At 33.2% G+C, this 109,975-nt stretch overlaps 9 protein-coding genes across 14 annotated transcripts; 1 reads left to right on the forward strand and 8 right to left on the reverse strand.

The window, feature by feature from the left end:
• Positions 1–10,418: 10,418 nt before the first annotated feature.
• On the reverse strand, positions 10,419–17,057 carry LOC128184588 (toll-like receptor 2). 2 transcript variants are annotated; one of them, XM_052854135.1, is made up of 3 exons: positions 16,952–17,057; positions 16,730–16,796; positions 10,419–12,975 (listed from the first exon to the last, which is right to left on the reverse strand). In XM_052854135.1, exons 2-3 carry the CDS (start codon positions 16,791–16,793, stop codon positions 10,517–10,519), a joined length of 2,523 nt encoding a protein of 840 aa, XP_052710095.1. In that variant the 5' UTR covers positions 16,794–16,796; positions 16,952–17,057; the 3' UTR covers positions 10,419–10,516. The 2 variants fall into 2 exon arrangements, with proteins under 2 accessions (XP_052710095.1, XP_052710096.1); XM_052854136.1 differs by having other exon boundaries at positions 16,948–17,057.
• An 18,862-nt stretch (positions 17,058–35,919) lies between these two features.
• On the reverse strand, positions 35,920–39,440 carry LOC128185092 (paramyosin-like). 3 transcript variants are annotated; one of them, XM_052854768.1, is made up of 4 exons: positions 39,129–39,440; positions 38,618–39,020; positions 38,014–38,142; positions 35,920–36,403 (listed from the first exon to the last, which is right to left on the reverse strand). In XM_052854768.1, exons 1-4 carry the CDS (start codon positions 39,330–39,332, stop codon positions 35,994–35,996), a joined length of 1,146 nt encoding a protein of 381 aa, XP_052710728.1. In that variant the 5' UTR covers positions 39,333–39,440; the 3' UTR covers positions 35,920–35,993. The 3 variants fall into 3 exon arrangements, with proteins under 3 accessions (XP_052710728.1, XP_052710727.1, XP_052710730.1); XM_052854767.1 differs by having other exon boundaries at positions 38,618–39,440; XM_052854770.1 differs by lacking the exon at positions 38,014–38,142 and having other exon boundaries at positions 38,618–39,440.
• A 9,104-nt stretch (positions 39,441–48,544) lies between these two features.
• LOC128186295 (tRNA N(3)-methylcytidine methyltransferase METTL6-like) lies at positions 48,545–52,860 on the reverse strand. Its single transcript, XM_052856094.1, has 5 exons — positions 52,474–52,860; positions 51,392–51,520; positions 50,742–50,912; positions 49,854–49,995; positions 48,545–48,710 (listed from the first exon to the last, which is right to left on the reverse strand). The coding sequence occupies exons 1-5, from the start codon at positions 52,858–52,860 to the stop codon at positions 48,559–48,561; spliced, it is 981 nt and encodes a 326-aa protein (XP_052712054.1). The 3' UTR covers positions 48,545–48,558.
• A 38-nt stretch (positions 52,861–52,898) lies between these two features.
• LOC128186296 (endoribonuclease YbeY-like) lies at positions 52,899–53,941 on the reverse strand. Its single transcript, XM_052856095.1, has 2 exons — positions 53,856–53,941; positions 52,899–53,497 (listed from the first exon to the last, which is right to left on the reverse strand). The coding sequence occupies exon 2, from the start codon at positions 53,478–53,480 to the stop codon at positions 52,971–52,973; it is 510 nt and encodes a 169-aa protein (XP_052712055.1). The 5' UTR covers positions 53,481–53,497; positions 53,856–53,941; the 3' UTR covers positions 52,899–52,970.
• A 602-nt stretch (positions 53,942–54,543) lies between these two features.
• Positions 54,544–55,391, reverse strand: LOC128183192 (sperm-specific protein PHI-2B/PHI-3-like). Its single transcript, XM_052852105.1, has one exon. It carries the CDS (start codon positions 55,357–55,359, stop codon positions 54,544–54,546), a length of 816 nt encoding a protein of 271 aa, XP_052708065.1. The 5' UTR covers positions 55,360–55,391.
• A 2,439-nt stretch (positions 55,392–57,830) lies between these two features.
• Positions 57,831–62,360, forward strand: LOC128185706 (xaa-Arg dipeptidase-like). Its single transcript, XM_052855338.1, has 6 exons — positions 57,831–58,244; positions 58,714–58,862; positions 59,415–59,557; positions 59,930–60,084; positions 60,704–60,947; positions 62,086–62,360. Exons 1-6 carry the CDS (start codon positions 57,870–57,872, stop codon positions 62,220–62,222), a joined length of 1,203 nt encoding a protein of 400 aa, XP_052711298.1. The 5' UTR covers positions 57,831–57,869; the 3' UTR covers positions 62,223–62,360.
• A 305-nt stretch (positions 62,361–62,665) lies between these two features.
• Positions 62,666–72,292, reverse strand: LOC128185705 (uncharacterized). Its single transcript, XM_052855337.1, has 5 exons — positions 71,656–72,292; positions 68,017–68,155; positions 67,328–67,440; positions 66,017–66,148; positions 62,666–65,157 (listed from the first exon to the last, which is right to left on the reverse strand). The coding sequence occupies exons 1-5, from the start codon at positions 71,788–71,790 to the stop codon at positions 63,868–63,870; spliced, it is 1,809 nt and encodes a 602-aa protein (XP_052711297.1). The 5' UTR covers positions 71,791–72,292; the 3' UTR covers positions 62,666–63,867.
• A 2,865-nt stretch (positions 72,293–75,157) lies between these two features.
• LOC128183308 (SH3 domain-containing kinase-binding protein 1-like) lies at positions 75,158–90,760 on the reverse strand. 3 transcript variants are annotated; one of them, XM_052852265.1, is made up of 11 exons: positions 90,486–90,760; positions 89,364–89,554; positions 88,945–88,998; positions 88,173–88,199; positions 85,233–85,377; positions 84,845–85,033; positions 84,265–84,374; positions 81,797–81,820; positions 79,901–79,981; positions 78,653–78,716; positions 75,158–78,097 (listed from the first exon to the last, which is right to left on the reverse strand). In XM_052852265.1, exons 1-11 carry the CDS (start codon positions 90,511–90,513, stop codon positions 77,832–77,834), a joined length of 1,179 nt encoding a protein of 392 aa, XP_052708225.1. In that variant the 5' UTR covers positions 90,514–90,760; the 3' UTR covers positions 75,158–77,831. The 3 variants fall into 3 exon arrangements, with proteins under 3 accessions (XP_052708225.1, XP_052708226.1, XP_052708228.1); XM_052852266.1 differs by lacking the exon at positions 90,486–90,760 and adding an exon at positions 89,656–90,302; XM_052852268.1 differs by lacking the exon at positions 81,797–81,820 and having other exon boundaries at positions 90,486–90,756.
• A 436-nt stretch (positions 90,761–91,196) lies between these two features.
• LOC128183309 (uncharacterized) lies at positions 91,197–108,019 on the reverse strand. Its single transcript, XM_052852269.1, has 8 exons — positions 107,930–108,019; positions 106,354–106,511; positions 104,896–105,022; positions 102,468–102,595; positions 102,112–102,235; positions 100,730–100,851; positions 97,643–97,700; positions 91,197–95,600 (listed from the first exon to the last, which is right to left on the reverse strand). Exons 1-8 carry the CDS (start codon positions 107,931–107,933, stop codon positions 91,612–91,614), a joined length of 4,710 nt encoding a protein of 1,569 aa, XP_052708229.1. The 5' UTR covers positions 107,934–108,019; the 3' UTR covers positions 91,197–91,611.
• Between the last annotated feature and the right edge of the window lie 1,956 nt (positions 108,020–109,975).

Raw genomic sequence — 109,975 nt, forward strand, 5'->3', positions numbered from 1 at the left:
TATCGAAGGTCTTCTTGGTTTTCTTTCCAGGATATCAGAATGGTTCCTTTCTTGTCCCAAACCTTATCAAAATTGAAAATGAGAGAAAATACATACGTATAAATTTATTTACTAACGTCACTTTTTCAACCTTTTTTCCACAAGATACCTTATCCGGGAATACCGGAAGTAATTAGCAATTATTAATTGCCAATAACTATATAGATACATATTGTATCAGGTGGTGTTACTTCTTTTGAATTAAACATGCATTTAATTTTTTCACAATGCAATTATTTTCAAACTAGGACACAATTAATTCAGGAAATTAAAAATGCAAGCACTATTTGTTGAAATTACTATGCTTTTCAATATTATTTATCTTTATTTTTTCCCAATTTCCTTGATTCCATATCTCTTTATATGCTATAAAGATAAGATGGCCAGTGGAGGTGATAAAGCGGTTAATTGAAACAAAAAAGGAATTGACATGTAACAAACAAGAGATTAATGTTAGATGATAATGCTGAAAATAATGGAATCGGAATTTCTAGGTGACAAACATAATTATGTACATCGGCACATTTTGTCCTTTATACCTACATTGCAGTCCATGCAGCGGTTTATGAGAGGTTGCGCTAAAAACTAATCATCTCGATTTTCAATAAATGGCTAGTATTCAAAAAGTTCAAAAGAACCCGGGAAAATAACGGATACGTAATTCCCTGGCAATACAATGTATAACGTTACATATGATGATTCTTTTTATCTAGTAGACATTTCTGTTTTTACACTCTACATGTACATATATAGAAACCGTCAAATCAAACACCATTTGGTGTTGTGAAATCAATTTAAACTTTTCACGCGTGTTTCAATAAAACCAAATATCTATAATTGTTTCATGTAGCGGTTCTACTTAATTTTCATATACAGTGTATGTTCATATGAAGAATTATGTTCTTCATATGCTCTGGCATTGTGCAAGTGTGCATAAACAAGCTTATCTTTTACATATCTATCTTTTTAGCTGTAGCCATCGTAAACCAAAGAAGCAGATTTTAAAATATTGGTTTAAATTTCTGAATCGATTAATTATATAATAGTGTTGTGTTGAGCATGTGCTATGCCTAAATAGTAGTCAGGGTTTGATACATGGTGCACAAGCCGGAGGCATAGAACATATATATAATAGTAAATATTTCAAAGGAAATATTAAATTGTTTTATAATGTGAATAGGAAATATATGTAAGGAACATGTATTTAGATATGTATTTAATATTCAGATCTATTAACATCAGTAATTGAAGATAAAGGATTAAATTGAGGAACCGGACTCAATTCCATAAATTGGTATGATTTATAATTGTGTATTTTAATATTTTATTGTAAAAGAAAGATAACTTTTGTATGTTGAAATTGATGACAGTTATTTCCCTTAATTGTGTCTTTCTAATATTGGACTGAATGGAATTATATGTATATGGGAATGATGATTTGTGTATATTTCAATGGAAAGATAATTCTATTGTAATAATGTATAAATGTATTTTATGACTTGATATTATACAATGATGTTATATTTATTTTTATCATAATATATTACAGAGTATAAAAAAAAATATAACATCATTAAAGAAATTAAGAGAAAGGATTGTCGTCATTATTGCTGGGAAATCCCGTTTCATAAAGGAATGTGTTTGGGAGAAACTTTCAACAAAATGTGTTTAGTTTGCTGCAAAATTCATGATGAATCTATTTTAAATGAAACATTTCTTAATTTCAAAACATCATGCGCAACTCATATTAAATTTGCATACATTCGTAATTTGTTAGAATGTACCACTAAAATTTTCATTGATTTTGGACATATTTTCTTAATTTTATGTATTTCACTTCAATGGACTTGTAAACAATTTCCGAATGATTTTGTAGTAACATATCATAACTGAGAGACAAATGCTTAATCCTAGGAAAGGATAATACCGGTATAGACTCTTTGTCTGTTCGTCCCTTTGTCAGTGTTTACATGTCAGTGCAACACTTTTTTGGAGTCTGACTCCAATAAATAACCCATAGCCTTTATGATAAGAAATGTAGGAGCCTCATACATAACTTGTCACAATTTGAGGTTACTTATGAGGCTTGGTGTGTCATGACCCTTATTTAAGGCCAGTTTTCAAGGTCATGTCATCAATATCACACTTTCTCAAAAGTAAATGGGGGTACAATTCCATTTTATAGGCTTAGTGCTTAAAGATAAGCTGCAGCACAATATTTTGTTGTGATCTTGATGTTACTGTTCATTTACAAGAATATAAAACTCTGATAAAAGAAAAATGCATCTTAATCAATTTGGCACCATCTTCGTTTCAGTAGCAGAGCAGATCGTCACCCTTGGCTAGCGAAGATGATTGTCACCAACTTGATATACAATAGATTTATCATCATTGATATCCTAATTATTGCATTTTACCATCTTATTAATAAGTCTTTTGGTATTTAACAAGTCCAAGACTAGCTATATAGCCTTCTCACATACTGAATGTAAGCTGTTAAAGATTCGACCGAAATGATATATGATTTACTAATTAGGAAATCTATTCATTCACTTATTCATTCACCCATATCTTTATTATTCACTCATTATTTACTCATATAGAATCAATAGTGACCAGGGACGTGTTCTGTCATTGGATGGGGAATTTTGGTGTAGTTAAATCTTTCCATTTACCGGCACATGTAAACTACATGTATATAGAATAAATAAACATATTGTATCTACTGTAAAACGAGAAAATTTGGCGCATACGTATTTTAGCGCAAACGCAAGTGTCAGTACATTAGCGCAATTATATTTTAGCGCATGCATCTTTTCTTTAAAAAAGAATACAAAAAATGTTGTTGTTTGATAAACGATAAAAGTTTGATAAACGATCACGCCCAAAATTTAGTTCTGTGTTCACTCAAGCACTTTGATTTCTATATCGCATGCATGGTAAACTGTCGTTGAGAACAATACACTTACTTTTGAGTAAATCGTCAGTAGATAGATATGAAAACTTCATTTATTGGCGATGATATGTAATTTTTGTTGGTAAACATATTTGAGTTATCGGACTTTGAATTTAACGTGTCGACTTGGATAACACTAGAAGAGTCCCGAAACTAAAAGTGAAAATCGAATGCTACATTTACCATGAGTTTCGATCACCATGAGAGAATCTTTTTCACAGTAATTTTACATTTAAAAAACACAAAAAATAGGTATCGTCTTGTTATCTTTATATCCACTAATCAGAGATCAAAGAAAATATGATCAATCATGTATTGTCAGCGTTAACGATCGCCACGCTTAATCACATTTTCACCTCGAGGCGCTAAATGGAAGTGGCATGGGGAGAAGCCCAATTTTCAAGGTGCTTATGAGAGATATTAAAAAGCAGTTAAAACTAAATTAATTAATCCATGTTTAGGCACTTATACCCAATAACCCATACCGTTTACCTCTGTAATTGTTTAAACAAACAGAACCGACAGCATCTGATATTTAACTGAACACTTCTATATAGCCTTAAAAATGGACTGACGTTATTGTTTTGCAACTTGAAGAAATTTAATACATATGGAAAATCGTTGGCGCACTATTAATTTTAGCGCTCAGAGGCAGTTGCGCCAAAGGCGCTAAAATTTGTAGTGCGCCATATTTTCTCGTTTTACAGTATTTGGAAGTGGTCAAACAGGGTTTTTTAGGGTAATGAAGGACAGTACAAATCTGAGTTTTAGTACGGTACCTTGTTTCTTATGGTTTGTAACAATGGTTTTAAGAAATCACTTAATATGTGTCTTTAGACTGGGACTATTGTAAAACAGACTATACATTGAATTCTGAAATCATCACTGATTTAAAACATAAAAGTTCATTGAAGGGGGAGTTTGGTCACCTTCTCATCTATAGTCATTGTCAACGTAGTCATTGTCAACATGATCAAGGTTGGAAATCATTTATGTCACAAAAATAAAATCAAATAAAGTTGGAAAATAAAACTTCCTTTTCTTTAATATGTTCAATGTAACGGTACAAGGATACATGACCTTATGATAATACTAATATATTATTCATCTATAAGTAGACTTAGTCTGTATTTAGCTAAATACAATGTACTTTAATATCAATAATTTGATTTCATAAATACTATATATATATAATAATTTGGCTGCAAATATATTAGTTTCTTTAATAGAAAAAATAATTATGATGGAGAAAACAATGCGAATTACAGGCTCAGGAACGTAAAATTGGAACTCTCACTCCTCATGCCCCTCGAGGTACATGTATCAAAAGCATTAAATGAATTCATTTAGCTAATCAATGATAAACTCTGTCTGTAATAGTATTAAAATCATACATTTAAATGAACTAATAATTTCTTTAAAATAATTTTTGTTGTATTTGTAAATATTATTTATATAAAAACTTTTACTTCTTATTCGGGGTGTGTGTGTGTGGGGGGGGGGGGTATTTCAGATAAATTGTCAACATGATATATCTATAAGAGAAAATTCTGTCTTGACTTGTTTAATTAGCTTTCATTAAGAACATAGTGGCTTTGATAACTGCCTCCGATATAGAATATGAAGAATACACGATAGTGATACATATACATGCACATGTGAATATCCACTTTAGGCATCGTTAAGCAAATATTATAGTTTCTGGAGCGGCATATAACTTCCCCCTCTTCCTAATCTCTAGTCTAAACAAATATCTTATCACTTGTAACATGTATTATAAATAAAATGAGTTTATATACCAAGAATAACAAACATTACATGTTTGTAGGTCACGTTTACCATGTTAGAGAATATTCGGGATGTTTACAATTTTGCGCATGCGCAACGTCACTACCAGTTTTGATCTCACCCGTCCCCTAACCAGTTTACATATAGATATGCAGAATTAAAGACAAAAACATTTTTTATTTAATCTTCATTCAATCTTTTTTACATGAATTAAAACATAAATCATACATTTTCTTTTCTCAAAGCAGAAAAAATGAAGGTTTCACATTTGTTGAACATTTGAATGGTGTTTATTTGTTCTTTGTTCCAGTAACTTTTGTTTCTTGCACAAAAGTAATAAATCCTGCAGTTGTACATTGTGCACTTTGAATAATGTGTTATCATTTCTAATAAATGATTTGTAAACAACTTTGTTAATTGGTTTTAATTAAATTTTCTTCGACACCATCATTTTTAATATCACGGCATTAAAATGTACTTTCAGACTCAAAGAAATATAGGAAAATGTCTGAATGTTTGCGTGATCTGGTAAAAATTGTTAAGACTGTAACATTTTTAAATTTAAATTTTATTCTTTAATATCAAACAAATAAAAACATGAAATATTCGGCTTTGAGTTTCTAAAATGTGACATTATTTGAAGACGTTGTTATGCATTTTTACTTAAAACCTTGAAAATTAGCAGGATTTAATAATAAGCCGGTTTTCAAGACAAAATACCTTTTTTTGTACTGAAAATTACACGAAAATAGCCTGTTTTGAAATATGCCAGTCATGACAGTGCTATTTAGGAAAGAAACTCTTACAGATTTTAAGCTGGATATTATAGAACAAACAAGTAGATCACAATCGATTGATTACAATTTATTGGTTTCATATTAAGGCGTGGTTTTGCTCTCCTCATTTTCCGGTATTTTGTTTGGATAATAAACCGTGAATTGAAAATAAGCCCCCTATTTTTTACCAAAACTCAAAATAAGCCTCGGCTTATTTTCAAAGTTTTATGTTCGTTTTTTTAATAACATGCTAATAAAAGGATATTTTGCAAAATATACAAAGTTGACAACGTAAATCTGATGAAAATGTTGATTTTTTAAAAGTATTCTCAGGCACGGAGCATTGCTTCGAAATTAAAGGGGGCATTGTTGCAACCACTATTGAAATAAAACCACTATTGAAATGAATTATTTCAATAGTAATTGGGAATGTATTTTATTAGAAAAATCACCTTGCAACCACTATTGAAATAAAACCACTATTGATTATTTGGATATCAATGGGGACAATTTAACAATTTAACAGAAAACTATTAAAACTGTCGTTCTTCTATCCTGTCTGGATGAGTTTTCTATGAACTTTTTGATCAACCTTCATAATAAGAACTTACCTTAACCTTTTACCCTCTTATACCCAGATGAGCACGTCTAACTATTAAACATGCATGTATATATAGGCGCTTGGGGACTAGGGAAACTGGTCACTACGACAATTGATAAATTAAATTACGTTTTCCTAAAACAAGTCTATCCTTATCTACAATACAATTCAGCGATTGTTTAATTATGGCGATAAACGGCAGGTTTATGGTACTATATCGTTAATGAAATCAAATTAATATTTGTGTACGCTATTTCATACCCGTAATGTTTGGCCTTTTCCATAACCCTTAAATAATTCTGTCAATTACATCCGACGATTAACGGTTTTTATTCTATGTTGGGTAAATCTTTTAAAAAAAATCAATATTTAAAATGTGTTTGTTATATAATGTTTGTTATCTCTTTCTCCAAAAAACAACACTCATACAGATTTCATCGATCAATGACGCAATTCCTGATTTAAAAAAAATAATAAAATGCCAAAACAATTACTACATATATATAGTTAATCGTATACTAGTACATTTTGATGAATCTAATTACTGTAAATCAAAGTATAAATGATTCAATTTTATTTTAAAATGTGACTCACCACACATGGATTAATAAAATTAACACACCTAACCATTATAAACCTTTGTGTATTTTAACAAATAAGATACTGATACTTTTCCCTAATTTTTTTAAATGATATTATTTGTGTTTTCTTTATTTTCGGGGGAAAACTGAAAACAAATTTGGTTGCAAACGAGGTATTCCGATTACGACAGAGAGCATACGGCTGGTGTGACCGGTCAGCAGAGGATGTTCACTCCTCCTAGGCACCTGATCCTACCTCTATCAATTTGGAGGTCCGTGTTGCTCTGCCATGAATTTGTATTTTGTTTTATGGATTTTTGAGATGGTTGAAGGTTTGTTATTTTCATTTTTTATTCAGTGCTTAAAAGAGCTACAGCCCCGAATCAAAAATTGCCCTATATCCTAAAAAAATCACCATGTTTTGGTAAATATAGTGTAAAATCTTAGCTTTTCATTACTGTTGTTCTTTTTCTATATCTATCATAGTTTTTTATAAACGAAGTTTAAAATATGGCAATATTTTAATGAAAGAATGTAAAACAGACGTCATTTTTGTTAAGTAACGTCATGAGATGATAAAACGCATGATTTGAATTTAAAGAAAAAAAACAAAAACAAAATAAAATTATCTTGTAGACATTATAAATGATTTATGAAAATAAATTAATTAATAAAAATACCATGAAAAGCTCATTCCCAATAAAGGTAGTAAAATACAGCGACCAGTGCTGAAGGTCAATATAATGGCGGTACATTTAAATATGTCGGTGTGTTCAAAGTTCTTTTTTCTGCAATTTGAAACTGCATAAAGTAATGCTGATAATGTGCAGTGTATACCTCAACTCAATCATTGACTTCTACCAATATAAAAACAAATTATTAAAAATAATATGTAGATATGACAGAAATATGGTAATTGCATTTAATAGATATATTTAATTTCAAATTTTGATGCATTATACTGTAACAGCCTGTGTGTATTATTCTGCATGATATCAATAAAATAAAAAGAAAATAATTAATAACAAATATCCAGAAAGGTCAGACAAACTTTCGATTTTCTCTAAATAAGAATAAATCTATGAAAATGAAAATTGCAGCTTATCAAAGTATGAATGGAATTTTGATAATAGAAAAAAAACGAGTATTTTAAAACAAAATCCATGTTCTTATATTCTAACAAATCCCTATAACTAATCTCTAACTTCAAAAAAGATTCTTTATCAATCCATTGAATAAAATATTGGTGCGTCAAGCCTTAACATGAACCGATTTTGTAAACTCCCTTGGAAATCAATAGAAGATGTCATTCACAATTCTTAGATTTGTTCATATAATTTTCTACAGCTTATATTCTTTATTTACCTTGCGCTCCCACAGAAAATACGAATATTTATTGAAGAGTAAAAGTTTTTAGCCTTAATCCACTGTTACCCTTGTATTTATGTGTAAAAAAGCAGGTAGGCAATATGTACTCAACATGTATACTGTAAACATGTATTGTTATGGGCTCATAAACAATTCAAATCGTCCAAAGGTGAGCCAGATTTATTTTACAAAGTATAAGATTAATAATGTCCAAAACGTAAGTTTAATGATAAAAAATAGATACAAAGAATTTAAAGCCTTGCTTCCAGATGAGAAGGGCGAAACGCCATCATTCACTACTTCCTCACAAGACAGTTCCACCATCTTAGTTGCCACAAGAAGCGAAGTTTCTTGAGCATTTTAGGATAGGTATCTTTAAACACCATATACTTGTCGATAACTTGCAGAGAGAACTTAGTCCCTATTGTATCAAATGTTTCATTTCTAAAATGTAAGTGTTTTTGTCTTTCATTTGATTGTTCAGTCAGGACCACAGAATATTGTTAGAAAATTTTGTAAAAAATTTCAATCAACAGTTTTCAGGCAAATGTTTAACAGCGAGTGATTTTTTAAAAAAAACATGCATTCTGAGAGCATTGCATAAGCAATACACGTCCCCTACCGGTTAGAACATGTAGAAATTTCTGAAAACAATGCACTATGCAGAATATCATTTCTTACCGTCTTCTGTACCCCGAATCAACTGCCAACCCGATAACGAACCCAATTGGTATAATACAAAAAACCCTGTAGATTAAATTTACAACACAATGCTTGACACTATTTTACAGAGCTTATTTGTTTGTTAGAAACAATAAAAGGAATGGTCCAGGTAATGCACGATCGATATTATTACTGACTACATATTTTCCTCGTTCATTTAATACACACCAAACCCGATAACAAACCCGAACATTAAAAAATTAGAATATAAAAAATTAATTTTCTCGAAAATATGTAAACCAGACGTTACAAAGGTGTAAACTTGATCTGCAGTTTGACATTTTAAAGCTGTTCAGCAAATTTCATATTATTCCTCAAACGCATAAAGAAAAAAGTGTGGAAAACTGAAGTGGGACAGACAGACGGACGGACAGACAAACGGATGGACGGACTGACGGACGCAGAGGAAAGCTATAGTCCCCTCGTTGAAAATAATAAACACGCCATCGACTACAACAAAATTGGTTGCCTAGAAAGTTTATGCCTATGAGACACATGTAAAACAATATTTTGCGATACATCTAAAGCAAAAATGTTTGGGAAAATACGATCTCGTTACGATTAACGAGTAGGTCTTCCGTTTAATTTTTTTGAAACGATATGATGAAATATCGAAATAATTTAGAATAACCTTCCCACACCCTCAGATAATATATAGGATTGCCAAAATCTTTTTTTTTTTATTAACATCCTTAAAGATTAAAGTTCAAAGCTTTAAGTCCCCTGACATCTCTAAATATATCAAAAATGGGCGGGGCATTGATTTTTTTAAACAGATACTGTTTCGATCAACAACTTTGCTTTTGTACTGCATTTTAAAACATCTTTATCGATTTTTAGTGTATTTTATGCTTATTATTAAGTTCGTTTATTTGTAATAGACTTTTGATATAGGAAGACCCACTCATTGCTCGCACAATTGATACATTATAGTTTTATGAATGATTGAATTAATTTTGACTTAGTGTAAAATTACTTCCTGGTCTTGAGGCCTTGCAGATACTGAACTGAAAATATTTCAAATTCATTAGATTACATATATTTTTTGGGGGGAAAAAAATATTCTTGTATGTAATAAATGAAGGGATAATATTTATACATTTCTTTTTTTAGGAATAGCGTAAAAGAAAAATATCGAATACTGTGGATAATATTTATCAATGTTTTCCTTCAGATTGCTGAAAAGCTGACAAAATACTGTCTTTAAAAAGGCCATTATTGTACATTACATTGAGGGAAACGTGCAAGACACATTTATTTTTCAATTTTTCCCTATATTTTATAAGTATATGCTGTCTTTTTAAAGACCTTCAATTCAGATTATATTCGTGAATATACATAATAGTTTTGAGTTGTTTTTTTTTTAATAATGCACATATATAAACTATAAACGACTGGCATTTGCCTATAACTTTATACAGAGCTTCTTCTCGTGAAGATCAACATAGTTTCGAAATGAACACTGCCATCCAGCAGTCTTATTTAACACATATAAAATGGTGTTTGATTTAAAACAAATTCCATCGCAACTGTATGCAGTGTTTCAAATACCGCTTTTTTCAGAAATTGCTATATTTTTACGAAAATTAACAAAACTAAAATTCACATTAAGTACAAAAGTATTTCCTGATTATTTAGTACAAAGATTCATCTGTGTGTTCGAACCATACTACAGTCAAACAGTTCAATCGGATTTAAGTGCTTTGGTCAGTCTCTTGAGTATAACTTCGTTACTTTCCTCTTCGTCAGGCCATCTGAAGTATTCAATGCACCACCATATGTTTTTCAGTTCCTCTGGAAGCTTTTCAAGAGCAACCCCATCTTTAATCAAAACCACAATGAACCCCTGTCGTTGATTATAAAAAGCGTGGGTGATGGCCGTTTTAACAGCATATGAAGACCACTCCATGTCCAAAAAACTCTCACTTACAACAAACATTACTTTCCTGCATTCGTTAATACGATTCACAATCCCTTCTAATACCCAGCCGCCTGGAGTGGAATTTTTATCTGTCATCCATGAAATCACATTTAAATCCTCTAGTTTTGGATAAAGTTTATCTCTTATCCATAAATAGTCTGATTCACTGTATGATACATATACGTCAAACAAAAACTCGTCTTCACTTTTTCGTAAAGGTATACCTTTCCATTGTTTTTTCAGTCTAAGAATTACATATTCTAGATGGACACGGTATCTTTTGATAGCAGCAATACTAGTGAATATTAACATTGTCAAAAACAGCAATACGATAGAAAAGGTGAGCCAATCTTTTGACTGGCAGTCAAGTTCGAATTTCCGCCATATTTCATCGTTGAATAAATGACCAACATGGTGGTTGTTTTCCACACATAGAACTTTGCCAAGATCTGCAAATGAATTTTGGTGATCTTTCATCCATTTCAAAGACTGGATGTTTAAGCATGCGCAAGAAATTGGGTTTCCTTCTAAATGGAATGACAGATTTTTCAATGATTCAAAAAGTCTCTGGTCCTTCTCCGAAATCTTTGATATCAAGTTGTATCGAAGATAGAGATTGTTCAAATTCTCCAACTGCATTAAGGAATCGTAGATGGAAGAAAACATATTATGATCTAGATTAATTTCTGTTAAAGATTGTTTTTGGTCATAAAGTAGAGACTGCGGTAAAAAGGCTAAGCCATTTCGAGATAGATCAAGTTTTGTCAAACATTTGAGATTTTTAAACAAACCTTCGGAAATCAAACTGTTAGTCAGGTCTAAGTTAACATTTGCTGCGGATAACTGGCGAAGATTTCTCACTCTTTGAAATATATTAGGGTGAATATTTGTAAAGTTATTTTCAGATAAATCAAGAACTCTTAAGGACGGAAAATTAAAGATATGTTCATACTGTAGAGGAAAATTAGTTTTTTGAAGATTCAGTTTGCGCAAATTTTCCCCTATAAGCGTTACAAGTAAATACCATCTTATATGATACTGATTGTGAATGTAATTGTAAGAATAGTCAAGAACTATAAGACTTTTTGGCAGATTAATGTTAATAGAAATATTCTGATATCTTTCTTGACTGTAGATGTTAAATAATTCTGTGTAAATTGGCCGGGAATTGCAACAAAGGTTTATTTCAAGCAGACGTGGCAAAGTCAATAAAGCAAATACTGTCTCCATAGCAACATGCTGGACCCTATTTGACCTAAGACTTAATTTATTTAGACAATTCCATAATGTAGTTCTATAAAGATGTATATGAAGATAGATAATTGCGTCGCTATTTAATATGAGCTCACTCACACAAATATTAAAAAGGTATTTAAAGCTCTTATCGCTTATATTAACTATGTCTGATTCCAAAACTTGAACATTTTCACTTATATTTATTTTTTGTATTTCACGATATTGTAAACATTTGAGTGATCTTAATGCTGCATAAATACTGCACTTGCCGCCAAAATTTATTTCGATATTTGTGTCTAAGTACGGAAACGAGCAAAAAAGATCTTCCGAAACGTCACAGTCCACATGATTTCTAAACTTCATATCGAGGCTGCGGAGTGGGGAGAGCTTAAGACCCTCGAAAGAAGTATTGGTTATTTTAAATTCACCCAGAGGATTGAATTCTAATTTGGTTAAATTTGAAAGATTTTCAAACGGTTTTTGAAACTGAAATCCATTAAAAATGTCAATTTTCAAATATTTTAGTGAACGAAGTTTTGAAAGCTGAATATCAGGATATCTTGGATTTTTCGTCTCATGAAAGTCATTTTGATGAATTTGAAGATACTGGAGTTCGTCAAGATTAGAAAAGGCTTCGGCATCAATGTCATTTGCTTTAAGATGTACATTAGAAATATCCAAACTGCATAAGATTGACATTTTTTGAAAGACCATCTTTGAAATTTTGGTTATGTTATTGTGGTGAAGAATGACAGACGTCACCTTGGAGTACACCGCTATTGCTTCAAATGTATCTTTTGTTAGAGAAGTGAATTGATTGTACGATATATCCAACGCAGTATTGCTATTTTCCAATTCAGGAGGTAACACTGTTGGTAATTTGGAGATGTTTGATCCACTGCAGTTCCACAGCAATCCCTTATTTCCACAGTCGTCAACAAAGTGTGAAATTGAACAGTTTTGTGTCAACACTGCCGATATTCTACCTGTAATAAAACACAATGAAAAATATTAAAAGCTACTCGTATAGCTATAAATTTGGAAGTATTTTTATAAGTCAATCATTCTTATCCAAGGTGTCTGATTCATATAGAGTACAGTCATAGAAGATGTATACGTCACACCAAGTAGTACATGCTAACTCTTCTTTTTCAAAATCTAGAACATTGCGAGAGAGAGAGAGAGAGAGAGAGAGAGAGAGAGAGAGAGAGAGAGAGAGAGAGAGAAAATAATGTGTTGATTATCAAACATATTTTTAAGTAAAAATAAATAAAATATAATCCAAGAAATCCAACCTGCATGCATTTGATAAAGCCTCGTTTTTAGCATGAAGCGTGCTGTAATAATAGTGCATAATTTCAATACTGACGCGGATCAGCAAAATGCATTTAATAAGAACCAATGTGATTCTTTCACTATAGATAATATATTTACTCTGAATTGTTGTATTGAATTATCTCCGATGTTTAAAAAGAAAAGGTACTGTCCATTTATAGATTTTAAATTAAGCTGCTTTTGACAATGTGTGGAGAGTAGGTCTATGGCAAAAGCTAATAAAAACTGCTATAACTGCAAAATGTCAGATGTAATAATTAAGATGTATTCTGAATGTAAGTCAAGAATTGCTGCATATAATAATTTTTTGCATATTTTTTATGCGGAATATGAGTTTGATAATGGGGAAAGTCTATCACCATTTTCACTACTGCGCCAGAAAAGTACTGACATTCCCTTTCGTACTGATAAACTTAGACATTTACTGACAATGTACTTACATTACTGATAAACTTAGAAAATGACTGTCAAAGTTAGACAGTATTGATGATCTTGGAAAAGTACTGACTTGTTTTACTGACGGTACCGAGAAACTTTGAGAAATACTGACAAGTTTTGGAAAGTCCCGAGCCTATTTTTATAAAAATAAAAAATCGTTGTAAAAATAAAAGTAGTCCAGCGCATGAGACTTTTCCATTTAATTGCGATAAAAAATTGAACATAATTGCAAATCAACTTTCATAGAAATAAAAATCATTCCTATGTAGACACCTAATGGTGCTCAAAGCAATATAAAACTGAAAATTGTTTTAATTGTGCGGTATGCACAGACATAGGTGATAGGTCTGGAAAATTCAATTTTAAGTAATTTACACCTTAATGGTACAGAGAATATTTCTCACAAACCCCCCTTTCCCCGGTCGGTCTCCCCCAGCAGAAAATATACCGGTAATAAATAACATTGATAGAATTGAAAATAATAAAAATATTTTACGCCTTTTTTTATCCATAAAAGGTGTAAAATATTTTTATTATATTGTATCTTATGCAAAACACCCGCATAAACAGCTGCATTTCATTTACGACCTCTGCAAATCATGCATCGCTCTTGCAAACTCACAAAACGTTGTAAAACGTTCAAACTAATGTTTGTGCGTTGCATCGCGATGATTTGGATCACCATATGGTAACTACATGGGAATGATTTATCAGTTCTGTGAAAGCTTAATTACCATCATGTTGAATTCTTTTTATCGAATTTAAATGGAAAAGTCTGGACTAATTCAAAATACAAGTATCTGATTTCATGAATTGACGATCAATTAAAAATCCTTTTCTAAATCTAATGAACTTTATTGTGCCCCCCCCCCCCCCCGGCTTTCCAGGCACAGCTAAAGCATGTCCAAGTTTGTCTCCTTTACATTATGTATATTGTAACTTAAACAGCATGGTGTAAAAACAAAGTCTGTATTGTTTATATTATATGTGTATAAGAGATCGGTCAGTTTATTAATACGTAAATATAAGTTATTCAAGTATAATAACTCCTTGTTTCAAGAAAGACTACGACTCCAATAAACAGAGTTAATCATTTATTATCAAATGATTAAAACAAACATGTAATTGTTATCAAAAAGTATTACTTTTCGATTGATTTGTAGATATAGACACCCGATCAATTAGAGTTTTGGAGAAGCAAGTCTCATGTACATTACAAATGTCAATCATATTTTCTTGTGGACAGTTAGACTCCAGCATTGTTCAGCTGTTGTTAGTGAGATGTACATTCCATGCAAGTTGAATGGTCAGGATACAGGGCTCACAATTCTTTGTCATGTAAACAAGGCTCGTGCCATGTTTTTTGTTTACATAGATTTAAAATACCAGTAAAAATCGTTTTAAAGCTGATTTGTTTATCTTCTACTTTCATTTTAAGCACAAATAAACAGTTCAGAAGGCTTTTTTACATAGCAAAGAATTCAGCAAATGACACTCAAAGTTTGGTTGCCTATTAAAAATACCTTACTGAAGCATTGTAAAGATTAAAATCTTAAAAATAATTTTTGACCAAAAGCATGACCATACCCCTTTAAAAGCACCTGCTAACAAATTGAATTTCGTTAAAAAAGTTTAAGTTCCTTTCAAAGTTCAAACAAAGGAAGACTTTTATTAATATTTTTTAATATTTTGTTTTATATCATTAAGTGATCTTTGGAAAATGTAATATATTTATATTCTGTTTATACTAGTTGTTCAAGTGTCACTTAGTTTACAGCAATAGGGATGTCCGTTAAATGCACTTTAGAATAATTTTTTCTCTCAAAATCACAGGAAATTAAAGCTAGTTTTTTAAACTTCAATCACAGGATCAATTGCATGAGTTTTTAAAAATATTTTTATAGTTTAGAGTGTTTGCATGTCATGTGACGGTGTCACAAGAATTTGGATTTAAATCCTGCGAACTTCTACATTGACCTCCATGAATTCATTGTTTTAAAATTACATGTATAGTTTTAGTAACATTTAAGTGGGCTCGATGGTCGTGGCCATTTTAGACTGTTTTGATCTCTTTCAAAAGAAGAGCTCAAAATTCGAAGAACGTCTAATAGTTTATATGTTGAACACCCAGCCTCCTTGAAAGAAAAATGTCGTTGCACAGATTATTAATGTAAATCAGAGGAGGAAGCAACGAACATACACGTACTCTTTTCAACAAAAGATATATATTCTGGTGACAATGCATGGCAAATTGAAACCGATAAATCGTGCAGTAGAAGCGAAACGTTGCAAGCTTATATAAGGCACGTTGAGCAACAGTTTCATGGTCGCAAAAATCACCCATAAACAGCTGCAATTCATTTTCATACTTTACAAATCGCGGATCGCTCTTGAGAAACCCAATATATTGTAAAACTTTAAAACTAATGTTCGTGTGTTGTATTGCGATGATTTGGATCGTATTCGGTCGCGTCTGAATAGTGTGCATGTCCACCATTTTAAGGAGATGCGTGCAACGAATGTGAGAGTTATGGCCTTAGGCCCTCTGGTTGATGTATTGGGCTGATACAGAGTGTTATAAGATTTGAATTATTCTCAATATATTATGATATGCAAGATTTTCCTCTACTCACGCATACAGTGTAATTTGTTGTAGACATTTGTTATATTATCTATGTTAAAAAACAACAATCAAAGAGATAAATAAACTGTATAATTGTTCAACTGTCGTCATCTGATGAAAGAAAGTTCTAGAGAAAATACAGAGAGAGAGGGATATATATATATAATTTAAAAAATGCAATGTTAGTTTTAAAAATATCGTTAAATATTCTTAATTTCTGTGAACTAGCTAGATTAATGATTTTTTTAAAGTTGACAAATTTTGATGAAAAAAATATATGTAGATGATTCATTTTGAAATATGAGAGACTTTTAACCTACAAGTTTTATTTACTTAATACTTACAAATCAAAACTATTGAAACAAATAGCTGTCTGTCCATCATACATTTAGTTTTATTCCATCCCATTATCTAAAATAAAGAAGTTGAATGTGCAATTAATAATTGATGTTTAGTTTGCGTGCATGTAGGTGTTTTAGTATTTAAATCCCACTAAGATATAACTGTAAATTAAGTAGAACTTCATCAAATAAACATAATATAATAGATTATATGTACATACTTACATGCTTCTCTTATGCACCTTCTTCTATATTACTCAAAAACCAACAGTGTATGAAGAAGAGTCACAAAGAGTGTTAAAACATTTTATTCTGTCATTCTCTAATATATATTTTATGCCCTTTGAATGAGGAAATTTCCTATTTTAAGGAAATTGTTCTGCTCATGTGACTGATGGTAGTTATAGTAAAAAAAATATGTTATTTTTTGATACATTATAGTTTTATGAATGATTGAAATTTTGACTTAAGTGTAAAATTCTTTCCTGATATTGAGGCCTTGCAGATACTTAACTGAAAATATATCAAATTAATTAGATTATATATATATATATATATATATATATATATATATATATATATATATATATATATATATATATATATATATATATATATATATATATATACAGACCCTGAAACGTGCTACTACACCTCTAAAACGAACCGTACCGTTCCGTGCAAGAAACGAACCGTACCGTTCACAAAACGAAACGTACCGTTCACAAAGCGTACCGCACCGTTCACAAAACGAACCGTACCGTTCACAAAGCGAACCGTACCGTTCACAAAGCGTGCAAGATAATTAATGCAAGACCCGCCTCCAGAAGGACAAAAAAGCGTACCGTACCGTGCAATAAGCGTGCAAATTCCATATACGGCTTATTGACCTAATGTCTTTCGATGAATACGGACGGAGGTTATCGCTGACCAGATAAGTTCAATATTTTGCTAGATTTTTTTATACTGGAATAGATAACACATACTAAGATTTAAAACTGTTATTCTTATTAAAACAGTCACAAAAATATTTCCTTTCTTAGACCGTAATCATTTCTTTATTTTTCGACAAAACTTGCATCGCCGTTTTCTTAAACATTGTAAACTATTAACGTTCACACAATTCGTGGTTATACTATTTTGATTATTTTTATGAAATGTTTGAAACATTGGGTACATACTGGACTTTACATAGCTTTAAGTGATTCTCAGGAGAGAGAGAGAGAGAGAGAGAGAGAGAGAGAGAGGAGAGAGAGAGAGAGAGATCGTTACCCGTAACGTTAAAAAAGTAGCGTATGTTTAGAAATATATATATAGACTGTGGCTAAACAAGAGTTGAAATATATATAATTTCATATCCTTTTTAAATTAAAAAAAATGTCGACATAAGTTACGCAGACCCGAAAAATGTAAATGACAACCACATATTACCGTTGACTCGAGTGATTTGTTCTTGAGCTATTTATGTACCAATAAATAAACAAAAAAAAATCACTTATACATGAAAGATAAATTGTAAAAAAATACATGAACAAAATCTTAATAAATTAAATGCAAGCATTGAACGGAAAAAAGTACACGCATTCCATAAAAGAACTTTTAACTTTATTTCCCGCATAGCTGGTAATGGCGTCGTGATTTCACATGAAAAAAAATCACTCGTGCGAAACACGTGTACAGAAGCTGATCTTTGGTTCTATACACAACAGGTGTTATTGTCTTTCTTTGGTTTTTAGCATTTATTGTACTTTACAAATAACTCTGTATATCTGGACGCTTAAACAGGTGTACACGAGATGCCGGTATTCACACCTTTCCACGGACACCTGTTAGGTTACTCATCACAATATGTCGTGTGTATTAGTCTGAATATATCTTACTTCTACTTTGTTAGTTTCATGGCGTTTCTTAATCTCCAAAAAACAAAAGAACTGTCTGTAGAAATGGACACAAACAACTACACGTAAGACTATCGGCGCGTGGATCCGTGGAACAATTCAGCGACTCTATACATGCGGGATTTTCACATATTAACTTGCGACAAAAATATCATTTACCGGGTACATTAATGTACCAAAAATGATTAATTACATCATAAATAGTTGAATGAGATAACAAGTACATGTAAGCACAAACACAGCTCTTTTAAAATTTATTTTCAATCTAATATGTGTGATGTGAAATAGCGTCAAAATTTTAACCTATATGTATATCGTCCACTGTACAAACTTTTAATCATTGTGTTGAAATTGTTGTGAAAACCATGAGTCTAAAATAAATGAATTCAATTCATACAAATAAAAATCTAATAATTCCAAATGGTTTGCACACAATCGCATACACCTTCATAGAGAGAGAGAGAGAGAGAGAGAGAGAGAGAGAGAGAGAGAGAGAGAGAGAGAAACTTGTGTGTTGATTATAATACTTAAATTAAGGTTTTATCACTGAACTTTATTATTTCGCTTTAGGTTTCTATAGTTGGTCATTTGAGCGGGATTTTATCTCAGGACTCCACGTGCTTCGCCTGTCAATCAGTTTAAGTATAACAGTACAGATCATGCCATGCGCCGCGTGCTACTTGGCTCCTCCTATATTGCTAGAAGAAAATTATCGAATGAAACGTTTTTGTTTTATGTTTTCTTAAATCCCTATTGAAAAGTGTTCCTATTTTAAATTATTCAACAATATTTTCTCTCCGATTTCATGATTATGATTCATGTACTGGCGATCAGAGTCGTTTTCCCTCGCTGTCGTATTATTTTTGTTACTAGATAAATTCTTATATATTTATCACGCTTAACATTCATTTGTTGATTACCGGGTATTTTTTGTGTCCTGTTTACAACAAGTATGTCTGTAAAAAGGTAAATAAAATATAAACATGTAAGTCAGCATTTTTAAAACGTCAGCTAAATCGCATGCATACAGTGAAGAGCGGACACTTGTTCAACAGAATGATAAATATCGTCATTATATAAATAAAAGTTATTGACTTGTTGTGTATATCCAGTTACGTACATATCGTATGAGATAGGTTACATGAACATGTATAGTTTTTATTATCAATTTTAAATGGATTAGAAGTATTTAATGACTTCAACTCAAGTACATGTATAGAAATAAAAACTTTAAATGCTTTGTAAAATTATCGACAGCTCGCTGAATTAACAAAAATATATCGGATTAAAGTCTAACTGTTCTTTTAATCTAACTTAATGATTACATTAATCTAAATTAAATATTAATAATAACAGACTGATCAAAATCAAAATCACCCCCCGCTTCCCGGTTGTCACTGAGTATACGGTTCACGCAACGTATCAAAAACGGGGGAACGGGTAGACGTTCTGATTTTAAATAGATAGATTAAAATACTTTTGTAATATATCATATAAAAAAAGAAAAATTCTTGTCATAATTACCACCTTGCTGAAGTAGATCGGGCAAAAACTAAACAAAATTATATCGAGAAAAATCAAAGCGTTCAGGACACGCCTACCTCATTAATAAAGCGCGCAAACCGTTCACAAAACGTGCAGCTATTTTTAGCAAAGCGTACCGTGCAAGAAGCGAACCGTTCCGTTCACAAAGCGTACCGTACCGTTCACAAACCGAACCGTACCGTTCACAAAACGAACCGTACCGTTCACAAAGCGAACCGTACTGTTCAAAAAGCGTAACGAACCGAACCGTGCAACTGGTGTAGTAGCACGTTTCAGGGTCTGTATATATATATATATATATATATATATATATATATATATATATATATATATATATATATATATATATATATATATATATATATATATATACACACACACATATATATATATATATATATATATATATATATATATATATATATATATATATATATATATATATATATATATATATATATATATATATATATATATATATATATATATATATATATATTTATATATTGGAAAAAAATATTCGTTTTAGTATGATTTCAGTTTGTATGTAATAAATGAAGGGATAATATTTATACATTACTTTATTCAGGAATAGCGTAAAAGAAAAACATCGAATACTTTGGAGAATATTCATCAATGTTTTCCTTCAGATTGCTGAAAAGCTGACAAAATACTGTCTTTAAAAAAGGCCATTATTGTACATAACATTAAGGGAAACGTGCAAGACACGATTTTTTTCTTTTTCCCCCTATATCTAATAAGTATTTGCTGTCTTTTTAAAGACCTTCAATTATGCAATTGACCTTTCTTTTCGGCGAAAGACTGTTTATAATTATACCACCTTTTTAAATAGAATTCAGAAGATATTCGTTTATATATATTACAGAATAGTTTTGGGTTTTTTTTTTAAATAATGCTCATGCATACCAAAACACATATATATTTTCAACAAAGAAATATATATAAATTCAGATCAATACAATTTATTCTTTAAATGTTTATATATATCTATTAGATGTATTTACTAACGTCAATTTTAAGACCCTTTTTCAATAGATATCTTATCCTGAAATCCCGGAAGTAATTAACATTTTTTATTGATATTTATCATAGATCGTTCCGTACCAGGCGGTGTTACCTCTCTGAGACAAAGATAACATTTTTGCAATGGAATAATTTCCAAACTAGGACATACATGTAATGAATTCGGCATATATATATATAAATATATATATATATATATATATATATATATATATATATATATATATATATATATATATATATATATATATATATATATATATATATATATATATATATATATATATATATTAGGGATGTCAATCGAACGTCCGAGTATCGAATACTAAAATCGGTACTCGGTTACTCGGATCTACTATATTTTTTAATATTTCTAAGTTTATCTAATAATGTATTAAAACATCGGTTTTAAAACTTAAAATGTCCATTGCACTTGTACATACAGTAATTAGGATTTCTTACGCCTCTAAATATGCTAAATGGCCGTTATCGCCTGTGGCAGTGTTTATATAGTAATTATCGTGACCAAGCACCTGTTACCTAGCTTTTCTCACCTTTGGCTGTCTTCTACCTTTATTTTTGGCTTACTTTAATGATTTGTTTTCACTGATCATCGTTGATATAGTCTATTATATAAATTAGATAGCACACAGTGGAGAAATTGAACAGACCTAAAATGCCGCCACCGACTTCAAAGGTCTTGAAATACGAAGTGCTCATAATTCTTACAACAGAAACACACTTAAGGGGAAACCTCCCATTAGATCATGTGGTTTTATTTCTACAAAAGTGACCAAGGTTTTACAGTTATCAATGTACTTGTTCATATTTATTTACACTTTTACCGAGTACCCGGGTACTCGATCGGAAAAACGTCCGAGTAACCGAGTACTAAAAATTGACCGATTTGACATCCCTAATATATATATATATATATATATATATATATATATATATATATATATATATATATATATATATATATATATATATATATATATATATATATATATATATAAACTTTCACACCACGCTAGAATATATTTGTAACAGAAAGTAATGTACTTTTTCTGTGCATATGTCTCAGTATTTGAATTATCAGTATTTTTATTGTCCATGGGCTGATGTAAGGTTCGGGCCTTATTGACCATATACATGTACTGCAAATTAATTCGGTATTTTTAACGTGTCTTTTCTACTCTGGATCACTCACCGACCATCTTTACTTTCACACGTTTTGAAAGAAAATAGCTCAGACCTACTTCATCAAATGTTGTACCATATAGATGCTTGAATACAGAGTATTTACATTTTCCAGCGTAGACACTACAAATTAAATTTCTAATGTATAACCCAATACAGTTCATCAATGACGCAAATGACGTATCGGGGGCGCATGCATGATTTGCATTATTTTTTCAAAATAAAAATACATGTAGTTTTAAAATACCATTAATATAACATTATAATATTGAATTAAACAATTGGCAAATAGATATAATTTATAAGGATTTTTTTTTATTTTATCACTCCGATCGTATATTTGATCACCTCATAATACTCAAAGAATGAATCTTTATTTTTTGAATATTGTCAGACAATTTTTTGCTTCAAAAATTAACCAACAGTTATCAGAAGATCGTTCGAAAGCCATGTTATTTCATTCAAATAAAATTAAACAATTCTTATATCATAAATGAAGAATTTGGTGATTCCAACTAACTTGATTGTATGTTTATTTGGCCAAATTATGTATTTACATATATACATGTATGAGAAGTACTAGTTGACAATACAGGCATATATTTTGAATCCGAGTGAATCTCACCTTCAATTACATGAAAAATAACCATGTAATATTCCATTACGTTGTGTGGTATTTTTTGGTGTGTGTGGGGGGTTTTTTTGTGGGTTTTTTGTTGTTGTTGTTTTTTTTTGGGGGGGGGTTCGTTTTTCTTTTTGTTTTGTTTTGTTTTGTTTTTGTTTTTTTGTATATTTTGCTTTTTTCGAGGTGGAGTTGGGTCCACAACTAAAAGACATTGGTTATGTTAGCAATAAATTTTCTTTATATTTCTTAATTGTGTTCATGCACAAGTTTTATTGTAACAAAGTCCTGACAAACGGCAGAGGTACATTCTGTGGCAACAAATAAATACTATGATAATCATTGTAATTGTAATTAGGTGACTAAAATTGATCAGTAACATATAACATATTTATATATTATTCTGTGTGTGTGTGTGTGTGAGGGGGGGGGGGGGGTGCGCATATAAATGCACATATACAGCATTTAGTATATGGTAACTTGAAAAACACCAGTTCTGTTCCTTTAGAGTGAAGACTATATGTTGGTTGTGTTCGTCATATTTCTATCAGAACTCCCTGACAATACAAGAATATTCTTCAGACACAATTAAAACAAATTTCTTTTTTGTGACAAAATTAAAAAAAACAAAAACATAAGTAATTACTTGCAAATTCAAACATTAATATCCTGATTCGTCTTAAAGAATAGCTGTTATTCTTATAAAGATGAACAAGTTTCAAAATGGACATCCAGTAGTCTTAATTAACACAAATGAAATAGTGTTTGATCTAATACGAATAATATTGCAACTGCACTTTAAGTGTCTCAAATATCGTGTTTTTTTCACAAAATACTATATTCTTACACATATTAACGAAAATAAAATTCCCATAATTTACAATTAAAAGCGTTTCATAAATATCTAGCCCAAAGATTCATCTGTTTATTCGAATCATATTAGCTCAAACAGTTATATCGGATTTATCTAGTTCGAATTTCCGCCATATTTCGTCGTTGAATAAATGACCACCATGGTGGTTGTTTTCCACACATAGAACTTTGCCAAGATCTGGAAATGAAATTTCGAGATAGATCAAGTTTTGTCAAACATTTGAGATTTTTAAACAAACCTTCGGCAATCAAACTGTTAATTAAGTTTAAGTTGACATTTGATGCGAATAACTGGCGAAGATTTCTCACTCTTTGAAATATATTGGGATGAATATTTGTAAAGTTATTTTCAGATAAATTAAGGATTCTTAAGGACGGAAAATTAAAGACATCTTTATACTCTACAGGAAAATTAGTTTTTTGAAGATTCAGTTTGCGCATATTTTCCCCTGAAAACGTTACAAGTAAATAACATCTTATAGGACGCTGATTGTGGATGTAATTGTAAGAGATGTCAAGTTCCATCAGACTTCTTGACAGATTAATGATGATGGAAATATTTTATAATAATAATATAAGTTAAAAAAGCTAATACTGTCTCAAAAGCAACATATTGGATCTGATTAAAGCTAAGACTTAACTTATTTAGACAATTCCATATTATAGTTTTGTAAATATGTATATTAAGATAGTTAATTGCGTCTCGATCCATTACTAGCTCACTCACGCAGATATTGAAAAGGTACTTAACGCTTATATCGTTTATATTAACTATGTCTGATCTTATTTCTGGATCATTTGAAGACATATTAATTTTTTGTATATCACGATATTGTAAACATTTGAGTGATCTTAGTGCTACATAAATACTGCACTTGCCGCCAAAACTTATACTGATATTTATATAAAGATCTTCCGAAACGTCACAATCTACATGATATCTAAACTTCATATCGAGGCTGCGGAGTGGGGAGTGTCAACACTGCTGATATTCTACCTGTAAAAACATATTAAAAGCTACATGTACAGCTATTAATTAAGAAGTATTGTTTAAGTCGATCATCACTCTTATCCAAAATGTCTGAAGTACATAGAACAGAGCCAGAGAACGATGTCCTCTTTACCACAAGTGTTGAATACAAGATTTGAGGATCGATGAGTTTTAACTTAGGGAAAATTGGTGACGCCTGGGTCAGGTGCCTGTGTCCCAGACGTATCTAAGGTCTTCTTGGTTTTCTTTCCAGGATATCAGAATGGTTCCTTTCTTGTCCCAAACCTTATCAAAATTAAAAATGAGAGAAAATACATACGTATACATTTCTTTACTAACGTCACTTTTTTCAATTTTTTTTTTCCACAAGATACCTTATCCGGGAATACCGGAAGTAATTAGCAATTATTAATTGCCAATAACTATATAGATACATATAGTATCAGGCGGTGTTACTTCTTTTGAAATAAACATGCATTTAATTTTTTTTACAATGCAATTATTTTCAAACTAGGACACAATCAATTCAGGAAATTAAAAATGTAAGCACTATTTGTTGAAATTACTATGCTTTTCAATATTATTTATTTTTATTTTTTCCCAATTTCCTTGATTTCATATCTCTTTATATGCTATAAAGATAAGATGGCCAGTGGAGGTGATAAAGCAGATAATTGAAACAAAAAAGGAATTGACATGTAACAAACAAGAGATGAATGTTAGATGATAATGCTAAAAATAATGGAATCGGAATTTCTAGGTGACAAACATAATTATGTACATCGGCACATTTTGTTCTTTATACCTACATTGTTTCATAAAAGTCCATGCAGCGATTTATGAGAAGTTGCGCTAAAAACTAATCATCTCGATTTTCAATAAATGGCTAGTATTCAAAAAGTTCAAAAGAACCCGGGAAAATAACGGATACGCAATTCCCTGGCAATATAACGTTATATGTGATGATTCTTTATATCTAGTAGACATTTCTATTTTTTCACTCTACATGTACATATATAGAAACCGTCAAATCAAACACCATATGGTGTTGTGAAATCAAACTTTTCACGCGTGTCTCAATAAAACCAAATAACTATAATTGTTTGATGTAGCGGTTTTACTTAATTTTCATATACAGTGTATGTTCATATGAAGAATTCTGTTTAAAGCATACAAATTCAATGAGCTAGCTGTTTGTACCAATTTTAAAAACTGAGGGAGTAAGTCTTGACTGAGAATACACATACATGTATCTTATTGGTAAGAGATGTATGTTGCCTGTGGATTCGTGACACACAGTCTCAAGTTCAGTGAAGAGGAAATCCATGAAAAGGATAGTGAACCAAACTGAATTTATGTATTAGTTCTGCAATGAAATCACCTTCATATCCCACAAGAATCATCAAAGAAACATTGTTTTGTTTAAATGAGATGAGTGTACCATACCTTGTGTTTATTAGGTCAGAAAATTTGAGTTCTTCGAAAGAATTATTGCTCGCACTGGTTGAAACTTAAAAACTATGAAGACTTTATTACAACAACAAATATGAATCATATTTTGCATTAAAATCTGTTATTTGGCAAATAAATTACCCAGCTTCAAATACTTTTGTTTTCGCGCACATATTTGAAGTAAGCCACGTCTAACGATGGGATCAATAGAAAAAAAAGGATAACAATTTGAATAATTCCGCTTAATATTGATCACGTTATTCTATTTCAAATAGCGAAGAAAAAAATATTATTAGACCAACAACACCACATCAATAGAGGCAACAAAATCGAGGACGATTGAATACAAGGATATTCATGATATCAGACCAAAAAATATTGTGAGAGCAAGGTAGAGAATTTACGAGAAAAATACAGATTTGAATTTGAAGTATACATGTACGTGTATATTTCCTTTTTTCCGCACTCATGAGCAGTTTCGTTAAAAGTTCGTTCTTGTTCCAATAAACAAGAAAGGCAGATATTATGTCGGTAAATTACTTCAGATGCTTCACATAATGGTATATCTGCACTAGAATTAAGACGGCTGGTTGGTCGAGGCCATTTTTTAGGCTTTATTTACCTCCTTTAGACGGCAAGCTACGTGTAAAACTGTATGGGAATATTCTTTAAAACTAAACTATTTTAGATTTTTTTCTTTCCCTATTAATAGTTATGGCCAAATGTAACATGTTGAAAAGTGTAAGGCATTTGGTGGTCAAATTGTTGACTGTCCGGTCTCTTTAAATGAAACCTTAACCAGGAAAAGCCACGCATACCTTTAAACTTCTTCTATTAATTTAAGACAAATAATTGTGCAATTAAAAAAAAACCTACAACTTCTCTCTACGCATTCTATTATCTCGAGATATTTAGACTTGTTTTTTACATACAAATAAGTTTGTCACTAATAACTTTCATGAAATTTCGTTATATTTCAATGAGCTTTTTACTAAGAGCTTGCATTATTTTATTATCGATGTTTCCTGTATAAAACCATTTTGTTCCTTCTATACCAATACATAAAGCACTGGGTATTCCAAGCTTGCTTCTCAATCTGCTTCTTTATTAGTAAGGTAAGTTTCTAATCTTGATATATACAGTGTATAAATGTATTCAAATATGTAGAGTGTATAAGTGTATTCAAATATGTTTTTTTAAAATCAAAAATAAATCTTATTATTAATTATAATCTTAACTGAATGTTCTGATTATGAACAAGCAGTAAAATAATTATTGCTGTATGTTATCATAAAACAGAAAATAAATTTTAGCGAAAGATGGTGCATTTAAATGAAATTATTGCTTTACCGGAATTTCAAATTTAAATATCAATGGTTTAAACCCAATGTAATAAACCAAAGGTAAGATATCGATGTCACATTTAAGACAAAAAAATTGCAAAAGAATACAATGAACAGGAAACAGAAAAAATGACAAGAATCAGTGGGCATGTTCACGAAAGTATCTTAAGATTCGTCTTAAGACATGTCCTAAGACATATCTTAAGACTAATCTTATGACCAATCTGAGACATATCTTAGGATGTTTCTCGAAGCTATCTCAGATGTGTCCTAATTTAAGACATCTTAATTTCAGTTTGTATGTATCCTTACAAGAAAAACAGTTAAAAACGATGATACAAAATACTGTTCTATACTTTGGAATGTATTTTTTCAATCAGAAAATATAATTTGGGTACATATATCATAAATAGAGTAAATAAAGTATTTATATTATCACATAAGTATTATATAAACTGTGCAGTGTGTTGAGCATTTGGTCGCTATTGATTTATATATATATATATATATATATATATATATATATATATATATATATATATATATATATATATATATATATATATATATATATATATGATTCCTGTGTGTCTATTTCAACTTTACGAAAACTCCCGAACTTCATATTCTTCCCCATCCCGTTCCCACTCGATCTTGTGAGAGAGAGAGAGAGAGAGAGAGAGAGAGAGAGAGAGAGAGCCATGTCTTGTGAAACATTCACTACATTATTGTTCTTTTGGATTTTTTATCTGCCTTTAATCCAATAAATGTAAGTGATTGTCTTCAATATCATGGAATTTTAACATGTAAATAAATACTTTTAGGAAAAGCTAATGTATGTAAATGAATGGTTCACACAGCTTGTAAAAGCACGTGTACCTTGTTCATGTTTTTATATGATCAGCCAATGATATTGATAATTGGTTTTAATTCGCGCCAGTCTTAAATTATACGTGCGTCCAGTTCTGTCCAGTGCCTATTCATTACATTATACATGTTAAGCGAGTGAACCATAGCCATTTAATCAAGAAAAAGAAATCCTAACTTTTCTGAGGCTGAAATTCAAATCATTCTCAAAGAAGTGGAGAAATGGAAAGGAGTCTTGTTTTCGAAACTATCGACGGTAACGACAAACAACACAAAAAAGCGAGTATGGGAGGCAATTTGCCAATTTTACTAGTTAAGACACCTGTTAGGATGTCTTAAAGTTAAGATATTTTTTAAGACATGTCCTAAAATAGGACGGCTTCAAGAAATTGACTTAGGACTAAGACGTGTCCTAAGTGGTGTCTGAGAGATATCTTAGTCTTAAGATAGCTTCGTGAACATGCCCACTGTATACTAGTCCAATTTATATTAGTATATTGAATTGTTAATCATAAATTCGAAAAATTCGAAAGAGACCCGTAAATGTGTATTTGATTATGTGAATATCAGTTCGTAATTTTCGGTACATTTGACAAAGAAAGTTATTTTCGAGAAATACAGTGAGAGCTATAGGGTCGTGGTCGTGGCCAATTACAGATGAGGGACTTGGTATGAAGATATGAAAAAAGATTTCAAGTATTTAGATTTTTTTCTTCACTTATTGATAGCTCAGAACCAAATTTTCAATATTTATAATTTTAAAGTAGATCTGCATAAAAGATTATTTGTTTGACACCCAGCATTCTTAAGGACTGGTTTTAATTTTGTTTTTGACAAATAAAAAAACTCTCTGTTTATGCCAGTGTCTTTTATTAATTAACGATTTTTTATTGCCAATGAGTCAATGACTGACAATAAAAAATTGTTAATTAGTAAAAGACAGTTTTTACCTCTCCAAGCTATTTTTTGGTGTTATGTTGTAAAATTTAACAATTCTAAACATGTAAAAGTATTCTAATTATAATGTAGTTTAATCCACATAAATATCGACAGATGTCCCATACCACCTTCACGTTTGATAATCGAGCGACGATTCACCGACCAATGAATGATTATTTAAACTTTTAAAGATATCGGTGTTCTTAAAAATTAATGTGACTGCTCCGCGTCGTCCGATACCAGTGTCGGGCGATTAAATAACAAAAATGTTATCAAACTGCTCTTTCGTTATTCATAGACATATAATTTAATTATGGTTGTAACGCGCTTTCTGATTGGCTAAAAAAATATTTATATCGAATAAAGAATGTTGCCTACGTCATAGTAAGACTAACGTCAAAAACGTATCAATACGCCTGACGTCATGTTTGAATCTTGTACAATTTTACGTCGTTTTAACCATTTCTGTGCCACAGGGCCTATTTGGGCCTATTTGAATATCTACGTAAAGTGCCGCAGGGCCTATTTGGGCCAATGGCAATTTGAAAAAATATACATTAAAATAAAAAAAAATATTATAGTCTGTCCCAAGATATTTATGCAGCACATTTGGACGATTTTTTATTAAAAATACACAAATCTGTGAAAGAAGTGCAATTAAAATAGTTGAAAGGGATAATTTCCAAGATAATTTCATTGACATATTATCATCTTTCACTCGGAAAAATTCACAGGAACGAAAACAGATTCCTTACGGAGATTTATAATGGGGAATGTTTACATCTTTTCTCCATTCGGAATACACTCGGAATACATCGCGCAATTTTTCAACGTTATCATCCGGGCTTGCTGCAATACAAAATCTCCGTAGACATCACATTTTTTAGCATTGTATTGAATCCTGATAAGCTAACAGGGGCGTTTCGACTGAGAAATCTTGGAAATTTTTCATACTTTTGAATGAACATCGATCGTTTGAATCCTGAGGTATTTATAAATATCAAGCAATTAAGCCAAATGTGAATCCAAAATATCTTGGGACAGAGTATAAATATATTCAGGTTCTGTTTTTCATTATTGATTTTTAAATTTGTATCAATATACATCGTATGATCTATGTGTTTAGTAGTCTCGTTCAACCAGACGCTCGGCTGTCTCCGTAAATCTCCGACGAGCAGAGAGTCTCTCTGCTCGTCGGAGATTTACGGAGACAGCCGAGCGTCTGGTTGAACGAGACTATGTGTTTAGTGAAATACTGCTGATAACGTCACAACGTAAAAAATGACATCATAATCATACCGTCACTACGTCATACAGCGCCAACTCGTTGTCTGCGTTTTACCATGGCTGGCGTATGGTTTTTGTGAATAGATCCCCTGGACTTTTCCGTCAGAACCAGAAAATAATATCTGTCCTAATGCACAACCTGGACCAAAGGAAATGCCCCCTCTCCCACAAGAGCACGACCAATCTTACTTTTTCCTACTCTGCCATATAAACCTGAGGCTCGTTTAGACTTTTGACTAAAATCTATCTTAAGACCAAATAGTTTTCATAAGATCTCACCATAGCTCATAAATTTCTCATATCTTAGGATAATCTTAAATACTGTCAAAATAAGGTCTTAAGTCCAACTTTAACATGGAGAGAGCTAATACTTTAGTCCACCACCGAAGGCCAAGTATAATTCGAGTGTGTGCGACTTTTTTATTTTCATGCTGCCGTTAGTGCTGATTTAAAAAATCAAATAAAACACATTGGTAATATCCATGCGGTTTTTTTTTTAATTTAGAACATAGATCGGGTAAAAAGCTACTACATACAGCATCGTTCTCTGGTATTGTATAATATGCAAGAAATCGAGAGAAAATGAATCGCTTGAAGGAGACCGTGTGTCTTTTTTTTTTTTACTTAGAATTGAAATATTGACAGAGCATATAAGGAAGCATGTACTTTATATGTATTTTTTCACTCAGAGTTAATTAATGAACGGCAATATAAACTGCGATATGCCAAATAAGGAGGAATGGGGCACTGAAAAAATTACTTTGATATGATCCTAGAACAAAATTTTAGCCAGATGATCAACATTAAAAAAAATTCCATCTGGTGACATTTTACTGTAGTTTTCATGCATGTGAAAGAACAAAACTGAATAAGGAGACAGAAAATACGAAAAAGGTATCAATAGGACTTGAAGCGTGCACGCGGGGAGGGGGGGTGCACTGAATTCTTGATCTCGAACACAGTCGAAGAAGCATCACCATTATCTCCAAATAAGTTATTACATGCATTTCTTGTTTTTTTTGTCCAAAGATTCAGAGCATTTCAAACAGAGACATTTTTTCTTGAAACTAAATTTCAACCGTGTCTCTAAATTTGGACACCGCACATCATAGACATTTAATTTTCACATGGATGGTTCTGACCACACGGACTTTCAAGTCATTTCCTGTTTTATGGTCATAAAGAGCATCTACTGTGTGTAAGGGCGCAAATATAGCGGTAAAGGAAGGACAGATTTCTAGGACTGTAATATACTTCATGAAAATAGTTTTTATTCTTTCAGTTTATGTATAATTTTAGTATATAAACTATATCAATGTTTAATCACAAATTTTTATCATTATTATATTTTAGACAACTTAGATGGTCAAGCGGATTTAATCACTAAAACAAACTGTAAGACTACAGGTTGGTAAAAAAAACTCCTTAGCTCCGATCGAGATATAGAATCGTAAATGTTTTGCATTTCATAACTGTTATATTTCATCGTATGATGATGAACTATGTGTAATCGTTAACTTTCTTAGGTCTATATTGATTTTGATTCTTTGAATATTAGAACTATAATATATATCACAATCGTAGTTGTATCGATAAATACGCTAAGATATTAGAGAACATTAAGAACATTAAAATTATAAATCTTTTTCCTGGAGTAATCAAACGTTTACAACTGACGATCGTGATTAACAATATTACACGTATGATGTTTTTAAAGTTTTTACTTTGTATGGAATAAAATGTAAAAATTAAGATAGTGTTCACCTGTCCGAGAAAAGGAAGATTTTAAAACATACAGATAATTTAAAGCTACATAGTCCGATTTTTTTGGCTATGAGAGTATCAAATATTTTTCTTTACAGACCAAATTTATTAGAAAAATGCCTATTTACACAAGCAAAATCCGTCTCCTTTCAAAGTTTGAATTATCTAAAGTAAATAAAAAATGTCTGTATGAGAAACAAAAAACAAAAAAAAACAAACCAACTCCATCTTGGGAATGTTTAGAAACGGGAACCGTTTGGTTTTGTTCCCGAATGATTGGGTTTATTCAACCCGCATGTGATGTATCGATTGTACATGTATACAAAACACTTCCCCAAATATTAGTGAATAAAATGTACCAACGTTTATTTTTGATTTGAATTTTTAAAGTCGTAATACAACCATACCCGCCTTGACCTCAGCAGCGAATTTTATTATGAGACGAAAGAAATCAATACAATTTATGTCATTTGTTTTTGTAAATAAATTGTGTACATCACTTTTTCATTAAAATACGGCTTAATGGACCTTGAAAACTACTGCAATGTCTATTATGATACACATACTTAGCATAGCCATCGTATAAAAGCGAACACAAAATTTTAAATGAAATCGGGCATAGCAGCTTTAAAAATTTCACGATAAGCCTATATATTATTCTATTTACGAAATCATTAATACAGTCATTTGGGGTGTTTTGAATAACACTTTTTGTTCAACTTGATTGTAAAATATGTGTAAAAAGCATGTTTAATACAGTTCGTTGTTTTGGTCCAACAGAAAGATCATACTGGTTCATGTGGGGGGCTAGAAGGGGGTGCATGGACTATTCCTTCCACCTCTTGGAAAATTCAAATTAAGATTATATAGCAAAATTCCCGAAATAGGCCTCAAAACCCCTCTCCAACATTGGAAAACAAAGTTATCACTCGGACACCCCCTGGAAATGTTTTCTGGATCCGCGCATGCGGTAACAAACATACACTATATCAATTTTCTCGCTTAATAAAGCAAAAGCATACAGTGTAATGAGGAATGAATATTGAGCAGCGTTTTTATCACACAAATACCCTTTACTGAGGTTAGCGAGAAGTTTTTAATCACATAATAATTTATTAATGTCATTTCTTCTTTAAACTCTCTCTATATAAATCACTTATCATCAGAAAAATTTGCACACGCAAAGAAAATAAATAAAAACCTAATTCCCAAAATCATGAAAATCCTAATCAGTGGGGGAGGGGGTGTACGTATACTTCCAACAACAACAAAAATTAATTCTTACCTTCTAAAATTTTTTTTGTTAAATCATGATATTCCTAATCCAGGGGGTAGTAGTATACCTATACTTCCAAAAAAAATCTTACCTACCAAAAAATTTTCCCCCCACATCATGAAACTCCTAATCCGGGGGGGAGGGGGACTAGTATGCCTATGACTCCAACTTCTCAATAATTTAATCATTTCAAAGTAAATTTAGGAACAAATATGTTTCCTGGGAGAAAAAGTGGGGGGGGGCTAACCCTCAATGATGCTATGTGCCTAATGGTTAGTTCTAACTTTGCAAAAAGGTGGGGTGGGGGATAAGCCCCCCCCCCCCCCTTAGCCCCCTCCCGATTCCGACGCCTATGTAAATTACATTGCAGGTGGTGACTGTTGGAGAGTTTCATTTGTTCATGTTTTGTACATTGCAGAGCGATACATCAAACTTTCTAAAAACAGGGAACGCGGGGTGATTCGAAATTTCCCCAATTGACTGTACGAGCATAAACTTGGATGGACGTTTATGCTTGCGCAATTTCATAGAAATGATTATTAAAACGAAGAAGGAATTGCTTACCAATCTAGCACTGTCATTCTTTGTCTGTCTGTCTGCCTATCTAATACACATTAAAATTCAATTCCTTTTGCAAATTTCTTTAACTGCATCATGATAAACCTTGACCACTAACATATTTGCGTCATACTTATTAATTAGTTTTTGAAAATTATCCGCTATTAATGACAATGATTGTTACAAAAATTTCGTATTAATGATGCATACATGCTCTAAAACAATGTAAGCTGCTTATATAAAATCGCTTTAAAACATTTGGTGTTTTGCTTAATTACACATATAGTTTACTGTTGATCTAATATGGTTTGTACATGGTCAGTAAATCCCATACGGTGCGAGACCGAATGAAGATGTTTTAAAAAGAAATGTCCAAATTATTCGGGGGAAAAACTTAGTTATTGCTATTTATACCATATACTTTCGTGATAACTATTTGATAATCCCGCCCATTCAGTTCCATTTTTCACAATTTGTGGGAAACTCTGGTGTAAAAAACATGATTAAGGTTGCATTGCATGTCATTAAGTTTGCAAAATAGAAATCCGATAATTTATGAATTTTTTTAAGGCAACCTACTTAAACTCTCTCTCTCTCTCTCTCTCTCTCTCTCTCTCTCTCTCTCTCTCTCTCTCTCTCTCTCTCTCTCTCTCTCTCTCAGGAATAAGAAAGCTTTTTTATCGTGAAATTTATGTCTCATATATATGCAAACAAACAAATAAGAGATATATGCATTAGATCTTATAGATTTTGAACTAATTTCAATGATAAAAAATTCACATGTATGCGTGGATTATAATAAAGATTGACAGGATAAGAAAGTGATTATTTTAAAAACTGCACGCATTTGTTAAAGATTGGGAACATGCATCATTAATGAAAAAATTGATATTTTTTGAAAGACGTGGTTTTCTTTACATTTCTTTTTCATTTGGCGACGCTAAAAAAGAAATAAAAAAAAAAATGGCGTAACGTCTTATATGAAATGACAGAGAAAAAGATAAAAAGCCATTGTTTTCGATAATAACATTAGAAATTATTAATTAAACACAAAACTGCATCCCGCAACGCTAAAAAAAAATGGCACGGCGCGTTGTGTCAGATTGTTACGTCAAAACATGAATTTGATAACGTCATGCTTGGCACTGAAGCGTAATAACGTCTTTTTTGACGTGGCAGCGAAAGGGTTAATTAAAGGTCAAATGACCGTTTTTATCTGTAATGATGAGTAAAAAAATTAAACTATTAAAATGAATTCAATATTTATAAGTTTTACACGATATAAATTGGTTTGAAACAGTTTACGCTTCGCAGTTTATAAAGCGAAACTGCCCCAAACCATTTTATATCGTGTACAAATAAATATTGAATTCATTTCTTAAATACACATAATCTCTTACACAAGGAAAAACTTAATTTCTAAAATTTTTACATATATTCAAAATGCTGTGTGAAAATTCTATAAATACCTGCATTATAATAACAAAACAAAATACTTGAATGTTAAAGTCTTTAAATTGAACAATAACTGTGCTTTTCAAGTTTTTGATTGAAAAAAATTCAAACAAGTTTTTTTTTGCTTTATTAACGGTATAATTATCACATCTAGTTAAGTTTAAATCCAGAGAACGTTGTAATGGGAATATCATGACTAGCGTAACCGGTACCACTGTACCGTTTGACCCATACTCTGTCACCGGTCCGTAGATGTAAGATGACAAGGTTGGTTCCGGTCTGTTCAATCTGAACTCTGCTCCTACTACCGTAAAAAGCCGTGGCCCTGACCTTACTGGATCCATTCATAACTATGACTAAATTGATGTAGTTTTGATATGCAGACAGAACAGAGACATAGAACACATAAGTCCCCGCTGTGGGCGCTGTAAAGATACCAGTACTTGGGTTGTAGCCTGTTCCTTCACTGTAGATTACTACGGGGAACACTAGGGTGTCTCCTGTCCAACCATCGTTACCTGATCTTATACCCGCTGTAAACGCATGGTGGTTACTCTTATCTACAATAAACAAATTGCTTTATATTCTGTTATGTCAACAATATTCGTTTAATACCGATTTTCTTTGATTTCGTTGTTAAGTTGATTCACAAAATTAAATGTTCATTAAAATGCAATATTCTAATAACACATTTTATTGATTTGTAAATCAAAATACGCATTAAGTATGTATCATTGAGGGTGTGATTTTCCATTAATTCAACGTAAATTGCTGCCCATGAATATTAATAAAATCACATCAGCTTTGCTGTCTTTAAGCACGCATGCATGCATCGTAATATCCTATAGTTTGCAACAACGTTAAAGTGAGTTCACGTTCAAATTCATTTTTTATTATACCCACTGCTGAAAAGATTATAGAGAATTTTTTCTAGTGTTTTTAAAATTTTTGATATTTTACGGAGAATTGTTTTCAAGTCTAGTAAAACATCTAAACAAATAAAAAAGTTCGAGAAGTCTGGATAACTTAATTAATACAGAACGGTTGGTAGAAAACTGGCCATTGCTAAAGGAGTTTATAACCATCTATTTTATTAATGTATCTCACCTTTCAGGTAAGATACATTACCTTTAATTTCCTTTATTACCTTTAAGGTGGTATGGGACGCCTCCATGTTGTGACATTATATATATCAAAATAAACAATAAAATCAAGTGTGATTTTATAAATAGTTTTGTTTCCAAAATCATCACCTAAGAGCGTAGCCCGGTGGGTTAGAGGATTTACTACGAATCCGTAAGTCGTGCGTTTGTATCCTGCAAACGATTTTAAAAATGTTGCCTTTCCAAAAAAATCTCAAAACGTAATTTTTGGTTAAATGTTGTGAATTTTGAGAATTCTAAAGTATTTTTTATTAAAATGCACATTAATATCGACATATGTCCCATACAACCTTAAAAAGAGGTATGATTGAAACACACCACCTTAAGAAATAAACTTCAGGAAAACTTTTTGCCCTTAGGAAAAACAAATATCCTATCGGCTATTTGTAATTTCCTACCTGAATGAAAGACCCCCCATTGGAATTTAAATTTAATAGGATTTGAACAAAACTTCGATAGGATTTTGAAATCCGATAGGAAATCTTAATTGCCTATAGGAAAACTATCTGTCTGAATCAAATTTCTGCACGAATTATTTTTCTCCTGTAGGAAATATAATTGCTATGGTGTTTTTATTGGATTTTCAATATCTATATTTATTTCTTCAACGGGAATTTTTAGTTTCCGATGGGAAATAAATTTATAAAGCTAAATATCTTACATTTATAGTAAATCACTCTGAAAACAAAAGTTGTACTTACGCATTGGCATGATTATCCGGCATAGTGTTTATACATTACAAAATCAATTCGTAGTATTATCACAGACAAAAACACAGAAAAATAATGTAAATAAAGAAATAACAAGATTTGTTTAAAAGTAAATACAGTAAAACACGGTTATAGCGAACATGCTAAGAATATTAATTGACGCTAAGAGCAAAGTGGTTTTCATTCCCTGAGACTTTATTACTTCATGTAAATTTGACGGATAGAACGAATTACGTTTATAAGGAAGTCGCCCGTCCCTGGCACTTCGTTATAAGCGTGTTTTACTGTATATCTCACCATCGATTGATTTGGACAACTTTGTTTGAGCTGTTTCCAAAGATGCTAAAGCGGATGAGAAGGTGTGTTGCGTATGTTTTGACAGTGTGAACTGTACATCAAACCTGGCAACTGTTCTGTTGATGTTTTCTGGAAACATAATAATTATACATTGTAATCTAATACATGATTTTGTATTGAAACATTAAAACATTCAAGTATAGATTTATTTACTATAACAAGTTTGTCTTTTATGTGATGTAAAATAAATGACCTATGATAATTTGTGAAACCAGAGGTTCCTACAACACTACATGTACATGCATTGTAAAAAGCACGAAGGAAAATCAGTTGTGTTGTTTTTTATTTTAAGCCCGCTGATTCAATGACGACGCATTGATTTCGCTTCGCAGGAGGAACGAAACGAAAACAACTTTTGATTTTTCTAATCAAGGCATTGACATTGGAATTGAAAATCTTTGGTGTTTCAATTATTATATAAGTATCAACATTAAAATAAATAAAATAAAAACAATTGAAACAAAGAAAGAATTTTCAATTAACTTTGGCGGTCACCTTAAATATCCATGAGATAAATTTTTAAAACATAGATGCATGTAAATACCTGTTATTTCTGTTTGGGAGTCCTGTAGATTCTGTACAAATGATTTAAGATTACCAAACTCCTTTGTTAAAGAATTTTTAACTTTCAAACTTTCAATTGATGTGTTCGAATGGCGTTCAAGTTCAGAGTATTTCTTGTCTCTCGATTCATTTTCAATTTCCGTGCGTTCCTTGAAATCCAACAAGGTGACCGAGAGGTATCGCACTTCCATTTTGATATCATCGAGAACAGCGTTTGTTTTGTTAAACACTTCCTGTCTTTTGTCGTCTGATTCTTTTTGAATGACGTTCAGCTGTCCGTGCAGAGCACTAACGTTGTCACTAACGTTCTGAAATTTCGTTTCCAGCTCCATGCTCTTGGCCTGACTGATTAGGCTACTTTTCTTTAGCTGGCCATTTTCCTGCTGAAGAGAATTAACCTGAATGTTTAATGCATCAACCGTCCGCTGTAGATCTGATATTTTTGTTTCACTTGCCGCAAAACTTTCTTTCAAAATGCTGATGTCATTCACCAGAGCATGGACATTCTTGACCAAAGCGAGGCGGATAACGGTCTCTTGGTTAATCATCTGTCGTAGGAAGCTTATTTCGTAACAATCCGGTGTTTTGTTTTCCTGTAATGTTGTTGCCTTGTTGTTGTTGTCAGTAAGACGCGAAGAATCTGCCTTCGTCCAAATAAAACCAACACATATCGCTAAAATAATGACCAATTTCATTGTTCGGCTTTGTTATTTAGGTGCTGTCCTTTCTGACATATATTATTTTTCAAATAATATCTGCAATATGGAACAAAAAGGGTCCTTCACTACAAGCGAGTTTTACAAATAAAGATTATTCCTCAAAAGTAGACACGACAGTGCTGCAAACAGGCGAGAAGATTCGGACGTTTATAAGACGATGCCTCGTGCCGGCTTTTTGCTTTGGAATGCTTTAAAATTAATAAAAATAGTATAAAAACTCGAATGAACTGCCAAAGTACTTGGCGCTAAAACAATAACGTAAATGCTTTTTGTTAGAACAACTATTGCAAAAATATATTCCATGACTGCTAGTAACATTTTTGTTTTAATATGTGGATGCTTCTTATCAATAGAAGTATAAAAAATACACTTTGCTTGTTTTGAATGACGTTTAAGATAATCTGTTAATTCTCATACGTCTTTCAGGCGATGGTCGTCTGACGCAAACAATGTTTATGGTGCCTTTGTAATGGAATGTATGACGTAAAACGTCTACATTTTTGTTCCAGTTTAGGATACTTATTGTAGACGTGTCCGGTTTTTTTTGTCAGCGTTTGATGTTTTGTGTTTGTCTTAAAGGAAGCATTGCTTATGCACTTTTTTCTATTTTTTTGTAGAACATTTCAACATTATAAACATACTTTTCAAGGAATTATATTAATATCTTCAAAGAAAAGAATCGCCTACTAAAAATACACGCAAATTAAGTTTTCATTCAATTCATCCCAGTTTGAAAATGAAATATTTATTATACTTTCATTAATAACACATTGTTTTATATACCATAAATTGCGCTTGGTTATTATTGCATAGCAACTTACTCTTACTGCACAATATTAGTTTTGATGTGTAAACTAGATTCATTTTAGTTGAGGAACAATTTGCACGACTGGTAAAGGTTACTTGTTAACAAATTTGACTTTTGAGAGAGACAAATTATCACTTATAAATACGTGCTATACATGATTTTTGGGAGTTGATTTTAATCAACTCATCTATGCAGTTACTCTGGCAAACCGGAAGTGAAACAGTGTTTTTACCTCAGCACAAATCATCGCCGCTGTCACGACTTAGTTCTTGAAAATAATTGATAAATTCAATGTAATATATGCTGAAGCATTGTCTTTCAAGGAATTTATTATTAATACCTTGAAAATAGTCAGATTTGAAATAATACGAACAATTTAGATATTGTTTGTAGTTGTATGTATTCCTACGCCAGAGTTCAATAAAGTCTCGTTCAACCCAACGCTCGGCTGTCTCCGTAAATCTACGACAAGCAGAGAGTCTCTCTTGCTTGTCGGAGATTAGCTACGACAGCTGAGCGTCGGATTGAACGAGACTGGAGTTCAATATTGCTTGGATCCATACAATTTTTCAGAAATATTTCGATAACTTACATAGTTTGATGGAATTAATTCTATTTTACCTATCACAACATGATTAATATGGGATTTTCTCAAAATTCTTGTCGGAAAAGTCTGAGAATTCATATAGTTAATTTGTACGTAATTCAAATAAAGATTAGAAACAACTTGCCTTGCAAAAAAAACATATCGTTAATTTTAAACTTCAGTACTTTGATTTAAGAATAAGGTTACCCAGAATCTAAATCTTATTAAAGGTCATTTAGTTTATTTTCTTTAAATGCTCAAATATTGCTTTTCTTCATTGGAAAAAGAGGATTATATGGAATTTGTAATCATTTTGATAATCTCTCTCTCTCTCTCTCTCCCTCTCTCCCTCTCAATATTCCTGATATAAATCGAATTTACAGTTTGAAACATTTCAAATACATTGAATCGATCAATGACAGTAACAAGCATTAAGCAAATTAAGTATGTAATAAAAAAAAAATGCGCACTACCACGTTAGTCTATCAAATGATGCTTATAACTACTTTACTGCCGCCAAAAAATTTTAAACAAGTCTCGTTTTAATATTTTTTCATTCCATTCTAGGTCATTTGGGTCACTCAGGTGACCCATTGCAATTGGTCGTCATTCGTCGTCGTCCGTTGTACATCGTCCGTTGTAAATTTTACACTTTTAATTTCATCTCAAAAACTACAACGCCAATTGTTACCATTTTTAGTTATAACCTCTTAATCTAAATTGTAAAATCTATTACTTTACCACCCCAAGGCCTCAATGGCGGGATCAAATATGCTAAAAATTCTTATAATAAATTTTAAGCCCTCCATCAAAATTGTGAAAATCGGCGGTTATGGGCTCAAGCTTTAGGATGTGTTCATTGATAAAAAGTAATTAATCTTAAAATTATTCTATTTTACTCTCATAAATATTTGAGAAAAACTATATTCATGTCATATTATGATGTCCATGGAGTCATTTATCTAAATCGTGAAATACATTGCCCATAAATCAGAATGCATGATTATAATGTCAATGAACCCCTCGACCTAAATTGTGGAATCAATGGACCGTGGGTTTCAAGCCCTATTGTGCACGTGGTGGCCAATATGGCCATAAAGTGAAATTGGTTAAATCATAGAAAATCTTTTCCTCTACTCCTATATATATACAAAGAAAACAAAATGCATTGTTATTATGTCAATAACCCTTACGTCAGGGGTTCAGGGCTTAGACAATATAGCAATATAGTTCAAATATATATTTCCTTCTTTACCTTCACAGTCGTAGGAAATAATCAAAATGCATTGATATATGCAAAAAGCCGAACTTTAGCATACTACATGTAGATTGAAACAACTAATTCAAACCCATAATTTTTGGAACATAATGGAGGAAAACGTGAACAATTACAAATTCAAAATTTCAGGACCCCGCCTTTCAGTACTCTCAGTACTTTGATTTACCCAGAGAGACTGTGGCCGATCACGGTCTTTTTATTGTACTGTCTTTCATGTGATTTGGAAAAAGAGTTTAACAACACAGTCAGTTAAATAGTTTTATTTTTATAAATGCTAGTACACACTTATCCTAGTTTATCCTTATAAAGTCATAGATGGATCTGCTCCCGTGAAAATATTGCCTGTACTAGCTGTCGTGGTCAATAAAGCTGACTTTAATCTGCGTTGGTAAATTCTTATACCAAAATTAAAACATGTAGAAGGCAGTGCGTTCCTTTACTTATACATGTTTACATAAAATTCCTCTCAAGTTAAGGTTTTTTAATGTTAAGATTTCCTAAACTGGTGTTAAGTTTAGTTTTAAAAGTTCAGAATCAACTCTAAAATACCATGTTTTACAACATACATGAATAGTACAAGGCACAAAGTATTATATTTGCATATCCATTGTTCTTTCCCATTGTAAGCCCATACGGAGGAGCTGCAATTATTACTCTATAATCGCAATTGCTCTGGCTGTATGCGCAATTGCCCCCATTGACTTTCGGGTGGGGAATTCTCAACAATTATACAATGATTTTTAAATATATATAGTGTGAATATTTCTAATTAAAAAAATATGTGGTGTTTAATATTAATTATCTAAAGTTTAAAATAAAATACAAGGTATTATAGTTTTATTCATATTTAATTTTAATCAATTACAAATGTTATTTATTATTGTATGATAAAAATGTGCCTAAATAAAACGAAAGTGTTTGATTTTTTATATTTTCATGTACAAAATTCAATGTATAAGGAAAGATAACTCTTCCGATCTATACCATGATTTATGTACCTAACTGTTGGCGTACTATGACGTCATAAAGGTGTGACGTCATATATTATCAATGACGTTATAGATTTAAACCACTATACGATACATCATGTGTTTTGTTCCAACTGCCTTAAATTGATGTATTTAAAACATATCTTATATTAACATTTTAAAGGAATTACTGTTATAACATATCATTGATTTTGTTAACAAATCTATGTGAAGAAAAAAAATACGATTACAGTCTGAACGTTTATTTTTTATGCAAAAGCTAAATGTCAAGGTATAGGCTAATGCAGGGTATTTGCGAGTGGTAAAATGCAAATATAAGTAATAAACAACGATTATTTAGTGAACATGGCGTTATGAATAGCAACTGCTCTGCTGGCATATTTTCCATGATGCGCTAGCGCGCATCATGGAATATGCCAGCAGAGCAATTGCTATTCATAACGCCATGTTCACTAAATAACGTTGTTTATTTCTTAAATAAACATCATTCTAGATTCTAACAACAAAGTCTTCTATACATTCAACTCAACCATTTTTTCAAAACCCTAAGCTCTGCAATTGATATTTAATGTCAAGTTTCAGAAATAATTAATAAAACTAATAAATTAGAGTGTATCCACAACTCCCTAAAAAGCTCCCATTAAAACATGCGCGCGCATCAGGAAACCAGGTTTTATCTGACGGCCGCCAAATAACTATGTGGCGGCCGCCAGATAATTATGTGGCGGCCGCCATAAAATTATATGGCGGCCGCCAAATAATTATCTGGCAACCGCCCGATAAAATATTTTTCTAAGTGGCACCAACGGGCTTCCGTAGTATATAGCAAGTGTATTACAACACGTGTTTCGATCGAACACGTGTTTACCTGGTGTTTGTTATGAAGACTAACCAATTTGATTGGTTATTATATTTATAGAAAACCTGTTCTACAGGTATTCTCGTAAGGTACGCACGATTTGGTAAAGAATTGAGTTTTAAGTCATTCGAAGGCTCTCTCTCAGTGCAAGCAGACGTTTCCCCACCCACCCGCCCTCAAAGATAGTCATAAATGTTTGGTTTTATGAAATATATATATATATATTACTAATATGCGTTGTTTTGTTTTTGTAGATAAAAAGAACACAAGAAAATTGATTTACGTGATTTGTATACATGTAATAATTAAACTGCACTTCTGAGAGCGCTTCTGCATCTATATATGTGTTGTTATTTATTTTATAAATTATTTCGTTTGAGTGTTAACGAATAAGAACATAAAGTTTATTCATGCAGATGTTATATTGTGGAAACATAAACTAAAGATCCCGTTAGCGTGAATGTATTGCGCATGCGCAAGATTGTAAAATCCAAAAAATCCAGGTGATTTCCGGGATTTTTTCAGGAATTTTCGTTGCTTATTAATTAGCGAAGCTTAACTGAGAAAAAAGAAAAACAAATTGGTAATCTTCAAATGCCAATGACGACGTTAAAAATATATAAAACAAAAGACAGTATTCTTCCGATTTTTTTGTATTAAAGACCAAAAATTCGAGTCTATAATTTTAATATAGTACTATAGATGTTAGATCCGCCCGCTTACTCGCTAGTAAGCAATATGATCAATCGCAACTTCTCGGCCCTTTCCGGCAAGCTCGGAAAAACAGGTGTTTTTCCGAGCTTGCCGGAAAGGCCCGAGAAGTGTTTTTTCGAGCTTGCCAGAAAGGCCCGAGAAGTTGCGATTGCAATATGATTTAACATCTAATAATAATTAGATTGCTAAAGCTACATTTGATTACTTTGATGTTCTTTTTCTTTGTTACAGTTAAGAGGTTCGATATAAACATTAATTTACATTACATCAAAGTCAGGAGGAATTCCACAAGAAACAAGAAGAGTCAATTTACCAACAAGTTAAAGCTATAAAAAATATTCTCAATATGTAAAATATACTTTTTACATGGTGATAAATTCGTTAAAAATGTTGAAAGTGGAATTAGAGATGTCTTTAATAAATTGTTGATTGAATACTTTGAATATTCAGTAACCTGGATATAACTGCATTGCAGCATTGAAGCCTGTGTCCGACTCTGCTAAAACAAACATATATGCCATTGATATACCGGTATGGTGTTAATGTGTGTGTATACCTTAATTAAATCCGACCATGCTTTCATCAATGGTTAAATCCCGAGCTGAGTCATAGGCCTTTGGAAAGGTTTCATTTAAAAGATCAAGAATTGGTCGAAATTTGTGTGATGGATCGTAATTCTCATCTCCACGTGGCATTTGTGTTAAATTATTATTGCAGTGAAGAAATTTGGATAGAATTTGAAATCTGTCCCGCGTCATGACTTCTGCAAATCCAGGAGTGCGAAAAAGATATGATTGCTCAGATTCCTGCCAATATGCCTCAATGCTAGGCTTTCGTACAATTCCCATTGATAGATACAAGCCTAGGTAGGCGAACATCTCTGCAACATTTGTGTCGTGCCATTTTAGAGTTCTTGAAAATGGCTTAGGGTTGTACTGCGGATTTGACAAAAACTGATTTGCATATCAATTTGTTTCCTCAACAAGAATTTCAATAAGATTCCTGCCTTCGTCTGGAACTGTAAGTTTGTTGAAATAATCCACAGGGGGGGGGGGGGGGGGGCATCATTCACTGGAGGGTTCACAGGACCCATATGGCGAGAGAAGGGATTAATTTCATGTGCATGGTTATTCAAAGTTTTCAACATACCGTAAATTTGTCCATAATCGGTCAACAACTGGAACGTCATCATCATCAGTTTCAGATTCTTCAAAAACAACTTCAAAATCGGATTCGTTTTCCGAAGCGGAATCCATGTTTCTCCAAAAACGCCGTTGAAATGACGCACTTTTTTGAAATGACGTAAAATTTGCATTTTTACAGGAAATTCTGAGTAAATCTTAATGCTTCTTTTGTTCGTTAAAATCAATTTAATAACATTCAAAAGAAATGTTTTTATTACGTTAAATTAATGCATGCATTGCAGTTTTGATGTTTTCATTTAATTTAAAAATCATTTTAGTCGTCATATTAAATTATTTTAAATGTGTTTGCTTTATAATTCGATTAAATAATTGATATTTTTGGCTTTGTTTTCCTTTTAATATACAAATATATCACAAAAGAATAACTTTGTTTTTCGTAATTGAAGTCCAGCGGCGATGTACATGTATATATTTTTTATTTTTGGATTTAGTTTATATTACGAATAAACACACATGTACCTTAAAAACTCAACACTTTTACATATAAAATATATTGAGAACATTTTTTAAAAAAATATTTCAGAGCCAGACATTGCTATTATTTCAAAATTGCACAAAATTACGCTATATAACGCCCATATAACGCCATAAACAAATTGACGTTAAAAAGGACATATATGTCCCTCCCGCAGCCAGTGGTAAAAGGACATATTTGTCCCTCCCGCAGCCAGAGGGTTAAGAGGAGTTACGTTTTTTCTAACGACAAACAAAACAAAACAGAACTGACTGACGGACGGGTCAAAAACATTATACCCTTTGCAACTTCGTGTGCGGTAGAAAACAGGAATGTCTGACTGACTAACACATTGCCTGGCTGACATATTTCCTGCCTGCCTGACTGACTGACTACCTACCTGCTTGACACAGTGCCTGACTGACTGGCTGACTTAAACTTACTGATACACTGACTGACACATTGCCTCACTGACTGACACATTGCTTGACTGACTGACTGACACATTGTCTGACTGACCGACTGATACATTGCCTGACTGACTGACACATTGCCTCACTGACAGACACATTGCCTCACTGACTGACACATTGCTTGACTGACTGACTGACACATTGTCTGACTGACCGACTGATACATTGCCTGACTGACTGACACATTGCCTCACTGACTGACACATTGACTGATACATTGCCTCACTGACTGACACATTGCTTGACTCACTGATTGACACGTTTCCTGATCGACTGACTGACTGACACATTGCCTCACTGACTGACACATTGCCTCACTGACAGACACATTGCCTCACTGACTGACACATTGCTTCACTGACTGACTTACACATTGCTTGACTGACAGACACATTGCCTCACTGACTGACTGTCTGTCTAACTGACACATTGCCTCACTGACTGATACATTGCCTCACTGACTGACTGTCTAACTGACACATTGCCTGACTGACTGTTACATTGCCTCACTGACTGTTACATTGCCTTAATGACTGACACATTGCCTCACTGACCGAAAGCTCAAAAACATCATACCCCTATCAACGTGTTGCATGGGGTGTAGAAATATTATCACATATATATAATTCAATGCTGTTTATCTCGCACTATCTGAATAGTTAAAACACCACTTAACAATTAACATATCAACAGCATTGAATTATATATATGTGATAATATGTTTAAAGTCACAGTATGACACGTCAAAACTATATAAACTGTGCACACATTTGTCATGGTGTTTGGATCAGGAGGTCTACGTAAGATGGAGCCTTATTGACCATAATATAATGGGACTGAACTCTGCTTTTCTACTCTGGGTCATCTACTGATCATCTATAGCCCATACCTAGAGAATAGCTTAGATCTAAATTTCACATGTTGTATGTGTATCATTTATATACAAGAACACAGAATATCAATTATTATTAATATCAAACAAATTTTATTCAAAAAATTTGATCAACAGTTAATGCAAATCTTTTTGACAGCAAAGTAATCTTATTAAAACAAGTAATTAAAACAATATTTTTTCCATATACCGGTATGCATTTGGGAAGGTCAGTGATTACAACAAACTTGATTGCATACTGATTTGGCAAAAACATTCTCTTCATACGAGGGAATCACTTGATAATACATGTACTTTGTGAGTTCATCTTTTACCATGTTATATACAATAGCCCTTGGGTTTTTTGTAAATGTGGCAATAGCACATTCTGCAGCAATGATCAATTAATTATTGTATAGAGGGTTATTTTCACCCTGTGTTATTCACTTGCAAATCGTTTCGCCCCATCTTGAATTCGCCCAGACATAGTTGTGTGTAAAGAGAGATGATTTGAGGAATTGGAATTTGCTTTTATTTCAAAGTCATTGCACACATAATAGCTAAACAAATATTGATTGAAACAATTTTCAATTTCATGACAATAATATAGACAGTAATTATAATTTGCATTCAAACATTTATATTCTGTCTACACAATGAATTTGTTGAAATTCTCCCCAATATCCTCAACTTCTATGAATCATGCTTTTTTTTTACGAATTCCTTGATAAGTTTCTTCATGTCTCCTTGGGTTTGATGAATCTCTGCCAGTCCAACTGCCTAAGGTTGAAGGTCATCAGCTTCTCTAGATCTGACCAAGGTTTGATGAAAGTCTTCTAGTCCTGCACAGGTTCTGCCAGTCTACTTAATTAAGATGATGAATTTCTTGCAAACCTGCAGTTTGTTGATCAAGTGTTCTACTACATGTATAATCAAGCCCAAATTTCTTCGTGGAGAATTTCTGCTAGCTTGACTTGGGTTTAAGGAATTTCCCCTGAACGAATATCCTTGGCACACATAGATCCTCCTTTTTGTTGACGGTTTCTCTCTGTATGTATTCACACTGACTCTGTGACCGATCAAATCCACATCTCTCTGCAAGCTCCAACACTTTCTCTGAAAAATTACGGAAAGCCATGTTGTACTTCAAAATTTAAAATTCCATGAAAATCAGTTTATATGAATTGCTGACTTTAAAAGAAATTAGAATATGTGATTACTTTGCTGATAAAATCAAGTTTACATGAATTTCATACAAGCCTGTGATGCATAAATCAAAGCAAAATTTATGTCATCTTAATATTGCATTGGTGGGAATTCTCATTCTTAATTTTTTAAACAACTGCATTTACGGTGCAAGTAATTATCTTAAACACTTTAATAAAATGTGAATGTGGATTTATCTCTGATCATTTGTCATAGACACCTTGTATAAATCAGTGCACACTGACATTTTCAAATTACATTTGATTTCTTAAAAAAAAAAAAAAAAATAGAGTCATCTCCCTTTAAACACCAGATAGAAGTCATATACAAACATTGAAATTTTCATACAAAAAAATCTAAATTGGTTAAATATACAATATTACAAAATCAAGATTTTTTCCTTGAAGCATTGTATTGAATACTATCAGCTTGTGCATGCCAGGGCGCAAACATGCATACACTGATTGAACCTTCTACTTTTGTGCTATGATTTCAATATTTTATTTTAAATTCTCACATTTTCACTAACTATTCAACAGTCTCAAAATATGGCACAATATTAAAATAGTCTCCTATAAAATAGAGTTATCCCCCTTTAACCACTAAAAATGTAGATGAAATGAAATCTTAACTTGTTAAATTGTTAAAATTGTATAATCATAAAATATAACAAAACTTCTGAATCATAATCATTTTGCTTCATACTTTTGTGCTTTATAATAATTAATGTTCCCACAAGTGTATGTCATTTTGAGCCTGATAAGTTCAATTTTTCATTTTTTTTTTTTTTACATGTGTTTTACATGTGTCTTATTTTTCTATCAATCAACAAACATATGATACAATGTTATCTGTTAATTTGGTGCAGTTGAATAAGTTTTGAATTAAACAATTTTTTTGTAAATCGAATACTGCTTCAAAATAATGCTTCTTATATAAATTATTCTGTATGAAATTTTTAAAACAAAAGTTTTAATATAGAAGTTCCAGTGTTCAAAAATTTCAAATTCATTAAAAACTTGCACTCTAAAAAGCATCAAATCCCTTTTTTACCTGTAGTAAAATAATAGGCTCTGGTTCCATCTTGTCTGACGTAGAAATTCTCGGACAGTTTGTGACCCGGAGCGAACCTCAGCATGGCATAGTCATAGAGACCATAGTCGCGGAACAGCAGGCATCCCCCCGGCCTCATCACCTACAACAGTACGAAGACAATCAACCATCACTTAGAGTCATTATAAAGTGACAGATTCATTGATTTCTTGTTGTTTCACATCACATCAAGAATTTTCCTTTTGTCAAAAATATTGACAAAATCTATAACATTGCCTGTTACATGTAATAGGTCTTTCAATTGTTTTTAAAAGAAATTTTGACTTCAAACTTCTATTTGACATGATAAAAGAATTCATTACAATTACATTCACTGCAAAGTTGTTGGAACATTTAATTGATACCTAGTTGTCTATTTATTCTTATGTTAAATTTTACACATTTTTGTTGCAAACATGGTTTGAACTTTAAAGCCCAATTATTAACACACTGTACAAAATATAAATTGTGTTGTTGGCACCTATAGCTACACAGACAATTTCACTTCACATGAAAAATTTCACTTTGAATTCATGTGAATTTCACATTAAGCTTAATATGAAATTTACGTGTTGCTCTTTTCACCTGAATTTCATGTGAGACACAATTGGCAATGCATTGCAAGAAATCATCATCGAGTATTATGTAGAAGTTTAAAGCAACACTAAACAGAAGCAATAAATGGAAGCCAGGTAGCTCTCTAAGAAAATTGTTCTATCCACCATTGTAATTAACAAATGAACATTTACCAAATTAGTACATTGTATCAACTTCCAAAAGTTAAAGGTTAAATTTCATCTTTTATCAGGTTCGATTATAGATGTAATTGGTGCATGATAAAGCCCTTGCCTTGATGATGTTGGATAGAGCGGCCTCCATTTTGTCTGGGTGAATGGCAGAGAGAACGAAAATCATGGACACCACATCTACCGAATCCTGGGGAACGTTGCCACTCAGGTCGTCGTTTGTGATGTCACACTGGAAGGCGGAGCATCGGGACGGGTCATAGTTTGGATTATCCTGAATAAAGCAAATAATTCCAAGAATATCAAGATTTTCAGTTTCTTTTTAAATACTGAATATGTTTTATTAGCATGATATCTACATTACAGACCAGAAATGTAACTCTTCAAGTGCAAAATATTTTTTTCAAAATGCTATAAAATTTATCAGTAGATCCTTTTTAACCCAAATTTTTTATTCAATTTTCCCCCCTTGTATCTCTACAAAATTAATACTTTGTGAACAAACTTAAGATACTTATAATAATGAACAAACAAATTAAACAAACAAACTACAACTATATCTCTTTTTCTGCAATTGTAAATACATTTATCTATACAGGGGGTATAGAAGCACTCATTCTCATTGTATACCATAATATCGGCCCATAAAATGAAACAAGATTCTAAGATAAGCGAGATGTGCTTCTTGCTATTTTACGCGGACAATAATTCCGTGTGATTAATTAGGAATCTACAGTAAGAGATGGATCAAACCTTTACAAACTGCACGGCTCGAGGTGAAAAATCACAGGCGTAGAAGAACATGGACTGATCCTCCTGAAGGAGGGGCCAGATAAAGTTGCCCACCCCACAGCCTACCTCCAACACTGTCCGTCTGCCTGTCTGTATCAAATGATATCACAAAAATTAGCAACTGAGTTTTTGAAGAGGAATACCTTGCCAACATACATCAAGAATAATGTTATTTGCAGTATTTTTTAAGGAGGCCGATTTGGGTTTTTTTGCGGAAAAACTACAATAGCATAACTCTTTATTTTTTAACCATATGAATTTAAACCAACTCTAGTTTATTTGCGAAGGTTTATGAAATCGGCCGTCTGGTTCTTTTTAGGGACCATCTCAAAATAGAGGTACATTTACTATAGGAATATATAGGAAACTGTCATTTTCCGCACATCAAAGCAGTTTTAAAAAAGTACTACAATAGCTTTTTTTCTCAAATTGTTATATATGATTAGTAATATAATTTCCAACCTTATATGTAAAAAACACAAAATTCTACCATCTGGTTTTTAGTGGGGGCCATCTCAAAATATTAAAATGCACCAAATTTTGCTATATATTTGGATCATCACGAATGATGATTGGTATGATGGATTCATTCCAAAAATAAGGAAAATGTCCTCGAGGATAGCATGATTCTGTTTTTAAAATTTCAACAGCGTACAATTTTTACTTTTTCTTTTATGTTATTTTTTATAACGTACTCCTACAAAGCTTCATTTTATCATAACGTCATAAAAGCGCAATGGCAATGCTCCCCTACCACACAACGTAAAAATCATGTTAAAAATAAAAATTTTCTTTAAAAATCTAAATATCTTTATCTGTATTCTGTTTATTGTGTTCAATTTTATAAATGATATCGAAAAAAATTCATAAGAAGTATAAATCAATCCCTGGGGTAGTGCTGTTTAGCAGGGCAATTCGATATATGTGAACATAGTTTGGTGGAATTTGAAATGACAGCAGTTATTTTGTTGTCATGAAAGGTTGGATTGGACCCACTACTGTTTTCAAAACAAAACAAATGCCGTTGTTATATTCACATCTACCTCAGCCTCAACTGGACAGAGTTCATCGAACTCTCGCTTGGTCCAGTGCCGGTCCTTGAAGAACTTGGTAGTGTTCCTCTTGTAGAACAGGTCCCAGTTCTTCTGTGCTTCTTTCTCTAGCTTGTTCTGCTTGAAGTCCGACACACAAGTCACATCTTTCTGAAGCTTAGCGATCTCGGCCTCAGTGAGAATCCGCACGGGGTGCACAAATATTTCGTCACCATCTTCACCGCTACCTGACTCACTGTTTTCAGTTCTTGTTTCTGTGACGGTCATTTTCTTCATTTCTGTACCCAAAGCTTTCTCACTTTCATCTATCTTTGCATTTGATGCAGAGTCTTTAATTTTATCCCAGATTTCTTCTTCCTTGTTTGGTTTCTTCTCCATGGTTTGTTTGTTTTTTATGCGCAATCAGAATTCTACCCTTGTCAAAAAATTGACAATGTTCATAATATATGTACACTTATTTATAAGAAGACTAAATTATTCCAAATAATTCACTCTTTTAAATAATGACCAACTTGAAGTAAAGGAGCACAATTGAATCCTGTGGTCTTGTTGAATTCGGTCAAGATCAAAGACTCTTTGGAATACATTTCTTTATACTGCTTTTCTGTCTCATGATCATAGCCAATCAGATGACAGATCCCATGAGTTACCATGACAGGCAGAACTTCCTGTAGGTTTTGGTTGTTACTTTTACACTGATGATAAATGTACGGAATTCCCAAATAAATATCGCCCAAATCTAACACACCGTGCTCTTGTGAAGTCGGAAGTCTCCCCGGGACAAGGTTCTCGTAAAACGGAAACGCTAAAACATCAGTTGGTTCTTTCTTTCCTCGATACTGGGCATTTATTTTGGCGATTTCCTGGCTAGTTAAACAAGTAACAGACAAATCGTACGACTCGACCCCAAACAACTTGCGTAAAATGTTGATCTGTGATTTTAGACGTATTCTGTTGAGAGGAACTACTTTCTGTAGATTTTCAAACAATAAGGTCATTCTTCATAATGTGACACCTGTGTAACATCATACATGAAAATATCAGTACACCAATAGTCTTTCGTATACTGCCTGAGAGAAAGCAACTTCATTGTCAATAATCATGATTTACACAGTAAAAAGATCGACTTTCGAACTGCATTAGTTTTTTTTGTACAATATTACAGTTTATTTGCGATGAGATATTTGTTATTCAGCATTTAGTTTTGTTCTTTGCTACAACTATAAACAATGCATACATGCTATTCTCTTTTGAAATGTGGACAGGCATAGCCGACATCCACTTCAGAAGTGGATGTAGGCTATGCCTGTCCACTTACATACATGCATATTCAAATTAAACTTAACTTTCAACTAAAAAATTTAAAAATATACCTTTATCTCAGAGTTTCACTACAGAAAGATGACATTGGATACATCGATTATTCTATTTCAACAAAACAACAGTAGTCGTCGATTTGTGTTCACTGTTTTGAAATCGAAAGTAGAATACATGTAAACTTGGAAACCAGATAGGCATTCCGGATTTTTTAAAACATTTTTCTTTTTAAAAAATGTAAATACCAGGGACTGGGTTGATCCAAAAGTAATGTAATATATAGAATCAAATCAAATATCAAATAAATGAACAAACAACTACATGTAAATCAATCATAATAAATAAAAACATAAAAATTCTAACATATTTTAATTTAAAAAAAATAATAATAAAGTTTGGGGGGGGGGGGGGGTATTAAAAACCTAGCCCTTTTTTTCAGATCTGTCGTTAAACTTTAAAAAAAAATATCTTTGAATAAAAAAGAATATGATAAGACTTTTTAAGAATATTATCGCATAGGGAATTTTGTTTAAAATATTTCAATTTCTTTACACAAAAAATATCAAGATATTTAATATACTGATTTTTTTTTTAATTCATGGGAGAAATAAAAAATAAAAATAAAAGTAGGGTGTGCTGGTGTTTGTATTTTTTTGTACACGTTTCATTGTAATAGAGACATCTTTTCTAAAGATTTGGTGGCCCTTAAAAGGGCCGGGGGGTTTAGTTCATTGAACTAGCTGCTCACTTTGCCTTTGCTGCCTTCTTTGCCTTTCTTGGGGAGCTAGGCCTTTTCTTTGCCTTGGACTTGCTCTTCTTGGGCGACTTCTTTGCTGCCTTTGGCTTCTTCGCTGCCTTAGCTTTCTTTGGCGACTTTGCTTTTTTGGCCTTCTTCACCTTTTTGGCTGCCGCTTTCTTTGCTGCCTTGGGTTTCCTCGCTGCCTTGGGCTTCTTTGCTTTCTTGGCCTTCTTGGCTGCTGGTTTCTTGGCTTTCTTTGCGGGCTTCTTCTTCTTGGGCGTGGCTACTTTTCCAACACGGAATCGTCCGCTGGCTCCGGTGGCGCTGGATCCCTTGGGTCGAACGAGGGCTCCGGTCTTCAGTCCCTTGGCAAAAGCGGCTTTCAGTGCTGGGGACAGATGGGTTGCGCTTACCCCCTTGTTGTTGGCCAGGATGTACTTTCTGATGGCCTGGGCTGAGGATCCTTTGCGGTCCTTCATGGCGGCAATGGCGGCGCACACCATGCTCAGAGTTGTTGGATGAGCGGCCTTCTTTCCTGCTGCCTTGGGCTTGGATGCCTTCTTCTTTGGCGACTTCTTGGCCTTCTTGGATTTCTTTGGTGACCTGCTTCGGCTGCGGCTTCTGCTTCGGCTGCGGCTCTTGCTTCGGCTGCGGCTTCTAGACTTCGTCATCTTAGGTGTTGCTGGAGCAGACGGTGCCTTTGCTACTGCTGGCGATTTCTTTGCCACGGCTTTCTTAGGTGCTGCCTTCTTCGGAGACCTGCTTCGGCTGCGGCTCCTAGACCTGGATCTAGAGCGGGAGCGAGATCGGGATTTTGCCATCTTCTTACGAACTGACTGGTACTCTCGTCGGAACAAGAATGACGCTCAGCGAGACTGCCGCGCTATTTATCAGCATAGCGCGGACGTAAAAGAGAGCACCCTGTACCCGGATGATGAACTAACATGGCGGACCGAGAAAAATGTCTATTTGTGCTTTTGACGTACAAGTTTTTGACTTATTCTCGCACTATAGTTGTGGTGTGGATATGATATTGGCACTACATCAACAGGTATTGTAATGATGACTATTTTAAAACATATAGTTTTTCTCTACAATTATTCAGTAGTGAATAATCAATGTTTAAATGTGTGAAAATTGGGTCATGTTAACTAGCACGTTTACTTTGAATTTTTATTTCTTGTTTGCAATTCATCATAACATGGGTTTTATTGTCTTATGCACTTGTATGAATGCTATTCTATCTTTCTTTTATAAAAATATTAGATCTGATTCCTTATTTAATTTAATATTTCAATTTTTTATGAGCCGAGTCAACAGTTTTCAAACAAAAACCACCGTTACTATAGAATCATAACAATTACAACTCGCTATAAAATTATAAAATTTGTTATCATTTCAAAAACCAATCTTTAGAAAACTAGTTTATTTGTCATTTGCTATTTTATTTTCTTTAAAAAAAAATACTGTTGATGATTTTTTTTGTTCATTTATCTAAATTCTTGCTATGGCTTATTTTGTAAACCTACAGACCCCACATCACGGATAGTTATTTTCTTTATCAAATATTTTATGAAATACACGGAATTTTTAACATTCAAATTAAAAAAATAATTAAATATATGATATCATTCAACTGTTTATATAACACCCATTAAATAAATTTGTTAGTGAGTGCACATATCCGACCAATATTTGTACAACAGTTCGTGAAGTTCGTTGATAAATGGCAGACTATGGCATTTACAAAATAAATAGTAAGATTGTAATACACTAAAACATATTTGATATGAGTGAAATTTATACTAAAACTGTCGTAAATCATGAAATAAAAGGTTTTTTCGCTTGTTTCAAAGAAATATTTTGCTATGTTTGAATTAAAATTATTCAAAATACAAATGTCTACTGTACAGTACTGCAGCCAACACAAGCATTGACTTAGTTTGGAAAGCATGGTATTGATTTTATAAATTACAAAGAGTTTCATATTACTGGAAATAAAAATATCACTGTATTTTTATTTCATTTCATGTATTTTAACAGAAAAACAAGTGGATTTCAGTTGTTTTACATTAAAACCGCCCGCGGGAAAGTTCGCCATTGAAAACGAAACGGACGACCCACTAACGAATAAATAAAAAGTTTTGAAAGAAAAAGTTTTCATATGATTTAATAAACTCATTATTTATAATCACATGTGGTTTAATCACTTGTAGAAAAGTTTTTCCTTCGGATTTATAATTTTTTTCAACAGATTTAAAAACTTTGGACTAATCGAACGACCATGTAGTTCTACAAATATTTGAATTTTTGTCAGTTTTCTTTTTTTTTCAAATCGTATATTGATCAAATGACAATAGGCTATATATTTCTTTAATTTTTCTATTCATTTCTAATTTTTGCATAGGTGATTTACATTCGTTAATTTCATTCGTTCTTTTTTATGTATTCTAGCGTGCATGAAACTTTTTCAATCTTCTTTTATTCGTCTTTCAATTTTATTATCAACATTTTTTTTTCATCTTTTATTTATTGATTCGTTATTTACTTGACCAGCTGAAGGGTTTTTTTTTAACTCAATAACATCAAATATTTCTTTGATTTTTATGCAATATTCCATGCAGCTGTACAGCAGTCTGAAAATTTAGAAAATCATTTTTTTTTTCCATTAAAAATTCATTGATCAAACATTGTTTGTTCCAGCGTTTCACCAATACTTTAGAGTAAATTTTTTTCAGGAAAAAAAAATTTCCTGAAAGGAAATTTTACCACCCAGCCAGATTACATCAATGGTTGCTCAACATCAAAGTACAAACAATATCTTATAAATATGTAGATTTGGGACAATTTCCAAGCCACTATGATTGAAAATTAGAAATGGGACAGAGTTTATCAATACAGTATCATGATCATTAACTTTGGCTCACAGGCAGCCTTGCTTGTGTCTTGTGTAAAGTTTGTTTTGAGGGGTTTTATGTTTACATTTTTACTCAATTATTCATGTATACATACATTAGTATAATAGTACCAAAAGGACAAAAATATACCCTTTTTTAATGAATCTCAACAAAACTGAAATAATGTTCTCTCTCTCTCTCTCTCTCTCTCTCTCTCTCTCTCTCTCTCTGTTTGATAAAAATATCATATTTAAATTTTTCTTTGAATTTTCAGGAGAATTCATCATCATTTTAAATCTTTTTATTTTTAAGAGAATTCGTCATCATTTTACGTATCTTAAATAAAAGTATGCATGCTTCATCAAGCTGCATTGGGAAATCAATGGTGTGTGAAATGAAAATACATCGGGATCGGGAAACATCAGTTGTCCAGCATGGAGAAGGCAAAGCAAATTGCTTGCGATTTCATCGACAAATGTGCAGACGATCTTCACCAGCTGAGCAGAAGCATTTGGGAAAACCCAGAATTGGCATACAAGGAGCACCATGCACATGATGTCATCACAAAATTCCTGGAAAAACACGATTTTCCTGTCGAGAAACACTACAAACTGGACACTGCATTTCGTGCTGAATTTTCAACCTCTGACCCCAAGAACAAACCTCGAGTTGCTGTAATATGTGAATATGATGCTCTTCCAGGCATTGGACATGCATGTGGTCATAATCTTATCGCGGAAATAGGCGTGGCGGCTGGAATTGCCATAAAACATGCAATGACGTCATGTGGAGAAACACTAACAGGACAGGTAACAAGAAATTTATTTTTATAATTTTTTGAGACCGTTTTCTGTGACAAGGATTTTTAATTATTATATTAAAGGAGCAGTGCCTGGGAAGGACAAACAACTGGTTGGGCCATTGACCCCATGCTTCAAAAAATGATGGTGCCATTTTGATATTTATTAAGCCGAAGAAAACATTGGGCATCCCATTTTTTAAATTGACTGTCATACATAATTTGGATTCTATTATAAATCCAAAACAAAACTCCTCGATAAAATTGTGTTGCGCCACTTGGTGCAGTGCACCATATCTGCATTGTGCCATTATTCTGTAGTGAATATGGCTCCTAGTGCAGCTCCTTCTCAGGCCCTGAAGGAGGACTTTCTTACATTAAAATTGATTTTATGTTACAATAATTATAAATTGGAATTTCAACACTGTACGAGGTATAATTTTAAGAAAAAAATTAATGCTACACATTTGTTGTTTTAGCTGTCGGTGATTGGCACTCCAGCAGAGGAGGGGCGTTGTGGGAAGCATGATCTGATCGCAGCAGGAGCATTCACCTCGGTGGACGTCGCAATGATGGCCCACCCATCCCAGTACACCTTGGCTCGCCCAAAATATACATCAATGATTCCGTTAGTATTTAATGCATAAAATTTCCTTTACCAAGTGATGATATTGATGGGAACTAGATCTCATTCATATCCACAGCATGCAGACTTTTTTTTGTTATTAAGTTTATCTCATAGTATGATAATAACACAAAGTATCTAAAAGAAGTTAGATGCCTTGTGTAATCATTATACTACGGGGTAAATATATTGCAGAAACAAAAGCCATTGTTTTGAAACCACAGCCAGTTCATGTAAATTATTAAGTTCACTATATCAAAAGACTTATCATATATCTTTGACAGGTAAAAAGATAAAATGGTTTTCAATAAAATTGAATGTTATATTAAAGCTTTAAAATTTTCAATGATTTTTACACTTCGTTATTTGCCAAATGCCTTGATAGACATGATATGAATTTTTGGCAGATAACCTTATTTCATGCAGGCCTTAAATTTGCCAAAATGTATTTCTCCACTTGCAAAATTTGAATGGTACCTTTGAGGCAATAGGTACACCCTTGGCTTCAAAAATTTTATTTCTTCATAAAAAAAATTGTAAAGTTTTTTCTTACAGAGTGACAATCAAATTCTCTGGCCAGGCAGCCCATTCTGCCTCCCACCCGTGGGAGGGCCTCAATGCACTGGATGCAGCGGTCATGTGTTATAACAGCGTATCCTGTCTGCGCCAGCAGATGAAACCAACATGGAGAGTTCATGGTTAATATTAAAGGTTCCTGACCTTTTTGGTATAAAATAATCTTTGAAAATTTTTGCTTCAGCAGTATTTAGCTTGGAAAATATAAGGAAAACATTGTTATTAGGTGTGAGATAGGTAATTACATGTATAGGAGCAAGGGTACTAAATTAAACTAATGGTTACATGTAAAAAAAAAAAATGTGTAGCTATATGAAAATGTTGATAAACAAAAGTATGTTGAAGTCCATGAAGTAAGTAAAAATAATGTTAAGATAATATTGCTTTGATTTTAAATGGATATACATGTATTTTAAATTAGTGAATGCAATATTGTTCCATTCAGAGTTAAATATATGTTTCTGTTCCAACTAATTTTAATTCTATTTTATCAGGAGTGATTCGTAATGGAGGAGTTGAACCAAACATTATTCCAGATGAAACAGAACTGGAATTTTTCCTGAGGGCGCCATCGGAGGCGGAGTTAGAGGTCCTGAAAAAGAAAGTGATTGACTGCATTAACGGGGCCGCCCTCTGTACAGGTTGTCAGGTAGACAGCTGTCAATCATTTATTTGAAATAGAATTGTTCTGACCACAAATCAATTATTAAGACATTCTACCAAAAGGATAAAGAGATGAAGCAAAAGCTTGGTGGGTTTTTTTATTTAAAGCCAATTTTTTAAGGATTTGGTCAAGTTTTTGAGAGGTTGCAAAATGATATTAAAATATCATTGTTGTTGTCAGTTCCCTTTTAAATGATGGACTTATTCAGATAGATATTGGTTTTAAAACTGAATTATTTTCTAGGAAAATAGCCGAGAGTAGCTACTCCTGTAGAAGAGTAACAAAAATAATACAATATATATCTGGAGGGGGGGGGGGCTTGATGATATATTTTGCTGTTCTCATGATCTGTTCTTACATTGCAAAAACTGAGAAATGCAGATATTATATTGGTTATTGTGCATCAGAAATCAAACTTTTAATATAATCAAAATAATGAATAAAAAAATTAATAAATGCATCTAGGCTAGCTTCACTTTTAACCTGTATCCTTTGCACACTAGCGTCATATTTGACCTCTAACCTTTGCAGACTAGCATCTTATTTGACCTCTTTAACCTTTGCGGGCTAGCATCATAATTAGACCTCTAACCTTTCTTTTTAGGCTAGTTTCACTTTTGGAGCCAAGCATTACCAGGCCTTGTTGTCTAACAACACAATGGCGGAGCTGTTTGAGGAGAACGGGGGACAGCTGGGTATAGAGTTTGATCAGCGAGAAGAGATCCGCACCAAGTTCGGAGGCTCCACAGACATGGGCAATGTGTCGCATGTGGTGCCCAGCATTCACCCAAAGTTCTATATTGGAACCACCGTGAGCAACCACTCTAAGGGATTCACAACCGCAGCAGGTTTGTTTAATGTCACTGTTTAATACTGTAGGTTCTTTTTTTTATGCTAGTACTTATTCAACAATTCTGCCGTTTTGTTTCGAATCATGAGAATTATATGTAATGCTTTTCCATGTAGTTAAGCAAAAACTTTTTCCATCGATATCTTTGATTCAAAGAGCAAATGAACAAAACTTATCAAAATATCTAAGATTTTACTAGGGGCCGGTCCTGAAGGACATCTAGGCCAAAAAACATGTTGAAATATACCATTTTACAGAGAAAAATGCTGTTTTAGCCAACTTAGAAGATTAATAATAAAAGAGCAATATGATAGGTTCAGAATGCAAATTCAAAAAAATTTAGAAGTACGTACAATAGAAATTTTTTTTTAAAATTGATTTTCAAAAGTTCAAAAAAATTTAGAAGTATGTACAATAGAAAATTTTTAAAAAAATTGATTTTCAAAAGTGATTATTCTCGGGAAATCCATCTGCCCTCTAAGTTAATTGTTTTGTTATTCGCAACAGTACCTGTATGTACCGTTATTACCTGTAGTTCACAACTGTCAGAAATATATTAGCAAGATTTTAAAATCCACAAGGAATACTTTCACGATTTTACACAGATATTTATTGCTTGATTTTATTAGGAGTTTACTGTACATCTTGTCATATTTAAACAAAGTAGATTTGAAGGCAATTATGTGAAGGTTTGTAGGTTGAAGTTATGTAGGTTTGATGAAATATTGATGTTTTGTCAGGGTTAAGATGGGGCAGAGTGAACTGAGGCAAAGCCCCATAATTATCCTGAAGATGCATCTAACAGCTTAGACTGCATTTCATTGGACAACAACAATTACCAGAAGCCCTTTCCATGTTTCTCTCAGAATCTGTAGTCTTAGGAACATTTGGCATTTTTAAAATTAAGATAACTTTTGAATTAATTTTGAATATAACCAGTAAATAGACTTTTCATTTATTTTTTGTGTATGTATTTGTAAATCATACTTTTAATTTCAAAACATGTTTGTCAAGAATAAGTTAAAATATTCAAATTCTAAAATTTGACCTGAGTCTATTCTAAGTTTTTGGTTCTTGGGACCGGATACATTTATCCTGATTTATTTGTTAACATTTCTTTCAACATATATTTTCAGCCACAGACATTGCCCAGACTTACAGTTTGAATGTGGCTAAAGCCCTCGCGATGACCGCCATCGACATTTTGTCCAAACCTGAGCTGCTCCCCAGAATACAAGAGGACTTTCATAAAGATATAAAGGGAACGTCATAGGGCTTATGTTAAAATGGTGCAGATAAAGATATATGTATATATATATGATATGTAGATTGAAATGATTTAAATATTTTTTTCATAGTTTTCCATTCATGAATTAATTAGAATTTCGAGGAAGAGAAAAGAGATTTGGGGACAAAATTTTTGGGTTTCTTGCAATGAGAGTTTATTGAAATATAGGTAGTTTTGTTTTAACTGAGCTAGTCCTTTTGTTTTTAATTTATGGATCATGTGTTAATATGTTAAATAATGTGGCTACGATATTCCTTAGAAATGTATGATTACTTTTTGTTTACTTAGCTTATCAGTAGTTTTGTTATATTCATAAGAAACTAATTATTTTGAAACCATGAAGTTTTAAGAATAAATTTAATACTTCAGGGAGTGTATAGTTTTGAAATGAATGAACTTGCTCATAAGACTTATTCATGTTTTTGACCTTAAGCTTCTTTCAAATATTGAATATATCTTGCTATCTCTGGGTTTTGTTTTTTAGAGTTTATTTAATATCAATATTTGATATTTTATTTGGATATTATAACTTATATGTGTGTAGGAAATCTATATAAAGTTGATTTTTTTGGGTGGCTACATTTTGTTTTATTTATTTCTGATACAGTTAAATTATGTATTATAATTAATATGAGTAAAGGTCTTTTTATCCAACATTTAGAATATAGAATCCAATTATGTTTGTATGCTGAAATGTTGAAATGGGATAGAACATAATATAGTTTATTTTGAAGATAAATATTCAACATTATTAATCAAAATACAAACCGTTTGTTAATATAATAGTTAAATTTACGTATTAAAGTATGCTCAAAGCCCTCACCAAAGTGTGGTACTGGGAAAGAACATTGAAATTGTTTTACAGAGTTCTAATGTTAACCAGGATTGTATTGAACGAGGTACATAGCATATTTAGAGCTTTATGAATTTTGTATGGATGAATAACCAGACCCTGATATTAACAATTTTATTTTGCTGGAACAAAAATTGTGCAAGCTTGTTGAAATTGTTTCTGATACAGATGTTCTAATGTTAACCAGGGTTGTGTTATACCAGGTGTATGGCATACTCAGAAAAATACTATACTTACCATTTTTGTATTGGTACTTTTTGAATTTTGTATGGAATGAATTATTATAAGACTCTTCGATTTTAACAATTTTATTTTGCAGGAACAAAAATTGTGCAAACTTGTTCCAAACTTCTAAGTGCAACAAAAATTATAAATTTATATTCATAAAGCAACTTTATTCGTTTTTTTTAATATATTTATCATCCTTTGTACATGTAATTCAGAAAATCATTCAAGCATTTTGTCAAGTTAAAAGTGGAGGTAACTGAGTGCAGTGAGCAATGCTTGAAGATATAAGTGTTGGTTAATGATTAAGGCACGACTAATGACCGGTGTGTACGTGTGTGGGTTGGAGGATTTTTTTCCATTACACTTTGCAATTTTTCTTTATCGATTTTTTGTTTCATGCGTCGAGCATTATTTTCAAATTAAAGTAAGTGCCCAGAGTGTGGGTCTGTCACTTGGTGAAGATGGACGTGTTTTTAATATCATAATAGTTTAGTTCTTTCTGTGTAGAGATATTTAACGGTGTACATTTCCCAGGGGTGTATTTTAAAGTCACTCTGCGAGGTAATTAACAGTTTGAAAAATGGACGGCAATTTTCCAAATTGAGTTCGTTTGGCAAGAAGTGATGTTATTTTCTCTAATTGGTCGTTGTCTTCGCTTTGCTCCAAGATTTTGGTGAAATCTGTCGAGGATTTCAGCAAGGGGTGTTTGGGCAGGTCCGACTCCATAATATCTGGCAAGATCAGCGAGTTGTTGGAATGTTTGTCGTCTGCCACATCCAGACGAATTGCCACACTGCGGGGTGTCCCTCGGCCGTTCTTTAATTCTTCTAAATCCATTTCTTTTGCGTGTTTAGTATTAATAAAACTTGGTCCACCGTGAAAATTATCATTTGTAGCAGGTTTCGGGTAACTGTCACCTTCAGCATCAGGGATAATGACGTCACTTCCATTGCTCAATGTTTCTTTCTGGTCCTTGGTATTGCCATTTGTTGCATCCCTAGAAATGGCAAGGCACAACTTATACTCCTTAACCCCGGGCTCGAGATAGTCATCGAAGTTTTCATAGGCTTGTTGCATTTCATAGGTGGACTCCGGGGTTGATGAGGGCGACTCGGATTGAGAAAACGTCGTCTGCATAACAGGTGTCTCGGGGGAGCTCGGCGAGTTTTGCTTCAAGGAAGTATTTTCGTCCATCAGATTGGATATTTGGTTTTCTTTCCAGTGCAGTTTCTTTTGTAGATGTTCGATTTCCACGCGAACGGTGGCCACCATATTGGATAAAAGTTTCAAGTCCGTCACGGATTCTGGGGACCCGTATTTAGATGGTCCCCCAAGAGTTGCCTTTAATCTGTCTAATTCCTTGATCAGACTCTTCTTGCCCCTGTCTTCTTTCGCTAAGTATTTGCGGACAGTGTCCGACAACGACTCCTCTCTCTTTGGAAATGTATTCAACAGACGATAAATGTTTTGCTTTTCGTCCAAAATGTCTTGCGTCGTATCTCTGTTTTCGCGCGCTTTTTCTATCACCATTTTCACGTTGTGTTCCAGAACAGACAGTTTCACATTATCCGCCTCTTCGGACGAGACATGACTACCCTCTCCTAAGAAACTCTTCAACAAAATGTTGATAGCCCTGATCTTCCCATTGAAACTTGTGAATCGGTCCTTCAGTTTGAGCAGAGAATTGCTGTTGGCGGCGTTGAATTTGGCTTGCACGGAGAGTTCGGATTTGTATGCTTTCTTTCGTTCGTTTTCTTCCCTTTTTATCAGCTCTAATTCGATATTTCGTTTTCGTAGTTCTTCGTTCAATTTTCTCACTTCATCGCTGATTTGACGAACCTGATAACAGAGCAATATTTTTTTTAAGTTTTGATCTTAGTAATTAAAAAGTTAGTACGTAAGTCTGTAGAACCACAAAGTTGTCAAATTGCATATAGTATACAACGTTTAAATATGTGGACTATAGATAAGTTACGGTATGTCAATTTGCTATAGATTTTATTATTTTTCAGAACGTCGAAGCACTATAACCAGGTATAAATCTATCATAGTGCGTATACTACATCAATGTCCATATCTTCCGGCATCCGAGTGTTACATAGTCAAGTTTTAAATCCGTCTATAAAGTATATTTAAATACGGTCGAAAATTGTAAAGGTACTGCAGCATGATATCAACCCAGTGACTTCAGCCACCGGGTTCAAGTCCGTTTTAACATTTATTTCAATATAACCATAAATTAATGGGTATATGAAGGGGCTTGGCCCCTAGGACTTCGGCAAACCGTAAATCTGTTGAGGTACAGCGACAAAGTATCCATATGACGAAGAAATACAATCTCTAAACATTTACAAAATACTATACATGTAGTAAAAAAGTATAACTCTACTAGTCTAATTATTTTGTATTGAGTGTGGCCTCTTTAAGCACAAATGTATCTAATAAAGATAAAAGCTATGCAATTTTATGATGGCTCATTATATCTGAAATTATTTAAAATATATTAAGTCATGTATCTGGTATTCAACAAGGAAAAGCTTCTTATATTTGAACCGTTCGTTTAGGGTTACCTTTTTTGTAATTTAAAGAACGTATCTATTTGCAAGATAAATAATCACGGATCATACAAAGCAGCTGTGCATGTTTTATTCATCATCAATGAATAGAATCCTTTGATTCAAACTGAATCTATAACAACCTGCTTTCGTTTGTTGTCGAGCTTAATGCGGAGGACTTTCTCCGTCTCAAAGCTGGCCCGCCGAGTCTCTAGAAGTTCCGTCCGTTCCTCCGGATTCCGTTCCCACACGTTCAAGAGAGACCTTTCCTTGACCTACAACGTTAAGCATTGAAAGGAATAATAGATTTAAGCAGATGACTATTTAGAGAGACCCCCTCTTGCACCTGTCATTAAGAATCAAATTGGAAAAAAATACTTAGATTTGAAATGAGATTCAATACTTAAAGGGAAATGCACATTTTGAATTTTTATGCACAAAATGGTTTATTTGTGCATTTTGAATGATTGACCAAAAATTTGAATGTTAGAGGTTAAATTACAAGCAAAATACAATGTACAGAGGAAAGAATTTATTAGTATGTAAACAAAACACGAGTCTTATATTTGTTTACAAATAATGTAAATTGAAGAACTTACCATTTCTTTGATAAAAATGACTCATGGCAAGAAAGTAAACTGATTCAATGTGTTCATAAATAATATTATCAACAAAAGAAAGCAACATTTGATTGTAACCTACGCTTATACAACACATATGAAATTAATAACAAGACTCGAGCTTTGTTTCCAAAACAAAAGATTTTCAAAATTAAATTTGCAACTTGCTTGTAACCGGGTATTTGACTTTCAAATTTTAACGAAGCATTAAAAAAATCCATGTTAACCACTCTTGACAATAAATTTGGAAAAAATAAAATTTGAGAATTTTGGGCTAAAATTATGTCTAGGTTCCTTTATAAGAGGGGTGGATGGCTGTAGTTGTTTTTGGAGATCTGTATAAATATATATAGTAAATTATTCAAATTTTAAATCTATTTTGTTTTTCAGAATAGACCTTTCCTTGAAATGTCATTAAGCATTGGAAGCAAAAAATTACTTAGATCTTAGAAGATGAATATATTTAATTAAGAGGATTCGGTGGTTGTGTTGATTTATAGACTGTAATGATCACCTTTATAAGAAGAAATCTACAAAGATATATAGGAAATCATTTTAAATTTTTTAAATCTAAAATGTGTGAAACTTTTCCCTGACCTGTTATTTAGCATTGGAAACAAAAAATAAAAAAACATAGATTTGATTCGATGAATCTAGGTGTATTAGTAGCTTGTGGCAGCTAACTATTTGTCTTTCGTGGGGGGGGGGGGGGGGGGGCTAAGAAACGTCCAGAAAACGTCAGTTAGAATTGGAAATGGCTATATTGTGCAGCTAGTGGAAGCGTATGCTGATCGAATTCCGATACACAAAATAAAAGATATTTAGAGTAACTACCTTCGATTCCATTGTTTTGATGAATTTCATCTTCACGTCGTCCGGAACTTTGCTGAATATGGACGGATACTTTCCGAATATGTCCTCTGGTTTGAAAACTTTTATGTCGGTATCTGAAATGAGAATAAATTCATTTTGTGTAATGTGCAAAATGCCATAATGCACTAGTCCTTGATCTGCCAAATTTTTATTGAATCGATCAAGTCAACTTATTGTGCTTTAGTCCTCTTGCGAAATGAAAAAAAATATTTTAAGATTGTCAATCCAATTAGCACACACTTTGTGGTTTTTTTTTTCAATTTCGCAAATAGACTTGTAATGATAAATTCATAACATTTGCAATACACCTTGATCAGATCTCAATCCATAGCCTCTAAACGGTAAATACTATTCAACAGGATTAGTGAGTGGATAAACATGCAGCCAACAGTTTACTGCTGACCAAGTTTGACAGGATTCGAACACGCGACATTTCTCACAAAAAGTACACACATATATATGATCTAACACTCTAACCGAATAATTACCAAAATAATTACCCAAATAATTAACCAACAAGATTTCAAGAGTTCACGCAGTTGCTGAACAAATTTTTATTTCTACTGATTTAAGATAATAAAAAAAAAAGATTTTTTTTTTCAGTTCCCTAGATTATAAATGGATGGATAGATGGACTGACGGATTAATACCCTCTCCATAAAGATAATCCGCCAGAATACAATGACCCGTCAAATGTAAAATGTGACGTAATTTCCGGAATGAGTCACACCCCCTCAGCATCAGCAGCTCTAACAGTTTGGAATTTCTGTTTTCTCTTGTTGATTCTTTCTGGAAAAAAAAAAAAACAAATCGAAGATTTGAATCTATTTAAGATTCATATGGCATTTGGTTAAACGTTGTTTTTTTATTTGAACATATTTTATTTTGATAACCAATCAGACTAGGCAGCAGTGTATTGCTTATAAATTGGCCTACTGCATAAAATTAGTAATATGTTAGAAACATTCTTGTATATGCCTAAAAACTGTCCGAAACAAGGAAAATTACCACAGAAAAAGCAACAATCATTTCCATCACTTTCCCCTTCCAATGTTCATTAACATGTAAGACCTTTTCTTCAGGGTCAATTTAACATTCCATGTGATGGAATAAATAAGTTTTTCTCATTTTGACACGCAGCCTCTCGTCATACTATCATTACTATGCATAGATTTCCTGATGTAAATTATTTTTGATGGAATTGGAAAAGGTTAAACCCGAACCTCAGGCGAACTGAACTGAATTAAGACTGTCGTTCGATCCGCGTATGGAGCATTTATTTCCGCCGTACTGCAAACCCAAATATGCCCTCCAAAAACAATTACCGGATTGTAAGTTTGAAGAAGAAAAAAAATTAAATAATTATTGTTTCTATTTTGGTCGTACATTAATTTATAGATAGTCGGCCTGTATTCCATTTTTGCATAGAAGTTAGAAAAAAAACAACAATCATAAAAAAAATTCGATCGAAAGTGCAATGTCAGAAAAAAATCTCTAATTGAAAAATAAAAGATCCAAAAGCCCTTGATTCAGCTTGACTTTTCGAATATTGCTCTTTTTATCCGATGATGACCAGATGATGATGACCAGATACACATGCGCATGCGCTTTACACTTCTCTCACAGTGTTTCTTTTAAAAGAGCATATTTCTACGTCCATGCATGCTCTTTTTAAGATTAACAGATCAAAGAAAACAATCATTAATAATCACATTGGTATTATATAGATTCGATAGAACCGTAGCCTATGCAAAGCAAGGTGAATCGAACACGCAATACAAAACGCAATGCTATTTAAAGACCATTGCGCAGTTTAGTGTTTGCCTTTTATGTACTGACCATGAACAGTAATTGTAAATGAAACATTCAGTTCAATAACCCTATTTGTACTAGCTGTAAAAATGATTTCTTAAAAATGATTTCTTTAATCAATGACCATGGGATGAAGAGGGGAGAAGTGGTCACTTCAACTGAGAGAAGCAGACGCCAACATTCGATTCTGCCTGAGAGCAAAATTTAATATAAATTTTGTTTTTTCACAAACTCAGAATTTGAATAATTAAAACTTCGTCTGTTCTGCAAAAATAGTTTAATAAGAAATACAAAAAATGCCAACTTCTGAAATGGACAAGTAATTCTATATTTTAAAGTTTTGAAGGGCCTCACGTAAATTCTCGTGAAAAGCACACAACTTTACGTGCACATTTTACGTGTTCTCACGTTTTACTTCAAAACTAATTTGACATTTTTTGGGGGCATGAATTTCTTCACTCGCAATCCATGCAAATTATGCTATGTACATGGACTTTAAGTAAAGTACATGCGAGGCACAATTACGTTTGGAATTATTATTCAAGAAATAAGAAATCATTTTTTTTTGTATTATAAGGTGATAATTTTGGTCGGGGCGTGATCAAATCCAGTATGACAAATTCGATCACGCCCCGACCGAAATGATATTTAAAGAATAATTATTACTTATTTCTATATAATTTTCAGCAATTGTACAATTAAATATTCAAATATAAATAAACAAACCCACTTGCGCCACATTTATACGTCAACTGAATTTATTTGACTGTATAGTACAAAATCGATATATACGTAATTTGGTATCACATGCAAAGACACTGAAAAATGTAAATATTATACACGACATGAATATCACATCCAGTTATTCATGTACTCATTCGCTACAATGTATAAGGAATTCTTCTCATGTTGTGTTATGAACTAAGGGTTTAATAATGCACTGTATATCAATAATTGCCTTACTATAGATTAACCTGATGACGCCTCAGTTGTTCATTTAAATGCGCAATTCATATCCAAAAGTTAAATATACTTCAACAGAAGCAATTTCCCTGAGAACTATAGCGTTTTGTTTTGATTTGAATAAGGTCATAAATATTTTCTGTTACGTTTTGATTATTCAACCATTTTAACAATAAAAAAAAACCAAATTGCCCCACAATTGAGAAACGGGTCGAAATAAAAGGGCGCCGCATTCATGAATGGAATAACAATCATTAGGACTTTTTCATAATAAATTATCGAGACATCAATATTTTTAAATCAATTTCTGATTTTATTTTGCGTCCCGGTCTTGGTGCAGAATATCGATAAAAATAGCAGTAAGTGTGGTAATATTGATTTTCAAGATATAAACATATCTAAGCTGACTTTCTTTATTCTGCAATCTGCATGCATTAAAAAACTTTTAACAAATACATAAAATGATTGAGAATTGAAAACATAGGGTAAATATTAATGATAAAAAATCGTTTTGATAATATCTTGGTCTATCAAATATATAGGTGTAAATACATTCGATTGCATATTTTGCATGTTAGTATAATGTTTAGAGGTCGTTTCATACAAGTAAATAAAAATTGAAGGTTTGTTCAAACATTTTTGTACCACGATTAAATTTTAGATCTCTGAACAGAATTTAAAAAAAAATATTTCGATTTCAAGACTGAAAAAAAATTAATTAAATGAACATTGATGGATATATACATAGAATTTTGTTTGCTTGGTTCCATCAGGGTATAAAACCCAAGAGCAGTGCTCCATCAACCCGGCTTAAATCCCAGAACAATGATATAACAGTATACTCCATCAACTGTCCCCAATGGGAAATACCACCATGTTTTAGCATCGAATGACGTAAACAATTTAAGTGCGTTTATCAATCAAGCTTATTTACCAAGGTTTTATTCAGGTAATTTTTGTCGCTGAACAATCTGAAACGATTTTCAGTTTATGTGAGGTTGGATGACATTTAAGAGCTTTAACCACTCTAACAATCTTTTATTATATCACCACAGACATCATTTATTGTTAAGTTTTTTTTTTTTAAATGTAATGTTTTGGACAATGTAAAACATACATATAAACAAACATTAAATTGATGCTATCAATGAAATATATGATACTTAAAACTATACAGTGAAAGGTGCTGCTTTTGATTTTTTGTCTTAGAGAATTAAATTGATAGATCCATGATAACAAAAGAGCTATTTAGAATTCATGCACTTTTTTTCAAACTTTAACTTTGAACCCCCCCCCCCCCCCAAAAAAAAAAAAAAAACACAAAAAAAACACAAAAACAAAACAAAACCACACACACAACACATACACACAACAACAACAAATCTTGTTTTATTTTTCCAGACCTTTCATTACTTATTTGGAGGTTATGTTTCATAATTTCATGGAACAAGTAAAATCAAAAGAAAGAAACTCGAAATCTGAAAGTCGGCGAATATAGGATTCGAACCACAAACCTTTACATCTCTGATCATGGTTTCAGGAAGCACATGGTAGTTCCTCAAATGTTCAAAGAACTCCTCGGTCAGAATGATGTTATGGACAAGCAGACGATGGTTTCTTCTGACGATCTCCCTCTCTCGCGCATCCATGGCTTGTCGTCTGTCAGTCCACACTGTACAAAGTCCTGTCGCCCGCGTCACAAAATTCTCCGGCCCATCATAAATCTATTGTGTGGGGATTTAATTAGGGTCATTGATGATACGAGTTTATCCTCTTCAGAATTCTTAACCAAATTCTCCATCGTAAAATACATTTAAAGTTTTCGATAAACAGCCCGCAGACGATTGTAGTTTTAACGATTATAACACTTCGAGTAGCTGTTCAATATACCTAGCCTCTCTCAGACTATTGCTACCCGTGAATGGAAATAGGTCGTTCGTTACAAGTTTGCGTGACATCCTGGTAAATGCTTGTCTAAATGCCCATGCCATCAATTTGCTTCCAGTGGTCTGATGTTACATCTCAGATATTCTCAGGACTTCAAATATAAGCCAAATCACAAAGAAAAAGGAAGCTGCCTCTTCGCTGCACACAGAAGAAATGGTAGCAACTTAAATCACAACGACCTCTTAATTTTACATTGACACGATGGATGGATGGAGCGGTTACTATTAATGTAGTTCTTTAATAGATCGATTGTTCTGAAAATTGTGCTATATGTTAAATGGTCCAGCTAAATTACATCCTCACAGCCAATTTTTGTTTAAAATGCTGTATGAACTTATCCGATTATTTAAAGCCTACCGTGTAAAATTGCCCCTGTGTATATTTCCCTGTCATTTTATAAATGGCAGAATGAAATCTGGAGTAATTTTTGTAAAATTAGTTAAATCACACCATCAATCTTCGGAATGTCCCGGAATATGACTTTAAAAAATATGTGTAACGAATGTTGGGAAAGATCAAAGTGGGAAAAGGGAATTGGTGGTCATACACACTTCGTCGCCACATGAAAGCTGTTACCTTTACTATGTTTCATGTACTAGATGTTCATCAATTTTAAAATCACATGAAAGTGTTGAAATTTCACACAACATTATTAAAAATTCGCAACTGCGCGACGGAAAATGATTTTTAATGTACTACAATTTCACGTTCATTAATTTGCTGTGAAAACTTTGTAAACCTAAGCCGTTTGATTGGTAACCTGTGCGATTTGGTCACTTTACCTTGAACTTTTACGGCCTTAAACTTTATATCAGTCATAACCTTTGACCTTGCAAACGCAAGTATACAAGATCACACCAAAGCATCGCCAAGACAACATACTAGTACATGTATATGATGCAATTCAAAACAGAGCGATGGACTTGATGGTACCAAAAAACCGGTCCCCTTCCTTAACAGTCTTCGTGAAAGACTATGATGTTACAAAATCGACCACAGAACAATGAAGATCGTTTAAAAACAATTACTTTTCAATCACATTTTCAAATTATTTAAACAAAAAGTGCACATACTTTCAAAGGAAAAGAACCCCATGCGTCAGTCTTCAAGAACTTGTCAGCCAAAATAAAGTCTAAAGACAAAAAAACTTTGGGATTCCATTTTATTCCCTTCTTTCGTTTTTCAGGAAGTTTATTAAATCATATTAGATTTATAATTTTTCCATTCTTTTGCATGTTTGGATTTTGCCAAACAGAAAAGGCAACTTGGTATGTTATCAAGTATTTTTTTTTCAGAAATCACCTCTCCGACTACCTGGGTATTTTGTAAGCTTGTTCTCTTTTTATGTGAACTTCAGTCTTTTAGAAAGTGCTGTCTAAAGAACTATAAGCTTTACAACGCTATAATAATTAAAATGGAAAAATGAAGAGTACGATTCAAAAGTTGCAAGGAATGCTCAAAATATATAGGGACTAACCCGGCATAATCTCTCCCTTTCTTTGTTATTGAGAATCGGTTCTTGATTAATTGTGAGAAAATAAGTTTTCACGTAACATACTCCGTACCCTTTACATAAAAGGATATTATACTGTATACAAGGAAATGTCCATCCGTTTTATTTTCGCCCTCTTTGTTAGCGGGCAAATTAATATATAGGCAAAACAATTTGTAAACACTAGAGTATCTATATCAAACTGTATCTGCGCGAATTCAGAGCGGGGCAAAGATAATCCATCTTGTAATCGATCAAGAGTTATCGAACCTTGCTGAGGGAGTGACCACTGTAAGTCGAAATATTCACAACGAATTTTTTTCTCTTCAAGTTCTCTAAAAAGGCTTTAAGTTTGTGGACATGTTTAACACTTAAACACTACGGAAAAGAGCTCTGTTTAGAAATATAGGAAAGCATTTAATTGAATGTTAATCTTTGGAGTTTTTCTTTTTGGTCACTAAAACACTTTATACGGAATTTGTTTCAAAAATTCTTGCAAGTTTTCACAAATTCCTGTATAATAACTAGATAACATTGAGATGGTCACCATCTCAAAGGGATCCGCTTAAATAATGGACGATAGTATGAAAAGAATTTCGGAGAATTTTGCTTTGACCTTGACCTATAACGGAGAAATTTCCCATTTGGCATAGAACTTCTAATTTAATCTCATTACCCCTTACATACAGGCATCGTTGTTTAATCTGAGAAAATGGGAAATAATCTACGGTCTAAAAATGATTATAAAGAGATCCGCTAGGACCTTCACATTAACTCGGTTCAAGGTCACAACACGCCACTAACCAATAAACTTTGTTTAAGTAAAGTATTAGCTAAATAGGACCACAGGAGAGTATATATATATGCTCTTAAAAAGGATTTTGCGTGACCTGATATGTCCTTGACATTTGATTTACAAACATGATTCAAGGTCACTGCAAACCCTTTGATCAAAGGCACCATGTAGGTGAAGTTTGAGCCAGACTGGCAAAGGGAGAGATGTGCCTCAGACAAGGATTTTTCATATAATTCTGCTATGACCCTCATATTTGACCTTAAAAGATTGCTTAAAGGTCACGACACATTCTTTCACTTTAAACCTGTTTATGTGAAGTATGAGCCAAATAGGGCTTAGTAGAAAGTATATATGCACTGAAAAAAATTTTTTTTTGGCATGGCATGACCTTAAACATATGATCTTGACGTATAAACTTCATTCAAGATCACTGCATATTTTTTGACCACAGATACTCAGTGAATGAGGCAGATTGGACCTAGGGGAGAGAAGATAAGCCCTAAACAAGATAGACTTTTCTCTTTAATTCTGCTATGACTTTTAACTTTAGACCTAGAAACATGGGTAAAGGTCACTGCACACCCTTTACCAAAAGGCACTCTGTGGGTGAAGTATGAGCCAGACTGGGCCAAGGGGAGAGAAGATATATATGCTCCGAACAAGTGTTCTCGTACTGACAGATGGATGGACAGACTGATCACTATAGGATGTCCGCAGAGTGGGGCCCCTTATAATAGTCCGCAGTCTGTGATTCACAAACAACAAAGCACAAACAGACAAAGCAATTTGTTTAGTGTTTAATCATAATAAATACATATAACTGTACATGTATACTATCTGTCCCTTTCACAACACATCAGTAGTTTTGGAATGTCTTTAGAAGAATGGCGATGTGCTGGCAGCATTCACTGACTACAATGACTGATATAACATCATCCTCTGCCAGGTTCTAACTATTACTATGGGGGTACCTTGCTCAATCCCGTCACATTGGGATCACTATAGCTGGGATCCATACACATCGGGATCCCTATAGCTGGGATCAATACACATCAGGATCCCTATAGTTGGAATCCATACACATCTTTACTTCTATACAGACAGGGGTGTGACAATAGATTGAGGATGCAGATTTCAACTAAGTTTGACTTTCCACGTTTTTCTAATTTGGTCTTCTTATACAATGTAATATCGGAATCGCTAAAACCCAGGAAATTTACATTCAAATGACCACATCAATCTTCATACAAAATCCAGAAGGATTACTTTTGATAGATCATACTGTTAGACTGGGAAAATAAAAAATAGAAAAAAAATTATGGCAAGTTTATATTTGAACTACATATATTTGAAGTAGAGGAGAAATATGCTGAATTAAAAAAAAATCTAGAGAATTATTATTACTCATGTACACAACCTATTCACCAATTACATTCTAGCTGCATTCATTCTTCTTCTACACTTAATGTATAACAAAAATAGTCACAGGACTTCATCTGTATAAAAAACTCCAGACATAGTACAATATACAAGATATGTTCATTATTTTTTCTGGTCACCTTGGGTTAAATTCATCAAAACATCTAAACGAACAAAACTGGCATACACTGCCTTCACTTAAATAACAGTACATACTGTACCTATCATTCCAAAAGGTCAATAGCACTTTTCCACCTCATATGGGAAAAAAAAATCTTCACTTAACCTTAATATTGTTGATTTATGAATTTGTTTATGAAAGTCTGTTTGAACTCGTGTTGAAATCATAAACTTTGCACTGTTCCATGTAGAACTCGTTAACAATCTTACACTCTTTAACAATCAGGTTATGTAAACAATGGGGACTAGAAATAGGAACTGGTAATGTAGAAAGGTTTAACAGTATTCAGTATTGATGGATCAAGAATAATTTAATATCAAAAACAGCTTCCTCAAACCCTCTCCCCCAGGTTTTCCCCCTTTGCTCTTCTCCCTAGAAAACCCACATGATAATAAGCTAATAGACCAACATCTGTTGACATCAACCATTTTTAAATTTTGAAAACTTAGTTTAATACATGTAGCACTTGAATAGCTGGAAAGAAAGTTTAATGCAAAGTTTAAATGCACCAGTAGAGTGTAAAATTTCTTCTTTCTTTATCTGAGAAACTTATTATTTACAGGTGTTTTCTCATGAATGATAATACATGTAGTACATTTACATGCATATATGCGTAGACAACCAATTTTTAAAATGATACTTGTAAAATTCTTATTAAGGCTTTTCTTTTTAAATATGCAATGAGCGAACAATTAAGCACTTAAAAAATAATAAATAGTGCAAAGATTATGTACGAAAGTTTACATAACTTGTGTAAAATGAGAAGCACTTAAATGAAAAACAAATATTATGAATAAAAAAAGTGCAAACAAGCATTTATACGAGAAAAGACTTTTTTGGGGGGTTTGTTACAGACTGCTGTTGATGCATGGTCAATTACCAGTAAGTGGGTATGTTACAACTGAAAAAATCTCTAGCGACAAAATGCCCTTCAACACTAGAACACAATCTGACTTGAATCTGTTTTGACATGTCATAGATCAACATATAGGATTATCTGTAAAGGAGAGAGAAAAAAAATCATAGATTGGTGTAAAAAAAAAAATTAAAGAAAAAAGCTAGCTAATAATATCTACTGTACCTGTTATACGGAGATAGCATAAATAGTGATAATGGTAACAATATGTAAAGGCAATTTTCAACAACAAAATTCTGTATCTGCATACTCTGAATAACAAAACTTTACATAAGTCATGACTAAAATTTGATAAAAATATAATCTTCAAATTCAATATAAGAATTTGGTAAATAATCCTTAATATAATTTGACTTCCAATGTAACATTATAGTGGAGGAAACAAAAAATAGTTCTTAAATACAGAACAATACAACGTACATTGTACAGTGATAATTAACATAACAGGTGCTTGTATGACATGACCAAATTTTGCTCTGAACTGGCCGACAATAAACTCTTGGAACTTCTTTGTCTTTCATTCAACACAGTAAACATGTGCCATTAAACTCCAAAGCATAAAAAGATTATCAGTAATAAGAAGGAACAGACTATGAGAACTGTATTCCACTGAGATTCACAAAGATTTCTTTCTAATAATAGCACTGAAATCCGAAAGCGGCGTGGAAGCACGTGAATTGTTTTTATTAAACCATTCCGACAAGCTCCTATCTGCAGTGTTAATATCCTGGTGCTGGATCCAATGAGATCGCCCCTCAGACATCTCTCTCTCTCTGTTTCAGAACTGGGCCATTTTCCACCTTTCTACAAGATCCCATGAATTTTTTTTTGTTTTTTAATTCGGTCACTTATTATTTCCACAGGAAAGAGTTACTACTGTACTTAATTGGTTCACAGAACTCAAGACAAACAGGGCGGAAAACTTTATGGCAGAAAACTTTAGACATGGGATTCGTCGTTGACCATCTTCTTTATCCGCTTCATTTCCACTTCTGTACTGAGGCGGATTTTCTTCTCTTCGTCAACCTCGTTCACTAAATCTCTGATTTTACGTCCACAAGACGTCTTAAAAGATTCAAAGTCCTGTCGGAGTTTATCATTTTCCACCTTTAGTTCATTGTAAGCTGCTTTTGAAACACTATTGGTTTTAAGTTCCCTGATTTCTCTCTTAAGTTCTTCCACCATTGCTAACAGACCTGAGGAGGCTACAAAGAAAATCCATAGATAGTTATTCATAAGCATGTACAGTAAAGTACAATTTTAACAAAGTGCCATGGACGGCAATTTTGCCTCGTTATAAACGTTATTTGTTATATCGGTTAGCTACACAATGTTTAAATCCCACGGGGAATGAAAATAATTTCACTTTAAGCATCAGTTCATTATAAGTGTGTTTGCTATAAGTGAGTTTACTGTACTGCTTGACAATATGACATTTTTCATTAGTTTTTATTTTTTTCTTTCCAAAGATGAACTAATAAATGTAAAGGAATGCCAAGACTATGGGAAAATGGGAAACTGACAGGCTGTAATCTTATAATTCAAAAAGAGCTCGGGATTTTCTATCACATGTAAAACAGGAAGGAAAGTTTTAATGTATTACAAAAATCTTAGTATGAAATTTAAAAATCAGGGGAACTGTAAAAGTTTGGATAATGTTTATACAAATATCTTATCAACTTATTGAATACAATGTAGTTTGTTTACTCATGATAAGTCCCATCTAAATATGAAGCTACTTTTTACTACCAGGTACTTACCAACACTGGGTTCTGGTGGTCTGGCTGGCAGATTCTGATGCTTTTCCTTGGCTGGCAAAAGCACCTAAACACAAAAGCAGGGAATCTCAAATGAAGTTGACTGATATATATAACAAAGGAAATCTGCATTAGAATTATATTTTCTCTAGAAAAAAAAGAAATTTCTATATTTTGGTTTTTTTCCCAATCACTACAGATAAAATCTAATGCAAAATCTTGAATTTCCAGGTTTGGCAAGTCTAACGGAGTTATCATTCCTTTCAAAAGGGGTACTTTGTCAATGATCTCTGTATGTATCATTCACATTAACCCATAATTTCTAGTTTTAGCTTAACTACCATGCAAGTACTATCCAACTGCTGTAGAAGTACCTGTACTTATATTCTAGCATTTTTAGAGTGCTCAAATCTACTGCATTATTTCATATCCTTACGTACTGAATATCCCTTGTTTAATGCGAGAACTGTAAATTCCTAATTAAACCGGAGGAATTATTATCCGTGTAAAATCGCGAGAAGCACATCTCGTAGATTTAAAATCTTGCTTTAAATTTTCTGACAGATGTAATCTTAAGAAAATATGATAAAAATCTGGTGTTCGCAATTTCATCATCGCGATTTGATGCAAAACTGTTAAATCGCGGAATTAAGTACTTGTGAAAATTAAGGAATCTACAGTACTGAATTCTACGATTCCGCCATTTTACATCAAATAGCGAGAATGTAAAATTGCAAACACATCTTTTATCATAGTTTCATATAGCTTAATACATCTGTCTGAAAAATAAAAACAAGATTTTAAAATCAGCAAGGTGTGCATTAACGATTTTGGCAGATACTAATTTCTTTTATTATACTTTCTTGTCAAATACTGAAATCTGATTGGTTTAGACGCAGTTGATAATCCGTTCTATTACCCTCAGTGTTAGCAACACACTTGGCAACAGGTAACACAATGAATTGTTACATGCGCGTAAATTGTGCGCGTACAGTTCGCCATAGAATTCACTTCATTTTTATATAACAACAGTAAAATTTTCTTTAAAATGAAGACATTCAGTATAATAAAATAAATAGTGCCTGTTTGGGAAGGTAACTGTTGAAATTGACACCCCTCGAAAACCATCGTCAACCTCCGCTTCATGTCGGTTGACAAGGTGTTCTCGGGGTGTCAATTTCAACAGTTACCCTCCCAAACAGGCACTATTTATAGTGTTAAAACAGGAACCTACAGTACTGGCCCACTTACTGGCGGTTCCTCTGCGATTTCTTTGACAGGAGCAGGATGTTTGGGAGTTGGCAACTCAACATCACCATTCCTCTCTTCTTCCTATAAAAAAAGGATATATTTCTTTCAACAAATGACAAATTAGGATAGAGGCAGTTTTATCACAGTGTTAAAAATCCCTTTTCAGGTTTTGATCATTGATTAATAGTTATTATAACTTCAAGACTTGGTGTGTTTTAAGAAATTCAATATTCAATGATTACAGTATTATTGACATTTTTATCAGCATTAGCATAACTGCAGCTAGCATTATGCTCCCACTATATTGTTGTTAAAAAAACCCAAAAACCTACCAAATACCCAATGTTAAAGTTTCATGTTAATGGCTTGGCTTCATGCCCTATCTTAACTGAAAGAATATTTAGTTATTGAACATTGTAAATATCATAAACATGTTCAAGATGGGAAAGCCTACTCTTAAAATGCCTTCTCCAAAAAAGCCTTCTCCAAAATGAATTTTGTTTGTAATAGACTAGCTATATAGCTCCTTTCATCTATTGCCACTGTGTCTCTGTATACATTTTTAAATTGAAAATTGCAAACACTTCAATCATTATTCATTTCTACAAAACAAATAAAACCTGTCCAAAATCCCACCTAATTAATTATATCGCAAAAACAAGTCATTGGCAATTTGGGTTGTGATGGAAGCAAAATTACAAAAGAAAAAAATTAATACATCTTTTAGCTAGTTACTCTGATATAATTATTGCAAGAGTTTTTTGGAAAATGTCACAGCATAGCTACTTAAGCCCAGAACTGTCTATAAATTAGAAGTAGGAAATGTTCCTTTAATATGTAGTATACTGCCAGACTTGTACATATATATATGTAGTGATTCAGCTGCACACTGACCAGGTAGGTAAAGAGGATGTCCATGTAAAAACTAGTCTTTATCAGTAAGTTTTGTAATTTTAGTGACACATTGTAATATCTTTGACACACTGTAATATCAGTGACACATTGTAATACCAGTGACATATCAATTGGTATACCAGTGACACATTGTAATACATCTATTAGTGACACATTGATATACCAGTGACACATAATCAACACTTTGAAATATCAGTGACATATTGTAATATCAGTGACATATCTATTGGTATACCAGTGATACATTGTAATACATCTATTAGTGACACATTGATATACCAGTGACACATAATCAACACTTTGAAATATCAGTGACATATTGTAATATCAGTGACATATCTATTGGTATACCAGTGATACATTGTAATACATCTATTAGTGACACATTGATATACCAGTGACACATAATCACACTTTGAAATATCAGTGACACATTGTAATATCAGTGACATATCCATTGGTATACCAGTGACACATTGTAATACATCTATTAGTGACACATTAATATACCTGTGACACATTGTTAAACTAAAACAGCAAAACACTGTAATTTCATAAAGACACGGCACATTAGATCCCAAATAATTTTTGTACATAGTTATTAACTGCCGACATGTATTCCTTTTATATTAACACTTCTTGCCTAAATACATTTGACTGCATATAAAATGTTTATGTTCTTCACATTATATTTTATCAAATTTGTTTTACAGCTGAGTTAAACTACCGTACCTGTCCATTAAATTATGAGAAAATAAAAATGTTAATGCTTTAAATAAAAAAACAAAACAAACTATTATCCTACATATTATATATTCCAGCTACTGCCTGATATTTCCATGGACACCCACTTTAAAAGTATCAAGAAAAGGGGAACTGATTATTATGTGAGAAACAAAATAAAAAAAATGTTAAGTTACAGCAAAACTGAGTTATTGACTCAAGAAATGGATCACTGGCAGTATACACTGTAGCTTATACCTTCACAAATCTTTTGTTAGGTTTCTGTGAATTGAAAATGTCAAAATGATAAAAATAGTGTCAAGTGTGAAGTCTGTTAACTGGTACTTGCTTACAAATATTCCTAAGTAATGTATTATATTAGACATTCTTTGTTATCAATTAATACATATATATACATAGAAAGTCATAATATCTATTAATAAAAATAGAAAGTGATATATCAAGTCCTGTAATTATAGATATATATTCATATAATTATATATAGTATAGAATTTAAATTATATACATTCACAATAATAATATCTGTATATTAACTTTGTATATCTTTAAGATATCCATTACTTACTGACGAATTATTAAACATAAAAATACCTCAAAATAAAATAGCAATAAGTTAATTATTTTACTGCAAATATTTTGTTTTCATGATTTCAATAGGTAGCACTTTTTTAAAGCATTATTGAAATGATAAATCGGTTGTAATTTTAGTTAAAATAATGAAATTTGAGTTATATCTCTTTTGCAAAGCTTGCAAAAAATATTGAAAATACCTGCTAGCCACATTATGCGTGTATCTTGAATTTTTTGGACTGAGAAACTACAGATTTCTTTTTTTTTTGCCAAACTACTGAATTCATCTTCATGACTGTACAACATGTTGAGTCTCATACACATTACATGTTAAATTGAATTTCAAACATTTAAAAAGTTTGTTTTTCAAATTTTGTAAAATTTTTATCATCAAAGAATTAAAGCAAAATTTTTCCTCAGAGGGATATAGACCTTAAAAGGGCCGAGTCTAAATTTAAGTGCCCATGATTTTGTGCTGTATTTTGTGTTCATGTAGTCAATGGAACAGATTTAACTTTCTTAAGTATTGTGTGTATAATATAAAACCAACATTACCATCAGTGTTTTAGAAATAGTGGTTTTAATATTTAATATGGGTAAAATGACGAAATGACTCTGAAATTGTCATTGACAGTTCAACCATTTCCCAGCACTGTAAAAAAAAAACTTGTAGCAGAAGAGTAACAGGGTTTGAAATTAACAGTCGCCCACCCGCCATTTGCAACTAAGTTTAAGTGTGGGCGATTTGAAAATGCATTTCCAGGGGCCCACATGGCGATTAAAACAATTCCTGATGCCAACACATCTTTTTTCCAAATTTGTCTGAATGTTTCGTATTTTTTTTATTTAGGTTGATCACTCAGACGCTTATCTTTATCTATCTTCACTGTAAAGCCTAAACGTCTTGATGATGAAGACTACTGAAGGTCATTATGAGTCAAGCGTTTCGTAGTGTATCAAGAAACATTACTTTCAAAGCGTCTAACTGATTTCGACAATTGTTATAATATTTCGATTTATGGTAGGCTAATGGTTGTATCAGCCAGCCAAAAGAATAGGATTTTTATTTGTAATAGGAGACGGATTAACCAATACAGATGAAAAGGAACAACAAGACATGTGGTTGATTCAGAAGACTTGAGTTATTGATTTTAGAAAATGAAGTGTTTGAAAATTTTAACAAAAAACGAAATTCAATATGAATGTTTATATATGTACAATGGCATGTTATTAAATGAGATAAAAAAATAAACTCTTTTTTTATCTTATTAAATTAAAAGTGTGGGCAACTAAATTTTGATGTGGGCCCCTCGAAGGACGAAGTTTAGTAGCCAACATGGCTAGCAAAAAATTCAAGTTAGTTTAAAACCCTGAGTAAAGTATGACTCTCCCACATTTTTAAGCCAGTCATGGACATTAACATTTGACAGAGCTTCTAAACAGGTATATATTTCTGTACAAAATCCCTTCTCTACACTATACAGTAAAACACGGTTATAACGAACACGCTTATAATGAATTGATGCTTACAGCGAAGTGAATTTCATTCCCCAAGATTCTATTTCATGTTGTAAACTTGACGGATATAACGAATTACGCTTATAACGAAGTTTAATCGCCCGTCCCTGGGACTTCGTTATAAGCGTGTTTTACTGTATACCATATTGTGCTCAATTTTGGGGTATACAAATCAGTCATCTTTTTAATAAAATTTTTAAGACGGTGCTTTTATACAAAAGCTTACATATATATATATACAGATGTAGAAAAGAAAAAAAAAAGTCCTAGACCAAAAATGTCAAAAAATGTGAACATTTGACACTCAATAGGGTCAAATAAGAAAAATAAATATATTTAAGATGACCCCCTAGAAATCAGGATGGTAAATAGTCAATATTTTAATCTTAAAATAATTGATAGTATCTGAGTATTCCATTAAATCATCTACATTTGATATGATTAGACTCGGCCAAGTTAAATCAAAACCACTTCAACCAAGTCACAAATGACAGCAATGAGTTTTGTTAATCAGAATCAAAAATAAAATACATCACAAAAATAGATAAATAAAATCCTGAAACTGCACATTCAATTCTTTGTTAATTCTGGATTAATAAAGCTGTTAAGCCGCTTACGTTATTCAATATTACTTGTGATGGAGGTCGCTTGGCTGGTCCCTTTGCCCTGTTTGCTGTCAGGTGAACCAGTCTCTCTGAGGTGGGCTCTATTCCATCAAAATGAGATTCTGTCAACAAACCCATCTCAAATCGTTACATGTACAAATTTAAATAGTGTGTAACAAAGGTGATCAAACCTATTGGTATAATGACATCATATCTTCAAACAAACCAGTTGATTTAAAACTATAAAATAATTGTCTTATCCAAATGTCTGAAAACTTGTTAATAAAACTAGCCCTTGAATTAACCTGCTTGAGGTAAATCTTTTTGGTTAAACTTCTTTAAGATAGCTGGATGGTTTTTGTCATTATTACACTAAATTAATCTTCTGAAGATAGAGAGTCTTTTTGATAAAGATATAGGAAAAATGTTCCAAATTCAATGCAAAATGATTGGATTTTTTCTTGAATTTAAATTCTAAGGTATCTCTGATGGGCAACCATGTTGACCATCCAACCTTCTTCAAGTGTAGCTTTACAGTTAACCTGCTTAAGCAATGTCTTTTTGAAGAACCTGCATGAACTTTTTAATTAACCTGCTTGAGGTATATCTTTGTCTTTTTGACTAGGTGGCTCCTCTGAGCTTCGGAGGCCCACAAAATGGGGCTTTCCATCCAATACGGGTTTGGGAGGGTCCGGTTTGCTCGGCTTTTTCCCCACAGGAGGCGGCAACACTGGCTTTTTCCCAGGGAGGAGGGGAGGTCCTGTCTTTACCGGTTCCGGCTCTGTTTAGAAAAAGGAGAATCTCATGAATTCAAAACCAGAGACCATATCTATTCTATTCAGCTGTATAATAACTCTTTAACATTTGTCAAAATTGTCAATGAATTATTTTTTAGTTTTCATAAGAACAAAAATTAAAAGTTCAAACATCATGGATGACGTATGAAATTGAAATGTGACAACTCTGGGTCGGCTTCCAACCTGGTTCTTTCTTTTTGTGCAGTTTCTCTGTGATGTGGTCGGTGACTGGGGGGTGTTTCTGGTCCACTGATTTCTCTTTTTCCAGCGGTTTAGATTTATGCTGATTCGGCACAGCAGACGGGGGAGGGGGCTTCTTAGGCTTGGGCTAGAAAGTAAACAAAACAGTCAATTCCAATCGATTGCTTACAAGTTACAAAGCAAATAAAACAAACAACTTTTGATTGAATTTCCTTGTTAAACAATGGTACAAGACAAATTTAAATGTTTTCCGTATGTAAGATAAATGAGCGTCTGATCCCCGCATGCAACCTACATGTATTAGATCTATAAGTACCGGTAATGCAACAATAAATAAGTAAATACAACCTCAACATACAATGTACATTGTTTCAATTAGCCTCAGTGCAAGGTATTCAAGATACATCCAATAATCACCTTATCAAACTTAACCCTCTCTCTCTCTACCAGTGTAGCAGGCAGAAATCTTACTTTGTATTTTTACCTATCAATAAATGATTTCAAACATCCATTCTTTTGAACATAATTTTATGGAAATTCAGTGTATTACATGTATTTGTGTTGTTCAGTAAAAGGTGTTTGAGAACAAATATCCCCTCCCCCCTTTATTCTATATTATTTGTTAATACCATTGTTAAATAAGCTGCATCAAAATCTCTCTCTCTCTCTCTCTCTCTCTCTCTCTCTCTCTCTCTCTCTCTCTCTCATCCGGCTCTTTTTAAAAATTGTTATCATGCCTAAAGTACACACAACATTAAATTTACCATGAATTTCAAACAACACTAACATGCCACTACAAAAATCAATATTTAGCCATATCATTTTTCATTTAAAAATATGCATAATTTTATTCTACAACAGTCAAGCACTGCTCAGTGCCAATTCTCTAGCTACAGAGTCGCATTCCCCTGTCGTAACTAATGCTTAACTTTCCCTCAACTAATGCTTACTATCAAACATCTAAGGTCATAAATAAATAAATGCACTTATCACCAATATTAAATTAATGTTTACCCTCTGCAGAAAAGCCAAATGTTTAAAAAGCAGTCTCTACAACGACGATGGAAACAAAAATAAATTTGCATGCATGTTACATAATTTAGGTTCATTATCTTGATACATGTATTAGATACTGTAGCAATTTCTGACATGATGGGCAATTGGGCCACATATACTGTATATGGGATTTTCATGCAAGAAACTATGAAATAAAACAAGTTTTTTGGGGTGTGTCAACATTTACATTGACATTATTTTTGACATATTGATAAATGCATTAGGCTTTTACTAGTGAAAACCATTGCACACCTATCAGTAGCACTATGCATATAAATCTTAATAAAACTGTAGTATATATGTACCCCTGGCACATAGTAATCAGTCACCATACTCTGAGAAAGTCAGGCTACGGAAAATTGTTTGTTCTCCTCTACAATATGTCATACAGCCAATTAATGCACATTCATTTGTAAACTTCTCCCCCACTTGGTTTGACTTATTTTTGTTGGGAAAAGCTGGTACAGCATGGTATTTATTGAGAAATCAAAACTTTTTTTGAAATTTTAGTACAGCAAATACAAACTTAAAAGTACTTCAAAAAATGCCAATGTTGTGATTCAGAGAGATTATAACTTCCGCTATTCCTGATCCACTTAATTCAAGTATATCAAAATCAGTTTGATAGTACTACACTTACAACATTTGTTCGAGCTTATTTGTATTTCTGGCATTTCCATCATGCTGAAACTGAGGGAGGGTGTCGGGACAAAGTCATGCATAGAGATACCATATACATGTCCTTTATACATTACACAAAGAGAGCAGGGTATCTGACAATATGTTCCATGTATAGTTTGCAAAATATGAAACATGCTGCGGTGGATAGTGTATAAATCATGATCGGAACAGGAAATATAGTTTTGGTACATGATGGTCTTGCCAATGTGTACTTTTATAATAGTTTAAATTTTTTTTTTTTTAAAGATTTTTTATACTTTCTAAGTGAATAACTTAAAATTAAGGGTTATAATTAAGCAAATTTCATGAAATAATTAAGGAATTCAAGTAGGTTTCATTTTTTGCATAAATAAATAAATAGGTTGTTTAAATACCTCTTCTCAAAATTGTGTATGTATGGTGCTAAACTTTTACCCAAAAATCCCCCTCCTCTAAGTTAATTTGTGGACAATATGACCTTATCCATCAATATAACGGTCACTTTTCTTACTTCCATAAGCATTGATTTCTTGTGACAACTTTATTTATAATAGAGCCTTGAAAATTGGTGTTCATCAAATCATAATGACAGAACATGAATTAACTTTATAATTTAAAAGTTAATGTTTGGAAAGAAAGTTTCCTACTACATGTACAAACAGTGTATAATACAAAAACTATTCATGAAGTTCAGACAATTAAGGAACCTACACGATCAAAATAACAACTGATTCTCTTGAGTAATTTCATGTATTTCCTGTATTCCTCTGTACCTGAACTAAATATAAATGTGTATCTTCCCCAGACTCAGAGGAATATAGTGACATACAGTATCATTGCACCACAAGCACTGCAGACATCGTTTCATATATAGCATTTCCCACACTTGTTAATTTGCCAAATTAATTCTATTGATCAGTGCCGGTGTGATGGGAACGAAAAAGCCTAACTATCATTATACAAACGCCATACACTGCAGCAGCTAGTAGTAAGTGTTAAACAGAACCAAATAAGGCTTTCATAATGATGTGGATAATGGATTTTTTTTTATTAGGGTTATATTCTAAGTTTTATTCTTCCTGTTTCTTTTGTTTCTGGCAAACAAGTGGCAAAGAAAGAGAAGATTTGAGTGTCTGTGTAAGATAGGTGTAATATGAGAGGCGGTAAACATTCTAGCAGTGATACATGGCCGAGTACACTGGTTACCTTATGACTAGAAGCTCTTTGAGACCCCTGCAAAAAAACAGTGGGCAGCACATGGTGAGCGTTATATATTAGGCAGCTAATCCCTTGACACAACACATAAAGAAAAAAAATCCCAAGTAACACTTTGCATAAAGATACAACACTTTGGGATTCAAATCAGATTACAGAAATTTTTATAGTGTGAAGTCATTAAAGTCAACAAAAACAGCAAGAAAAAAAAAAAAATAACATGGATTACACATAGAAAGAAACAGTAAAAACACATATCATGCTTCCATAAAGACAGAACATTAAACGACCAATTTGAATTCCCAAAATGATAGAAAAAAATAAAAGGAAGACTGAATGCAAGCAGGAATACACAAAAATAACTTGGTCACTGTGCTCAAAAATGCTACGCCCATATTCCTTCATGCAAAAGCCTATTATCTAATCTCTTCAGTTATTTTTTTGTTCTTTAGGGTGTTAGGTCAAAGCAGGGCAAATGAAAGTCTCCTTAAAATTGACCTAAGAAACAGTCTATAATTGCAACTCCAAAGAATATTCCATACTTTTTTTTCTTTTTGGAAAATAAAATTTTGTACAAGAACTTTAAAGTCAGATAAAAGAAAGCTATATTTTTTTGTTAATTAAAACTTGATTTTTTTTTGTACATGACCTTGACATTTGAACTTTTACATGACAGTATACAGAATGTAAGGGGTGGCTTAGCACTAGCCTTGACCAGATCCGAGCACAGTGAGAATGGGTGAAAACTCAAATGTTGACCTACTTGTGGTGGTATTTTGTTGCTAGCCAATGGCCTAGAGAATTTGTCTATCCCCTGCTGAAAATATCCATGGCAGTCATCAAGCAAGCATCACAGAAAAGATTACACAGTCAAACAGAAAAGAGGGGTGCATGTATTAAACCAAAAATTTCTGATAAAGATTGCAGGCATTAATTTTTTTCTCAAGTGTTCCTAACTTTCTTTTCCTGCATGCAAATAACATACCCGGTATATGGAAATGAACCTTAAGAGTCTCCTCTCGGGTATTTACATTACACCAAAATAACCATCATTGTGCATAGGTAGAAAAAAACATTCCATCATTTACTTGTAAAACTGCAGTCTGCATAATATATCCATGCAAAGAAAAGATAACTCTTGCACAATGATTTTTTGGGGGTTAAATATTTTTCTAAGTTTACCTCTTCAGCTGGAATGAGTTCTACGAAGTTGTCCGGGAACACTCCGACCTTTCCGTTGAGTTCCCCTTTCCACCAGCCAGCGTCCTCGAGCTCCTTGTCAAGGATCACGATAATTTCATTTTCTTTCAAACTAAGCTCGTCCTCATTGTCTGCACTGTATGAGTACCGAACGACAGCTTTTTCAACAGCGGCTGTAAAACAAAGCAAAATGAATGGTTATACATGTAAATAAAATCAAAATTTGAAGTGTTTTCGTTTCCATTAAAAATGAGAAAAATAAGTTTAAAAATGCCTTCAGTCTCCATCTTCCAAACTGTCGATGGGAATTCAAAGAAGGAAGTAAATTTTTTAACCCAAAGATATATTTTACATACATTTATGGCAACAGCCAAGTATACGTGGAAATAATTTCATAATTTAACAACATACTGTTACATCTAAACAGCCAGCAAGTTTAAAGGGACATATTTTTATAAGTTTTCCCACACTATAAAAATAAAAAACAATGTATATTATGTAGAATTGGTTCCTCAAGAGACTCTTAGTTTGGTAATTATAGCTAAAAACAATTGCTCATGTTGCAAATCTTATGATTTCACAAGGAAGTGCTAGCACAGGAATACCTTGTAAGCACATGGCAGAAACTATAAATATACTGGTATTATGAGATATAAGGAAAAGCCTGATAAAGGTATGGTAATTCTTTATATAGCTTAATAATGTTAGTATCAAAAACTATAATGACATGCAACAAATTCAGGAAGATTAAATTGTGCATGTACTAACTCACCTAGTGCAGACGAAAACAAGGAAATCAGAGCAGATTCCCTTTGAAAATGTTAGCATTAGTAGAGAATTGGAGAGGGTTTGAATTCAGGGCAATGTACATGGTGAATTTACATGTTACTGCAACAATCAATATCGAGGTCATCGTAAATAAATGGGGAACACCCCCAAAACACAATAATGTAAAATAAAAAAAAAAGAAGACGACCAACAAATATTTCTCCACAAAGTTTTAATCCAACAGTAATAATAAACATCAATGTCAACAATAGAACAAAAATCAACAAAGGTCAAACAAACAAACAAACCAAAAGCTCAAATTCATCAAGTACTTACGAGCAATTGGATATGCTTTGTAGTCCATTTCTATCAATTTCTTGGCGACATTCGAGGTCTTATAAAATCATAACATTCTGAGGGGGGCGTTAAAAGAGAGTCGGGCAACAGGACCTCAAGTACCTCTACAGTCTGGAGAGGGTTGTAAAACAACTCCACTTATAATTGATCAACACACTGGTCTAGAGTGTCCCACAGATGAATAAGTAGGTGTACGTGTGCATATATATGTAGTGTGTGTGTGTGTGTGAATATTTGTAAATAATTCAGGTATTGATTAATGATTGGGCTATCCCTGCACACATGGGAAACCAGTTTGACACCTCTCTCTCTCTCTCCTCTCTCTCTCTCCTCTCTCTCTCCGCATTCTATATAGAGACTACATGACTGGTCATTAGGGTACAGATCAAGTCATTTGACTTTCTGCGTGTGGTCAGTGTTTACATAAGATTACTTCAGCGTGTGGCCTGATGAATCATGATAGGTTTTTGTTGCCTCGTGATCAGCTGTTGCAGGTATACAGATAGTCTGTGTACACTCAAATGTAAAGAATTCAGGTGATATTCAAAGCAGGTGGAATTTTTACAGGTATAATAAGCTATCATACGACACTTAATCTAGAGGGCCATAGAAATTTCACCAAAGCAAGGACATCCCATTGTGGATCAGTGTTTGAACAAGGCTTATCAATATGAGTATGCACAAAATCAATTATATTCAACCATTTAATTGTTCATGAACATAAACAAGGAAACATAACATCAATAAATTATGCATTCAACATGAAATTTACACTCCATTGTCTTACCAATAGCAATCAATTGTCAGTGGTAAAATTGAATCAGGGTAACAGAGACCATTGCAACTTTTTATATTAAATTTGTCAATTGATTATCAAACTGTTCACAATTTTATACAATAAGGAAACAAATGTTGTTATTCAATATGTACACAAAAATAAGACACTTTATTTTCAAAATTAAAACGAGCAGGTGGAAGTATTTCAAGATGTAATACATATTACACATCTAATATCATTCAGACCTAATAGAAATTCAACTTTATACACATCAAATATCAAATAAAAAATAGTCCAAATTCAAAGAACAAACAACAATAAAAAAGTTTAAACTTCAATGGAATCGTCCATACTCCAGCTCACTACCCCGTGATCCTCACTAGCCGGACTTCCAGAACTCCGGGCGGTCCGTCTCAGGGCTCCAAACGACCGGTCCTCTACTGTACTGTCCAGGTCTGTGTAGAACTTGGCTGTATCCCTGCTTGTCTCTAAACTGGTATCCACATCCGTGTAAAACTTATCGCTTCCTGTTGTATCCAGACTTCTGGTGTCTGACTTTGATGGCTGCAGAGTGTGTCCACTGTTAGATTTTCTAACTGGATTTTCTTCGCTGGGATGGGTGGGAGACATGTTAGAATCATCGTCATCTTCATCCAAGGGAGAAAAGAAGCAGAACCTTGGATATCGCCTACCAATTCTGACATGAAGGCTTTCATCTGAATTATTGTTGACATCATTGATGAAGAAGTTGTTGTTCGTGTTGTCTTCATCATTGCCGTCATTTTCTTCCACACCTTCATTAAATTTTTCATCAGATTCATCCGACTCTGTTTCCTGAAGCTGGTGGTCCAGCATTACTGGAGTGACTCCTTCCACTTCTTTCAGTGCCTCTCTGATAGAGCTATCCATGTCTGAATCCTCTGTGGAGAAGCTTTTATTCAGGGCATTACATTCCTCCCCTTCTTCTTCCTCTCCCTCCCCCACAGAAAACCTTGGCTCCTCACCAGTTACACAGGGGGAATTGTATGGTGTGTAACTGGGCACTCGCTCATCTCCTTGAGAATTTAAACTGCTCTCAATTTTAGAAAAGTTTTCCATTTCTTCTTCCCCTAAGTCATCATCAGAGGTGTCATTTCTTAGCACAAGATCATCAATTGGTTTCAGAGCATCTCGGAGAAATGAGTCAATCTGTCTTGCTATGTCTGCGTCACTGGAATTGGGAGATGCAGTGAGATTCAAACCCTGCACATCTCGAGCCATGCTTGCTATCAGGCCTGGGGAGTCTGGACAAATATCTTGATCCATTTCCTCTCCCCCTGTGTCTTCATTGTGACTGGACTCATAGAAGTCATCTCTCATGAAGTCAATGCGCCTCCTTCCACACACAAGATCATAATCACTGTCATCTTGGGTGTCATCTTGGAATTTTTCATAGCTAGCCCCTTCCCCACCTTCGTCAAATATGTCTGAGTTATACATGAGCTGGTATCTCTTGCTACATGCCATTCCTGCTAAATACATCAGGCTGTGTGGGTTATTAAACTTGCACTCATCTTCCAGAAAGTCATATGTGTTGTCTGTTACAATTCTCAAGAATTCTTTCTCAATTTTCCTGCCTTCTTCTTCCAGTTCTCTAACAATATCTTCCATCGAATACTTGACAAGATTACAAGCAGCAGGAGACTCTTTGGGGACCAGTCTTTGCGAAGTCTGTGACTCATTAGAGTGAGACTGAATCTTTGTTGTGGACCAATTCATGCCGACGAAGGAGGAATCTCTAGAAAGTAGCTCATCTTCATGATGGTCATGACAAAACACGGCCTCCACAGTTCCCGATATATCTTCCGGCTTAAACTCTACATTAACGACTGTTTCATCCACATCATCCAGCTTAGTCTTAATTGCTTCTTTCACAGGTGACATCCTTTCCATGGTGTTACATTTTTCTTTTGAAGGTACCGGTACATCTGTTTCCTCAGTTTTTCTGTATGACAATAACTGAACTGCATCTGATTTTTTTGGCTGGAAGAGCCTCTTCCATGAAAATCGCCGTTTTCTTCTCTCAGAACAATCTTCCTTCAACCTTATTCTTCTCTTTTCCTGTTCTTCAGGGGTGCACAACCTAACCTTTGTTCCAACCACCTCTATATTCATTCCATTTTCTTCTGTTCCTACAATGTCATAATCACTCTCTAATCGGGAATTTATATCGTCACCGAGAACCTTCAACTTTTTTCCGATCACTTCAAAGTTCAGTCCATTCTCTGGAGTCCCCTCGATGTCATAGTCTCCAAACTGCTCTGCCCTGGCAATGGGAGAACTTGAATACCTTGGTTTTGTCGACCGTTTGCCTGGCGTCATCTGTGGCGTATCGCAATCACTGTGATCCAAACTTGGTTCATAGCTCACCATTTCTAGCATTGGCGATGTAGAAACATTTCTTCTATTCACTGCAGAGGCGACATCCCTTTCATTCTCTGTATCAGAGGTCTGAGTTTCGACATTACAATAAGCATTCAACTTGGAGTCCAACTCAGCTAGGACTTCCTCCTCTGTGAGGTTCTTCTGGGACAAGCTTTCATACTTGTGGATGAGGTGCTCATCAAAGTGTGCATTACGTACCCTGTGTCCCAGATCATACTTAGGTGGTGGAGACATCCAGGGATTGGAGGGGGAATGACAAGGAGATTCATCACCTTCATCACATGCACTTGATTCTGCCACATTCTCCAAGAGAAACCTCTCCAAATCTCCCAAGCTCTTTGAAAGAGAGTCTTCCTCGGCAGCAGCACTGGCACCAGAAAATGTCTCCGCCAAATACTCTGGGCACTGAACATCAGACAACTCGGAATCTTTCCCTTCAACTTTCTCCTTTGGTGTCTTTGGTTTGGCTGCACATTCCCCTTGAATGGTAGACTTTTCTGTCCTGAAGTGTCTGTATACCTCAGAAGCAGTGACAAAAGTGGTGGCAAATTTCTTTTTCCTGTACTCCTCCCCTCTTAGATCCCCCTGCCCACTTCGCCAGCTGTCACCAAGAGATGACACTGAATCCCTCAGTGGCTCGCTTAGTCTCTCACTCCTCTGTAAATTCTCAGCTGATTTTGTTACCCTCTGTTTGTCAGCAATAACACTCTTCGTACCCTGAGTCTTCTCTGGTGAGGTCTTCTCAAAGAACATGGAACATGTGGACACCTCATCTTGAAGTGCATTATTACTCAAATTCCCTTTACCTCCAATGTACACTGGAGACACAATGCCATGCTCAATATTGACATACTTCTTCCATCTTTTGTCTTTCCAGTCTGTCAGAGCATATTTCTCTGCCAGGGAACTCACAAAGGGCGACAACTGTCGCTCATGCCTCTTAGAAGAAGTTTCCTCATCCTCCCTGGCATGTTCAAGCCTGTGTCTGCTCTGAGATGGTAAATCTTCCAAAGAATCTTCCCTATCATCCACCTCCAACTCGTACTCTGGGGTACAGGATCTGTAATCACTGGGAGACATGTAGGGATATCCCTCCGGGTCTGTATCATTGATGTCATCAAGAGCAATCGGCCTCAAGGGCTGTCTGTCTTCCATCATCTCCTTCCTAGCAGCCCTGCTGTGAAGGACTGGCACACTTTTACATTCTCCATCATCCGCCTGCATTTGTCTACTCTCTGATGTGAACCCCAGATTACATTCAGTCTCTGACTTGGACTCCGGTCCCACCTGTTGAATTTTCCTAGTTTTGAATGGAAGAAATCTCAACTGTGAGAAAAAGCTGGGCTTTCCCTGCACAGACTTTCTCTTCAGTTTGAGCTGTTTTTCGGGGGATTTCTGGCTGTCCCTCGACATGTTCTCTTTGTTGGAGTCGTCCAGAGAGCTGGCTGTGGTGTCCTGTTCTGCTCTTTTTTTTTCAAACATGTCGACAATTGGCTTGATGTGGTCCGACACACTCCTTTGAGCTGCGCTATGGACTATACCACCAAACAGAGGGAAATAGGGATGAGTGGGCTTGGCTGCCCCCACACTCTCTGGGATACAAGGTTCACTGGTCTGAACCAAGCGTCTTATACCGAGCTGCTCCCTGTCACTGTCTCTATGATATGCATGATGGAACATACTAGTATTTTCATCCACATTATCAGCACTGGTAAAATCGGACCTGTATATCAGTACAGGGCTATGACCGTTATCCCTATGAGACCATGCAGGGTAGGGCGTACTCCTGGGGGCAGGGACTGGGGTTACCTTTTTCCGTTTGGAATAGGAGCTCTTGTGACTGGTGTGCAACATGCGGGGTAGAGGGATGGGTGCTGTGCAAGCATGCATGGCTGTGGAGAGAAGCAGAGAGAGCGGGGTGAGGGAAAAGCATGCAAGGGGGCCACCACAATCAAAGAGGAATGCAAGGGGGCCACCACAACCAAAGAGGAGAAGTCAAATTTTGTTCTCAAAATCAGAACTTCTTATAACTTTTTTTTCTTCATATTTTGAAACTGAATTGAAAAAAAAAAACTTATATAACACTGTTCTTTTGATTTTCTTTTCTAAACAAAAAGATTTCCAACGCATTTTAAAACCTTGCTGATTGTGGTAGCCCTGTGCAGAAAGAACGTGATTAAATGATGCCCATTACCAATAATGAAAGACTGCGCACCAGAGAAAAGGAACAAACTATTATTTATTCATATACTCGCATTTAAGTCATATCTGTATGAACATTACAATACAGTAGACATTTTTTTTTCAGGGTTCACATTTATGCATCTCTTTTAAAAATCTATGAAATTTCGTACCGAAGAGTAAAAGTTTTTTTATCTGTCAAATGTGGAACTTTAAACAAATTTTATGAGCACTATTTGTAATATTGATTTTTTATTGTCTGCAAAATAGAAAATGTCTACTGTATTAAAAATCTGTTTCAAAAGTAAGTAATTTTTAAGTTTTTTATGCTTCAAATAATTTCAAATAAATAAATTGTTTAAATTTGTGTTAAAGCAAATAAATCTATTCATGTTAATAAATAACTTCTTAACGTTTACTTATGATATACTTGTTATGGATTTATTGTCTGTCATTACTTTTTTAATTGCACAAATCTTAACTTCCAAAACTAAACTACAACTTGAATGCGAGTATATACCACACCAAGTACAGTTTTAGTTTACATTTAGCTAACTACTGATTTATACATCTGAACTTTGATATATCTCAAACAATGATATCTAGAATACATGTACCATATGTTGAAATGATATGGAAGGTTTGACTGTACATACAAACACATACGAGGGTTGTCCCAAAATAGCGTAGACAAGTGGCGTTATTCAGTTAATCGAAGACAAAGGAAGATGAAATTTGTGCCACAAAGGGTTCAAGAAATTTGCATTCAAATAATGTTTTAAAATCGAACATTGTTTGAGATTAAATTAGTGAAATGAAAGCATGTTAGATCAGAAATTCGACATGCAGCGCAATGTCAAAAACAAAAAGTTACAATCAACATAATGAACTGAAAATTGGGAGGAAAATTACTTTTCGAATGAAAAAATTCAAATAAAACATACACTGATATTTGATAATAATTCTATTATTTACTCAGAAAATGTTTTGGCTATAACAAAACTTTTAAATATTTTATAGCGCGTTTTGTGACAAGTTGAAAAGTTAACTGATAATAAAATGACGTTGTCCGCGTTTAAGGCGGCGCAGCAGTAACTGATACAATTTTGTAAAGACCAAGCATAAATCCTAAGCGGCTTTGGAAGTAAATGATATTAACAAAATCGATGAGAAATGCGTTTTGTGAATAAGTAGTTAAACAACATTGGAACTATTTGAACAAGTATGATGACAATAAGTGGAAAAAAGAAACCCCGAACGATATCAATGGACGTCAAAATGTTGAACGACACATTTCGGTAAGACAGACGTTAGACAACGAGTAACGGGGCAAGTTTGGAGCCGACAGATCGTTTGTACTTAGAAAATATTTAAAAAATACAGAAGTAGAAATATATATTGAATCTGCAAGCAGGGTACATGTTCAAAGATAATATTTTTTCTAAGACATTTTCGAAAATAAAACGTAAATGTTATCGTAAGCGATATGGAGGGTTTAGCAACAACATAAAACTGGAAATTTTCGACGTCGCATATTGCGCCGCCTGACAAAACTTGTTGTTACTAATTATTCATTTTCTCCAGAAATAAATAAAGTACAGATTTGAACTTTTCAGCATTGTTTGCCAAAGAGTCATTAAAGAAAACACAGAAGTCTAATGAAATTGCTGTGAACAGATTATAAATTATGTGTCCTGTCTACATTATTTTGGGACAACCCTCGTATATACAAGAGTTAGTGCATTAACCATACCTGGCTTTTCCCTCTTGAGAACAACTGGTTCCTCTGTAACGATTGGCTTTGGGTCCTGCTACAAATATTTGAATGCAAAATTTCAAAACAAACCCTGCATTAATAAACTCTATTATACGAGTACCCAAGGCACTTGATTAATTATATGAAACAGGGAAATACAAAAAGATGTCAATGCTGTTGGACCTGAGATACTATGAATCAAGAAAAAACTAATGACAACAGAAATGATTCATAACTGTAAAGGGAAATAAATATATGGTTACATTAGCCAGATACACAAATATACTCAGGTCAGACTTGTAACGCCACTAGAAATCCTTTCAAGGAGAACAAAGCTACTGAGAACAAAAATACATGAACTTGAAATTTGAAGAGGCACATGGTATTCTTTCTCTCTATATTTCCTCTTTGTTGTGGCTGACAAGCAAATCCAACACACTTGCATTTCACTTACGACATTTATTCCCCTTGATTACAGGCAAGTACAGCCCTCCAAATATTTCTCATTCAAAAATTAAAAAAAAAAAAAATTAAAATTCAATATTTGATTGTGAATGAATAATTTGGTTTTTTTTTAAACCAGACAATATGAAAAAAAAATAATGAGAGTTATGGCAAATGGACATAGCACTTTTCCATCTAATTTATATAAAAGGGATTACCGTATTTTCCCGACGACTCGTCGATGCGGACGACTCGTCGAATTGCTCATTTTTAGCCAAAATTTTAACAAAATCCTATGATACGTCGATTCAGACGACACGTCGAACTTATCGCTTCAAAATGGTGTATAAAACTGCAGTAACATTATCAGTGTATGATGCCACGATGTCCCCAATATTGCTACCAACTATTATTAATGATTAACATTTAAACAATTACTCTTTATACTTATGCATCATATTTTCAAATACCGACAACATCTACAAAGTCGCTTGCATTGTAAACAATTCCCGATATCGCGTGTTATGCAAAATTAAACTTACTTTGACAGAAATATTTTATTCCCATGTATTAAAATAAATATCCACTCTGACCATCGCCAGTGTATTCACCATTACGTAACCAGCCACCTGTTGACTCGGCGCGTGGTCAATGTTTGTTTAACAATTTCCGGTGTCAGAGGCATGCACCTGTCTCGTGTCGGACTTCAAAGGGGGATCTCAAATGCAGAAAGCTTAGCAATTACTATGATTTGATGAAACTTGTTTACTTTGTATCCAGTAATACAGTCACACGCTATTATTTTAAAGAGACACTGTTAGAATAGATCGATCATTTGTACGACTTGATAATGACGATATACGACAAACATACGTTTCCTAAATTTTTTATTTAACAATAATCAAAGAATTGGACAATAATTAATTAATGAACTATAATCACTCTTATACCGGTACTCTTTATGTACACAGTGAGTGAAATTGCCGTATAGATGTCAGCCTTAGCAAGATTATTAACACAACCGGGATCAGTCTACCGTATAAACAATAGAGATGATAATTGCCGATTACTTATTTTAAGATTAATTTTGACCATAAAATATTTCTTATTTATACTTTTCACTAACAACTCTTTACTAATAAAATAATAAAACTTTAAAACATTCCCCGGACCTACTGCAATATTTTTTTCCATCCAAGTTTGGTTTCAATTTTACTGCGCAATATTATCTTCCCACTATAGTAATATATGGAATCATGTGACAATGTGTTTATAAAAACGGAACGGTAAAACTTTTAATTGATTAAAAAAATACACCATTGTTCAATAACTGTTATTAATATGTATTCTAGTGTTAACAGATGAGTGAAAATGATAATAATTAAAGATGAACATTGAATTCAACAACGTAATTTTCAATAACACAGCCAGCTCAAGATGATTAAAACCGAGATTTTTAATAAAAAATTTTCACAATTTTCTGACCTCAAGCCTTAGACAAGTCGATCAAGACCATAAGTCGAGTACTCTGCTTCAGAGAAAAAAAATACCGACTTATCGTCGGGAAAATACGGTAATAATTACATAGGGCCTTTTTGCCAAGGGCAATCTATGTACCAAGAATATTCATACTTCCAAAATGTCTGGCCTTCAAGGTGTGGACAGACAAAATCTATCTTGACCATGTCCTTTTACCTTGAGAAAATGTTCTTAACTTTAACCAATCATAGTACCAAGTATGATCATCCTATTCAACATGTTTATGGTCTGTATTTTGCCTATAAAATGTTTTAGGACTGGAAATATTCAATCGAATCCGATGACCTTGACCTCTGACCTTGAAAATAACTAAAAGCTCTTTTTTAGCAATAAGCAACCTTTTACCCTTAAAATGATCACCCTACCTCACACAGTGCATCAGGGAGACAGATAAAAACATTTTGTCATCTGCCTAAAGATGTGCATTTTAATTTTGAAAGGTTCATGAAACTATTACAATGATAACAATTTTGGAAAACATCTTGACTGGCACCAAGCATCAACCTACATAATTGTCTCAGACTTGTAAAAGAAATAGCAGATAATAGAATATGTTGTGTGGGTGTCAAATTACATGCACATTTCCTGAAACTTTTATTTTCAAACAAAGAGGAAGAGGAAGGATACGTTTCAACAAAAATGAGATTAAAAAAATGAAGGAAGTACACTTGTCTGTTTTATCACAATTTTTGTCTATTGTATCTAATGAACAACAGATTATTGAAATATCCTATAATTTTGGTTGAATTGAATTGATTTCAGACCAAAATAGAACCAGTTTAACAAGACCTTGGACTTTCAGTAGGGCGTAGCTATGTATTCCTCACGTCAAAACAAATTAAAAATGATGCAGTTTCAAGTGAAATATGCATCGATTGCGTAGTATTAGCTCAAAAGGCAGACAAATCTTGTTGATTTCAAAGAGCCATGGCTGAGTGGCTAGCGATGAAATAGACAGGCCTACGTCACATTGCTGTTTGACACAACTACTAGTACCCAAAGTCCAAGCTCTTGTTAAAATGGTTTTAAAGTGCATCATCATATATCAGCATTTTTTTTACATTAAATCTCTTGACAAGGAGGGTACTTGGATCCACTTACTTTTTCAACAGGTCTCTTAGCACTAGCTGCTGTTGAGCGTAACTTGATGGGTCCACCTTCAAATATGTTTCCCAGCCCAATACCCATCACTTTCTTTCCTTTTGTTTCTGGTTTTTCTTCAGCTGTAATATAAGAATAATTTTATGTCATACAAATCAGTGAGAAACCTGTAAATGCAAAAACTGTTAACAAACAAAACAGCTGGCATATTTCATGTGGTCTTTTCTCAAAGTAATCATGATCCTATGAGGGTCCTTCATTCTCTTTACTGACTGTATCTGCAGATGTTGGATATTTTTTTCAAAACAGCACATGGTTTCTGTCTAATTATAACTATATACACCAATGTCATTATGTAGGTTTTTGGTATTTTTAAGTACATGTATAATAACCTGTGGAATCATTTTTATTCGTGGGTAGCCAAAATTAACTTGGTTCAAGAGGACGTAATTTCGTTGGTAGTGTAATGGGGTAATTTTAATAATTAATAAACAAATATTGGATACATGTTCATGATGTTGATTTGTGGGCAAGGGTTACTAACGAAAGCCACAAACATTGGTCCCCCACAATGATGATTCCACAGTACACCACATATAATATACCAGAGACTTACATGCACCTTCAATTCATTGTATATCATATCATACAGTAAAACACCGGTAAAGCGACCACGCTTATAATGAATTGATGCTTACAGCGAAGTTATTATCATTCTCCGTGACTACTGTCAATTCCTAATTTAACGCAAGGAATTAATGTCTGTGTAAAATCACAAGAAGCATCCTTCACAGATTTTAAAATCTCGCCATTATTTTTTATTAAGAAATAAGGAGAAAGTTCAACGTTCGCGATTTTATATTCTTGCAATTTGATACAAACCAGTGGGATCGCGGAATTAAGTACCGCATAATAAAAGAAATTTACAGTATATAACTCTATTAACTTTACAGATATAACGAATTTCGGTTATAACGAAGCAAAATTGCCCTTCCCTGGCACTTCGTTTGATTTACTGTATGGAATTTTCATGAGACATGTCTGTATCTGGCAAGCTATTTGTCCCATCTTACTTTTTTATAGACTATTAATTCAAATTAGACGCTGGGAATCAGCCATCACTTTTTAAACACCTAAATACATTCAGTACATGGTCATGTCTGAGAAACCTTTCAAGTATGATGCTTGAAAGATGGCAGCAAATCCAGAACATCCAGTTTATACTTATATATTAGATTGATCTTTTTGATAGGGCATGTCTGAGAAACCTTTCAAGTATGATGCTTGAAAGGTGGCAGCAAATCCAGAACATCCAGTTCAAATATATATTAGATTGATCTTTATGATAGGGCACATTTGTTCCCACACAGAACTACCTTTACCTGGCTGAGATTCAGACAAATCATTGTTCGGCTCTTCGTCCTCTGTACTGATAATCTCCACAAAGTTTGAGGGGAAAACCCCGGTCTTTCCGTTCAACACACCCTCCCACCATCCTTCTTCTTCCTACAAAATCAGCAAACAATGACCTTCCTCATACAAATGTAAAGCTTTGTAAACATCATCAGATTTCATTCTTTTCTACTAACATTTGCTAGTACACCTGCTGCACCTTGCTGCATTTAATATTACATAATTTTCTCAAAATATTTCTAAATTTTTAAAATCATTGCCAATTTGAACCCTGAATAACCCTGAATAAGGTCCCTGTGGACTTTGATTAAGGGAATTTCCTCACCTGTTTGATGATTTCCACAGTGTCACCCACTTCTATTTTTAGTTCATCCTCATTTTCGGGTTCATAGTCAAACAACACCTTGGCTTTTTTCCTCTTCTCTGAATGATGATGATGACCATGGTGATGTTCTGAAAAAGATCACAAGATATCAAATCTTACAGCTCTTCCAGCACACGATACAACAATGACCCATAATAAGTATATCATATACCAATGCTTCGGATTTTCTTCAGCTTTGTAAACATGATCTCTCCAATATGGTATGCTATTCAACTTATGTAGGATTTTTTTTTGGAAAATCAACACGGCAGTTTTCTGCACAAAATACAACTAATGCCTCATTAAGTGTATGCGGTGACAATCTAATCAATAAGGATATAGAGTTCCCAATTAAGATAAATAAAAGCCTACAGCTGAATCAAGCTGGCTAGGCTTCATCAATCTAACGATTATAATATCTAACATATTTTGTTAAGACATGAAAAGAAATAATCAATGGCCTACAATTATATAACACAAAACAGCTGTTCCTACATTACAAAAAAATGTTTGATGATCAGGATCCATGGGTTTTGAGTTTTTATTTTGATTTTGAACAGCAATGACATCAATAACTATATTTGTTATTCTAGCTTTCATGTAGGTAAGTTGTTTTTTTTGTTTTTTTTTAGTTTTTTGTTATACAGATGCAGTTCTGCTATAAAGCATTTATTTTTACAATGTTGAGATAGCATACCTACTGGTATAAAAGAAATCAATATTTTTTCAGAATGGTTAATCTATGATATAATAGGGGGTTTTGTGATTTTTATAATTTGCTTTACCGTTATTATAATAAATCAGTATTAAATGAGGTCAACTTAACTATATAATAGAAAATGGAAATGATGTGAAATGAATTGAGATATTTTTCAAACACAACATGTAAGAACAGATCTTCATTATAACCGGGTCATTTCAAAGAAATATGTCAATGTGAATACTAAATTGACAGAAGAAATAACTTCTTTGATATAATGTCTTCATTATCAATAGCAATTTTCAAGAAACATATCTTTGAATTTAAAGAAACATTTGCTATCAATCTTGGCATACTGACTTCAGCCATTAATAGTTGATGTACACTTATTGAATTGTTTGAATTCTTTTTTTGGATGATAAAAAGAAAAGGGATTTTATTTTGAATTTATATTTTTCCTAATAACTTATCATCAAATTGGGTGCTGCATTGGCAACAAGTAGATTTATATTCAAGTGTGGCCATACAAGTGTTTCCGGGGACAAAGATAAACATGTTATGTGTTCTGAACATCAACATCCCCTTAATGATTTGCAAAAACTAATGATCATACATGAAATAATTTAAAATTCAAAATCATACAACAATTCATGCATAAATGTTTCACTTATAAGTACTACTATTTAATCAATGACAGCTTGTATTAGGGAATTCACCCCTCCCCCCAATTACTGGTCCAAAATCACGTTGATAAGAGTCGTTTCCTCAAATAAACATCTATCAGATATCAATAATTATTGATTTCCTCTTAATCTGTATAATTAGTAAACGAACACTAGTTTATGGATTAATGAAGACCTAGTAATAACCTATATATATATAGCAATAATGAAAACAACACAAATAATCCATTAGACTTCTTATAAATTCAAGAAATCAAACTAACAGATTTGTCTCATTTCATTTAAAGTAACACAAACTTTTTTTTCTTAAGCCTGTTGTAACCGCAAAATAAAAACTATTAATATTCATTTTAATGGGTGAAACTTATTTTTCAACTAAAGCATCAAAATCATAATTGAAATGCAGACACCAATGTCTACATGTCTTGCAGGGCAAGCTTTGACATAAATAAACAGTCTTTACAATTTTACAGTCTTAGAACCGTTTTAACAAGAGCTTGTACTTTCTTTGTGATGTTACTATCTAGTTTGGCTCATCAAAACAAGCTCTAAAATATTAGTTTAGTTTAAGATATTGAAAATATTGACCTCCTTCTTTCTAATTTGCTAAGAGAAGCTCATTAATATGAATTCATAGACTGTCAAAACCAGAAAATTGTTTACCAAGATCTGCTTTGTTGTGTAAAACTGATGCTGCATCTACAAAATATACATCCTTGGATGAAGTCTGATGAGTGTCATTGCGTTCAAACTATTTATGTCTATTAGCCAATACCTGGACAGTTAACCATGAGTAGACCCTGGCTTCATCAAATTGAGTTTTTTTACGCACTACCCAAAGTCCAAGCAAGCTCTTGTGAAAACAGTTCTATAATGGAATTATTGTTTTCCATTCCTGTAAGAGTTATCTCCCTGGAATTATTGTTTTCCATTCCTGTAATAGTTATCTCCCTTCACAGATGGTCGAAGCACCACAAAAGGATAACACAATAATGACATTATTTACCTTTCCTTTTCTGTGGTGCTGCACCAACATGGACATCTTTAAGTTTATTCGCTAGTTCTCTGACGGAAGATCTCTGTTGTGTTACCAGCAGTTCTTTCTTAGGTTCTTCCTTTTTCTTCTCTATAACCTAGTCATAAAGACACATCGTTCAATATATCAAGGTAAACAATAATTAGGTGTGTGAAACAAATGGCAACTAATCCCCCGAAAGGATACCTGAAAGTTGAATTTGTTTACCAACAAAGTCAAGTTCTATTTAATTCCTTTGGTAAATTTTGTTTATAAATCTTTTATGATGTAATGCAATGTTTGTTTATTCTCTGATAGCACAAACATTTCCTTGCTTCAGTATTACTGGATATATAAGTTCTGCACTTCTTAACAAACTTGAACAGTTCAAAATTAACTTATAACTGGGGTAAAATATCTTACTTTAGCAACACGTCAATACACATGTACATATGCATAGAGAATCTATTTTTCTGTAGAAAACAATGCTGAAACATTGCTCAATAGAGCTCACTGTTCTTACATCTTTTTGTTCTAAAGCAATATTACATTCTGCGAGACATCAACCAAGATAGAATCCACCAAAAAGTCATTGTCCTGGACATAAACCAAATTAATCAAATAAAATGCTTATTACTAATAATCTTATTAATCATGTTAATGCTTTGACCCAATACCTGACATTAAAGAATCATTAAAGAGATTGCAAATGTTAATAAAACAGCCTTGAGAGGGCAAGAGAGCTCTATAATATGAAGATGTACCAAGCCTTGACACTATGGTTTTAGTACATGCCCTGTATAATATTAGGTGCTGGCACTAGACAGCTCTTTCTCTGTTCAACAGTCTTGATTGCCAAATATAGGTCGAAAATTTTGAAGCCCATCATGTAAACTTGTATCATCTCAAGAGACCATAAGGATCCTTATAGCATCGTAAACTCCAAACTATTAAAAATATGTACAGTTTTCTTTGCTTTATGAATCTGGTTTAACCAAAGTCCCAGTTAAATTCAGATAAAATACTATCTGAATACTAATTTAATATTACATCCCCCCATGTTAACAAACCTCAACAAAGTTGTCAGGAAACATTCCTTCTCTAACCCCCATCCCACCCACCATATACACAAACCTTGTTGACAAAGTTGTTATGTAACATTCTTTTTCTCCCCTTTTATAAACAAATTAACATTGACAAAGTTCATTTTCCCAACTATGCAACAAACCTTGACAAAGTTATCAAAAAACATTCCTCTTCCCTCTATGTTAACAAACCATGACAAACCTATTGGGAAACATTCCTTTTCTCCCCCTGACAAAGCTATTGGAAAACCCAATTCTCCCTTTCACAAAAATGTTGGGAAACATTCCTTTTCCTCCCTTTTAAGACATAGTTATTGGGAAACATCCCATGTTAACATTCCTTTTTCCCTTTATTTTAACTAACCTTGACAAAGTTGTCGGGAAACATCCCTTTTTTCCCGTTTAACTCCCCCTCCCACCAGCCTCCTTCTGACATTTGGACATTCCTGATGACGTCTCCGACTTTAATTGTGAGCTCATCCTCCTGTTCCGCGTCGTAATCAAATTCGACCAAAACGTCAACTGCAACAGAAAGCATCGCGACAATTACAAAATGTGTTGCGTTAAAATTTACTATCCTTCCGGGGAGTCACAAATTTTGCATCATTTTGGAATGCTTTCATAGTGTTCAACAATAAGGTGACTGTAAAAAATTTTTTTTAAAAAAATAGAATAAAAAGGATATTGTTCCTTTATGAATAGGGAAGGAGCACATTATCTTGCATATACAGATTGATTTCTTATTGTACTTTAAGTACATAATACAGTCCCTGGATCAAAGTCACATGTTTATGTGATGTGGCATGATCTCCCTTTCCCCCCAAACAAAAAAAAAACTTTTCCTTGAATGATTTATGAATATAAATTAATGTGGTTTGTAACATTATATATTTTGTACAAAACTGCAAAATCATTAGAAATATATATTAACATTCTAAGTTCTAAGAGTGTTTCCAATAGGAATTTGCCCCTCCCCCATTGACTCATAATGTAATCAATATCATAGGGAAGCATAATTTTTGGAGAAAAAAATCAGGAAATACTGTTAAATTTCCTTAAAATTGGATAATTCGGTTAAACAAATATACTACATAATGATGTGTTGAAACGTTTCCATATCCAAACCAACATGTCAATGCTACAGTTTTTTTTTTTTAAGAAATCCTTTGTAGACACATATTATGATATAAATGGATACAGTATACATACTTTAAACAACATGAAAAAGGAGGATAATTTTGACACCTGTGTATTCATAACATAATTATTGTCTCAAGAATAATACTTTTCAAAACAAGTAACATTTAGACAAGCAATTCAAATCATAAACAATCTGTTATTGTATGCTGTAGTGTATTCACTTTCCACACATAACGATGTATACACTTGTACACTTTATCTGTAAGTGTGATGTTCCTGTGTAATCCAAACAAATACTATTTATTTGAGTGTTCCTACTTGTATTATCTTTGAATACACAAGTAACTTTGGGGCAAGTGTCTCATTATTTTGTGAATGACTTGACTTTATCACTTTTTTCCTGTTTAGTGGATGACGTCTGCTCAGGTGTGATGAGTGAGAAAGACATTGTTCAATGTTGACATCATGATAATGGAATGTTTACAATATACCTGAAGCGGTTACGGTTGCTTATGCACCGTAAAATTAGAGAAAAAAACACGATTTTTATCTTCACATCTGCATGAATTAAACTTTTAAACAAGCGGTTCCTTTTTTAAAGTTAATCTAAAACATTGACTCTCACTGAAAAAAAGTTTATCCCCATCATCTGTCAGTTATATTGACTTCCTGACCGAACGTGAATTATTTTGGCGCTTAAATTAAATAATCTCTTAAATTGCATGTAATAAGTTGATCAATTGATTGAAAACTTCACTTTATGAATTTGTCAAAAGAAGAAATTCTAAAACAATCCTTACCCATTTTGAAATTATTAGAAGTATCAAGTTGTCAACTCATTTCTTTCGTGCAAGTGTCTCTCAAATATGGCGGCGTACCACGTGACCATACAAACCTAGGTTCTATAGTTCGTTCCAAAATTTCGTTCAGTACATCAAAGGGATGCCGCACACGCATAAACTTAACACAAATTTCCTCTTTTATAAACCCTTAAAATTTACAAAAAGTTAATGAGATTTACATTTACATGTTCATATTTATACAATAAGAAGTATATTTACAACAGTTTTAAAATAGATTAAAAAAACAAACGGATCTAGATATGTCGTTGTAAATTTAGTGCTTGTAACATACTGTTTCGTTTTTTTTTTTGTTTTTTTTAAATTATGCGAATGAACAGGAGTGAATTTCCTACCTATAGGCCCATTTTTTGACAGCATTTTGTCTCGCCAGGAATTTTTTTTCAATATTTTATATATATATTGACCTTCCAACAATCCAGAATTATACCAAAGTTTTCTTTCATTTAAACATGTTAAATAACAATAGAAAGTACTTTTATATATTATTATGTTAATAAACTGATGTACTGTTAAACAACTTGCATACTTGGTGGTAATTACATCATATATACGCTATTTGATGCTTTTCAGTGGTGGATCCAAAGGCAGGGTTACGTGGGGGTTGCACCCCCACCCTCTTTGAAAATGGGGGTGGGGGGGGGGGTACTAGAAATAGGAAAGAAAATAAAAGATATCAGGATCACCAATACTGAGGCTTATTTTTGTTTTGTTTTACTATTTAAAGGGGCATGCATGGTCACGATTTTGTTCAAAAATTATTTTTCCGATTTTAATGAGTACGATGCTTCAGTTATATAAGGCTTTTTCAATAGGCAACCAAAATTTGAGTGTCATTTGTTGAGTTATAAGCGAGTTACAGAGCTTATAATTCTTCGCTATGTAAACAAAGCTTTTGTTTACATTTTGAATGTCTAAGTGAAAATTCAAGTTTTAGACCTACAGTGAATGTGTTAATCGTTAGGAACCGGCTATTTATGCTTGAAATGAATAAGAATAACAAATCAGCTTAAAAAAGAATTTTTACTGGTATATAAAACCCATGTGAACAAAAACAGGGCACGAGCCTTGTTTACATGACGAAGAATTGTGAGCCCTGTATCTTGCTTAAAACTCATCAACTGGCACCCAAATTTCATTTGATCATTAGGAATGCATCTCTAAAGCATTGTAAATAATAAAAACAGAAAAATAAAATTTGACCAAAATCGTGACCATGCCCCTTTAACGTCTCAAAAAATTTTATAGAAACATCTTAAGGCCACCCCTGGACCCCTTGATCATACTTGAGATTTCACTCGCAATCCTTCTCTTTCTGAAAAAAAAAATCCTGTGATCTTATATGTACATGTACATGTACTTCCATATTAATCGAAAACCACACCAAATATGTACAATCCTCTCACGCCTACATAGGCGTCGGAACCGGGGTGGAGGAGTGTGTGGCATAGTAAGACGTAACCGTAACTAAAACCTTGTTTATAATTGTTGCTTGTCAAGATTTTTGATAAGTCTAGCACCCTCCCCCCCCCCCCACTTTAAATTTGCTTCCCACACCACTGCGCCTACACAAACCCATGGTCCTGAAGACCGTGACATGAGACCTTGAGACAATAATGTACTTTTTGCAAGCAAATTTTCCCTCAACCCACAACCTTCACGTTGAAAAACACCTGCTTTTTATATATTTCTCATCCGGAGTAAATATATATACATGGAAGGGGGGGGGGGGGGAGGAGGTAGTATTTCGATTAACAATTTATTTTAATAGTATTTTTTTTATCACTAAACACGCTGAACATGCGTGGATTCAGAATTTTTTTTATCGGGGGAGGGGGTGGGGGTGGTGTTTAACATTGGTCCAGAAACAGATCCCTTTTTATTGTGTGTCTACTCAGTAAGTAGGATTATGATACATAATACTGATGAAATTATTTATGATTAATTTAATTATTGTATTTAACACTAACGTGCCAAAAGTATGTC

This window comes from Crassostrea angulata, chromosome 5, assembly GCF_025612915.1.
Source record: "Crassostrea angulata isolate pt1a10 chromosome 5, ASM2561291v2, whole genome shotgun sequence".
Classification (NCBI taxonomy): Eukaryota; Metazoa; Mollusca; class Bivalvia; order Ostreida; family Ostreidae; genus Magallana; species Magallana angulata.

Excerpts from the sequence above, each read along its gene's own strand:
- LOC128184588 (XM_052854135.1), bottom strand. The coding sequence starts at position 16,793 with ATGGGATGGAATAAAACTAAATGTATGATGGACAGACAGCTATTTGTT. Across the intron at positions 12,976-16,729 it reads TGTTTCAATAGTTTTGATTT|GTAGAATATCGGCAGTGTTG; the intron begins GTAAGTATTAAG and ends GTTTTATTACAG.
- LOC128185092 (XM_052854767.1), bottom strand. The coding sequence starts at position 39,332 with ATGAAATTGGTCATTATTTTAGCGATATGTGTTGGTTTTATTTGGACG. Across the intron at positions 38,143-38,617 it reads CTCCCAAACAGAAATAACAG|AAAACATCAACAGAACAGTT; the intron begins GTATTTACATGC and ends TTATGTTTCCAG. Across the intron at positions 36,404-38,013 it reads GTTGTCCAAATCAATCGATG|ATAAGAGTAACCACCATGCG; the intron begins GTGAGATATACA and ends TGTTTATTGTAG.
- LOC128186295 (XM_052856094.1), bottom strand. The coding sequence starts at position 52,860 with ATGGAGAAGAAACCAAACAAGGAAGAAGAAATCTGGGATAAAATTAAA. Across the intron at positions 51,521-52,473 it reads TCTGTCCAGTTGAGGCTGAG|ACAGGCAGACGGACAGTGTT; the intron begins GTAGATGTGAAT and ends CATTTGATACAG. Across the intron at positions 50,913-51,391 it reads GAGCCGTGCAGTTTGTAAAG|GATAATCCAAACTATGACCC; the intron begins GTTTGATCCATC and ends TGCTTTATTCAG.
- LOC128186296 (XM_052856095.1), bottom strand. The coding sequence starts at position 53,480 with ATGACCTTATTGTTTGAAAATCTACAGAAAGTAGTTCCTCTCAACAGA.
- LOC128183192 (XM_052852105.1), bottom strand. The coding sequence starts at position 55,359 with ATGGCAAAATCCCGATCTCGCTCCCGCTCTAGATCCAGGTCTAGGAGC.
- LOC128185706 (XM_052855338.1), top strand. The coding sequence starts at position 57,870 with ATGGAGAAGGCAAAGCAAATTGCTTGCGATTTCATCGACAAATGTGCA. Across the intron at positions 59,558-59,929 it reads ACCAACATGGAGAGTTCATG|GAGTGATTCGTAATGGAGGA; the intron begins GTTAATATTAAA and ends CTATTTTATCAG. Across the intron at positions 60,948-62,085 it reads GGGATTCACAACCGCAGCAG|CCACAGACATTGCCCAGACT; the intron begins GTTTGTTTAATG and ends ATATATTTTCAG.
- LOC128185705 (XM_052855337.1), bottom strand. The coding sequence starts at position 71,790 with ATGGATGCGCGAGAGAGGGAGATCGTCAGAAGAAACCATCGTCTGCTT. Across the intron at positions 67,441-68,016 it reads GGATTATCTTTATGGAGAGG|ATACCGACATAAAAGTTTTC; the intron begins GTATTAATCCGT and ends TTCTCATTTCAG. Across the intron at positions 66,149-67,327 it reads TCAAAACAATGGAATCGAAG|GTCAAGGAAAGGTCTCTCTT; the intron begins GTAGTTACTCTA and ends TTAACGTTGTAG.
- LOC128183308 (XM_052852265.1), bottom strand. The coding sequence starts at position 90,513 with ATGGACTACAAAGCATATCCAATTGCTC. Across the intron at positions 88,999-89,363 it reads AACTCATTCCAGCTGAAGAG|CAGGGGATAGACAAATTCTC; the intron begins GTAAACTTAGAA and ends GGATATTTTCAG. Across the intron at positions 81,821-84,264 it reads CACAAGTAATATTGAATAAC|AAACCTAACAAAAGATTTGT; the intron begins GTAAGCGGCTTA and ends TTCAATTCACAG.
- LOC128183309 (XM_052852269.1), bottom strand. Across the intron at positions 100,852-102,111 it reads TTTGTCTGAATCTCAGCCAG|CTGAAGAAAAACCAGAAACA; the intron begins GTAAAGGTAGTT and ends CTTATATTACAG. Across the intron at positions 95,601-97,642 it reads TCTCAAGAGGGAAAAGCCAG|CCATGCATGCTTGCACAGCA; the intron begins GTATGGTTAATG and ends TTCTCTCCACAG.